The sequence below is a fragment of the Aricia agestis genome, chromosome 15 (assembly GCF_905147365.1).
Source record: "Aricia agestis chromosome 15, ilAriAges1.1, whole genome shotgun sequence".
Taxonomy (NCBI): Eukaryota; Metazoa; Arthropoda; class Insecta; order Lepidoptera; family Lycaenidae; genus Aricia; species Aricia agestis.
In genome coordinates, this window is record NC_056420.1 from 7,648,668 (window position 1) to 7,792,846 (window position 144,179).

The 144,179-nt window shown below is 36.5% G+C and overlaps 2 protein-coding genes across 2 annotated transcripts; one reads left to right on the plus strand and one right to left on the minus strand.

Moving 5' to 3' along the window:
• Nucleotides 1–12,225: 12,225 nt before the first annotated feature.
• Nucleotides 12,226–14,767, minus strand: LOC121734461. The gene is made up of 3 exons (XM_042125074.1): nt 14,747–14,767; nt 13,550–14,621; nt 12,226–12,302 (listed from the first exon to the last, which is right to left on the minus strand). Exons 1-3 carry the CDS (start codon nt 14,765–14,767, stop codon nt 12,226–12,228), a joined length of 1,170 nt encoding a protein of 389 aa, XP_041981008.1.
• A 23,796-nt stretch (nt 14,768–38,563) lies between these two features.
• On the plus strand, nt 38,564–104,977 carry LOC121734302 (limbic system-associated membrane protein-like). Its single transcript, XM_042124828.1, has 6 exons — nt 38,564–38,660; nt 70,285–70,463; nt 97,870–98,080; nt 103,164–103,263; nt 103,738–103,895; nt 104,603–104,977. Exons 1-6 carry the CDS (start codon nt 38,621–38,623, stop codon nt 104,812–104,814), a joined length of 900 nt encoding a protein of 299 aa, XP_041980762.1. The 5' UTR covers nt 38,564–38,620; the 3' UTR covers nt 104,815–104,977.
• Nucleotides 104,978–144,179: the final 39,202 nt, after the last annotated feature.

Consider the following 144,179-nt stretch of genomic DNA (forward strand, 5'->3'; position numbering starts at 1 on the left):
TCTTTAAGTAAAGCCAGGCTAAGACTTTTGTAACAGTAGGAATTTGTATAATCTAAAAAATCCTGAAGGTTTTCTAAATATAAGCTCATTTTAATAATCTGAAAGTCAAGCGAGGGTAATTGACGCTTAAGATGAGCCTAATAGCCTTAAGGACTCTGATTTTCATTGAAACGTGTGAACTGCGACCTAATTCTTTTCCTTTTTACCAATACCGAGATCATAACGGACATTGTTGTATTATGATATATATAAAATTATTTCAAACATTTTATTTGTCTGATTCTTTGCATCGACTAGGCCCCAAACTTACTAAAAATTGTTGATAATAATATAGAATACACCACAGAAAACTTTTCACTATAAATTATCATGCTAAGATTGTTAAAAGCAGGTTAGCCTGTTTAGATGCATTTTAAAATTTCCGCATAATTGCAACACTTTGCCATAGATAAATGTTTATTAATAACTCGAAACTTCAAAGAAACAGTGTATTTAAAATATTATCTAACCGACTTTTCACCAAATGTCTCCGTGAATAGACAACTCGGCTCTGCCGAATTTCCGATAACACGAAAGTTATTCCAATTCGGAAGTTCTTGTTCGGCAAATCGGAAATTCTTTTTTTCGAGCCGAAGTTGAGTTTAGATAAAATATAATATTATTATTTATTATCAACTAGATGTTGCCTGCTGCGTGCTGAAAATGGAATATATTATAATAATACTAGCTGTCCCGGCAAACGTTTCTTTGCCATATAAAGTATTTCGGCCGTATTATTTTATTGAAGTGACTAAATAAATATGTCACCATGGCAACGTCCATCGCTATCCCGCACAAACAATGGTCGCCGTCAGTCTCGAGTTGTAATAATTTACTATTATTTATTCAACAAATGCACTTATCAATATAAAAATTACCCAGTAGCCGATTCTCAGACCCGCTGAATATGCATATAAAATTTGGTTAAAATCAGTAAAGCCGTTTCGGAGGAGTACGCGGCCTAACATTGTGACACGAGAATTTTATATATAGATAGAGTTATTCTTGTTGTTATTTAAATTTTGTGATAAAAGTTTTCCATTAGCATTCAAAATATAATGTACTTAATTGCGAAAGTCTGTCTGTCTGTCTTTTACTTCCGCAAACTAAACTCGCTAAATCGATATCGATAAATTTCTATATGGCGATTGGCGATCATTTGTGTCCCGGAAAACATACGATGATTTTCATTGCAGCAAAATGTACTGTTACCGCGTGATAGTTGAATTTCTGTGCGAACGAGGAACGGACTATGTACATTTTATATAACACCACTTCACTTTTTGAGCGATTCATAAAATAAAAGCTTTTAGCTGTGGTTTCATTGAAAAAAAAAATAGAATGCAGAAAGCTCCCTATTTTATTGTAAAGTGAATGTAAGATATGGAATTAGTAAACTTAATTCTAACATTTTTCTCCCCACTTTCATTAAACTTAACGCAAAGCAATGTTAGTTTAAAAGAAAAAACTGGAAGTAATAAGATTTCCGCTCTCAGTCGGAATTGCTGCTACTGTTGACTTAGTTACACTTTTATAAATATTGAGAGTCGACAAACTTTAAAAACCTATAATAGGATTTTACAGTGAATGTTTTCTCCGCTGCTTAACGGCTCAGCCCGGATATGCCGGATATCCGGCACAATCCGGACTGATTGCACAAACGCTTGCCGGGGAAGTAAAAATTTTCTGCGTCTACGTTACCGTTGAACGCGTTTTAAAACTCACTAGGATTTACACGTTTCAACGATGTACAGTCATTTATTTCTCACTTTAAAGATTTGTCTCGTAAGTTACGACCGGTTTAGGAAGTTTTTTGACTAGAGTTTATCAACAAAACAAAACGTAAGCCAATCAACAACAGTTGATTTGTTTAGTTTTGACGTTAGCCAGTCAAAAGCGCTAGAGAAAATATCAACTGAGTCACAATAGACATAACTACCATTGTTCGACTGCAAAGAAACGGACAGGTTTCAATATCTGTCAAATTCGTCGGGTTTTACTAGGACTATGAACGGAATGTGCCTCGCGCTGGCTGATATAATTTATTTTTAAATATTTAAAATAAGCATTTCAAAATTAGATTCTGACAATTTTAATCGCATGTGCCAAAACACAAACAACAATAAGACCAAAGGGGAACACGTCCAGCGAATATGTCATAGTTTTAAATTCGTAGGTAACAAGTTAACAACCCTAGCGACGATTTTCGTCATAATACGTCAAATTTAAAAATTGTTGACAACATCAGTTCTAGGTCGGCATACTCTATCATTCTGTCTACTCTGACTGAGTATAGTAGAGTTGATATTTTGAGTTTTTCTGACCAGTTTTTTTGGTGCATAAGTCCATCCGTTTGTCCTACTGTTTTCGTTTACCCAATAGATAGTCTCACCCTTATTAAATTACATTTAATGCATTTTGGGTAGATTTTATTCATGTAATAACAACATAACTACAAGTCTTAATGTTTATTATTTTGAAAACTAGAAAATCTTAATGAGCGAAATAGTATAATTTAGAAATATTCTTCGAATTTAATAATAAGGCCATGAAGAAATATTTTTGCTGAGATTTAACCTACTTACCATTGAGTCAATTCTGACGATATATCCCGGAAGGACCATCAAGTCCAGAAAGTTTCGATGTAAAAAATCTTAACTGGAACAAAAAAAGTTCTTGCGCCGCTTGTTTGTCTGTGCGTTGCTTATTTGACTTCTGCCAGTACTATTGTGTCGAAAAATGTAATTTACTCTAATAAAGCTCGTATCTACACAATAGACGTGACTGTACATAAATTATGCAGATACGTTGCGTCCGACAGCCGTGTCCGACTGACGTGTCCGATACAAGTCAGCCATTTTTATTATCTTGTCTTTATACAGAGTATTATGTTGCTTCCATTGAATTAAATAAAAGCTTTATGTAACGCAAATTTGCTATTTTAATGCAACATTAATGCAGCTTTGTCCTTTTTGGAATGAAGTTCCTTATCGCGCGTTCGGCGTAAATCTGAAGGCTAGACAGAACGATATTTGACCTTCATTTCACCTCGACACTTTTTATTAACGTACCTGCATGTTAGGGGCAGAGGTCGTTGATAGTAAGTATTCCTGTGCGTCATCTAGATGGCGTATTTAAAAAAAAAACAGCGACGCGTTGTTAGTATTCCTGGGCGTCAATAGATAGCGCTTTTTTCTATTTTTTTTTTGAGTGTATAATTGTATAATGATACAATTATATAATGATACAATTATACACTCAAAAAAAAAATAGAAAAAAGCGCTATCTATTGACGCCCAGGAATACTAACAACGCGTCGCTGTTTTTTTTTTAAATACGCCAACGTATACATTTATACAGGTTTTTTTAACATAAGAAATAACTTCGTTCCATTCGGGTGTTCCTTGGCACCTCTAAATTTTTTTCTAGTCTATTTCGTATATCTATCTACAAAAGTTTATTCTCTTAAAATTACCTAACGTATATAAAATATTTATATATCGTAGGTATAATATAAGAATACTTTTTAAGTATGTAATAGGAAGCGGAGTGAATCAAACAAGGAACGAAACGCCGATGTGGCATGATATAGTGGAATTGAGTACGAAAGAGATGAAAAATAACATATCTTTTCCAATTTTAAAATTTTCACCCCTTCAATCGATTCTAGCGCATATCAGCGGCACTATGAAATACATCTGTCACCCAGCCATTTCAAATCACTCACAGCTGTTTCATCGCACCATAAATTCTAAGCTTTAAAACTTTGAAAATTGAATTTCTCATATCAAATATTCGGTTTGTCCGATTCGAGAAAGTTTTCTAGTTTAGGTGTCGCCTTTACCAGTTCGCTGGCTCGTGTAATTCGTTGGCCACAATTTGGTTCCACTAAGAACAACAGACGCAGCGGGGCTAAAATGGTCACATTTAGCAATTCCACTCAATCAATTATTCAGCAAATAAATTATTAAAACTGTCAAACTGACAAATGTCGAATCAGTACAAAAATAGAGAAATGAATTTGCAAGCAGAGTTGCATTTTGCGATATTAGAAAAATGAATCATATTATGATTCATATCATGATTCTTCAAAGCGACCATTTTAGATCCGCAGGCCTGGCGTACACTTTCTTGCTGTTTATCATAAATGGGGTCTTCTAATAGCGACATTCCGACGCCGAATTTTATTTAAGGATACCGCATAAGATGCTTAAATAACGTTGTACACTGTACAGTTTGGCGATTTTAATGTAAAAGATGAAAGTTCATGAAAGTATCTCAGTGAAAGAAATCTGAACAAGGACTGAAAGACTTGAAAAATACGTGGCTTTAGTATGATTTTAGTTCTCTTTACACAAGACATAAAAGTACGATCGTAGCTTTTAGTAGCAAAAGTAGGTTCAGGTGTGGTTCAGGCATTATGCACGAATGTGAACAACGAGATCTAAGCTAAGCCTTTCGCTATTAGTTTCCAGTCTCAAAGATATTGATTCAAACATCTAGACCGACATAAAAACTAATTTTAAGACTAATTTATTCATACACTTTATACATGGGAGAGCCATGCTTCGGCACGAATGGGCCGGCTCGACCGGAGAAATACCACGTTCTCACAGAAAACCGGCGTGAAACAGCGCTTGCGCCTTGTTACGCCGAGTGAGTGAGTTTACCGGAGGCCCAATCCCCTACCCTATCCTCCCCTATTCCCTTCCCTTCCCTTCCCATCCCTACTCTCCCCTATTGCCCTATTCCCTCTTAAAAGGCCGGCAACGCACCTGCAGCTCTTCTGATGCTGCGAGTGTCCATGGGCGACGGAAGTTGCTTTCCATCAGGTGACCCGTTTGCTCCTTTGCACCCTTATTTCATAAAAAAACACCCATTAAAAATTTAAAAAGGAGCCTTTAATTCCTCAAAAGAAACGAAAGTATTCGTAATAAATATTGATTCCTCATTACGGGGATTTTATGCAGGTGAAAGCGACGCTCGATCAAAAGAATTGCGAGCCTGAGAATATTTATTGCCTCAAAGCCCTCTCGATAGCACTATTCAGGGTTTTATTGGCGCGCGAAACGTCTTGGCGAAATAAGTTTACTTTTAAATCTCCTTGCAAATTTATATCGGCTCGGCTTATTGCGTGCTCTGTCGCCGTTTCGGTATAAATCGACGCGAAACTTATATTAGTTTCTCGTGTGTAATTTGTTTTGTTTGCGTCGGATATTTGGAGAGATTAAGACGTTTGAATGGGGACAGAGGATATTTTACATAAGGTTTCAGAAACTCATTCCACAACAACTTATTCTTTTGATTAATTTCGTTGCGGGTCCCGAGACAGCTTTAGCATGTCCCTCGGGCTCCCTGAGATCATATCAAAGGGTTTTCGTGGTTGGATACCGTCGTCGATCCTGGCGACACAGGAGATACAGTGATGGGAAAGTGTGGTGGGCCAAAGCCCGTTTAAAAAAACTCATTTCCTTTACAATAACATATTACAGCGAAAAACTACACAAGACATGCTTGTTTTTGTCTGGTATTTCGAAAAATCATACGACAGAGAAAGACAGCGAACCATAAATACTTGTACACTTTGTAAATACACTTATCAGTAGGTATAAGGCCAGTGTTTAATTAAAATCTAAGCTAGAATAAAATTACAATTGAAATATATTCCAAAATCAAACCTACATATTTCAATTTACAATATACCGCTTAGGCAATTAAAATAACACCCACGTTATTCACAGTATTATGTTTTGTAATATCAAGAATTATATACCCACTGTTAATGTAATAAGTACTACGCATAATTCAAGGGTAGGATTATATCTCTATGGGTCGAAACCCTCATAGAACTAGTGGGTTTTCATTGCGTGAATTTAATTTTATCTCTCCATATTTATTGCGGTTCGATTATGGGTTGTGGAATATTAAAAGGCAATGAATCGTTAATTTCTCCTTATCAAACGTATTTAGTTTTCATAAAATATTACCGCTTCTAAATTAATATTGATGGTAATGTTTAAACATTTATGCTGTAGGTTTTATATTAATTTTTGATAAAATATACTACCCAATCATCATAAAAAGGAAAATTTTGTTTTTTAAACGGTTTCAGATTTTTATGAAACTTTGCGCAAACTGTTGGCACCCACGATGACGGACACCAACTACTTTTATCGCGTCGAAATATACGATTTCCAGGGGATTTTCATTGGCATAAGTAACTGACACGTGGTCAACAAAATAAGGACGTACGTGCTTAATTAAATAGATGCGAATCTCGGTGCTAGTGAAAAGGCAATTTCACACAAACCGTAATTTTATTACAGTCATATACGACCACTAAACCGCCGTCACTAATAGAGTGAGCCAGTTAACACCAGGTAGTGCTATAACGTAGTACAGCGATAAGTGATAGCATCAGCGTTGCCATTTTTTTGTTCCGTTAAAAGCCATAGTAAGATAACGTATAAAAAAAAAAATACTTTTGATATTTAACTTAAAATTACGTTTACGTGACAATAAATGGCAAAAGTAACCATAGAAAATCCACCCGGGCACTATCTGCCACATTCTTATCTTCATTACACACCTATCTTTATCAACACACTGAACGTACGTTCGAGTTACGGTACCCCGAAAAGCGGGACTGCTGAGCCTGTCCCGCGCGGGACATTTAATATTGATGTAAAAATCGGGACGTCCCGATTTTGGCGGGCATGTTTTAAGTATCTCACGGCCCTGCACGTTTTAAGCATCTAATAACCGACCAAAATAAACTCAATTTACCTCAAAATATAAATAAACTACGCTCAAAACAAAAAACGATTACTCCGATTTTGGAATTATTACAACGCATTTAAAAGCCGCGAATATCTCAAATGTACTGTGTTTCGAATAAATAGTCCGTCACATTTTCGTTGGTATATTCCGTATATTTTGTATTTTGATATCAATGCTAAGCTCGGGGCGTTGTTTGCATTGTATACGTTGGGAACGGGTTGGGAAAAAAGCAATGTAGCGTGAAGAATGGCGGCCAAAAGGACCCAAACATATCATTTTAATTTGTGGCCTCCGATATTATAATATTGGTGCTGCGTACACACAAAGCGGTGATACGTGGTATGGAATACGATAATATTCGTCTCAAATCTTTTAGATATTACTTATTACGATTTACGCCGTAAAACTATCCCACGTAATGACAAAAAGTTTTGCGTAAAAAAGGATATAAGGCCTGTGTTATGAAAAAAGCGTACGTGCTAATTAAGTATTTAACCAATACAATCGGTACAAAAAATTAGTTTTGCATTTGTAATTTTAAGTACGGACGAGACTACGGATTTTTAGTTATGGGGCACATTAATTAGCCTTACTGCGGCACTCAGAGTGGAACATTAATTACATAAGGGCCTGTTTCACCACTTTCTGATAAAGTGCCGAATACGCTAGTCACAACTTTTTTGACAGATTCTCTATACTTGATCTGTCAAGTTAATTGGTGGATAGCCTATTCCCCTAAAATATGTAATACTTAATTCAAAATTTTTTACATATATTTTTGACAACCGGTGTGAAACAGCGCTTGCGCTGTGTTTCGCTGAGTGAGTGAGTTTACCGGAGGCCCAATCCCCTACCCTATTCCATTCCCTACCCTCTCCTATTCCCTTTCCTACCCTTCCCATCCCTACCCTCCCCTATTACCCTATTCCCTCTTTAAAGGCCGGCAACGTACCTGCAGCTCTTCTGATGCTGCGAGTGTCCATGGGCGACGGAAGTTGCTTTCCATTCCAGACACTATTTCAATTATACAAGAGATGATATTTTTATATTACAAATCATTATAATAAACAATATTCATTGTACTTATCAGTAAAGAGATTAAAGTTCAAAGTATGCAGTTTCCTAATTAAAAATAGGGATAATGGAAACAAATTATAAAATGCCAGAGACCTCCTCAACAGACATAGGGCATAATACGACCACTTAGTTTTTGCCTTAATTTAATATTTTTTTAAGAAACAGTTCTTAGGTATACATTGTACAATGTACAGGTGAAAATTAAAATCAAACCATATTTAAAAATATTTTAACGAGCTTTTGCCCGCGGCTTCGCTCGTGTTAGCAAGTATTATTATATTATACAAACTTTCATCCCCTATTTTGACCCCTTGGGGGTAGAATTGATCAAAATCCTTTCTTAGCAGATGCCTACTTCATAACATCTACCTGCATGCCAAATTTCAGCCCGATCCAACCAGTGGTTTTGGCTGTGCGTTGATAGATCACCATGTCAGTCAGTTACCTTTGAGTTTTATATATATAGATGCCTGTGCACATGGGGCCTTTACACAACGATTACTAAACGCGTAGCTCACTGTGTACTCTACCTTTGTCCTTTGGAATACAAAACATTTTAACACAAAGTTTGGAGATCCGTGTTTTACCTGACGGAAATTAAGATAATTGTTACCAGTAAAGACCACAAAACAACAGATTTGATAAAATATTAAGGTTACATTATGATACACATAAACAAAATTAATGTACGAATATAAAATTTACAACATTAAGCGTACCGATGCAATGACACGTGTATAAAAAATTCAATAAATTATAATTTTTTATCCGAATAATTTTGGTTAAGTATTATTACTAGTGTTTTCATTGCCACGCTTTAAGCCTGCTAAGCTTAGCTAAGCTTTTCACGTTTAGGGCCAACCCACACGTACCATAACCACACCACATGGTCAGGCGTATATTTCGTATTGTAAATGAACTGGACTGTTCACATATACCACATTTTGCAGTCGTTGTCGACCGCTTGTGTGATACCGACCACATCGCAACCACAAGCGAACTAGTGGCCGACCACATCGCAACCACAACGTTGCGTCGATGCAACGACAATAAGCGCACACCGCCCGCGCTCATCCTCCCCTCCGTTACATTGACTTTCGTACGTAACCACATCGCAACTACTGGCGACAACGCAACCACGTCAACATTTTGTCGGTACCACAACGCAACTACAAAAAGCTGCAGCGACACCATTCACACGTAACTACAGCTTGACGGCATTTTATCTTTGCGGCGTGGTGTGGTTGTGGTACGTGTAGGTTGGCCCTTAAGAAGAGTCCACACCGCCGTTTTTCCATACAAACGTTGTCCCCTGTTTCCTCCCTGGATAATGCCGGTGGAGTTATGATTTTTTTCCTGAATACCTATGGCCACTATTAGCATGTCCCTATGTTTACTTTTTTTTCATAATTTTATTATTAAAAAAGATAAGAACGTGCAAAAACCCAAAAAATGGCCAGATTTTCCTCTGTGTTCAAACACCCAGAAAACAAAACTGGCTAAAATATACAAAAAAAGTAAAACATAGAAACACAGCTCAAGCCTTGTTTTAATTCTTAATGAAAAAAGTACTTAAATCGGTTAAGTTTTGGAGAAGGAATCAGCGGACAACGAATCGAAGATTTTCTGTTCTTTTCTTAGAATTTTTGTCGTGTTGTCTCTATTGCGCTCTGCGGTGGGAGACTTGAGATTGGTGAGACAGCAATACATTTTCAAATACCTAATTTCAATTTCTCTGGCCCCTGGTGTATCCTCTTAAGCTCTAAATGTATCACCAGATTTGCTAGATGTGTATTAGAAAGTAGATTAGAAAACATACAATATTGTGCCAGTAAACTGTTAATGTGATTGCTATTCGGGTTCAGAAATGTAACCTAGTAAGTATACGGTCATAGCGCATGACGTCATTGTTTTATTCGATATATTCTGGACTGTCCATTTTGTATAATAAGACTTTATTTGAACGTCATTATTGCTATAAGTGTACAGCTTATATCTTTAAACGAGCAATTATTGTATATATATATAAACACACCGGCAAAATTAGAGGAACATAACAAAATTTTCAATTTTTTTTAAATTGTTCACTGATTTTTATATATTTATTTATTTATTTACTAACTGATTATTAAAAAATAAATTTGATGTAAATTTAGGGCATAAAAACGTGAAAAATAGAAAAAAAATCAGCAAAAATCAAAAAACTAAGAAAATCTTTGAAACTTCAGTAGTAAGTTTTTAAGATAAATTCTCCATTTTTATTAAAGAAATGCCATGTTAAAAGCGTGTTGGATCTCAAGAGGGCCTGGATACGCCATTCCATGCTTGCATTTTAATTGTCGATCATTTCCTGTGGGATATTCTCCTACTCCTCCAGTAGCGCCAACTTAAGCTCCTGGACACATTTTGGAGCTGGAATTTTAACTCGTACCGTTCACCCATTGATGTGCCACACGTCTTCAATCGGATCCACATCCGTAGACCACGCTGGCCTCTCCATCTGGGCTACGCCAGCATCGTTTAGGTAATAATGCCCGATTTTCTTACTCTATGGACGCACATAAAATTGAAATTACTACCTAAAACTGTGTAAAAGGCACACCATGCAGTTCCAGGATGTCGGTGCTATAGCCCTGTACTGTCAAAGTACCATCATCTATAATCATCAGCTCCATGCGGGCTCCAAATCATATGCAACTCCAAACCATTACGAAGCCTGCATCATAGGCCACTGTTTCCGGTAAGTTTGATGGCCTATAGCGTTCCTTACGATTTATCCACATTCTTTATCGCCTGCCAATACAATGTACACAGAATTTGCTCCCATCACTGTACAGCACAAGATTTCACTCACTTGTCTAATTTTAATGTTCACGCGCAAATCTTAGCCTGGCTCTTCGGTGTTCTGTCTCAAGTTTTGGTGCCCTTGATGGCACTTTTGAGTTTAATTTAACTTCTTTGAGTCTTCTTCTTACTGTACAATCACTTACACGTTCATCTTGGACCTGTTCCGACAGGTTTCGTGTCTGCATAGCAGTTTAAAGGTCGATTTCTTAAGTTATGTTTCCTTACAAAATGGTCATCCTGAACCATTGTCACCCGATATCTGCCTTGTTCTCGTCTCCGAACGTAAGATCCAGTCTCTTTGAAGCGTTGAAAGTTACGATGAACCACGGAAGCCGACACACCTAAGGCCTGACTGACCGAACGGTAGGTGTGACCTTTCTCTATCGTGGTTACAGCTCTAGCTGTTGCAGATGCTGGGAAATCACTAATTTTGTATCTAAGCAATGTGTTCTTTCAAAAACCAAACAATCAAATGAGCTGAGCACACCTTGCACCCCGCTAAAACGCCATTCTTAACTAGGAACACTTACAACGTCGATAATCGAAAAACACTTATTAGGGCATAATTGGTATAAAAACCTGTCAACTTGCCAGTTTTGTTCAATATTTTATTTCTTGAATGAGCTTAGAAGCTATAAAAAAGGCTTTCAGACAGCCCGACCCACTTGAGTTCAAGTTTTGGCCCTTTTTACCTATGTTCCGCTAATTTTGCCAGTGTGTGTATATATATACATACATATATATATATATATATATATATATATATATATATATATATATATATATATATATATATATATATATATATATATATATATATATATATATATATATATATATATATATATATATATATATATATATATATATATATATATATATATATATATATATATATATATATATATATATATATATATATATCTGTCTGAATCTGTCAAGAAAACAACATCGATATTTTTCTATAAAATTTTCTTAATATTACAATATTTTAGAAGTGAAAATACTGCATCTTTATACCTTTTCAAGAACAAAGCCGCATAAATTATATTATTATGCACAAATAAAATGGTGCTCTGAGAAGAACCGAGTGCCAGAGCAAGTAATTGTTGGACAAAATAAAGAAGCAACACATTGAGCTGCCAGCCTTATTGAAGTACTCCCCTGGCAATAAGATGTGGAAAGTAAAATCTCAGCTAGTTTGGATCAAGGACTATACCTTAATGTGAGAGAGGCCTGAGCTATTCCCACAGGGTAATTCAGTGCGGTCCGGTACTCTGATGCGCATCGATGACAGAGAGAACTACCACAGAATCTACAGACAATTGTTAGTATAATGTCCATACCAACGGTGCATGATGATGGATAGAGAGTACTGAAAGCTAGAAATTTCGTCTATTGAAAAATAAGAGAAGCAGCGACTTCCTTACACAAGCTATATTTTGTCACAGATAGTTTTTTTGTAGTTAGTCTACCTCATTTTTACATGCTGCCCATGCCCTGCCCTGAAACATGTGCCCAAAGGAGCCAGAAGTCTTGCAGCTGGCAAACTGGCAGACCTGATCGATGTTTGTGTCGATAGAAACTCAAAAGCAGCCTGGTATGAATTTTTAACCTTTGCCTACTCCGCACTGAGGGTACCAGATCAGACTGGCCAATCATCTCTAACGACAAAAGTAAAACACAATATCGACAACCCCTGCCCTTTGCTATGCGAGATCCCAAGTCGGATGCCTTTCGATTTATGCAAAAGGGTAGAAGCAAAAGTACACGAAGGTGACATTTTAAACTTTCGAGTTGCATTATAATTAAACTTTTTAATCGGGACTTAACGCGACTTATTTAAGTAGTAATGTTACGAGTACATACTTTTTCTCGACGTTTCGGCCGTGTTGCAACGGCCGTGGTCACGAGGGGACTGCAGGAGCGCGACGTCTTCGTTTACACCGGGCGGTCGGTTCTACGACTACCCTCGAGTTGTCCAATATTTGTGTTCCAATACACTGAAAGTCAGTAGGTTCACTGCGACACAAAACACTAACTGTATCCGGGTTCACACTTATAGACAGAGGTGACACACGCGGTTTGCACTTATTGATCACTGGATTCCAGGCGGGCGACAATTTAAATCCGTCCTCACGATTGAAATTTTTGTACTTTTTAATTTCAATTGCTTCACGTATTACTTTCGTGTGGTAATGACGATCCGTAGAGAGGATTTTAGGGTCGTGTAGCTCCATCCAGTGATTAGTCCCCATATCAAGCAGATGTTCTGCTACCGCGGATTTATTTGTCTGGCGATTTTTCACTGCAGCTATGTGCTCTTTCACTCTTTCGCCAATAGTCCGTTTCGTTTGGCCAATGTACGAACTACCACAGCTACAATCTATTTTATAAACCCCAGGAGTTTGGAAAGGTAAGGAATCCTTTGGTGACCGAAGTACTTGTGATATTTTACGTAACGGAGTATACACAGTCTTAATGGAGTATTTCCTCAGCTCTGTTCCAATTTTGTCCGTTACGCCTTTGACGTATGGTAAAAATGCTGCTTGACGGTTCACCTCTGGATATCTCGTTTTCTCCTTCTGTCTTCTCGATCCCCTCGACACCTTATACCCGTTACGTCTAAGTACCTCCTGAACATGTGTTAGCTCCTTGGGCAAATGTTCAGGGTCACAAAGGTTATGAGCTCTGTTTGTTAATGATGATATAACAGATTGAAGATGCCTAGGATGATGATGAGAAGATGCGTGTAGATATCTGTCAGTGTGTGTGGGTTTTCTGTACACAGTGTGGGATAATATACCATCCTCCTTCACTTTGATCTCCACATCCAAAAATGCGAGGCATCTGTTTTTCTCCATCTCGTAGGTGAACTTTATTTTTGGATGGATTGAGTTAAGGTAATTAACATACTGTTCTATTTCCTGTTGACCTCCATTAATAATGCAAAAAACATCATCAACGTACCTCTTCCAAAGCTTTACAGTACATGGTCCAGTAGCTAAAGCTAGGTCTTCAAAGTGCTCCATCCAGATATTTGCAATTATCGGTGCCAGAGGGCTACCCATTGCAACGCCATCGATCTGGAGGTAGTACTGATCTCTGAAGAGAAGGTAATTACCGTCCAAACAGTGTTCAATGAGAACAATATATTCCTTAGGCAACTCATGGTCACACAGCTTGTTTTTAATCACCTCGATGCAATCCTTGAGTCGAACGTTAGTAAAGAGTGACTCAACATCGAAACCCACCATGGTATCTCCGGGTTCCAACCTCATACTCTTCACTATGTCCCTGAAATGGACCGAATCCTTCACGAAAGACGGTGTTTTCCCAACTAATGGTCGCAGCACTCCAGCAACATGTTTAGCCAAGTTGTATGTCGGAGAGTCAATTTTACTCACAATGGGCCTCAGAGGAATGTTCCTTTTGTGAATTTTAGGCAGACCATATAGCTTAGGGGGTTGCACAGGTTTGGGTTTGTGTAGAAAATTGTACTCGTCCTCCGTGAAGACATCTTTGTTTTCGTGGATCAAAGTTCGAATGCGCCGAGTAACACTGGCCGTTGGATTGTATGACACTTGCTTGTATACATTTGTGTCAGACAGCAAACTCCTTATTTTCTGCACATATTCTTCGGTACTCATAACTACAGTAGCGTTTCCTTTATCAGCCCTTAGTACTAAGATGTCATTGTTGTTTCTTAACTGTTTAAGTGCTAGCCGCTCTTCTGTAGTTATGTTACTCTTTGGCAGCTTCGACTTACGTAATATCACCGCTATATCCTGCCTTATAACTTCTGCATCCGCGGTTGGAACTTTATTACGTGAAATAGCCTGCTCCACGCCACACACTATTTCCTCGTAAGGAATTCGCTGAGGTGTTAATGCGTAATTCATTCATTTGGCCAATATACTTTTTGTAGGGTCATCCAGCACTTCATCTGACAAATTGATCACTACACGTTCAATGTCTGACACAGAGTTAAGAGTCCCATCACTAGTGGGTATCCGAGGCTCATCACGACGTTGGTGGGTACACAAATTATTAAATTTGCGGTCGTGGCTCACTTTACATAACTCGTATGTTCGCAACGCTTGATGGAAAGTTACACGATCACATTTATCAAAATCTTCAGTAGACAACACCCTACTGCATTCCAAATGCACTGTGTACAATTCACTCACCACCCTACTCAGTTCAATGTGATTGTTCCGTATAAGTTGTTTAAGCAAACGAAAACTCGCAGACGTTAGAATCCTCTTCGAACACGCTATGTCATCACGCGGTTTTATCCACACACATTTAGGTAACACTGCACTATCGCGGCACTGTGACAGGAATATAACCGACGTTTCCAATCGAGCGCGTTTTTTACGAAGGAATTCTAGATGTTTTATTTTTCTAATAATATCCGGCCCGTATCGGTTATTAAGATAACATTTTAAACTTTCGCGTTGCATTATAATTAAACTTTTTAATCGGGACTTAACGCGACTTATTTAAGTAGTAATGCTACTACGAGTACATACTTTTTCTCGACGTTTCGGCCGTGTTGCAACGGCCGTGGTCACGAGGGGACTGCAGGAGCGCGACGTCTTCGTTTACACCGGGCGGTCGGTTCTACGACTACCCTCGAGTTGTCCAATATTTGTGTTCTAATACACTGAAAGTCAGTAGGTTCACTGCGACACACAACACTAACTGTATCCGGGTTCACACTTATAGACAGAGGTGACACACGCGGTTTGCACTTATTGATCACTGGATTCCAGGCGGGCGACAATTTAAATCCGTCCTCACGATTGAAATTTTTGTACTTTTTAATTTCAATTGCTTCACGTATTACTCTCGTGTGACGAGTAATGACGATCCATAGAGAGGATTTTAGGGTCGTGTAGCTCCATCCAGTGATTAGTCCCCATATCAAGCAGATGTTCTGCTACCGCGGATTTATATTATTACCGCGCATTACTACTTAAATAAGTCGCGTTAAGTCCCGATTAAAAAGTTTAAGTACACGAAGGTGATTTAGCAGGAGTGGCACGTCTGCTCGTCTCAGACTGCAAAATCGCCCCCACCAACACAAACACTCTAGAGTCCCTAATCCAAAAGCATCCCTCCCGCCCACTGTCCATATCACCCCTGTCTTCCGTAGTGTCTGTATCTCCTCTGGTGCTATCCCCTGCAGACGTTGCTTCCGCTATACAAAGCTTCAATAACTCATCTGCCTCCGGCCCCGACGGCATCCGCCCCCAACACCTTAAAGAATTATCATCGCCCTCTGCCGGCAACAACGGCCCACGTCTCCTAAAATCACTTATCAATCTCTGCAATTTCTAACTACAAGGCACATTAAATCCTGACGTTTCTCCACACCTTTATGGGGCGACACTTTGTGCCCTCTTAAAAAAAGATGGAGGAGAGAGGAGGAGGAGCATACGTCCAATAGCTGTAGGTTCCACCTTTAGACGCCTCGTAGCGAAGTGCGCATGTCGAGCCGTTAGGGAACTTATGGCATCACACCTGCAACCTACCCAAATTGGCTTCGGTACCGCCCTCGTCGTCGAGGCGGGACCGAAGCCAAAATGATCCGCAATGGCAACAGGCTGCGCTACCGGTAAAACACGGTGGTTTGGGCATCAGGAGCATAGGTTCTGTTGGTTTGCCGGCATTTCTTGCGTCGTCGAATGGAGTTGCTGACCTTGTTACTAACATTTTAAAAGTCCAAGGTGCGAGATACAGCATCCCCTGACCGACGCAGAAACTGCTTGGCAAGAATTATATCCTGGCATCAACCCCCCCGAGGATGTCTGATGTCTCCTCCCAGCGTACATGGGATGACCTCAGCTCCACATATACCTTAAAACGCGTATGTTGAACTCACGGTCAGAATCAGCACTGGCACGTATTAAGGCAGTTTCCTGCGTGGAATCTAGTGCTCAGCTGCATTAAAGCTGCCGGTCGTTTTGCTAGACACCACGCCCTCAACGACATCCTCCGTCGAGCCTTGGTGTCGGCGGACGTACCGTGCGTGCTCGAGCCCCCTGGCTTGAGCCGAAGCGACGGAAAACGCCCGGACGGCCTTTCCCTGATCCCTTGGAAGAAAGGTCGGTGCCTCCTATGGGATGTCACGTGCGTTAGTACGTACGCCGCTTCTCACATTTCTGGCACTGCTCGAAATGCGGGATCTGCCGCTGAGCACGCTGCTCGGCAAAAGCACAACAAATACGCGGACTGGGAAAGTCAATACCTCTTTGTGCCTTTTGCCGTCGAAACAGGAGGTCCGTGGTGCAACGAGGCAAAAGCTTTTGTTCGCCAGCTCGGACGACGGTTGCGGGAAGCAGGCAACGATCCACGCTCCGGCGCGCACCTAGCCGAACATGTCTCCCTGGGCATTCAGCGCGGTAATGCGGCCAGCGTGATGGGGACATTTGAGCATGGTGCGCTGCGGGGTGGCCGTTTTGATTAAGTTTTTTTTTATTTATTTATTTATAATTTTTTTTTCAATTATTTACCTGACACCTATATACAGGGTGTAACAAAAATAAGTGATAATACTTTAGGGTGTGTACGTGTTCCTTGTAGAGAGTTCACTGTGAAAGTAGCAGCGCTGAAAGACCTAATTTTTTTTTCACTTTTGTATGGGAAAACTCGTGATGCTCGGGCCCTTGCCCATACAAAAGTCAAAAAATTTTTTTGTCCTTCAGCGCTGCTACTTTCACAGTGAACTCTCTACAAGGAACACGTACACACCCTAAAGTATTATCACTTATTTTTGTTACACCCTGTATATTGTTATTGTTAATTTTGTAGTTTGAATTAGTACTTAATTTAATTAATAATTAGTATACTTAATAGAATATTATTGTTTTAAATAAGAAATTAGATATTTTTTTTGATAATTTAAAATTTATTATATTATAGTGTTAGGTTAATTTTAAAATTCTATGTGTAATCAAGCTGTGATTCTATTGTTAGAAGTCTGATAGTATAAAATATATTTAATGTTTGATTATTATTGTTGATTATACTCAGGCATACGACTAGTAAATATAATATAAATATAAATATAAAAAATATAAAAATAAATAATGTATAAAATTGGTAAGTATCTCGGAATCGGCTCCAACGATTTTCATGAAATATTATAGTAATATTATAGGGGGTTTCGGGGGCGATAAATGAATCTAGCTAGGAATCATTTTTAGAAAATGTCATTTTATTCGTGTTTTTCGTGTTTTATCGAATACCGAGCAAAGCTTGGTTAAATAGATAGTGTAGTACTAATCACTCTATTATCACCATTGGTACACCAGTTCAATAAAGAGTCGGTTATGTCAATGGATTATATAGGGTGGGCAGCCATTAGACGCTCATGCCCTGGTCAGTCATTTCCACCAATCATAACTTTCGTTTGACTGTTGGTGAATTCGGAGGTAATTCCACATTACACAGTAATTCCGAGGCCTGTATTGGAATTTTGATAGCGAGTTTGATTAAAAAACAAAAAAAGGACAGTTTGGGTAAAAGGTTGGCAATTAAAAAGGGATTTCTATACCCATATTAACTTGTTGGCTGAAATATATTGTTACGGTACATGGTATACGGACACGTGGTGCGCAAGTACATACTCGAACCTTCTAAAAAGGTCCAATGTTTGTTTACGTGCTTACCCTTTATTTGTTAGCGTATTTGAATTTAGACCTTATGACTGAGTCCATAAGGTCTAAATTAAATTCAACTTACTGCACTTATCGCAAGGACGGCAGTTTTATTGTGGTACATGCCCGAGCTTCCTAGAAATTTCCCACGGTTGTTTACTTGTTTACGTGAATCGGGAAATTTCTGGAATTCGTCTCGCCATATAAAAAGAGCCGCAGGCAGGTCCGGCAAGTCAGTTCAATCAGAGCGATCTTCAAGGCGACATCAAGTGATCAATAGTGAGTGAACCAGTGACTTGGCTACGACCTAGGACAGTGATAGTGCTTAGTGATTGGACCTAGTGATTAGTGTTTGGACTTAGTGCTAAGTGTTGTGACCTAGTGTTTAGTGCAGTGTTAATAAAGTCTTCAAGAGAGTCACCAGGTCTTTCTCTCCAAATCCTTGAACCCTAGCACGTAACAACTGGTGTCAGAAGTGCGATTTGGAGATGCCATTGACTCCGAGAGAGGACTTCAAGGGGAGTGTCAGGACAAGGGCGCAGCGAGCTGCTGCCATTGACTCCGAGAGAGGGGTTGCGGAGGCCACACCCACTGGGGACCAAGCTCCGCCCACTGAGGGACAGGCCCCACCCACTGGCCAGGCCCACATGGCTCCGCCCACTGGCCACGCCCACCAGGCTCCGCCCACTTTGGCTGAAGACACGCCCACTGGCTCCGCCCACCGGAACACGCCCACTGGCCACGCCCCTCAGGCTCCGCCCACTTTGGACATGGCCACGCCCACTAGCTCCGCCCACCGAGCTCCGTCTGCTCAACCCCTGCCTACTGGCTCCAGCCACCATGCATCGCCCGTAGCTTCTGCGGCCCCTCAAGTGGCTCCCCAATTACAAAGCCTAATTGAGTTAATTCAGGCTTTACAAGAGTCACAAGACCGCAAGCTCGGCGCTTTACAAGAGTCACAAGACAGCAAGCTCGGCGCTTTGCAAGAATTTCAAAAGGCTGAAATCAGAGCGATTCGAGAATCACAAGAGCAGCAAAAAGACCTCCAAGAAAAAGCGCTTGGAGCTATAAAGGATGTTAGTGACACGGTGACTAAGCTTCGTAAAGATGTCGACGTAATGGACGAACGCGTTACCGGGCTAGGAGTGGATGTGGAAAATGTGAAAACCGGCCTCACTGAACTACAGAAGAAAGTAGTTCGCCTGGAAACCACAGGAGTCGCGACGTGTAGTGGAACTTCCGGAGTGGCACACGGGCCAAGAGTAAAAGTACCACCATACGACGGCACTACTTCTTGGAACGCTTACCGGCAGCAATTCCAGACGGTTGCTTCTGCCAACGGATGGAATGATGAACAATGCCTGACCGCTCTCACAGTTGCGCTCAGAGGGCAAGCTTTGTCAGTCCTAGAAGCGCATACAGGAAATGGGTTTAAAGACCTGATGGAGGCACTTGAATCCAGATACGGGGAGCGACACCTGGAGCACGTGTTCCGTGCCCAACTGCGTGACAGAGTCCAACGCCCAGGAGAAGGACTACAACAATGGGCGTTGGAAATAGAAAATCTGGTCAAGAAGGCACACCCAGGAGCCGATTCCAAGATGATCGACACGAACATTGTGCAAGCATTTGTCGACGGAATCAGGGACCTAGAGGTCAGAGCTGCAGTGAGGCTACGTCACCACACCTCGCTAAAAGAAGCATTGGCGCATGCTTTGGAGGTCGAGGCTGTTCGCCGTGACATACGACAGACCCATAAGGTCCACGAGGTCTCTGAGGAAGTTAAGGAGGTCAAGGCTCCCGCGAAGAGAAGTTTTGGAGCCATGTGCTACAAGTGCGGTGAGAGGGGCCATCTTCAGCTCAACTGCCCGCAGAAGGAGACCCAGATGGCAAGGATGAAAAGGCTCGAGGAACAAGTAGAGGAGCTGAAGAAGCAAGGAGCTTCATCCCCTGTCCGGGATCAGGGAAACGAATAAAAGCCAGGACTAAGGGGCGAGTACTGGCTGACGTGGAGGAAGCCCCGATAACTGTTATCTCCCAAGCATGCAGCGGGAACAGTCTTGTGATTCAGGGGACTATTAACAGGACGGATTGCAAAATGACTCTAGACACAGGAGCCTCTAGAACGATAGTGAACCCAAATCTGGTAAAAGCCGCAAGAAGACACGAGAGGAGAATTAACTGTCGGCTCCTTACTGCCTCCGGTCAGCCAATACCCGTCCTGGGAGAAATGTCAGTTACGATTAATGTAGGGGGATCCTCATACCCTCATGACGTTATCGTGGCTGAGATTATGGATGATTGCATCTTGGGTTTGGATTTCATGAAGAAGCACAACTGCAGAATTAATGTCGCCGACGGAGTATTCAAGTGTGGCGAAGAAGAAATTTTCATCCTTGGAGGCGCTTGCGGGAAAGTTGAATGTGTAAAGAAAGTCATAATACCTGGACGTGCGGAAGCTCGGGTGCTGGTGAAACTACCGCCAGCTGGAAAGAAGAAGTCAAACAGATGCGTGTTAATCGAAGACACACCTACCAAGACATCAGCGCATAAATTGATGACGGCAAGAACCCTTGTTAGTGGAAGCAGTAACGCTGTGGTCAGAGTTTTGAATCTTGGTGATCGCGAGTTCTGCTTGAACAAAGGTGATGTCATTGGAAAGTGCGAGGAAGTTGTCTGGATGAGAAAGTGTAATTCGATCACAGGCTCAGACTCAGCAAACACCAGCAACTATGGAATAGTGACTGAGCTACTCGATGACTGCAAGAGTAATCTGACTTATTCGCAGAGCATGAAAGCTAAGAAGTTTTTACAACGCCACGCGAATATCTTCTCCAGTCAGGAAGGCGACCTTGGAAGAACGTCGATGGTTCAGCACAGGATAGATACCGGAAGCGAGAACCCAATTCGTCAACGAGCAAGACGGATACCCATTGCAAAGGAAAAAGAAGTTGAAGGCCTTTTGGAGGACATGAGAAGGCATAAGATCATTGAACCGTCTGCAAGTCCGTGGTGCTCACCAGTTGTATTAGTGAAGAAGAAAGATGGCAGCACAAGATTTTGTGTGGACTACAGACGTCTCAATGATGTCACTAAGAAGGACAGCTATCCATTACCTCGAATCGACGACACTCTGGATACCTTGAGTGGCATGAAATGGTTCTCGACCCTAGACCTGAAATCTGGATACTGGCAGGTGGAAATTCATCCAAAAGACAAGGAGAAGACAGCGTTCTCCACCGGTAAAGGTCTATGGCAGTTTAACGTCATGCCCTTTGGATTGTGCAACGCACCTGCCACATTTGAGCGACTCATGGAGTGTGTACTGGCAGGCTTAGTTGGAGAGGCTTGCTTAGTCTACTTGGATGACGTCATCATTGTTGGCCGCGACTTCGAGGACCATTTGCGAAACTTAGAACGAGTTTTCGCCAAAATAGAGGGGGCCAAGTTAAAGTTGAATCCGAAAAAGTGTCGTTTATTCAGGAGTAAGGTGAACTATCTCGGCCATGTTATCTCCAGTGATGGAATTCAGACGGACCCGGAGAAACTAGAAGCAGTCCAAAATTGGCCAACCCCTAAGAACAAAACCGAAGTGCGGGCATTTCTTGGCCTATGCTCCTACTACAGGCGTTTTGTTAAGGGATTCTCAGAGATAGCCAAGCCATTACATCGGCTGACAGAAGATAAACGACAGTTTATTTGGGACGAGACTTCCGAAGATTCTTTTCAGAAACTAAAGAAACATCTGTGTGAAACACCAATCCTGGGGTATCCACAACCTGAAGGTCAGTTTATAGTCGACACGGACGCAAGCAACACGGCCATTGGAGGGGTGTTATCTCAAAAACAGGGTGAAAGAGAAGTTGTAATTGCATATTTCAGCAAATCTTTATCTAAGCCAGAGAGAAACTACTGTGTGACAAGAAGAGAACTCTTGGCTGTCGTAAAGACGCTACAACATTTCAGCAAGTATCTCATCGGCAGACAGTTTTTACTGCGAACTGATCACGCAGCCTTGAAGTGGCTACTACAATTCAAGAACCCAGAAGGCCAAGTAGCTCGATGGATTGAACAACTCCAGGAGTATGACTTCAAGACGGAACACCGCAGCGGAAAGGCACATGGGAATGCCGACGCACTTTCGCGAAGGCCGTGTCCGGAAGACTGCAAACATTGTGTTAAGCAGGAATCTAATGAAGTAACATTAAAGTTAACGAAAACAAGTCCTTTGGGCCTATGGGAGAATGATGCTATGAGGGAGGCTCAAGAAACAGATGACGACCTTCGGCACATCATCACATGGAAGAAACGGGGTGATGAAAAACCAATCTGGAGTGAGGTTGCACCCACTGGCGCTGTCACTAAGGCGTACTGGGCGCAATGGGACAGCCTGATACTTCAAAACGGAATACTCTACCGGAAATGGGAGAAGACCAACGGCAGAGAGTTCCATCTTCAGATAGTTGTCCCAAGAACGAGAGTACCGGATGTTCTCCGTGAAATGCATGATGGCGTATCAGGAGGTCATCTAGGAGTAAAGAGGACGTTAACAAAAGTGCGAGAACGATTCTACTGGTTACATTGTCGAGACGATGTACAGGATTGGTGCCGCAAATGCACTACTTGCGCTGCAGTGAAGGGACCACAGACAAGGAGCCGTGGGAGCCTGCGCTTGTATAACGTTGGCGCACCGTGGGAACGAATCGCAGTTGACGTAGCTGGGCCATTTCCCGTGACGGAATCGGGAAACAAGTATTTTATGGTCGTCATGGATTACTTCACCAAATGGCCCGAAGTGTTCGCCATACCAAACCAAGAAGCTACAACAGTCGCTTCTAAATTAGTCGAAGAAGTGATATCTCGGTTTGGTGTGCCTCTGGAAATCCATTCTGATCAGGGCAGGAATTTCGAATCGCAGGTCTTCCAGGAAGTGTGCAGAATTTTGGGAATGCATAAAACGAGGACCACCGCGTACCATCCACAGTCTGATGGAATGGTTGAGAGATTTAACCAGACCCTTGAGAGGCATTTGGCGAAATTGGTAGATGACAAACAAAAGGACTGGGACAAGTATATACCGCTCTTCCTTCTGTCGTACCGTACCGCCGAGCATGAGAGCATAAAAGCTACCCCGGCGTATGTCAATTACGGTAGAGAACTGCGAGTACCAGTAGACCTCTTGACAGGAGGGTCACCGGAGGAACCGAAGACCGTACCAGATTATGTCTGCGATTTAAGGGAAAAGATGCGCTATATACACGCCATGGTTCGGGAAAATGGGTTACAGTCAAGTGAGAACATGAAGACCAGATACGACCGGAAATCGAATACAAGCGGCTTCGAAGAAGGGTCACTGGTGTGGCTGCATAACCCAACTCGCCGAAAAGGCAAATCTCCAAAGTTGCAGACCAAGTGGGACGGCCCATACAAAGTGGTTACCCGATTGAATGACGTGACTTACAGGATTCAAAAGCAACCAAGAGGGACATTCAAAGTGGTACACATAGACCGTCTGGCGCGTTACCATGGCAGTAACAATCATGCTCGGGACGAGCATCTCTAAGAGAGGAGTAGTGTTACGGTACATGGTATACGGACACGTGGTGCGCAAGTACATACTCGAACCTTCTAAAAAGGTCCAATGTTTGTTTACGTGCTTACCCTTTATTTGTTAGCGTATTTGAATTTAGACCTTATGACTGAGTCCATAAGGTCTAAATTAAATTCAACTTACTGCACTTATCGCAAGGACGGCAGTTTTATTGTGGTACATGCCCGAGCTTCCTAGAAATTTCCCACGGTTGTTTACTTGTTTACGTGAATCGGGAAATTTCTGGAATTCGTCTCGCCATATAAAAAGAGCCGCAGGCAGGTCCGGCAAGTCAGTTCAATCAGAGCGATCTTCAAGGCGACATCAAGTGATCAATAGTGAGTGAACCAGTGACTTGGCTACGACCTAGGACAGTGATAGTGCTTAGTGATTGGACCTAGTGATTAGTGTTTGGACTTAGTGCTAAGTGTTGTGACCTAGTGTTTAGTGCAGTGTTAATAAAGTCTTCAAGAGAGTCACCAGGTCTTTCTCTCCAAATCCTTGAACCCTAGCACGTAACAATATGATTCCCAATTGTATTTATTAGTATTGTAAATGATACCCGCAACTCCGTTGCGCCAAAACTAGTTTATCGCGCGGGAACAGTACATTTTTCCGGGATAAAAAGTAGCCTATGTTATTTCCCGGGACTCAAAGTATCCCCATACCAAGTTTCAGCAAAATCGGTTCAGCGGTTTGGGCGTGAAGAGTTAACAGACAGACAGACAGACACACTTCCACATTTATGTATTACTAGACTAGAATATGATGCCCGCAACTCCGTTGCGCCAATATTCGTTTATCGCGCGGAAACCATACATTTTGCCGGGATAAAAAGTATTCTTTGTCCTTTCCCGGGACTCAAAGTATCTCCATGTCCAATTTCAGCAAAATTGGTTCAGCGGTTTGAGCGTGAAGAGGTAAAACAGACAGACAGACAGACACATTTATAATATTAGTATGGATATATTATGAAAGTATGGATGCTGGATTCGTGGTGTCGAATAACTAATGGAGCGTCTCAAAAGTCAAAACAAAATTTTATTCGGGCTGTAACACATTAGACGGAAGTGGCGGTGACAGGCTGCGCGAGCGCGTGGGCGGCGCCGCTGCCTTTTCGGAGTGTTCCATGTCCGAATCCATCACTGTCCGTGCGCTGACTGACGCGTGATTGACGAAATGCCATTAAACGTTCACTCAAAAGTCATGATTGATGTTGAAATTTTATGACTCTTCGTTCACAGCTCGTGCTGTCAGTCTGTGGAACAAATTACCCACATCTTTGAGACGTGCTCAGTCCTCGTACGTTTTTGAAAATGGGGTTAAGGAACATTTTTTGTCACAATTAATCCATAATAACTCATAAATAACGATATATTATATTATTTACATTTATTATTTATGTTTGTATGTATTTATAATGATATTTTGTATAATTTATTCTTTGGTTTGTATGTATATATGTATGTATGTATTTGTAATATTAAAAAATTGCTCTTAGCTGTCTATGTAGTCACCTACCATCTATTACTACGAGTACAGTTATTATACTATAGTTCTATAAGGTTGTGTGGAAGAAATCGCTTGTAGCGATAACACCGCCTTTTGTACTTTTTAACCGACTTCCAAAAAGGAGGAGGTTATATGTTCGGCTGTGGATATTTTTTTTTATTTTTTTATTTGTGTATGTTCAACGATTACTCCGCCGTTTGTGAACCGATTTTCGAAATTTTTGTTTTGTTGTATTAGGTTTCTCTTCAATTTGGTACCATGTTCACAAAAGTTGTGACCTGAGGATGGGATCCATGAGTAATCGAGAGAACTCCTCGAAATTTATATGGAAACATATGGTGATTTTGGTTTTATAAGAAGAATCCTAAGCATATGCTATCAAAACGCAAGATTTTGCACCGAGGTATACTATGGTTCCGAAGATACTAAGAGAACTCCGGATTCCTTATAAATACAAGTTCGCGGGTTTAGGCGCTGTTTTAAGAACTGAAAGCATATGCTACTATGCAAATTACATTCACCTTCATCATCATCATTACCACGTCAGGGTCACCAATGTCACCAAAATTAAACATAACAAATTCAGCCTTAACTCCAGAGCGTAAGGCACACATTTGACATTACTTTGAGAAGTAAGCTGCTTCGATAATACAAGTAAGTACATGCATGTCTCCGAGGGATATACGCGGGAGAGCCATGCTTCGGCACAAATGGGCCGGCTCGACCGGAGAAATACCACGTTCTCACAGAAAGCCGGCGTGAAACAGCGCTTGCGCTGTGTTTCGCCGAGTGAGTGAGTTTACCGGAGGCCCAATCCCCTACCCTATTCCCTTCCCTACCCCCCCCCCCCCCCCCTATTCCCTTCCCTTCCCATCCTTACCCTCCCCTATTACCCTGTTCCCTCTTAAAAGGCCGGCAACGCACTTGCAGCTCTTCTGATGCTGCGAGTGTCCATGGGCGACGGAAGTTGCTTTCCATCAGGTGACCCGTTTGCTCGTTTGCCCCCTTATTTCATTAAAAAAAATGTCTCACTTCCATACAAAGTAATACAAACGGCGCGAAATCGCCGAGATATTATTTACCTACTATTCTGGAAAACAACCTAATTTCAACCTTATGCATTGCGTTTAGCGTTCATTATTACAATAACTGTCTGCCGTCTCGCCTGTGGTCTCGCTTCTGTCTGTCAAGCGATCGGCGCGGCGGCGTGGGGCCGGGCGGCGGGCGCGCACTAGCGGCCGGCCATCGAGATAGTCATAGACTGTGGACATAGATACCTTAGTATGCAACCGCCCGCGCCATAGACCACGCACACCTGGGGCACAATTCTCAGGATGTGAGAAAAGTCCATCTTCGAATAAAATACCGAATTATGAGATTTTTACGAGCGTAACACAGTTTGTGTATTCTCAAAACTTCACATTCAAAATATTTCGTGCAAAGATCGCTCGAGTCGAACGAGTGGGACCGGTTATAGATGTCCGAATTCGTACACCACATGTGGCCGCTTGGAAGTTGAAGCGTTCGAGACCGGTTTCCTGCACAATATAATTTGTTGCTAATAGTTTGTGTATACTCAAAACACTCGAAATATTTCGTGTAAAGATATCTCGAGTCATACAACTTACAAGTGCTAGGGACCGGTAGATGTCCGAATTCGTACACAAATTCACCCTCCTATTGGTGGATATGTAGCAAAGTAGTTGTCAAATAAATAAATTACGAACAAATATTCGTGCTTGTGTTTCTTTTACGATATAATTCCCTACTTATAAGTTAATGTATTTAGAAGAAACTATTTATAATTTCGTTAAGTTAGAGTAGCTTGTACAAATGTGTATTCTGTGGAGTTGCTGAATTAGACTATTAAAATTTTATCAGAACTTTTGATCTATTATGTAGTTTATATACGTTTTAGGATAATGAGTAATGACGTTTATTATAATATGGGAACTAATTTTTTGAGCGGTTATTTAAATATTTGGGATGTTATTATGATCAGTTTAAAAAAAATATTGAGCAGTTATTTAATTTTATGGCGGTTGATTAATTATTGCGACTGTAAAAAAATAATAATTGAGCAGTCCAATAACTGAATGAGAGATAAAATGATGGAATGAGCGGTTCGATAACGACTTAACAGAAGGCCTACTTAACCACGGATACCGTAGCGGGGGGAGGGGAGGAGGGGCGCAGCCCTCCCCTAAAGGGGGGGTTCGGGGGGTGCAGCCAAAACAAAAACAAACACAATCCAGAAAGTCCAAGAGTAGGTTAGGTTAGGTTAGAACTTAGACCACAACACAGAGGGAGCCGAGCGAGCGCAGCGAGCGTGCTGTGGCAGCAGCCGGCGACCGTCTTAGGGTTGATTCATTCTAAATTAGTATGGATTTGACAGATTCGCAATACGTCTGACGCAATTGAAATCTGTCAAATCCATACAAATTTAGAAATGCATCTACGCGTCGCGTTGCGGCGACGAAGAATCAGCCCTTACTTGCGCTTTATAACGGTACGGAACCCTCCATGGGCGAGTTCGACTCGCACTTGGCCGATTTTATTATATTTTGCCACCTCATTGTTTAAAAAACTGCTTAGAATAAGATTTTTCACTGATAAATTCCGTAACCGCTCATTCATAAATTTTTACCGCTCATTTAATAATTTAACTGTTCAATAATGTTTTCAATGATCCATTTCATTATTTTTTACAACTCATTTTTGTTTACTTTACTGCTTAGTTTTGACTGCTAAACTACATAGTTATTACACGTGCCATTTATAATTTTTAACTTACCAAAACTGCAATTTACAACTGCCCCTTTAAATAAGTGCCTTATGATATTAATATTTAATACAATAAATAAGTACATCTTCTTATCTTCATAAATTATTTAAAATTCTCGTGTCATTACTCCTTACTCCTCCGAAACGGTTTTACTGATTATACTCCTATTAATCCTTCGACCGTGGATTCTTGGAAATCTATTGTTATTCTATTGTGTCTCGCTCACCAGTGAGCTTGTAATAAGATACGTAGAATAATATAGTGTATTAATTATTCTACGTATAGTACGCGATAGTTTACTAGGTAACTAAAAAGAGTGAAATTATTATTTTTAACAAAAAATTAAAACCGATTTCCAAGGTAAAAACAGTAATAACATCCTTATAATATGAACTAAAAAGTATTAAATAATTTTTCCTATCTAATAGTTCCTTTTTCCGAATTCGGCTAAAACTCTACTATTTCTGTACTCAATCTTCATAATTTTGAAGTCGGTGCCAGTTCCAAAAGTCTCAAATATTCTGGCAGACTGAAGATTCAGCTATCTGGTACCGACTTCAAAATGATGAAGATTGAGTACAGAAATAGTAGAGTTTTAGCCGAATTCGGAAAAAGGCATTATTAGATAGGAAAAATTATTTAATACTTTTTAGTTCATATTATAAGGATGTTATTATTGTTTTTACCTTGGAAGTCGGTTTTAATTTTTTTGTTAAAAATAATAATTACTCAATAGTTCTAAGTTCTGTATGTCATGGTTAGTTCGGTGCAATAAAGAATTTTCATTCATTCATTCATTCACTGATGGTTGCATCCAAAATATCCAGATAACTGTCAATCAACTTCATGCAACCATCAGTCACTGCATTACACGACAGGTTATGCATCAGTCACAGTCATGACTGTGGTAAAACTGACTGCAAAACCTACTAAGTGACAATACTTTAGGCTTTGTATGTGTCCCTTATATTGAGTTTACTTTGAAAGTAGCAGCACTGAACGAGCAAAGGCGATAAAATATATTATAGTTTAAAGTTCAATGGGGCCTCTACACGATGGGCCATCATGGACAATCACAGGCGATCACGATCGTGTAGAGGGCACAATCGTTTGCGATTGGCCATGATGGACGTCGATTGAGCGTAATCGCCGTTGTGTCGGTTTTTCGCACAATCATCAATCACAATTGTCACGTTAAAAGCGAAAGTTTTTCTTATAGTATGAAGAAGTATTGATTAAAATATTATTGCTATAACCTGCCTTCCTTATCCCTTTAATATTATAGTCCTTATTTCCAATATTGCGGTATATAAACTGTACAAGTAAGGTTTGGCACCTTAACAAATCTCGGTTATACGAGCCCTGCCTCCATTGTGTTACGGTGGTGCTGTCAAATAAACCGTTACCATGGCAACAGCTGGAGCAAACGCAATATTTCTTGATATTGGCTCATGTACCTTCGGTTATGAACACGGCTTATTACCAACTGTTCATATTCATAAAAACCAAATAATATAAGGGTTCGTAAATAAGTTACTTATTGTTACATATTAAACAGCTTAGAACTAGACGTTGGCCGTAACTTTGTTTTTATTTTTATTTTTAACAAGGATCATAATAATATATATTGAAATTAGGCGGGTAGTTTTAAATGCACCCTGTATAGCATGCGGGAAAGGTACTCGTGGAAAAAAACGTTTCTACGTCCTGTGGCCGTAGCCAAAGTCCCTTTCGTTAAAAACGTTGACGAAATTCGTAATCGACAAAGAGATTTTTTTTAATCTTTATTTTAATAAGGGCTTTTGCCATACAAGACATGCCAGCATTGTTTAGTGAACAGAATATAATTAATCCTACTTTAATAATAATAATATCATTTATTTGCCAGAGTGAAATGTACAGTTGTATGGTCTTCGTAATACTTTATTTTATTATTATTATTTATATACGCGAGCGAAGTCGCGCGGGACATCTAGTTTATAATATAAAGTAAGATAAATATGGCTCAAAAGCGCAAACTATAGTGCGTCAAGAAAGTGAAGAAATTAAAAAGTGGCAACATTGCGGTCTGCGGACCTGTCGCGAACTTTGCGAGAGTGGATCAGTAAATTTGGCAGTATGCGCGATCCGCGCCACGGTTCGCGGCGCGCTGTCACGCGCGAGTGTGGACTGTGGATCGGCAGTATCAAAATGTATGGAATTTGACATTAGTCTTCGCAAGCGAAATGTCATTTAGCGATGACTTATGTCAAACCGCATACATTTTGATAACGAGTTTCGTCATCGTTTTTAACGAAAGAATTTTTGTCTGAGGGGGCTGTACAGCAAAGCTAAAGAATCGACTTAACATAATATTTACTGCGTTGATGTTGTTTCTGCCCCTGCTGCTTCGTTTTCACAGCCGGATTGCAACCTGATGTTACTACTGTACAGTACTCCCGAATTAATAATGCGCATAGCAATGCGCTCTTTGTCGTAATCACGAAAACAATCTATGAACCGTAAGAGCCCCAAACAATGCCTTTGCATTTTGCACCTTGTTCAAAGGAAATAGTAATATCATAAGTAAACATCTTACATCACATAGCCGCAGCTGGCGGCTGTCGCCGGTCCGTCAAGTGCTATAACTCGCCGGGAAGCCATCGCGACGTTACCATGGTAACGTCCAAGCAACGTCAAGCGCCACTACGTCGCTGCAAAGCGCTGTTTTTAAGTTAGGTTTAAAACAGCGCTTGCAGCGACCTCTTCCGACGCTCGGGAAATACTGACGTTGCCGAAAAATTACGAAAATTTCTATGCTCATTATCACTTTGGGAGCATTGTACTCTATAGACTACTATATACCTAGATATTCTACTCTATATCACCCTAATTTGGTAATATGGTCAGCAAACACAAAAACACTCATAAATAATACAATTGCATGTATTTTATGAGTAATAAAGATTTTTATGACGAATAAACGGACAGCTAAATATATTGTTAATATATTTACATATGTGTGTCACGGGATGAGATAAAATGTTTATTACCTGCTGACCCAAGAGGCCTTGGATGAAATGTCATGGACAGACATGGTTATAGGGAACCGTACATTTTTCCTGAATAAAAAGTATCTTATGTCCTTTCCCGGGACTCAAAGTATCTTCATACCAAATTTCAGCAAAATCGGTTAAGGGATTTAGGCGTGAAGAGGTAACAGACAGACAGCAGAAAGACGGACAGATAGACAGATAGACAGACATACTTTCACATTTATAATATTAGTATAATATTAGTGGATATGGATGTGCAGTAACTATAGTGCAACTCAAAATTGAGTGTCACTGATTTGTATTATTATTATTACGCAAAGAGATTTACGGCCGTTCCCAATATTTGATCTATCTCTGGTTTTGCCCTACTAGAGATAGGAATAGCTCACATTAGACTTTAGAGATATATATTTTATGTCAATTGTGAGCTATTCCTATCTCTAGTAGGGCAAAACCAGAGATAGATAAAATATTGGGAACGGCCGTTAATGGTTAATAATATAACTCTTTATTGCACACCAAAATACAGTACATAATACGAAAGATACAATAATAAATATTACTAATTGATGTACAAAAGGCGAACTTATTGCTACTAAGCAATCTCTACCAGTCCAGTATTTGCTTTCATTGGACAAGACTTTAGTTTAGATAGAAGCTGCTATAAACTCAGTTATTGCAATACACCATATTTTGTCTTTGAATGAAACTTATAGTTTTTAGCAGAAAAACTAGAAAAGCTCAAATTTTTAAGATGTTTAAAGACCGATTGCGTAATAATAGATATTCATATTAATTATTTAATAATTTTGATCCTAAATTTTTTTAGTCTTCAACCAAAATATTCTTCTTTCCTGAATTACAGTGTTGCAATAGGGAAGATGCGATATTTTTATTTTTGTGTTCATTTTAAAGAACTCCATGTAGAATAGACCACAAATATATAAAAAAAATTAAAACACTGGAATTTACTGAAAAAATGCGGTTTAAAATTGCCAATTTTTATCGATAGTCTGTATGACATCAATACTGTTTGAAAATTATTGATAAAGGCCTACCTGATCGTACCTCTCAAAAAGTTGTAATGCCATTTTCCATTTAGCGTTAAAAACGATCAAAACGCTAAAATAGGAGGCGTTTTGATCGTTTTTAACGCTAAATGGAACGCAAGGATAGCAGGTGTTCGTTACTAAACGCTGATTGGTATTTTGAAATCCGTTCCGTTTCAAGTTACTTTTAATTCGTATTTTTTGTAAAAAAAAAAACATTTTTTTTTAATGAAATAAAGGGGCAAACGAGCAAACGGGTCACCTGATGGAAAACAACTTCCGTCGCCTATGGACACTCCACAGCATCAGAAAAGGTTCAGGCCCGTTGCCGGCCTTTTAAGAGGGAATAAGGCAATAGGGGAGGGTAGGGATGGGATAGAAAGGGAATAGGGGAGGGTAGGGAAGGGAATAGGGTAGGGGATTGGGCCTCCGGTACACTCACTCACTCGGCGAAACACAGCGCAAGCGCTGTTTCACGCCGGTTTTCTGTGAGAAACGTGGTATTTCTCCGGTCGAGCCGGCCCATTCGTGCCGAATCATGGCTCTCCCACGTGTAAAATATCAACCTTCTTTTATATATTTTTTTAACATTTTAATAGCAAAATTTTCATAAATATTATATTTGCATGTTCCTTATTGTATGATCTTCAAATTTAAACTTTCGCAATACAATTCCGTAGCTCTAGCACGTGACCGGGCGATATTCACCTTGTCCCATTAAACTCGAGTCTCAGGTAACCAAAGAGAATATAAAATTACGGTTAAGTGAGCCCGCTCCTCCCTGATAATGGACGGCGGGGAGACTGGGGACATTAGTGGCTTTAACTTGGAGTAATACATTACAGGTTGCCGACTAAGCATTCTCAAATTAATCATCAATAGTTGTAATTGTGCTTTGTGATCGAGTTTAAGTTAAATAAGTTAGGGTTTTTTTTAAGTTAATAAATATATTAATTTAAAACTTGGAGGGCTTGATACTCTTTAGCAACACCATATTCAAAGACAAGCAGATACAGTTATTCCGAATTCGCTTTGTTAATAATTTTTATCAACCGACTTCAAAAAAAAGAGGTTATCAATTAGACGCGTATGTACGTAATATTCCCAGAACTGCCCAGTTTTCGTATAATTATGTTAGTCTATATCAGCATCTGAATAAATGTGCCAAATTTCTGAAGTGTATGTATATTGTATGTGTACGTGTCTCTATAGTCCCTCACTAATAAGTCCCCGGGTTGCACTAGTAAAACCAATAGATGATATTAAACTTAGCCTTTATTTATCTCAAAACTAATACCCATTCATTCAGACTCAGTTCATTCTCTCGCATACATTGCCTCCCAGACACAAAACTGCTGACACTCGCACATTCACACATACATGGTCCCTACATATGTTTTTATGTTTGTTTAATATCTCTGGAACTACAATTCCGATTTAAGTAATTCCTTTTTTGTTGTACTAGGTATTGTTCAACTTAGGGAATAGTGCAAGTTTTATCAAAATCGGTGCAGTAGTTTTTGAGAATACGGAATTTTAATTCTCAATTACGTACAATTTTGAAGTCGGTTTTATCTTTTTACAATACTATTATTGGATAAAGGATTGATACGAATTGAAAAGAACAAAGTAAATGGCTCAATTTTAATTATAATATTGTGTGTATGCAAATTAATTATGGGAGAAGTAACTAATTTATTATGAACATCGCCCAATGGTCGAAATTCGACCTTAGTTTCAACGACATTAGGACTAATACCTATATTTTGTAAAAAAAATATTGACTTTATCATATTTTTTTCAACTCTTGTCTCTGGGACTCAGCTGATCTAGGACTGGCCGTGTAAGCATCTAAGATTCAATAAAAAAAACTATAATCCATTTTCAATTTGTCACCTTGTTGTCAACAGACTTCAACCATAAATAAAAGAGCATAATTCGTATGTATAGGCTTGTCGCTCAAAAAGCTGTCATTTTCCTAGTGTGTGTAATGTTTTATTTGTTAAAAAAATGTATGATAAAAGCATAATTTCAAAATAATATTAGCTCGATGCACTCCTTCGCCATACGAGTATAAACTTTAACTGTGCAAAATTTCATTCACCTACGTTTCCCCATTTTTCGTCAAAAGGGATACAAAGTTTTTGGCTCACGTATTAATATATAGATACTAGCTGTCCCGGTGAACTTCGTGTCACTTTAAAACCTTCCCTGGACTTCTACGAATATTTTAAGACTAAAATTAGCCCAACCCGTTCAGCCGTTTTCGAGTTTTAGCGTTACTAACATAATTGAAAATCCATTTTTATATATTTGACTTTTAAGCAATAGTAACATAGAATATCATTGCTTTTAAGTATTATCACAAATCTTTTGTATGGGAGTATAGAATAGTGTTGTTTTTAGACTTTTTCAGGAAATTTTAATTTTTTTTTAGAATTTTTCTCTCCGTAAGAACCATCCTCGTACTTCAAGGAATATTTTTAAAAAAGAATTAGTGAAATCGGTCCAACCGTTCTCGAGTTTTGCGCTTAGCAACACATTCAGCGACTCATTTTTATATTACAGAAGATTAAAAAAGTAATTTACTACTGTATTAAATTTCGATGATTCTAAATCAGTCTTTGAGTTCGATAGGTAAACTGCACTTTACCGAATTGTACCTACCAGTAGAGTTACCAAATTGGATGACACTTTGATTGTATCAAACCTAGGCGACGTGTTCAGTTGTCCGTAGCGCGTAGCTCGTAGCTATATAGCAGAGTAGACAGAACTAAGGAGTACCTCGACATCAAACGCGACAGGTGAATATACGCGAGTTGAGCGCTAATGTCACTTTCAACATGTTTCACAATGCTTATAGTTCTTGCAATCTACGAGCTCGCGTAGCCTTTATTTGTAGTTGGAAATACGAATAGACATTTTCGTTAGTGTGCGTACCTAACGGAGCAGTCAGTAGCGAGCGAGCCATGTACGCGTGTATAGATATGGTCACCAACACAACTAAGGGCGCCGCGCACTCGTAGATTGCAAGAACTATAGTAACACATTAGTATGCACGCGCCGGCCAATATGACATACTACGACGAACGAATTTGAGATCTCTTCTGAGAAATAGAATTATTTGCTTCTGAGCCTACGAATAATAAAAACTAAGGAAGAGTAACTCCGTCAAAAAAAGTGCACCAAAAGGCTACAAAATGTGACCCGAATACATGCATATTTATGCATGTGTTCGGTACACATTTTTCGTGTACATATATACTCGAGTGACATTCAACCAGGTTGACATGACAATTTTGTCAAACTCATTACAAAATGTACGTAATTTTTTAATTTCAATTCTGTAATAATTTAGCACATAGATTTTTCTAATCTGAAAACGTCTTCTCTAGGTGCTCGGACAGTTTTAGGCTGGTATAAATAGTCAGTACTTAAGATGCGACCCGGTCTCAAGACGCGGTTCGGCTCTGTGATTGGTCCAAATTTTGACAGCCAACCAATCACACAGCCTGAATCGTGTCTTGAGACCGAGATGCATCTTGAGTACTGACTATTTATACCAGCCTTAGATTCGCCCGAGTCGTACTAGGTTTGTTCATAATTATTACATGTATATTATAATTATTTATTATCGATGTCTTATGTATCAGAGGAAAATGTTTGATTTTAAAATAATAATTATGTGGTCGTTTCTTCTGATAGCTGTAGATGTGCTTGGTGTATAGTTGTATACTGCATAATACTATCCGCTTTTGACAATTATTGTTTCATAAATATGACAATGACAATAACCGCGTAGGCTGTCGTCCGGCGCGCAATATTATGATACGTTACCTGGGATACGACCTTGGCGAAAATCTGAATTGTCATATTTTAGTGTTCGAAAAGGAGCCAAATTTAAAACGGTTGAAGTATGGGAGTTACGTTTCCTTAGTTTTTATTATTCGTAGTTCTGAGCCTACTTGTTAGTTCTATTTACTCTACTATAGCCGTAGCATTTCGTAGCTTTTTGTAGCAGTTCGTAGCACCGCGTAGCACTTCGTAGCTTTGTAGCAGCTACTCGTTGGCTACGTGTCCAGCTGTCCGTAGCGCGTAGCTATTAACTACAGCCATAGCATTTCGTAGCTTTTTGTAGCAGTTCGTAGCACCACGTAGCACCACGTAGTACTTCGTAGCTACTTGTAAGTTGTAGGCTGTAGCTAGCAGCAGGCTGCACGTGGCAACGCGTAGCACTTCGTAGCAGCTCATATAAGTATCTAGTAGCGTATCGTAGCATTTCGTTTATGTTTGTAGCATCGGTAGAATAATAAAAAAATATGTAAAGACGATTTTTAGTTTTAAAACTATTGTAAATTCTTTTTTTTTTAATGAAATAAGGGGGCAAACGAGCAAACGGGTCACCTGATGGAAAGCAACTTCCGTCGCCCATGGACACTCGCAGCATCAGAAGAGTTGCAGGTGCGTTGCCGGCCTTTTAAGAGGGAATAGGGTAATAGGGGAGGGTAGGGATGGGAAGGGAATAGGGGAGGGTAGGAAAGGGAATAGGGTAGGGGATTGAGCCTCCGGTAAACTCACTCACTCGGCGAAACACAGCGCAAGCGCTGTTTCACGCTGGTTTTCTGTGAGAATGTGGTATTTCTCCGGTCGAGCCGGCCCATTCGTGCCGAAGCATGGCTCTCCCACGTATAAAATATTCTGCACATAATTATGTCTTAAGTCGCTGTGGTTGTTGCAACTACGTAAAATGGGTTTTTTAAAACACGTTTTTGGTAAAGAAAACGTCATTATTTAAGTAAGTATAAAATAAGTACCGTTTTAAAATTGAGAAAATTGCCTATTTGCAAAGGTATATCAGTACACAATTTGAAAAATTCTGCTCAATAGAAAGAAATCTCAAAGATGACTGTTATACTTATAACGCTGTTTTTCATAATTAAATCATTTTATGACTAAATTACACACTTTCTAGAAAAAACAAAATATGTAGTATATGTGTCGTAACCTAACGTAAACGATTTGATATATTTGATTTGTGTAATAGTAAAAACAAAAGGTTTTTACTCCTATTTTCTATTATCAAGGCACGCGGCGAGCGCGTAACAGCCACTATACAAGGCGCGCTGATATGAATGTTATTTTAATGTGCTTAACGTTGATATTCGTACTGACAGACATCGACCTGCTAATTTTAAGGACTACTGAGCCTTAGCATTTTTATTGGTATTGCTAATCTGTTCTAAAATTAACAAACAATTTAGCTCATTTCAAGCTACATTAATTGTACAAAATATATTAAATCATCCCGACGGAATCATTCATTTTGCTCCTTTAAAAAGTGGAATATTGTAAGATAAACTAAATTTCATGATATTATTTCTTTTCTGTTTATTACAATAGTATAGACAACCTTTTTAAAAGACGAGATAATATTATGTGGAAAGCGAATAATATAAGGCATCATTCCTATTTTACAAAACTCTAAATATGTCTTAGAAAAAGACATAACGTAATTCAGTTTGTAGCACAAGCCCGAACACATCTTTCGATTCGCACGCCCGACTCTGAGCTTGCTTGAATGTAAAATGAATCAAAGGGAACTCCAAGTACTAACTGGAGTCTTTTGCACTTCTACTGCTCCGTTCTCCCAATGAATATTAATTAAACTAGCTTAGTACTTATCGAAGGATGACCTATAAATTCTAGCTAATAAGATATCAAGCCGATAGAAATGTTTTTACGTTTGTTAAGTTAGTATAATTAATTTTTAGAAATGTTTACTTTTGCATGATAAGAAAATTATCCATTTGTAATTTCTGCTGAATTTCAAACATAATTATATTACAAAACTGAGTACTAGTTTAGGGTGTGTTACAATTATCTGGCAAAAATTGTGAATGTTATGCTAGATTAAAGGCCTGTTTCACCACTTCCTGATAAAGTGCCGGATAGGCTATCCACAACTTTTTTACAGATTTTCCATACTCTATCTATCAAGTTAAGTGGTAGATAGCCTATCTGGTACTTATCAGGTAGTGGTGACACAGGCCCTTAATCTAGCATTTGGCTGTGAACAAAACGAAACGAGAATTTTATGTTATAGACTAGCTAACCCGGCTTATATTGTTTTGCCATATACGATTTGGGAATGAGCTAAGTTTCTGTTGCAGGTGTGTCGTCTATCGGCAGTGCTATGGTGTCGGTGCTGCAGTAACGTGATGATGTGAACAGTCGCCGTGATGTGGCTCCCGGCGCTCTTCTCCGTCTCCAGTGTCCTGGGTATGTTTGTTTGGATGGCTATAATATTACTAGCCTAAAGCCGAGCTTTGTGGAGGCTTGCGTCGATTTTCTGCGTGGTAATATTTCAGGCAGTGTTTTTTAATTTTATTTAATAGTAACCAAACCTTGTCTAACCGATGACAACACCTAAAATTTACTATGTCAAGGCACAAATCAATAGGCGTGATAGTTTTTCCATAAAGTGTACCACAAAAGTGGTCAGGTTGTGAGGTAAACGACTTTAGGAGATTATAATAGAACGACAGTAGTTCACGTGGCTCCATGCTATCGGCTTTCTGAGACAATAAGGGCCTGTTTCACCACTTCCTGACAAGTGCCGAATAGGCTATCCATCACTTAACTTGACAGATGAAGTATGGTAAATCTGTCAAAAAAGTTGTGAATTGCCTATTCGACACTTCATCAGAAAGTGGTGAAACAGGCCCTTAGTATCCTATAATATTATTATGTTTTTCCTCGTGGCTTAATCTATTTCATGACACTGATATCAGCCTAATATTTGCGTAGCCTGTTTGATCCAATCAAGCTTTTTTAATATTGAAGAAGTGAGTGGATGCATTTTTTGCTTAAATGGAGGTTTTAGGGCCGAAAATTTATATAAAATAAAAAACTGTGCATTTTATGTATAGGGGGTTGAGCCAAAACCTTTTCGTTTTCGCTTCGTTATAGAATTGCCGATGAAAATGTATGGAAGTACATGCTAACTAGACATTATATTTGTAATATGTATACTTATTGTATATTTTAAACGTATAAAATCTAGCAAAATTATAACAAAATATTATGATTTAAAAAAGCTAATTAAAACATTTTCTCTTCAAATGAATACGCTAGAGGGCAGAATACCCAGAAAACGTTAAAACATTTTTCTCTTTTTTCAAAAAAGCTTTAAGTAGGTTAAATAATTACAAGACGTTGGCTCGGTCCATTAGGGCTTTATAGGCTTTCACACTAAACTGCGTTGCCGCGTCGTTATTATACGGAATAGTGCGATTCGTGCTTCATCGTTACTGCGACCTGCTTAGCAACAAGCTGTTTTATTCTTGCTGAAGGTATTTTCTGCTCGTAAATTTTATTTCGATAATATGTTTTGATGATATACTATCTATTAGGTCATAATATAGAATCGATATTTAAGCAGTTACGGGTTATTGTCACACGAAATCACAAAAAAATAATTTGTTAATTCTCGCTATGCGGTATCACATCGCGCCGTTTCTTCGCTCTGTGTACAACCCCACGAGATAAATAAAAACCGCGGTTGGATTTGTTGAAATTGCCGAGGGCTTGAAAACTTATAAAAAGTAAAAATACCATCTGCCAGAGACAGCCATTAAGTGAGTCTAAAGGTACAAGTTGTACGCTACATGAAGCGGCAGCAGACGACGTGTCGTCGCGACACTACTGGTTTCTATGTATTTCTATGAAAGTGTCACTAGCTTCGTGACGCCAAGACACGTCGTCTGCAGTTGTCGCGTCTCGCTCAGTTCCAACTTGTACCTTTTAACTAGACTTTCTCTATATACCTATGAACTGTACTGTGATCCTGCTCGTTTAGGCTTATACACAATTTACACATTAAGAAGAGGCGCAGCAGGCCGCATTTTTCATATTAGGAACCGAGGCGGACTGCAATTTTGTTACATGTGCGCAAGGTTTTAATCAAATATTAACCCATCAATCCCCAAGAGGCAGCCGCCTGCCACATAACAATTGAAATCTATTGTGTCTGCGATACCCACGATGGAGGTGTTAAATAACATTTATAATTTAAAATTATACCTTCATATTTACATTTCAGTAATGTATTCAAACCTAAAATCGTAACAGCTCGTTTGTTAAATAAATACTCAGTATTTTAATGTAATTAATTGAGATCATCCGTGGCCTAGTGGTAGTAGAGTTCAAAAGGGGAACAGGACAGGACACAAGTACCCACGAAGGCTCGTAAGATGAAGGGGTCGGGTAATGTCAAATCAATGTTAGTTACAATATACTGACTAAGCTTGACATAACCTGACTAAATTACTTTGGTCTTCTATTGGTCTATGAATCGATGATGCTGTCAGCTTACCTCGTTCCTGTAAAACAAAATGTAGTATCCCAATTAGCACAAACTAGGTGGTTAATGAGCTTTGGAGCTAATCCGCTTATTCGCAAAGGCACCAAGCTCAAGGGCTAAAGCTTGCACTGCGAACCTCGAGCAGCCACTCTGCAGACCGCAGCCAAATAGGCACAACTTTTGCAACCCTACGATTCCATTGAAACTGCAGAATAGAGGCCACATGAGCTACAATATAACATTCTGAATACGTATGTTTGCGAGGCGTAAGTTACCACAAATTTATTATTAGAATAATTATTCCTCATACAAACCTTAAGAGATGCGTAAAAAAGTAGTAACAATAAAAGGTTTTCCCCAATAAAGACATTTAATATAATAATTGTTGTACAAAAAATATATTTTTACGATAGTGTTTCGCATTTCCTTTTATGTGAAATTTTACGAACTCATTACTAGGTTCGCTGAAATAAAACTTTTTATTTCCGCCATTACCATACGAAAGGCTTGTATTACATTCCACGTATTTTAGACCTTAAAAGGAAAATATGTAAGGTTTTTATTTTAACAATAAAAATAGTATTTTGCAAGGGAGATAAAATAAATTGTAGCAAATTAATTATTAGATATTGAGCAAGAAGCATAAAGGTTTCACGAAATGTCTTTCATAGCAGACTAATCTTGATGAATCTTATGAGTATTGAGTATAGAAGTATATCTATACCTTTTTTCGCAAAATGAATCAATATTTAAATAAATTTTCATAACTTAATTAAATTCTTATGAGTTATGACACACATTTTTCATGTCCTGTTAATAAAAACCTTAATTATCCAATAAAACTTACGCGAGTAATTTCGACGTAAATATTCCATTCCTCGCAGCTGCTTCCAAATTAATTGTAATTTTATTCGTTATATAAGGCTATTATTAATCTGACCGAAACCTTCGGAAACTAACCGGATTCATCTATTAAGAATATTGACTGATGCAGCCTCAGTTCACTTCGACACAGCAAAATAGTATTGTCGTAATACGGCAATGTAATTTTGGGCTAAAACAAGTATGAATACAGGGTGTAAAAACAAAGTGGTAACATTTAATTTGTAGGGTTTGTATGTGTCCCTTGTATAGAGTTCGTTGTATGGGTAGCGGTGTTGTAAAGAACGGTGAAGTAACGTTTGGTTTCTATGTATCCTCTTTGACGACCCAACGTTTTCTAATTTCTGATTCTGAAATATTATTGCTTAGGTTTTTATACTCTGTATATAGAGAAGAACGTAATTTTAACTGTACCGAAGCTGTATTGTTGTATTAATTAGCAGAATACGGGTACATGTTATCACGTCAGATGTTGTCGGGTCGCGTTGGGTCACGACACATCAATTCGGTCAAAGCCGGCCATCTCGGTGAATTGGCTGCGTCGTAATACGTGTTTTCGGTTACAGGGACCCCAAAAAAGATCAGTTTAATTATTTCGAGAGAAAAATGACGTACTAGTAACTTGTGTTTTTTCATAAAATGAAAAAAAGTTGATTTGTGAGTCGACGAGTTATATAATTTGTATAGTAAACAGCTAATGTTGAAATACATTTATATAACCTAATACAATTTTTAGACTTCTAGTCCTCGTTTACATTCTACAGGAGTTTTGCAAAATCCGTTCTTAGCGGTTTTTTTTCCTGAAATAAGAGGGCAAACGAGCAAACGGGTCACCTGATGGAAAGCAACTTTCGTCACCCATGGACACACGCAACATCAGAAAAGCTGCAGGTGCGTTGCTGGCCTTTTAAGTGGGAATAGGTTACAGGATAGGGGACGTAAGGAAGGGAATAGGGAAGGGAAGGGTTGGGAATTGCGCAAATACTGTTTCACGCCGGTTTTCTGTGAGCCCGTGGTATTTCTCAGGTTATAAATTCCCATTCGTGCCGAAGCATGACTCTACCACGTAACAACGGCTGTCAACACTCTATAAGCCCCACTTCAAATCAACTATTAATTTAAGAGATTTGTAGTCGTTAATATTACTAATTATACCACAGGAGTGGGTCTGACTTTTGTTTTGCGATTTGATTTGCAATTCTTTGTTAAAGTTCATAAAGATGAAAATTTACATCATGCAACAATAACATTTTATTTAATCTATCAAGGAGATATTGTATCGATGATGAGAAATGTATAATATAAGTTATAACACAATATCTAAAGTATATAATAATAATAATAATAATATCTATGGACGCTTCACACCACGTCAGTCTGGCCCCGTGCTAAGTACCTAAAGGACTTGTGTTACAGGTACCAGACAACGGAAATATATTTAATACTTTTATACCATACATATATTTAAGATTTTTATTATATCATACACATATTTGATAGGTACACATCCAGACCCGGGAACATTGAAAACTTTTTGTTCCGTCGGCGGGATTCGAACCCGCGACCCCCGGCTTGAGCTACCAACGCGCTCACCACTGAGCCACAGAGGTCATAACGAAATATCAGCTCCAATTTCATTACTCCTTAGACGAGAGTAGACAAGTGATGCTCGAAGTAAATAAATACTAAAACAAGAGTTCGTTTTAGAGTGGAGTGGCTGGCGATCAAACTCTAAGCCCCTGTTGGATGTTTTCCAGATTTTGTGTAAAAGATGGATGTTCTCCAACTTTATAGTCTCAACTTATCAACATTTTGATGTTATTTATTGGGCTCAAATTTCCAAATTCGTTTAAAAGGGTTGTTTTGTAAATGCTCAATATAATGAACTGATAAAACTTATTAGTTTTTAAGCCTTGTTCAAAGATTTATATTTAATAATATATTAATTAATAATGGATTTCTCAACAACGGCTATAAATGTTTCCATGAAATCTACTAAGAAAGTTTTGGCGGAGAAAAATGATCAAGCTAGGTCGTATCCCAAAAACTGAGCATTTTTAAGTCGTCACTTATATTTTCTGTTGATGACAGCAGAGTAACTTCATTAATAATTAATATTTGTTTAATCAGGAACAAAAATTACCACTGTGTTGCATCACCAAATGTACTTAATTATAATAATAAAAATAATTTCTTTTTATACCTTTGTATAGTGACGCACAGAGTTTGAAATAAAACTTTTACATACATACTCGTACCATTATTCAGGACATCTTACTCTAAGCCACGGTGTCAATGCAAAGTAGAATAGGAATGCGCAAAAATAGGAAAAAGTTCAAATCCCTTTACGCACACCCTCACTTTCAATCACTCTATTCCCACCTAAAAACTTGCTAAAACGTTTCACCGGAATTGCTTGGGTATCCGCACATAATTTATATATTTCTTTGTAAATAGCGCGAGGCGCTCGTGAAAAATGAATTACCTCTAGATAGAAGTGTGTATCTCATTTGTTTGGGGTTTATTTTTATTTTCACGGAACTTGTACGCCCCTCTCCCCTCATAATGATATTGCGTCGCTAAGTTTCCTGTGTGACGTCATCGATCTAGTATTTTTATATCGTCACTATGACACCGTGTTGTCCCGTAATTTACTGAGTGAACATCTTAATATAACACTTTTACTAGTAAATTTTCATGTATGTACTATCGAGGAAGTTGATTCCTAGGCAGATGAGGGACCTACGTAGTTTGGTAACGTTACGTCAAACCCAGCTGACAGATCACTATTAACATGAAATTGACATGATCCGACCAAATGACTTGGCTAAGCTGCCATATTGGATATAGAATGACATAACATTCGTTTCCGAGTTAGTCTCAGTAAACCCTTTCATTTAATACCCATATTGCAGTAGTGCATTAAAAATAACTATTCCCGTATCTTGGATGAGCCGCCATATTTGATGTAGAATGACGTTACATATACTTTCAATGAGCCCTTTCATTTGATACCCATATTGCAGGACTGCATAGATTTTACTTTAATTATACATGGTCGGCCATATTGGATTTAGAGTGATGTCACATACCATATCGTGCATGGTCATCCAAACTAAACGCGTATGCAAAATTTCAGCTCAATCGGTTAAATATATCTACTTCAAAATTAAGTTCCAAAATTCCACCGTAACATACATACATACAGAGCAAGTTAAATAAAAGCTTTTAAAAAAGAACATAGTGAAGTTTTGGATACCGTCAGAGCGCATGCGTCGCGGGCATGCCTCACGTACGCTGTTGACTGCGCTATGACGCATACCTTTGATGAACAAAAAAAGGCACAGTGTGGACATAGCTAATTATTAACAATAGCTTTTTGATAAAAATCAAATACTCGCACGTAATATATATATTACGTTATAGCTTTAATATAATGTTATGTCCTGTTTCAATATGTTATAAAAGTGACTTATTAGACAAAGACAATTTATAACAGCTATAAAGTAAACGTGTATTGAGCAAGGGTTAAAGTTTCAGTTACACAAACTCACGTATTTTTTCAGGCTTATAAATCACGTAGGTTTTTGCATATTCGGATATCTTACTTCACCGTTCAGGGAGAAGCACCGTATGTGAACCTAATAAATTTTAACGGTGGATACTCTATTGAATCCCGCAATGACTCGGAGAATCGAGAGCTTTCATAAAATCCGCGCCGTAACACGCAAATGGAGGAGTTTCGGATTAAAAATGAGTAGATAAAATATTCATACTGGCCTTCCGGGTACCTCTGAACCTGTAGCCAAGACATTTTCTTTATCGCTTCTTTATTGAATCGCCGATCAAAATGTATGGAATTGACATTAAACGAGTCGAAAGTCAACTTCATATTTAACGAACGCTTATGTCAATCCCATACATTTTGATCGGTGATCCTATAAATAAGCGATAAATAAAACATCTTGGCTAAAGGGCCTGGTTACGCTAAATAAATGTAGCTTATTTTTAGAATGGGATAAAATAAACACTTTCATTTAGCATATTATTTTAAAACGACTAACGCCACAAGCAATAGGTAACTTTGAATTCGTTTATCTTACTTAATATAATCCTAGCTTAAGTTAAGTCTTATCTGGATTATCCAGGTGATTAGTGTAATAAAAATTCTTGCTTAACGGATTCCGCTTATAAAATCTTGTTTTATAATTTAATACTTTGAACTAAAGATAGTGTAACGAAAGACTACATAGAAGCAAAATGTAAGATACTGAATGTAGCTTTTTGGATGTTGAATAATTAAAATGTATTTAAATAGATAGTGTTATATACACTATGATACATATGAATATAATTTTGAAACAATTAAATCTTTTTGTCGATTTTATATTAAAGGTGTTTTACGCAGTACTAAAATTGTTATTCGAACAATTCGACTTAACGTATTCTCTACTCTGGTATTTTATTGGTAAGTATAACAATATTGTTCAGTTTTGACATCTTCATTTAATAAGACATATGTGACCTATGTACTTATTATAGTATAATAAACATGTTTAAAATCTTCATACAACTTCGTGAAAGTTATATTAATACCAGAAACAAGAACTCTCATTAGGACTGTTTATCTTTATGTTTCCTTTCATGAGTACCACTTATCCTGAGACCAATTCTTCATTCGGTTAATCTGTCCACAGAGCGGGCAAAAACTTTTCAATGGCGACCTCAAATGTGGGCATTGTATACGTAGGACTGGAAAAGGTATAATTGTTTTTGCTTTTATTTGTAACTATTGTCTCTTTCTTGTTTATATTCCGTGCGGGTAGATGTGACACATATTAATAGGTACATAGCATATGATGGTTTTAATATTATGATTATGATTTAACAGAGTATAATATAGTGTGCTAAGTGAAAAGTTTAAGTTTTATAAGGAAATAGATAACACTCACCAAAATTTGTTCATCGCGCGTGAACCTTACATTTTTCCGGGACAAAAAGTATTCTAAATCCTTTTCCGGGACTCGAAGTATCTCCTTACAAAATTTCAGAAAAATCGGTTCATCGGTTTAGGCGTGAAGAGCTAACAGCCACACTTTCGCATTTGTGTTGCATTTTAATTGCTTTATTTCAACTGTATTCGTTTTAGTTGCTTATTCTTGTCATTATTTTATTCGACAAACCCAATTTGTCTGGAAATATTTTTAAGTTCTCCGTCGAAAGTTTTATTAAAACGTCTACAAATTGGCAACGCTTTTATCCGGGATCAGAGAGAATTTTATTTATGGCCTCAACGTGTGCTAAGCTGCAATTGGTTCCTAATCAGGCATTCGATACACGTTCCGCGCTAATCATCAGTAGAAATGTTTACTCCGAGGCTTTAGAGCCCTTTTGATGCGGGACCTAATCAAACAATCTTAGGGAAGCCCTTTTTACGAAAACCCCGATGAGATTAACATAATATTTTTATTTAACCTTTATTATTGTACAAAAACCCAAGTCTCCTGCCTTACTCACTCGGTGACACGAAAGTTAACGCTTCTTCGCGACGGGTAGAAACCCGTCGCGACTAAAATAATTAATTAATGGTTTCACACCACTCCGATCACCACGGTATGAATCGGGAATTCAAAATATTTCAAAAATAGTTCTTCGCTGTTTCGAACCGTGGTTCGAAAATCTGTGGTGTGAACTAGGGTTGTTGAGGAAGTGATTATGAGGAAGAGGAGGAGGAAGAGGAATTTTCACGCGTAAATTTAGAGGATGCGGATGAGGAAGAGTATATTTTTTAAGGAAGAGGATGCGGATGAGGAAGTGGAAGAGAAAGCGGATGAGGAAGAGGATGATAGGAAAATATAAATACTAGCGGATCCAACCCAAAAGTCTTTGTCCTGTCTATCCATAACTAGGTACATACATTACACAAAAATTAATTAAAAGGGCATTTTCCAGTAGACGAAACTATGAATCTAAACCATTCTCAAAACACACACAATAAAGAATCATCAAAATCAGTCCAGCAATTAAGGAGGAGTTCAGTAACATACACAACACACGCACACAAAAAAGATGAGTGAATGATACAATTCTCTGGCTCTGGCGTGTGCGTTGCCATGATTGGACACGCGACGCGCATGCGCAGTGAAATTCCTCATAAATTCCTTTTAAATTTTGAGGAAGCGATAGCGGAAGAGGATTTTTTTATTTTTATTTATAAGGATGCGGTAACGGTTGAGGAACCCAAAATATTGCGGAACTTCCTCATTATGGGGAAGCGGAAGAGGAATCCTCAGCAACCCTAGTGTGAACCAGCGAAAGACCCTTCTACGTAGCCAAGGCAAGCGACTATCGTTTGGTTGTTTATAAAATAAACTGTAACTACTTAGCCGCAAATTTCCACGCGAAAAAGAAATATTCGCGAATTTTTCGCGCCGATAAAAAATAGTTTTACGTATAAGTCTTCTCTTATGATTTTTAGTAGTTTCAGAGCCTACTCTACAAAAAGAGATAATTCCTAAAGATACACGCTGACATTATATTCTAATTGTTGTTTTTCTTTTTATATGAAACATTAGAAAAGTTACTTGTCAGATAAGGTTAAAACAATATTTCTGACTCGTCGTATTTGTATGCTTAATATTAAGCTATCCAATAAATACATTCAAAACTCAATTATACGGAAGCTCGTAGGTAATCTGAAACAAAGGTATTGTTGAAATCTAGACTGAACAGGTATAAACAACATTAAATGAGCTCGCAGTCCAGCAGGCCTACTACGAAACCGTTTTGAGACTCAAACAATCGGACGAGAATGCCGCGTCCTCCTCTAACAACGTCATTTCACGTTTGTTAGAGTAGGATGCGGCATTCTCGTACGATTGTTTGAGTCTCAAAACGGTTTCGTGGTACGGCCCCAGGCTAACTCCTCTATTACCGAGCGGACAGCAACTATTTACCTCCCTCGCCTAATAAGATAGAGTTGTTGGAATGCGTCTTTGTTTGGAAATGCACACTGTTCAACTCATTTGCGCCCGTTGTGGATGTATACTGAAACCTGGTATTATGTACTACAAGTTAGTCATTTTATAATTTTCCATGTTACGGCAGTTTGTCAGTCACTGTAAAATGTATGGAATCATATTATCTGATACTTTTTACTAAACGGCAACGACAATCGGTGAACAGCAATGCACTATATACCTAAGATGTCTATACCATGACATTGTAAATTATAAAAGTGACCAATAGATGGATAAATTTTAAGTCGTGATATTATCTAAAGTGACATTTTAGTCATGATTACTTACTGTGCATCCGATTTATTTAACAAAACCCAAAACAATAGAACACAAGCTTTGTCCACACACTAAGTGAAAACCAAGTGCGGGCGCTTGACCGAAAAAATGACCCCAGAAATCGGACAACGACGCGACCACTAACATAATAAATTGGCGCGGCTAAGTAACACAGACGTATTTTTTCCGCAAACCGACCGCCATTGTTGCTATCGTCAGATAGCGGCATGTAATAACAGCAAATGGATCTTTAGCTATTCCCTGAAAGGGATTAGTGATGGTTCCTTCGCATAAACCACGACTCATCATTCCAAATTGACCCCAATTTTTTGCGGCACAGAGTCCTCTTTGGGTCGCCCGATACGTTTACGATACGCTCGCAAAAGATAATGCCGAATCTGTCTTTTTATCTCGACGTCCTCAGGTTTTTAGTATTTACTCAGATTTTATGTCCTTGTTTTGGTTCATGCAAATGCGAATATGTCATCACCGTCTCCGATATTTTAGATCTCATAATTTAAGAAAGTTACGTCTAATGATGTTTTATACATATTTTTATGAAAATAGACATATACATAGTAATTTGGATATAATTCATTAGTAACGTGCTCTTGGGATAAGCACTAATAATATTTGGGAAGCCAAAAAAATATCACACAGGTCAGGAAAACATTAATATGCTACTTCACGACGTCAATTCTATTAAATTTCTCGAATAGTATTCGTTATGGAATTGTCAATGAGCTTACCATTATTATTATAAGGGCGCGTTCAGACATGCGCGTTGATTACGCGTACGTGGTTTGTGGAGATATATGAAAATAAGCTTTACAATAATTTACATAGTTTAGCGTAGAACCTCAAATTGCTAAAGCGTTTGGGAAAACGCGCGACGCGCGCTAAATTCGCCCGCGCAGAATACGCGCACGTCTGAACACGCCCTTACTAGTTGGTATAGAAATAATAGGTACACCAGTAATTCTACGGTAAACATGGCTAGTTTACGGCTTGTGCTCCACACGATAGTAGCTGCCTTTTTATGATAGTAATTACACAATATGAAAAAATACGAGAGAGATAATATTGTACCAGAGTATAAATATCATACAGTAAGATAACGCAACTGTACTTATAAAAACGGATATTGAAAGTCGAAAGAGTCGATAATTCACATAAAGGCACAGGCACGTGATCATAGTACCCAGATTTTACAATTTGTTAAAGCTTCGACGTGATTCGGTGCAATTATTCTCATAAAGTGGGAGCAAACAAATGTTAAACGCGTTATATTTGGTCGACAATAAAAATAGTCGTTTGAAGCTTATTTTTTGGATCAATAATATTTTGTAGTTTGATAGAATCCGGACTTCATTAAAGATGTATGTGAAATATTGTTTTTAAAATGGTAGAACTGAGGTACTATGACTACACGATAATAATATAATAATTATTGTGAGTGCGCCCCCGATATCCGGTGTCAAGATGGTCTACTCTCTATTGTTTATTTTGTGACTTTACTCTATTCACAGTTGTATCAATACAAAAATACTTCCCCTTCACTTATTGGGACATCAGCTATGGAAATCTCAAAGATCTCGCAAAAAGTCTTTGTTGAAAGTCTTTGTCATAAAATATTTTATAGGCCACATTAAGTTGCCTATAATTTACAACGACTACAACAATGTAAGTAAAACAACGACCCGCCAACGACAACGACAGACACAACAATTAATTCGTTGTTTTCTCTTCTCGTGCATATTACGCTGAATTTATTTCATTTTTAAAAGAAATAATACTTTTGTTGAATACTCTCTTTTATGTATTTTATCGGAAAAACTTTGCTCGCTTTCACACTTTGCCATGCTCATGGACAGAACACTGAATAAGTGTTGTGTCCATGAGCGTGGTGCTTTATTCAGAAACAGTGATATTTAATTTAATGTTTTATGAAACACTAGATGACGCCCGCAACTCTGTCGCGCCAAAACTCGTTTATCGCGCGGGAACCGTACATTTTTCCGGGATAAAAAGTATCCTATGTCCTTTCCCGGGACTCAAAGTATCTCCATGCCAAATTTCAGCAAAATGGGTGCACTGGTTTGGGCGTGAAGAGGTAACAGACAGACAGACAGACGTAATAGACAGACAGACAGACACACTTTCGCATTTATAATTTATATTGGTAATTTAAAAGATTATTATAGTTTCATTTTATTCTTGAGTTTCAATTCAGATTAATTGAATTAATTATTTACTACTTTACTTTATAGTAAGCATAATAATTAATAAGTGTTACGCAGTATAATTAATAAAAATCTATAATAATTCATATTTACCAAATATTTTAAGTTAAATACTTTAGGTACATAAACTATATTTTTAATTTTATTGAATTTATGTAATAGATAAGTTACAAAGATTTTATGTGAGAAGCTCAATCGTTTAAGTTTCTTATCTTTTTATTTCGATTTCTTGTCTTCTCCGGTTTGTAGACTGGACCTCAGAAAAAGCATATTTAATATTTATATAGGTATTATAATATTTGTATTAAACGTACCTTATTTACAAAACACCCTAATACCTTTATAAATGAGGAAGATTAGAGCGCTAACCAGTAGACAGTAACTTCGGTATTAAGATCTTAGTATTGATAGATTTATGGTTTGTTTTTCAAGAGTATTTTTTAAAGATATTTTTGCTCGATGTTCGCAGACGCTTAATATTCATTTATGTTAATATCAACAAAACATCTACATAATGTTGCTTACAGAATTTATAATTTTGTAAATATTTCGTCTCGCCACGTTTTAATCTGAGCTAAGGCTGTAGGTATTAGAAAATCGTTAAGCTTTATCGTTTTTATCTCATCTCATCATGTATTAATTATATTCATATATTATATTATATTATTTATCATATATATTAAGCAGTAACCACAATCATCTATGTACCATCGAAGGAAATGATTCATAGGCTACCTTGTCCTTTCCCGGGACTCATCCATGCCAAATTTCACCAAAATCGGTTTAGCAGTTTGAGCGTGAAGAGGTAACAGACAAACAGACAGATAGACACACTTTCGCATTTATATTAAATATGGATATAGATCTAAGCATCCATATTATAGAAAGCTACATTAGTTTGTACTACGAGTATGTTAAATATGGTGTATGTTATGATAAACGTTGTCTTTACACGCTTCCAAAAAGCCATTTCATCCGAGAATATTTAGATGCATTTTAGAATGGACTAGTTTTTTCGCGTTAAAACTACCCCGGTGATTATTCCTAGGGCCATAATTTAGAAGCTAGTTATTATATTTTCCTCACTAGGTTTTTTGTCGTGTTTATTGCGAACCTGCGCGCTCCCCGTTATTTATTAGATCGTAATTAAGTTTGAGCACGAAGCTATTACAAAGTACGCGGAATGCTTAACGTATTTAACGTGAGAATTATGTTACAGTGGCATGTTACGGTATAATAAACTGTTGATGAAACGCTCATGTTTCATACTTTTCCCGGCCCGATTTGGCGCGTTCACGCACATAAGCGTGAAAAAATTGCACATGGTTGCAAAAAGTACGTTGCATCTGTTATTGTTAAGGTCTTGAACGATGATTTTCACATTACTACAAAACGAATTGACATGCAAGATCCAAAATGGCGAAACCTGTATACACCAGTAAAAACTTCAAGTTTAGAATTTTAATCAAGATTTGCTCAAAATTTTAACATAGTGAATGTTATGATTACTTTTGTAACAGAGAGAGATTTGTTGACCTTTTTGAATTTCAAATCCAGGATTCCATTCGAAAATCCATACTAATATGCTAATCTTTACTAATATTATAAATGCGAAAGTGTGTCTGTCTGTCTGTCTGTTACCTCTTCTTTGAGATCCGGGAAAGGACATAGGATACTTTTTATCCCGGAAAAATGTACAGTTCCTGCGCGATAAACTAATTTTGACGCAACGGAATTGCGGGCGTCATCTAGTAATATTATAAATGCGAAAGTGTTACTGTATGTTTGTCTGTCTGTCTGTCTGTTACCTCTTCAGGCCTACACTGCTGCACCGATTTTGCTGAAATTTGGGATGGAGATACTTTGAGCCCCGGGAAAGGACATGGGATGCTTTTTATCCTGAAAAATGTACAGTTCCCGTGCGATAAACTAATTTTGGCGCAACTGAATTGCGGGTGTCGTCTAACAATTTAGCATTGGTATTATGAGCATTTTAGTTACATAACTAAAAATTTTTACTTACGTAACTGTTGTCTGATAACAGTTGATCTTTTACTGACCCTTTGTTTTGTACACAAGGATTAAATATAAATAATACCGTTCGTTTTTTTACTTTTTTTCAGTTTGCTTTTTGCCATCGTGTTTTAGTCGTTTGTTTGCTATTGACAATAGTGCTAGATTTGAAATACTCGTGGGAATTTTTTGGGAAATCAACGGAATCTCTACATTTTGTACTTAGTATTTAGGTTGAATTTCGATACAATAAAATAAATGTATTAAGTATGTAAACTAGTTGAAATACTTATTATTAAAATATTTATGATGTTATCTTTAAAAAAGTTGCTCGCATACAGACCTACAAGAATGATAAATGCTGATCTTATGGTAGATGACATACTTCTTAACATGCAAAATTATACTCGGACATTAACTGCAGAAGTTACAGATCGCTCTTTTGTGACACCCTATACTTTCGTTTTGATTTCGACCATACGCCATCTTTGTAGGATTATAATTGATTTTAAGAATAGTATCTTAAAATTAGATAAATAAACTCCCAATTCATACAAGAGGTAAACTGTTTATTAGGGTGGAGCGAAAAATGTTTTTTTTTTTTTATATTCGTTTCGGCATACCTATAAAAGTTGCTGTTACTGTTCACAAATATACGAACAAAATTTTATTTAGATCATAATAAATTTAGAGGTGCCCCCAACGTCATGAACTTTAGAGAAATTCGAAAAACTTTGTCAAAAACTACCAACTTCTAATATTGCCAAATTAACGCTGAATTATATTCTGTGTATTCCGTTACGTTCGTAACTGTTTAAGCTTGAATATTGCTCAGATAGATGGGGAGATTGAGGCAGGAGAGGTGATTTCATTGCACTTTTCAATCGTTGTCTGAACGCCATAAAGTTCGCGCTATTATTGTAATTCTGCTTGTGAGAAACAGTGATTGTAAGCACTACCCACAAGAAAATAAACTCCTGCAAGTAATATATTAAAATTCCTGTTCACTTATTGTTGATAAAATACTATTTTCGATATATTCTATACCTAGTATTTCTCTTTATTACATTCATAATAATTAATATAGGTACTTACGTACTTCTTTTTTTGGGAAGCGACGCTTTTCGCCGGATATGTAAAATTTCCGTAGCCAGTCTTTGGGATACATCATGAACTGTCGGCTCTTTTGTTGTTTTGTCCAGCTTTGATTCACATGTAATTTTTATAACAGAAATATGACTTGGTAGATGAGAAACTGGTAACTTCTTCGATAAACCAAAAACGGGATAACATGTCCTACCAAGTCATATTTCTGTTATAAAAATATTATGTCGTCAAAACACGAAAAGAGACATGTTATCCCGTTTTTGGTTTATCGAAGAAGTTACCAGTTTCTCATCTACCAAGTCATATTTCTGTTATAAAAATTACATGTGAATCAAAGCTGGACAAAACAACAAAAGAGCCGACAGTTCATGATGTATCCCAAAGACTGGCTACGGAAATTTTACATATCCGGCGAAAAGCGTCGCTTCCCAAAAAAAGAAGTACGTAAGTACCTATATTATTTACTTGATTAAAGAACTGCAAGAAAAACGATGATAGGCCGTGTAGATTTAAATGCGACTAAAAATATGAAGAAAATAAGAATAGAAGACAAAGAATGACTTCGAACAAAGAGATAATGGATCCTAACCAGTCTTGTTCTCGTTCTTTGCATGATGACTTAACAACCGAAAGAACGAGTTCCAGCGATTGTAGCTTCTTCTTGTAGCTTCTACAAGCTAATCAATCGCCAAAATAAGTAGCTGCTCAGCCACGCAAGAAAAAGAGATTCAATTTTCCATTATTAGCTCTCGTATGCGATCGTACCTGAGTCTCTGACAGAGCAGCTGCTATTATAGCTTTAGCTGCTTCTTTAACTGTGTTAAAAGATGTTGATTGTTGGTACTATTATATCAAAGGATTCTAGTGCTGTCACTGATCGTTAAAAATGCGATGAGAAATTATGAAAAACAGATCAGCACACACGATGTAGATCGCAAATGTAAAAGTATACGCAGAATTCATTTTGATGGCAGAAAAGGTGGCTGTGATGGTACAGTTGTGAATATATTTTCAAAGGAGATGTTATTCGTTTTATGAAAGAAGTAATTAACAAACTATTAAAGCATTTTTTTGTTTGAAATGCCTAATTGTGAAATAAAAAATACAATTTAATACCAAACAATCTCCTTTTTTCTGATGATCATTCCTTGATAATATATCATAAATATTTAAATTTCTTTTCTTTATCCATTCTTTATAGAATCGTCGATCAAAATGTATAGAATTGACATTAGACGAGTCGAACGTCAACGTCATATTTGCGAATTTTTAAGTCAATTCCATACATTTTGATCGGTGATTCTATAGAAAAGCGATAAAGAAAAGGTCTTGGCTAAGGCATCAGGCTTTTATTTAACGTATTACAATGTAGTTTTTCAACAAGGAACAGTAAATATAGAAAAATACTATTTGTCAAAACTAAACCGCTGTTTTCAAAAAAATCGTATTTTTCGAATTTTCAATTGGGTTGGGTTAACAAGACAAGTAAACTATATTTTGTATGCAGAATTTACTTATTAAAGAGCAACTTTCTATTGCCATGCCATTAAAAAAAAGTTTAAAAAAATTTTCTTCATACATTATCGCTCCACCCTACTGTATGCTTATAATTAAATTTTAATATACCCCGTAATCTGTTCTTAGAAAACTCCTCTCAAGATGTTCCTTATAATAAAATAATCCCATTTAACGTTTCGAGTCCACTTTAGAAGATTTTAGGATATAATAAAACGATTAAATGAAAAGTTGAATCCGTCTCATGGCAATTTGGATTATAAGGTTCATTTATTTCCAATTAGTTGTAATCAGTTCCGTTTTTCGTTAGAATTCGTCATCGGTTAAATGAAATGGTAATTTTTTTGTGGCTCTGTACATCTTTTCTATTTCTTTACGAATTCGGTATTGTTCGGCTTTATTTATTGGGATTTATTAAAGTAGAGTAAATTTTTTTGTACATTAGCTTCTTTTTTAAACTTATTTTAAAATTTGCTTTATTACAAGGCATAATTGCTACAATGACAGAAATGTTCGTCCATTTGAAACTTGAATATACATATGAGAGGAGTAATCGTCAAGTGTGTGTGATGATGATTTTATCGAAATCGGTCGAGTGAAACATAAAATATTAATTAATAAAAGTGGAATAAGTGCATGAAAAGTGTATAATATTATAACTGTGAAACATGAATTTCCACCAAGAAGTTACAGTACATTCAATATCATACATAGAGAGGAGACAATAAGCTGCACGGCAGCGCGTAATAGCAACCCAAAATTAAATTTTAAGCGGCGCGGCGTCAAGCGTCCAAATTCGGTTTGCTTTTATAGCCAAGTCGCACCTCGTCTTTCGTCATTTCTTCTCACTTCGATGTGAACTGACCCTTAGCAATTTTATTAGTAGCTATAAAATAAAAAGTTTAGGTTTTCTAACCACTTCAATTTATAATTAACTCATTCCTTCCTAATTAGAATGGTTACCGATGCTATACGCACAATGTTTTGTCACTAGATATCAAGCATCTTTTCCAACGTCCTAGTCCTTTGACTAATAAAATTATCTTTAAAAAAGTCACTCAGTGAATACGGTGTACTTATAAGTATTCATTATGTTAATATATTTTTAGAGAGGCTTAAGTAAAATCGTAATTCTACACACAATATTTTACAAATTATTTCATCAAAATGAGCATAAATGTTTTATATATTAATTTGTACAGAATCCTTTGTAAAACAGCCATTGTCCTGTTTAGTGCCATTGTCCAGTTTAGATTAGCGTTTGCGGTCTGTTTATTTATCTAAATACGATATTGGATCGTGTGGCTTATCTATATTGTTGGAATTTCGCTTTTTCTGATACAACTCGACCACATAAATACGCGGTTAAATAAATTTAAACTAAACCAACGTTGGCAATTCCCGGAATAGGAACGCATGAAGGTTCTACTGGTGCTCGGTTTTTTATTATTTTAATTTATGAAGCCCTAAGCGGCCGCATCCGGCCGCGATAACAATAAATAAGCTATTGTGTCTTGTTATTCCACGATCGATGGGTTAAATGTTAGTCATCTACAAACCTTCCTAATTCCTATGCCTATTAAATTACGGGCCTGCCCATGGCGTGACTTTCTCGCGTTTGTCCTGAAAGAAGCAACGGCAAATAGTCTAGCAGTGCTCTGGTAAAAGAGGCGACGGCCAGCTACGCCTCTCTTGCATCAGCAGGCTGCCGTAGACTGCATAGTCTGCAAACCCAAACTCATCAATTCAACCGATCCATTATTATCACGAATATTTACTCACTCAGTGTGGAGTCATGATTGTGGAAAGTTAGTATTCAATGTGGACCTAACTAAGTCGTCCCAATTAATTTGAGGCCACGAAATGGCCGAGCCGTAACCTTAACGAGCTTTGTAACTGTTATCTGGTATCTACTACAGCTTTATAGCAGGATCAAATCCTTATCTTTTACCAGAATATTAGTAGTTTCAACAGCGAGCTTACAGCTTAAGAATATTACGAGCGAGTTTTCAAGTGAAATTTCGTTTACTAACACGAAAAAACGCGTTGTTGTAGTTAAAGTTAAGGTTATCGTCAAATATAGCGTCCATTATTGACATTAACAAGAGATTTGACAGTCCATTTGACATTATGTTATAGTTAAAGTTATAGTGCAATCCACCCTTAATCTCTTTTAGTATAAGTTTTTTTAGTAACAACAGAATATCTGTCAGATAATAACGCATTTTCATAATTTCACGTGTAATATGAAGAATTAACTAGATATATTATTACTACAACAGTTGTAGCCTAGTTAGAAAGAAACCAGCAATAAATTCAATATTTTTTCAAAACGGAATCCTCAAAATTACGACAGATTTTGCTTTGTAACAACACGATATAATCAGAGTAAATATAACTTTATTTAAATAAATACTGTATAGTACTTATTTTTGTATATAAATCGTAACTATCCGTATATTCCGAAATATCATCGTCTGAAGTAGAATAAGCCAATTATTCCTGTATTGTCAAATAAATAAAACATTTTCAGTTGTATAAATAAATGAAAAATTTTCATCATATTTCACGTTTCCACAAAACGGAAAAACATCTTTGTATTATGTGGATTCCGTCACGTAGACGGAAGGTGATAAAGAAATTAACCTTAATAGTTTGATAGGGCATTGATAGGGGCCGATAAAATATGTCTCGGTTTTATGTCAGCCCCAATAGAGGCTGGATTGAGGACTTACGTAACGCTGCGTCAGGGCCGACGACAGATCGATCTCACGCAGACCTAGGGAGAGATGGAGGTGACACTTTCAAAGGTCGCTTTTGTAGTCGTAGAAAAGCTGAAAAGAATTGGCAATTTTAGGAAAGTTGATTAACTCTCTGTGGATATTAGAAAATTTATCTTTTTAGATTAGGTAAGTGATTGCCGCAGGACGATAGTACGAAGATCATGCCAGCGTTTTCTATAGTGATCAAATCTTAATTATCATTAGTACCTGCCTAATAAAGGTCTGGTAAAAGTCTAGGTGTCTTCTGCCTGCTTAATACTGCTTGTCGAAACTCGGGAAAAAAAATCAATGTCTGTTTTACATATAATTGTGGTAATTATATGTAAAACAGACATTGATTACATAATATTAGGTATATTGTATATGGTAATTAGATGTTAAATTATATATACACTTTTTTTCCAATTGTAAAACGCATCAGAACTGTATCCCAGGTTTCTGCCTCAGCTTTTTCACCCAAGAGCGGCCACATAAATCAAATGCAATTTAAACCAATAAAAAGCCAGCAAACGATTCCCAGCAGCGGTCGTCGTGGTCACATGTTTTATTTCCTATCCGGATCCGATTGTACAATCAGCAGTTTACCGACACACAGAATTTGCCAGCGCAAAATAAAAATCAAGAATCGGGAAGAATCTGATTGAATAATTCCAAAGAGAAAAGAAATTGTGTAGAGCGGATTTTCCGCATGTGTGAAGCGAGCCTAATGTGATAATGTGGAAACCGGTTTTAAGTTCTTTCATATTTACAGTATATAGTAGTAGTCATTTATGCTTATCCTGTGTTTACTATAATGGAAACACAATCTATTTTTGCTCGTCTAGACATTAGACAATATGGCTGATTTATTTTTTTGTTATACACTCTACTTGTTCTCCTGTCAGATTTGGGGACAAAATATTTATCCAATTTTTGTTAAAATTTGGATAATCGAATATGATGTTAGACATTTTCTGTTGTAATCTTTTTTTGCAAGCGCAGACTTAACGCCATTCGAGAATCCCCTAACGTCACATAACGCGCTTTAACATGCGCTTAAAAATGTTTACGAAATAATTTAGAAGCGCCAAAGGACCCGCGGCAGCCATAAAACGAGTAAACGGAATATATAACCATTAAAATGTAGTTATTATTATTTCATTCAATTATTATTATAGAACAGCTTAATTTTATGGCACTCGGGACTTGGTCAAGATGAGGTGAATAGAACCAGCTGAAAATTAAAATAATAGCAGATTATTGTTCCGCTTAATCATAAAATAATAATTAGAGTCATAAACAGGGGTGAATGTTAAAAAAAAACTTTATATAATTTAATTTAAGTGACTTAACAATATGGTGGAAAAAGGATTTGATTTGGCTATGCACCAAAAATGCCTAGTGACACGACCTTGTAGACTGTATCCCATAAAATCATAAAAAGGAACAGTATATATAGATTTTATAGATATATATTATATAGAAAATAACAGCCTGGATACACCAGGCTATATAAATTAGATCTTCAGGTTTATAGTCTTAAAAGACCTAAGGCTAGTGTTTAGGCCGCATAATATTATACAATTATAGCGCTAATTACTTGTCGCCAGCAACAACCAAATAATATCACTCACTCTTCTCTCCACCAAAGACCTGAAATTCAAACACTGTGTATCTTTGTCGAGCGATCTTAAAGGGGCGAGTAAAGCAAAAAATAAAACATCGTTCTTCTCTCTTCACACTTATGCAAGTCACTTATATACCTTGTGAATAAGAAAAGACGCGTAATCGGCGCTAGGGTAGTTGTTTTCGTAATAACGTAACAAATTAGACGACTATTAGATAACGCAACGTAAAGATTTAGATGTATCTTTGAGATTTTTTTCTGTCGAGAAAATTTTAACTTATTATCGTGCATTCGACAGTACAGACCCTCGTAAATACGATGTAGTATCTATGTTTAAGAAATTAAACAGTTTGTGGCTTATAATAAAGTATAAAAATAAATTATAAAATCTTTAATTTTGCTTTCTACACCACATTCTAGTTCTACGTAATCTATAAGTACTAATATTATAAAGCGGAAGAGTTTGTTTGTTTGTTTGAACTCAGGAACGTCTGGTGCGATTTGAAAAATTATTTCAGTGTTAGATAGCTCATTTATCGAGGAAAGGTAAAGCCTACATTTTATCACGCTAAGCCCCAATTTCACCAACGTCTGTTAGTGTTAACAGCTTGTTTAATTGTCATGTCTTCTTTTTTATTAATATGAAAAACGAAAGAGGTAACGTGATACTAATTCGAGCGTTAACTTTAACGGTCCTTGGTGAAATTGGAGCTAAGACTAGAAGCAAAGAAATAGAGGAAAAATTTGGAAAAAACGGGGTGAATTATTTGAAAGGGCTTCTCTTACGAACTACTGGAGCATTTTTTATGTTATTTGGCACAGATAAGAAGTAGACCACGTGAAGAATCATAGGCTATTTTTGTGGACTAATTTTTCTGCGAAATATCTAATTTACGCGGGCGAAGCCGCGCGGAACGTATAGTATAATTAAGGCGACGCCTTGATAATTTGGCTGTAGCGATATCGATTTTTCTCAGAAATGACTAAAGCTAAGAAATTAAAGTTCATTGACAGTATTCATCATGTATTTGTCTTTGAATTTCCCATAGCATAACACGATTGGTCAACTTTTATAACACAGAATAATCAATCAAAAAGACCTCTGTAAAAATGGGATTCCTATTTTGCCAACAGAGGAGAGTGATTTAAGCTTCCAAAATTTGAACATGGATTGGTTCAAGCATACACTATGCCAATATGCCCATAGCTTATATGAAATGTAATTTATGTTTTTTAAATTACGCAACGAAAACCATTTTGTCGCTTACGCCCATTAAATTTTTTGGTGTTCCATCCGGCCCGGCCTCTCATAGAAAACAAGCAATTCAAAACATATCCAACACGGTTTTTTACTTTAACGCGGCGTCATATGACGCGTCACCTTAATATAGTCTGCATCCACCTTAATCTCGTAATTGTTTATTTTGTGGAATCTCGCCACACTTCGCGCCATATTCCCTGGCATCATCAATCAAGCGAACAAGAGTCTCGCAGCTGGCATTCCAGGGACCTTCATATTTTGTGACAAACTTTTGATAGTTTCATGTTTCAGAATATAATGGAACGTTTTCTTCGCACAATTTATTTTAGTGCTGTTATAAATATAAAATAAACATTTTGCTGCTTTAAAGTTCAGTTCACTGTGATAAATAATTTTATACTGTTTTATTTAGCTTTGTTATTAATATTTGAGCATGTAGGTATCCGATTTATTTTTACGGGTTTAATTTTGGGTAAACATAAACGCAAATTACGATATGTAAACACTTAATTTTATAAACTGTAAACTGTTTTACGTGGGAGAGCCATGCTTCGGCACGAATGGGCCGACTCGGCCGGAGAAATACCACGTTCTCACAGAAAACCGGCGTGAAACAGCGCTTGCGCTGTGTTTCGCCGAGTGAGTGAGTTTACCGGAGGCCCAATCCCCTACCGTATTCCTTTCCCTACCCTCCCCTATTCCCTTCCCTTCCCTTCCCTACCCTCCCCTATTACCCCTTAAAAGGCCGGCAACTCACCTGCAGCTCTTCTGATGCTGCGAGTGTCCATGTGCGACGGAAGTTGCTTTACATCAGGTGACCCGTTTGCTCGTTTGCCCGCTTATTATCATAAAAAAAAAAATAACATTGACAGTCCTTAATCTCAGGCTATTAAAAACATTTGACATTTAAAATAAACTTTTGTGATTAAACTAACGAAAACGAAACGAGGCTAGTGTTTAAACTAAAATATAATGGAATAAATTTAATAGGGAAAATTCTCCAATATCAGAAACAATTTATTTATTCATTCACTAACAAACACCACTTACATATTAATTAAAGACAGGTACACCGTACGCCTAAATGTAATTAGTGAAAGCCGTTGATTGAGTTTCGATGTTTTCAGGTGAGGGGCGGAATCACGAAGAATTGTAATCAATCTATGTAGACCTCAATAGATACATTAACTGGTAGTAGTATTTCTTGTTGGAGTTTACTTACATTTCACCAGGACAAAGAGGATCGAAAACGGCCGCTTTCTACAATAAAATATTTTGAAAGCTCTGTGATCTATAAATATGGCTCTTAAGGGTGGGTTGCACCAACTTACTTTAACTATAACTGTAACTTTAACTATAATTTTAACTATAACTAGAATGCAAAATGTCAAATACTTGGTTAAAGTCAAAAATGGACGCCATATTTAACCATAACCTTGAGCTCGACAAGGTTAAATGAAGGTGGCGAAAAAAGGAACTAACGCTGTTATCATACAAAAACGCCATTTTTGACAGTTCCCCTTTACCAGCAGCTCCCACGTTCATTTATAGCCTTGTCGGACCAGCTGTCATCTGCCAAATTCTTTGGTCAAAGTTAAGGTTAAAGTTAAAGTTAGCCTTAGCTATCCATTACCATACTTTGACCATAACTTTAACTTTAACCACGCCTCTGGTGCAACCCACCCTTAGTCTTTATATACCTAGCATATTGTCAAGATTTAAATGCTATAACGATGATGTTTCATTAATATTATTATAATAAAAGTGTTAATTTTCACCGGCAGCTTTTTTCACTTTGAATAATAATTCTCGTTACCTTTTTTACACACAGATTTTATATTGCATACAATTTGTACAGTGTTTCATATTGCACCCAATAGAAAAAATATCATAATACTAGGTGTTGCCCGCGACTTCGTCTACGTTACCATAGTAGATCACACCCCAAGTATTAATAATTGTACAAAAATATTCAATATACAGATTGACTTTCCTACGATTTTATTATAAATAGATGTTCCGCGCGGCTTCGCTTGCGTAATTTAGGAATTTCACGCAACCGTACATTTTGCAGCAAAAAATAGCCTATATCCCTTCACGTGGTCTATTCTTCATGTTTGCCAAATAACATAAAATTGCTGCAGTAGTTCATAATATAATAAGCAATTTTATATAATTTCCCCCGTTTTTTCCACATTTTCATCTATTACTTCGCTCCTATAAGTCTTAGCGTGATAAAATATAGCCTATAGCCTACCCCGATGAATGGGCTATCTAACATTGAAAGAATTTTTCATATCGGATAAGCAGTTCCTGAGATTAGCGCATTCAAATAAGCCCTTTCAAATAATTTTCCCCCGTTTCTTCCACATTTTCCTATATTTCTTCGCTCCTATTATTCTTAGCGTAATTAAATATAGCTCATAACCTTTCTCGATCAATGAGGTATCAAAAACTGAAAGAATTTTTTCTCTGGAAAAATTCTCAGGAGAGATTATTCAGGAGAGATTAGCGCGTTCAAATAAGCCCTTTCAAATAATTTCCCCCCGTTTTTCCACATTTTCCTGTATTTCTTCGCTCCTGTTATACTTAACGTGATAAAATATAGCCTATAGCCTTCCTCGATAAATGGGCTATCCAACAGTAAAATAATTTTTCAAATCGGACTAGTAGTTCCTAAGATTAGCGCGTTCAAACAAACAAACAAACTCTTCCCAATTATAATATTAGTATAGATTATTATGACATTTTCTAACCATGCAATAAAACGCCAACTCTACGTTTTTTGCTTGTCAAAACATTATAAATAAATGTTTTCATTTACGAAAAAAACAACATTAATCTTTGAGAATTATTATTCATGACCCTATAAAAATTTATGACTGCCCAAAGAACGGAAAAACAATAACATTATGTTTACGTTGTTAGAACTATATTTAGCTTTTTTATGCTAAAATAAAACAGCTAACCGACTTAACATCTAGGATAGGCTTAAACTTTTTGATCAGAAATAGACAACCTTTGCATAGGCTGCTAAGAGTTGCATCTTTTGTTTGTAATTGAAAATAATAATCTTGAAATATACACTACACTAAATAGATGTTGCAGAATAAATCTAAATGCAAAACTTAGTCATAGAATATAGTTATAGCCAACACTTTTTATGCGGAACCATAAATTGGTGATATTATTGCAAGTTGTGCCAGCTGAGTCGTTCCCTCGAGAATAAAACTTTTACTGTTCCCGCAACCACGGCCCAACCACTAAAAAGTTTGCTATGAAATATAATGGGAATTATGTTTATAATTTTTATAGTCTTATTTTTTATAACTTTTTACAGTTATAAAAAATTGCAGTACGGTGAATACCCTGTTTTTAACTATCTCTATCAATATCTTAGCTCCAGAGAATATTGTATAATAAGTTTTTTTTTTATTTATAATCACTTTATGGTCAATGATTGTCTATTAATGATTAACTAGCTATTTGACCGAGCTAAAACACGAATAAAATGACATTTTCTAAAAATGATTCCTAGCTAGATTCCAAGATTCCAATGATATATATACATATATATGCAAGAATTGCTCGTTTAAGGATATAAGATAAGATATGTTACGAAAAATATAGAAATAAATAGGTAGTGTTACCCAGATGCAAAACATAATATTATGTGGCTAGATTGCTAAAATTCATTGCAAAGTGTTCTTTAAAATCATATTGTATACTATGACAGTCGTGTAAACAATAATTTCGATGCCTATGAATTCTGTACCGTAAAAAATCTATCTGAGTACCAACGACCGGGCAGTCCACCCCAGTCATTACTCCCGCGTCTTGCGGAGTTCTTAAAAAATAATAATTCCATATTTGAATTTAATAGCCACGTCGCCTGCGAAATCTTTTATAAAAAGTAAATGTTATTGGCAGACGTCGAGATGATGAATGGTTGCGCGCCTCTGACTAAGATTAAAGGCCAATTTTGGACCACTCTGTCTCGGGACAGTCAAAAAGGAATAATATTTCTGAGACATTGGTGCGAATATTAATGGCATAATGGCTAAGTCACTTCGGTGTTTCAAGCATGATGAGCTTTGGGGAAGTTGTTAGAAGTAATAACGTTGGAAATGTTATAATAATTGTTATAACATTTAGAGTAGTATATATTGTAACAGTTATAACAGTTATATAGAGTATAACAATCAAGATAATAATTTTGTTGGTAACTAGCTAGCGTACGCCAACATTTGATAATGCTGAAAATCATATTATATCTCTTTCTCTCTGTCTGTAACCTAACTCGAAAGCCACTGAACTGATTTTGTGAATTTTTTTAACAAAGATACTTTGAGTCCGTTAAATAAACGTTATAATTTTATAATCCAAAAGAATAAATGATTTTCGGCACAACGTCCTTACGGGCATAGATCTCGGCCGAGTTTACATTGTAATGCTAAACGATCGACACGACTGGCCAGAGACCAGGCGCAAGACCTGATTTTTACTAGCCCATCCGACGCATGGATCATCTTACTTGTCAGACAATCAGGTGATCAGCCTGCATTGTCCTAGCCAAACATGGAAATAAAACGTTTCCAATTCAGGAATCGAACCCGCGACCTACGAGTCAAGAGCCACGCTCTAAACTTCTAGACCACGGAGGCGTCGCATCGCTCACTTCACTTTTTTCGCTTAATTTTTTCGCTTAAAAGAAAATAATACAAAAAGGTTGTAAATTTTTGTACGGATATGATACAACCCCATGCCCTTCCCATTAGGGGAGCGTAACCTTCTTGTCTAGTCTCGCAAGTCTAGACAGAACGTACGTGCGAATGCACAATTTTCGTTACAAACTCACACAAATTAGTGTCATGTAGACAGACAGACAGAATATAATATTGAAAGTTATATTAGTTGTACATAAGTTTCTAAGAGTTACAGATATGATAACACTTAGACGACATATCGATTGCTCAGATAATATTAGGTTGAACACTTTTTGCGTAAACCATATTACTATACACCCGGCAAAATTGGGCTAGCGGTTAGGGCGTGAAGAAGTGACTGACTGACACAATTTCGCATTTATAATATTAGTATGGATAACGCTCTATCCTCTATACTAATGAAGACGTTTAGGTATGCAGCTAACTTCTAGTTCTAGTCTCTGTCTGCCGTGTGACCTATCTAAAATGACCAGCAAAAACAACCAGACATTTATACGTGGGAGAGCCATGCTTCGGCACGAATGGGTCAGCTCGACCGGAGAAATACCACGTTCTCACAGAAAACCGGCGTGAAACAGCGCTAGCGCTGTGTTTCGCCGAGTGAGTGAGTTTACCGGAGGCCCAATCCCCTACCCTATTCCCTTCCCTACCCTCCCCAATTCCCTTCCCATCCCTACCCTCCCCTATTACCCTATTCCCTCTTAAAAGGCCGGCAACGCACCTGCAGCTCTTCTGATGCTGCGAGTGTCCATGGGCGACGGAAGTTGCTCGTTTGCCCCCTTATTTCATAAAAAAAAAAAAAAAAAAACATTGTATAATTTGCTGGTAAATATAGGTCATTATAAAATAGAGACCTCTTAGACATTGCTTCTGTCTTTTCCCTTTTTTAACGCTAGGCAAAACACTAAGTACATATTCCTACACCTATTGTGTTAGATAATTACTCTGATCAACAAGTGCCATTTTCGTCAAAACCTGATCTCATGCACCGAAAATTATGATTTTGATATCATTCGATTCGGAATACCATCTAGAACATTCTATCAAAATTACAAGAGGGGCTGAAAATCCTAGTCCTAGATCCTGGGACCTTATCGATAATCCTTATAGCTTTAAGTGAGCGGCGAAAGTAACGGTAAAAACGCGTAATTCGTTTCGCGTAACGCGTTTCGCGTGATTTCCCGCAATCTGCTACGTGAACTAAAAATATATATTAAGTGATTAAATATGGATATTAAGGAATAAAAAAATGGGTACTAACTAGCCATATTAATAAACAATAATCCGTTAACAAAAATAAATTATCACAATTTGTTTAATTGTTATGCTTTTCTTAATTTGTTAACAGTCACCATTTTAATGTTAACGTAAAACGCTGATTATTTCAAAACAAGAAATCCAGATATTTTTATTATTCTATTGAGCTATATTATAGCATTTTCAAATCGAATGAGACCAAAATCATAATTCACGGTGCTTGAGATCAGGTTTTGACGAAAATGGCACTTGTTAACCAGAGTAAATCTTTCAACATCGGAAACTGTGATATTCTTAATTGAATTTAATTAAAAAACGTATTTCGACGAGATAATAAGAGCACGGGATCTGAATTATACAAATGACTTTCATAAATTTACCGTACGTATATTAAAAGTCACTCACATAATATATTAAATTTAAAACTCACTTCCAGGGCTCTAGAGATGATATACACGAAAATAATTCAACGCGAATGGTTTTCCGATATCCATAATTATATTACTTTCGTAATGGATGTAAACACTGATTCCAACAAATATGTTGTTTGTCGTAATTGAATTTTTGAAGGATGGGCTCCTTAACTTGAAATAGGCATGGGTAAGGTGATTTATTTTAATAAATCTAAAATATGAAATTATGTTTTTGGAGAGCCGTCTCTGATTGCGTTGGAATTGTAAAAATATAAGAACCATAAGTGTGTAGACTGTACTCAGTAGTCATTCCATCACTATGGAAAAAGTTTACGGTGATTTCGGAATGTTGATCTCGCGTGATCTGCGGGGCTAAAATGGTCACATTTAGCAATACCTCTCAATCAATTCAGCAAAACCAGCTGTACAACGCACTTCCTAAAATTGTCAAAGAAGCAGGCTCGCTCAATATCTTCAAGAAAAAACTAGCCGATCACATATTTTGTTGCAACTCGTAAAAAGTTAATCACTTGGACCACCGGCTTATATTGATGACCAAAAAACAAAGAATGTCGTTTACCACAAAGTGCTTGAATGAAAATCCTATTAATGAATTAAACCTAGTTTTATTTTTTTTTCCCAATCTGCACAACATAGTTTTCAATCATTTTTTTCTGATTATAATAATGAAGTACTTCAAACTCATGTGAGTTTGAAGTACTTCATTATTTTTTTTTTATTTTCTTTTATTTTTATTCTCATTCCATATGTATGTTTTCATCATCATTCATCATAATAAAATTCTTTTTTGTTTCTATCTATTTAAATATATTATTTTGTATCATTGTTTTACGTTCATCAAAGCCTAAATTAGTTCAGCTAAAAAGTAACACGACATTCATTGACTATTAGGCGGTACGAAGTTCGCCGGGTCAGCTAGTTATTATTAAAAAGGAGAGTAGACCTCTGAAGAGCAGCGTAGTGTACGAGAGGCATATCCCTCTATTTTTCCACTGCTTGGCGCAAATGTGTGTCATATCCTCTTGTTTCGTTATCACTTTTCCTGGCATTCCCCAAGTTTTTTAAATTTAAACAGGTGATTTACAAATACTTAAATATCACTAAAATAATTACTGGCCAGTGGCCACAGTACTACATAATTTCTGAGCTTGCGACAACCCTAATAAAGTTTTAGGATGAAAAACGCATAATTGCGTGGGATTAATTTTGAAAACTGTCACTCTTAAATGGCTTTCAAAGGGTAATTAGCTACTTAGGGCAGTTTTATAAATGCAAATGTAATTATCGCGGACGTTTGCGCGGATAACTTTCCATTAACAAAATATATTTATAAATTTTCTAAACTGGAAACTTTATGGGGTAGGGTCGTGGCTTCGGACACGGAGACTGGGGAGACTGGGAATATTGTCATTTTGAAACGGTCGCCATGCTCGGGGTAATGTCGACTATAGTCAAATAGGAAGACGAGCCACCAGCGTTCAAGGACCTTACTAGTCTAGAAGCGATGTGCAAAATGCACGCACCATATTCTGTTGAGTGATTTGAAGATTGAACTCGTATAAAGACAACGACTGTCATAAATTCATTAGAAAACCTATATACAACATTAGCAATCTACAACTTTATATAAGTTCTGCAGTTTTTTATGCAAAATACAATTATATTATTTAATAGCCGTTACACAAAGAACATCTGTGTAACTTGGATGAAATTGACAGGATTAATATAGCATGGGATTTTTTACGATACAATTGGAGGCACCAGCGGTAATTTTAGTCAATTGCCGTTTTTATATAGAAAACTATTAAATGTGAGGTTTTCAGACAAGAGTCCAATGACCACTACCGCCTCGATATGCCATGTACCATCGAGGAAGTTGATTCCTATGCAATTGACAGACCAACGTTATTTGGTCCAATATGTCAATTCAATGTTAATTGTGATCTGTCAGCTGGGTTTGACGTAACGCAACCAAACTACTTAGGTCCCCGATTTGCATAGGAATCAACTTCTCTGATAGTACATTGTACACTATATTTATACGTGGGAGAGCCATGCTTCGGCACGAATGGGCCGGCTCGACCGGATAAATTCCACGTTCTCACAGAAAACCGGCGTGAAACAGCCTTGCGCTGTGTTTCGCCGAGTGAGTGAGTTTACCGGAGGCCCAATCCCCTACCCTATTCCCTTTCCTACCCTCCCCTATTCCCTTCCCTTCCCTACCATCCCCTATTACCCTATTCCCTCTTAAAAGGCCGGCAACGCACATGCAGCTCTTCTGATGCTGCGAATGTCCATGGGCGACGGAAGTTGCTTTCCATCAGGTGACCTGTTTGCTCGTTTGCCCCCTTATTTCATTAAAAAAAAAAAAAAAAAAAACTAGCATTATATAAATCTGACAACATTTTGCTTCCACAGTGCTGTCAGCCGGCAATGACGTGAAGGACCCCGACGCGGTGTTCGCGGTGAACAACGTGACGGACGCGGACACGACAGTCCAGCCGACCTTCGACAACACCACCAAGCGCGACTACACCGCCGCCGTCGGACAACCGGCCTACCTACACTGCAGGGTGAAAAATCTGGGAGACCGATCGGTAAGTGGATCTTAGCACATTGATATTATTAAACTTAACAAAACGTTCCATCACTATTAAGGCGATGTTTCCTCAAGGCTCTTCTTGATCACATTTAGGGTCAATTCAGACCGCAACGCGACGAGGCGAGGCGTAGCGTGGCATAAATTTGTATGGATTTGACAGATTTCAATAGCGCTCACGCTATTACTCATATTCTTGCGAATCTGTCAAAACTATATAAATTTAAAAATGCATCTACGCGTCGCGTTGTGGTCTGAATTAACCCTTAAGCATAATAGGAAAATTGCTGTAACAGCACCGTGAAATTATACTTGAAATGTATTAAATATATAATATTAAATGGCTACGCATACTTTTGTGCGTGTGGGTGAGTGTGTTAGTATAGTTATATTTTAAACAAGTAGGAATAAAGCAAAAGTTCCTGATTAAATTTAAAAAAATTGTCTTTGTCCTATCTCAAAATAGGACCCCTCAAAATATTTTAACATGAACTATAAATGGCTTCAATGATTATTGACTGGATAGTATACAGTAGATATTATAATAGTACCTATGTACTGGTACTATCCAGTCCCAGTATCCAATTATAGTTAAACTTCTCATTTGTGCGCATACACAATATTATGATAATCGATTTAACACTATAACTTATAACTTGTTCAAGCTCCAACTTCGATAGTAAGTAGGTGTAAAAAATCTACGTGACTAAGATATAATCTCAATTTATCCGAAGTCGATAGTTGGTATAGGGAAAAAGATCAACAGTATTATATCTCGAAAATATATTTTATTAAAAAAAAATATTTATCACTACCGAAGTGATACATACAACCCCAAACTAGGTTAAAACCCTGGTTGCAAATTATGCTTTCAAATCTCACTAACGCCATTCCACCACTCATTCGTCTGGTTAGCAATTTGGTTAAAATATGGATACCGCTGACGCATGCTGGCCTTTTTCTCTAATATACTGAGTTGGCGATTCTACGACAATGAAATGGAGTGAATGGACTTTTTCTTTTTTTTTCATAATAAGGCTAATGATCGGTATCGGTGGACTACTTTTGCATTATTAGATGTTGCTGCTTCGTTTGAGCGGAAATTCGTTAAGGTTGAGTATTTTCGAGGCAAGCATAGATATACTAGTCTGAATGCCGTATTCAGAGACGAACGTCGAACATATTTTGTTACTTAACTGTAATTAAATAAAGTTTTTGATATACGCCCTGTACATTAAATACCTGTCAAACGCTTCATTAAATTGAAGTTTAATCAATAATCATCATTAATTGAAAAAAAAAATGAAAAGGTTTATTCAATAAACAAATACAGCTATAATTTTTTTTTATCTGCCAAACTGTAGGTACAACAGTTTGTAGGCAGATCTAGCTCACAACAATTATTTACAATTTATTTTATGTAAGTAGCTAGTATTACAGTACATGTACTATATAGATTAATAACAATGATATTATGAGTAACCTACCAAATTACCTCCTAGGACATATCATAGCTTAATAAAATGATCCTTGTAAATTTTGTTTCAATTACTTATAAACATTAAACATAACACTTATTGTTGTTTCATCTTATTTAATTGTAAGAGAGAGAGATAGTGAGTCTCTGATCGTACACAATTCTTGTGTCGCGTTTTTTTTTGCCAAATTCAATGAAGCGACTGAACTGGATTTTGACATTTTTAGGGGTATAATATATTCTGAGACCTGACTTTTTCTTTTCATACCCGAATTATGGTGTTATAATATGTGGTAAATTGACGTTTGCTGGGTTAGCAAGTATTTTAGTATAAAGATTTTGAATTTTATAAAATACTATACGTAATATTATGTTATAGTATTAAAGCATAGGTAGGTATAGTAGGGTGATTCTTGATCCATCCTACTTGATGTTCATAAAAACTTAATTCATAATTGGCTCCACAAACTTATGATAAGCATATTAGGGTTTTTGTGTAGAGAAACTTCGTTGTTAAAGTTGGAACAATAAGGTTCAACAAACCAAATTTTCCGGCGCTCAAAATCTATATTGAGTTAATGTAGGACAACCGATGGCTGAATTTCGCCCCAATTAGTGACTTCGTAACGAAGATTATTCAGAAACAAACAAACTTCTCTTGTTATTTGTAAATATTGAACTATATTTTTGGGCATAATTAGGATTAATTGTTTGCACAAAGCCAAAAAAGTGTGCTGTTGAGTTTTAGTTGTAACAACACTGTTGAATAGACATTCAAAAAACTTCTTTAGCTGAGCTGAAATGACAACTCACTTGTTATCTTTTGTTAGTTCTCTATTAAGCAATTAAAATAAAGCTTAACTTTTGATTGCCGCATTCAAAGAAAATTATTAATTACTTAATTGTAATTAAATGTCAATTTTGAGATAAGCCCATCTGTCAAACTCTTCATTAGATTGAAGTTTAATCATCATTAAATGAGAGAGCCTTAAACCTTTCTGGGTATTAAAACTTTGTTAACAGACGTTATAGTTAAATAATTGGATTCCTTATCTGATTACTGTTACAAAAGAGACTGAGTATTATAGACAATCATTGAACAATAATAATGTCTATATACACATATCTTTTCATTAGTAAGGGAGTAAAGTTAAGATAAGCAAAGGTCTAATTTCCGTCAACTAATTCGATTTCACCATTCGACGTAGCCACAGCGACGCACGGACCTGCTAGTCACAGCCAATCTCAAGTCAAATCCTCGTGTAATTGCCAATTAAGTCGTAAGACTAATTTCGGATTCGTTCCACATATTCCATCTAAGCATAATATTAAAATAAAATCAACATGTCCGGTCACGTACGGTTTAAGTGATTTGACAAGGTTGGCGCAAACGAGCGACTGATAGGCTGTCGCGCATTTCCGTGACTTAATTTTTAAACCTTTTTGACGAATTAGCGTCATCGTCATAGAGCTAATAACGTCTGAGACATCGCAACAATACGAAAATTGTAGATTTGAAGGCCATCATTTACTATTAACCACCGAAGGCGAAGAGTCGCTATCACAGCTACATTTTGAGTTACTACATGCAACGAGAGCTTTGTAACTACTACTATAAAATTATGATTGGAAGTATTGTCATAACTCAAGATATTTCGGTTATGATTAGCTACTTGCAAATCGTAGTATTGCAGTTATGATAAACAACAGAACCTAAACTACTGAAGATACAAAAAAGACGTCTAAGGCGAAAATATAGACCACGTTTTCCTGATTACGGATATGGTCTCAAGTCAATTTGCCCAAAAACTCGACTTATTGCACTCTTCGTAAGGGCGGCAGAACAGTGACAACACTATTAATAGTATAATTATACGATAGCGTTTTTTTTTTACTCTATTCTTGCTCGTACGACAGACACATCACATATAGTTGTTCCTGTATACGTTTTTTTTACTGGTAGCCCGTCTGCTCCCCCCGTACATCAGACGTCAATGTGTGCACACACACGTCCGTCATTTGACACCAAGTATTAAGCAAATATCCCAATCGGATCGGCCGGGTTTTAGTCGGGAATTTCCGATCGAAATGTTTGCGTAGCATCAGCGGATTTTCTATTTAAACTTCGTTTTTGGAACGCGCCCCAGTCCGACGGTGTGGAGTGGCTATAGTTGCCTGTGTGAATAAAATTTAATGCGACCTTTGAACTGTTGAAGCAACCATACCATACTGCAAAGTTAAATTTTAACCCTCAATACACTAGGTGAAATTTACTAACGTAAATACCTTCTATGAGTCCCTGGGACTCACATATTTTAAATGTATGTTTTTATGAAATAAAACAAATTTCATCAACATTTTGTTCACTAATCTTCTAAAGTACTTAGTCAATTATACGAATAAATAACAAAACTAACCAAACTTCTGAGATCCTCTTGAAAATTAAAGAAAAGGCACTTAACAGTCTTTTAGGATCCTATATTATAGTATCCACCATCCACGAATAACAGGAAAAGCGCCTTTGAAGTAGTTTCGATGCGTAGCTTATATCAAAACACTGCCATATTGTAAAGTTTCACTTTAAAGGCAAAATACTTTAAAGTTATACAGTCTCTTCTAGAGTGATAATAAATATCCAAGTTAATTTTGTGTAATGCTGACATTGACTCTGTATATTTAAAAAAAACGATAATATCATCCAAGCGTCACAATTCCTTGCATGTATATGCAATGTCTACTATTATGAATCTATTTTTATATAATATCTTTTTTTATAATATCTATCGACGCTTCACACCACGTCAGTCTGGCCCCGTGGTAAGTACCTGAAGGACTTGTGTTACAGGTACAAGACAACGGATATATATTTAATACTTTTCATACTATACATATATTTAAGATTTTTTATTATATGTTACACATATTTAATACACATCCATGACCCAGGAACTTTGAAAAACTTTTTGTTCCGTGGGCGGAATTCGAACCCGCGACCCCCGGCTTGAGCTACCAACGCGCTCACCACTAAGCCACAGAGGTTGTATTGATTAGATGTCATCTCGCACGAAATTGAAATCTGTAACAAAATCGTTTTATAGTAATCGTAGTTGTGTATTTCCGACAATAAGTACGGTAGTTGTATTAAATATGTGAGTTACAGTTACATTTGTGCCTTCAAAGCCTCTGTAATTGAAGACTATTGCGTAAATATTATTGGAAGTGCTTATAGATTATCCTTATCGGGAACTGATGTTGTATAGCACATTATAAGTTATGTACCTAACTTATAATGTTGGGTAGAATTTAAGCACATCATATTATAGCAATTTAATGAATGTTTTGGAAAAATAGGCAATTAAATTCAATATTGACATTAAGCATGCTCTGTAGCTTGGTCTACCCACCAAGCTACAGAAGAAGCAGCTGGTAACTACCATTTTTATGAAATATTATTTTAATAGCATAGACGTAGAGTAGATCATTAGAAATTAAGTACAGGTTTAAATTATTATACTTACGCGTTAACTTATCCAGCTACTTGGTTACACATGGTGAATCAAGAGATAGGAAAGCTATTAACATATTATTGTTATGTAATTGTTTTTCCCGTCCCCATTTTCTTGGAATCTCATTTTCAATAAGGAAAAGGTATTTAGTTTTAACCCATCAATAGGTGGAATCTGGCTGTCGCATAACAATTGAAAATCTATTGTGTCTAAGATACTCAAGATCGAGGTATTATTACTGAAGCGGAGTTATTGGGGACATTAAATCATTTTAATAAAGTCCCATTGTTCATTTTAAGCGTCAGGCGTTGGCAATTAAAAATACATAAATAATTGAAAACAAGCCTGAAATTTTACGCACTTTTCATCGTCATGAAAAATTACGCCTTTTGAATTTCCGGTTAATATACAAGCAATTTAAAAATATTTTACGCACTTTATTGATATTACAGCAATTTGGAAATATATTGTCATCATTTAAACTGTCAACAACATTCTGGGCAATTCACTGACAAATATTATGCTCAAATACTAGAGCCATTTTGTACTACTCTACATAGCATATTCATAATCGCTTGCCCAACATGGACTTACAAAATCAAATGTTCAAAATTAACTATAATATAATATAAGGGACGCACACACCCTTTCATATTATCACTTCTTTATATGTTACATCCTATATAGCATTGAATCCTGGGTCCAATTCCTAGTGTAAATTAAAACGGTAAACGAAATTGAAACTATAGCGAAATGAAACGAATTGGTAGAAGTGACCTCATTACGTTTGCAGACGGCGCGGTCCAATTTCACGGCGATCCAGATACGTGAAAAAAAGGCTTTCGATCGCAAAACCTTCAAGTCGACAATTCAAAGGCAAATGTCGTTTCACAGACTTAGGCTGGCCGCACGTTTTCCGAATTCGTTTTCCGTATTCGGAATTCAAACTAATATTTGTTTTTTCACGCGCAAATGCACTTGCACTGCACGTACGGAATTCGTTACGTATGGAACAAAACGAACGTGTGCGGCATTTAATGTATTAGTTATGTACTGATTCCATGCATTCGTAAGTACAAATACGGAAAACGAATTCGGAAAACATGTGTGTGCGGCCAGCCTTGTTTACGGATTCGACAAAAATTTAAATCGTCTGAGAGCCAGTGTTCCGCAGACTTCCCTGGAAAATACATAGAATCCTTTCCAGAATCTCAAATCTGTATAACTAATTTGAACTGGTTCAGCAAATTAACCGTAATCACTTGGCATAATAATTATCTTCCTTAGAAAGATACCATTTCTTTGGCTGTCATGCTCAGCGTGCAGCTTGTGTAGAGGATCAAAGACATACAAATTAATTAAACAAGCTGTTTATATTCAGAAAATGTCTGCGTACTAAAACATAATTAAATCCTTGACGAAGCTATTGTATAAAGTAACAATAACGTTTTATATCGCGGTTCAGAATCACTATAAACTTTCTCAATCATAGACAAAGTGGAGAACTTATTCTTCATAGTTTCAAAAACTTAACAATGGCAATATTCATACTTTGAGTTTGATTTAACAGAAGATATTATAAATTATTCACAATCAAAATAGGCATATTCAAAAATGTTATAGATTTTTTTCGAATGCTTTAAAATATAATAAAATTCTAATTATTTTGTGCGTGCAAAAGGATATCTGACGGCTTGCCTAAGTTTTAACGCGATAATAAGTAACTTATAACCTCATCCGTTATTCGTTCTATATCTGTGTTTTGACCATAAAGTTAATATACCTAGCGGAATAGAGAAACAAAGGCCTGAGCAAGAGAGATGTCACTATCAGTAACACTGCGTCGTAAAAAGAGACGTGTGATACATGACAGCAGCACTCTTTTGACGTCCAGTCGGCACGTGCCGCACGTTGACAATTTAATCTCATACGTACACATATTTTTACACACAGCTGTCAAACGAAACCAATTTCGGTTTCGTTTGACAGCTCGAGATTGTTGCTCTATTCCGCTAGATATATTGACTTTATGGTTTTGACACAGTTTTCTTGAAAACTGATCCAGTCGTTGTAAAGTCTATTTGATCAATTCAATTTATAAACTTATGAGTCATAGATTCTTTGTAAATTCATAGACGGTTAAAAAAAGGAGTACGAATGCAAAACGTAGAAAATTATAATTATCTACTTATTTAAATCTAACCTAGTTACATACTTTAAAATTATAATCTAATCATAAATTTACTCCGAGTAACCATCCTATGTAATCTTCATTAAAATTCACAAGACGTGTAATCTAAATATTTAATCCGTAATATTTTATCAAGGAGGCGCGACTCTACGCTAAATATTAACAGAGACTAAATTCGAGTAACCACTATCATAATAGCACTTGCCAACATTTTGCGTTTGTATGTACCTTATGGCGGCTCTCGACATAGGCGAACGCGTTGGCCAACGCGTCTGCAGACGCGTTGGCCCAATGTGTAGAACGGGCGTTCGCGCGTTGGCCGTAGGTATTTAGACGTTGGCCAACGCGCGAACGCCCGTTCTACACATTGGGCCAACGCGTCTGCAGATGCGTTGGCCAACGCGTTCGCCTATGTCGAGAGCCGCCATTAAGTCTTTGATTGGAAAAGTGTTGACTTATTAGTATCAAAATATGAAATGAGTTTTTAAGAAATATCGCTCATTTGAGCCGCTAACTAGCGGCCCAAATAAGAGATCATACTTTTATTTTTACTATCCCAATTTCACAAAAATAAGAAATAATTCTAGCAAAACATAGGATTTATCTAGTAGATAAATGTTTTGAAGAAAAGATTCTTTGGAATTTCAAGCAATCGAGCCAGATCTTGAAGAGAAATGTCGCCAAATCTTTCCCGTCCCAAGACAATGAAAATAGGTCGTGTTTAATGCAGCTTGTAGCCATTAACTTACTTAATTGGGTATTAGCGGAGTAATTATAATAATACTACGATTTTCATTCACTATTGAGATCAAAAATAAGTGTCGCTGGAAACAACAGTAATTTAGTAGAGCAAATTTTGGTACTTCCATTAAAATATGTGATTTTTGGGGACTATTAAAAATACTATATTATTATATTGTTATTGTTGTTGTAATTAAAAATTAGTATGATATATAAATTCTATAATTTTCTAATAATTGTGATTTAAACATAAACAATATACTATGAAACTATTTAATTAAAATATTTTATCATAAATCGGTATAAATATAAAATTGGTACTTACTTCTTTTTAACCTAAAACTAGTTCGTCTTTGGATTTAAACAGAAAAAATGATTTTTAAGTTAAATAAAAATACATTGTTTAAATAAGTTAAAATTCTCAATTCCTTGGGCACCAATATACAGGACTAGCTGGTGCCCGCGACTTCGTCCGCGTCAGCATAGTAGATCACGTCCCAAGTATGCGCCCCCCCCAAACCCCCCCAAAAATATTGAAACTTGAGAAGGGGTTGGGGATACGTAACGATTTCCCCTCCTCAACAAAAAAAAAGATTGTAATATCATAAAGAAACGAATTTCATTCAATTCACCCGTTAACTTACACCACGATTCATTACACTCTTGTAACAAAACCAATAATTTTTCGGATTACATTATTCGCTCATATTTACCGTTGAAAGGGGTTTTATACCGCGTTTTAAAAGGCCCTATTGTACGTGAAAATCATTTCATCACGCCCTTAACATTTTCTGTAATCCCACTCCGGTTCAGAACGAATTCCATTACCCATTTTTAAATAGGTCAAACACGAAAGCGTTCAGCCTTAGTGCGAAGTAATAATGAGGCTGAAAACTTTTTAATCACTTAAGCTAAAAAAACATGTCTTTCTGTCCTAATTAATAAGTTAGTGTCGCAGTTTCCAAGAGTTTTTTGCTTCGGAATGGAAGTTGTAATGCTTTTTAGTACAGTTTAATTACAAGCTTTCGATTCACATTTGGACACATTACTTGGCATTAAATTGTTATTTCATAGAGATACGAGTACTAAGGTAACTGGCCTTTGCTTCCTATAACCATTTAAGTGCAGCCATTTAGGGTCTACACAGACTGCAACTGCAATCCAACCGCAAATTGCAGTGTGAATGCAGTTGACACGACTGCAATAGAACTGCAAACCAAACAGTTCACACGACTGCACGCCAACTGCAACTGAACTGCAATCCGACTGCGCGTTTGGTTTGCAGTTCTATTGCAGACGTGTCAACTGCATTCAAACTGCACTTGAACTGCAATTTGCAGTTGGATTGCAGTTGAAATGCGGTCCGTCTGTGTAGACCCTTAGTGTGATTTTTCGTGGCATATGCCCGTCATCAAATTCGATACAGTAGTTTCAGAATCAATAAAGCAGATAAGAACATTTTATATTTACTAATAATATTTGTTTATTTTCGAATTGAGTCATTAGCATAATGTGTAAACTACTAGACCGCGAAGGCTTAAAATAATATCAGCTTACAATAAAGAAGGAAGCTACGTAACATGTTAATAAAAATATTTTAACTTCAGATTTTTTCATCAAAAATATATCGAAATCCAAATACTTATTTGTTCTTGTAAATACTTCACGCAAAAATGTAATATCTCTCGTCGAGAACTCATATACATATATGTAGTAATAAATATGTGACTTTTATATGAGGAAGGAGCTGTCAATTGCAGAAACGAATTACTCCATACATTTCATAGCCCCGGAAATTATTATGTTTATGTATGTTATAGTATTTTAAATTAATTCACGTCCGTTTGTGGTTTTTCGATAAGCATATTTTTTTATAAAATTATATTATGTCAATTTTAGGCTCTAGCCTAAGGACTGTATTGGGCTGAATTAAGAAATTTTGAGATTTATGAAAATGTATGAAAAAAGCAACTCAGAGATACGGTATGACGGTACACTGCACTTTTCTACAGCCTTTTTTTTAAGTAAATCTATGGACGCTTCACGTTTCACACCACGACAGTCTGGCCCTGTGGTTACCTGAAGGACTTGTGTTACGGGTACCAGACAACGGAAATATATTTAATACTTTTATACTATACATATATTTAAGTTTTTTATTATAATAAGATACACATAATATTTATTATACACATCCATGACCTAGGAACTTTGAAAACTTTTTGTTCCGTCGGCGGGATTCGAACCCGCGACCCCCGGCTTGAGCTACCAACAGCCCACCAACTGAGCCACAGAGGTCGTATTAAGTTATCTAAAATAAAAAAATGCTTGCGAACGGCCATTTGGGGCTATCTAATACAGACTAAGGTGGATAACAATAGTATACCTATAACTGTGCTAACTACCTATAAATTCCGACGAACCAACAGTACTAAAATAACAATGAAACCAGAAAAGGGAACTCACGAAACACAAATAATTCTGTATAATAGAATAAATGAAATAATTCTACGACGAGTCGCGCAAACAACGTCATAACTTTCAGACACACCGTAAAACCACAACAGACAGAACGAACCAGTAGGATGACGAAGTGTACCCGAAATTTATAGGTTTGACGTAGGTTTTTTTTTTTAATGAAATAAGGGGGTAAACGAGCAAACGGGTCACCTGATGGAAAGCAACTTCCGTCGCCCATGGAAACTCGCAGCATCAGAACAGCTGCAGGTGCGTTGCCGGCCTTTTAAGAGGGAATAGGGTAATAGGGCAGGGTAGGGATGGGAAGGGAAGGGAAGGGAATAGGGGAGGGTAGGGAAGGGAATAGGGTAGGGGATTGGACCTCCAGCAAACTCAATCACTCGGCGAAACACAGCGCAAGCGCTGTTTCACGCCGGTTTTCTGTGAGAACGTGATATTTCTCCGGTCGAGCCGGCCCATTCGTACCGAAGTATGGCTCTCCCACATATGTCATGAGCTGATCGCACCTATTTTTGTCAGAACCGTACGCGCCATACGCGTCGAACGCATCGCACACGGTGCAAACGAATGTGCCGGGTTTCACATCATTTCATACAACGAATAATTCTAAAATGCGGCGCCTTCGGCGCGTGCGTGCCGTTATGTGCAATTACCTTTAGAAGAGTTCTTGTTTATACGTTTGACGTAGTATGTCATATCAGCGGGCGCGCACCTTGCCGATGCGTTGCTCAGCCATTCATAGCATGCTGCGGACAGCTGCAGCGATACCAGTGTCGATTCGTCACTTTGTTTGAAGTCGGCCTACTGGTTAGCTCTATCTATAGTGGTAAAACTGTGCGAAGGCGAAGACTATTTGTCAACATGACGACATAAAACACATGCCGGTATGAACGCATACATTGCAACGTATATTCCGTCTGAGATCGAATATCCGTTTCGTCGAATGGCCGCCCCTGATAAATAGGGTGTAATAAATTCCTTTTTTCGCTTTCACGAATAAAAATAGAGTTGATAGAGTTGGGGATTTACATAAGGTATATAATAAACCTTATTTTATACAAATGTGTTGGTTTGTTAACCCTTATACTAGATATACTAGATTGTACTCCTCCTACTGCATACTGCATTGTCTGTCAAACTTTTCACTAAATTAAAGTCCAGAATCTTCTCTGATATTAAAAAAAAATCTCAAATTAAATATGAATCATATCAATTCCCAAAAAAACTATTCACAACTAAATATTATACCTGATACAATTTGGTAAACCATTTCACTCAGATTTCACTATAAGGTATACTCCAAAACATAATTTAAATCTCTTAGACTAAGGAAAATATTAGCGACTTATTGGTTTTCCTTCTGGGAGTATGCGGGGAAAACCTTTTCTTACAAAATTAATCCTTTCATCGGAATCGCCTTTAAGTTTTAGCTTTTTAGTTCTCCGTTTTGACTGTTTCTTTTATGTTTTATCTCGATCTATTAAAAGAAATCTCGGACAGGCTTCCTCGGGGATCATCTTCTTTTTGAACCAAAATAAATCGCTACAAAAGTGGACTTTATCAAATCGCATCGTCCGTACTTGTATTGTTCGCACTCGCTTTCCTTATCGCCCTATCATTTTAAGATTGCTCATCGAAAAACTCTTATCTCAAAGCGCGCTATCTTTCCCATATTTCAATAATTCCAAACGAAATTATTCCCATTAGCGGATTGGACTAAGTTTCAGGTTATGTAAAAACAATATGAATACGTAAGTCGATAAAGTGGATAACTAACAATTTTGAAAGTTCGTTTTTTTTTCTTGTGGCTAAGGACCTGGAAAACCATAAAAATGTGATTTTATGTAAAGCCAGATATCAGCTAGATGATGAAATAGATAGTGATGCGTGCTAGGGTTTGAAGGATTTAAGACCAAGTAGGCGCTGCGCTGACGGAACTACGGAGAAATGCTCGTCGGGACCCGTGCATCCGCCAGCTGTAGGAGACAGGAACATCGCAGTGTTTTAGTGGGTAGGGCCGCGGCACTCACCATCTTCGCCGCGGCGAGCCCCACATATCCGCAGCGGGAGTCCCCATCCCCTGCGTCGAATGCGACACAGCATTTCACTGCGTAGGGTTTGAAGGATTTGGAGAAAAAGACCTGCTGACTCTCTTGAAGACTTTATTCACTAGCACTAAGTCCAACACTAAGCACTAGGTCCAAACACTAAGCACTAGGTCTAAACACTAAGCACTATCACTGTCCTAGGTCGTAGCCAATTCGTAGGTTTCACTGGTGCACTCAATGTTGATCACTTGTTTTCACTCCGAAGTCGCCTTGTAGATCGTTCGAAATGAACTGAATCCCGACTCGTCTTCCTGCGGCTATTTATATGGAACGAGGCAAGTCCTAGACTGTACGAGAACATTCCTTTCTAGAATGTACCCAATTCGCGTAAACAAGTGTGGAATACTTCTAAAACCTAACGCTATCTAGTATCGAGTAGGGGTTTTATTTTGTTTGTGTTCCCTCGATAAGTTTCGCTGATTTGACGCTAGATGGCACTGTGTGTCCGTATCCGTAACAATAGGTTACCTGTCAACCAACAAGGTTTGTTCAAACTATGAGAGAAAAAATGAATGATTGCCCTTATGTTATGAAATGTTAGTTATCCACTTCATCGCTTACGTCTTCATATATGAAAAGTTCAACTCGTAAATAATGAGGGAAATGAGACGGAAAATTCTCTTAGCCGATTTATCGAAAGTATCGGCCGCTCGTTATAGTTTGTGGGGATTTGATTCTATGTGAGTGCTGTAGGAAATGTCGCATGAACATTCGCCGGGGCTGGCCGGAATGAGGGGCCGTCCATGAATTACGTAAGGCATTTTTTTGTGCGGTAGAGTGTTTAGCTGATTCTCACTTAATCTCGTTATTTAAAAATTACGATTTATAGCAAACAAATTACATCGAAATGTGAGAAAATTGAGTTGTACCAAATACTCAAGGCTGATTAAGATTTTTATTGTGCAATGCACAATACACATGTGGTTATAATTATTACTAGTTTCATATAAAAGTAATTTTGTATCTTACATAATATTATATTGAATTTTAATACTGAATATAAAATTACAAAAAAAATCTCGTGGGATTAGGAGGGATATGATGAGAATATTGCGATAACGGATCTAGGAGATAGTATTAAAATCATCAAAAGACTCACGTAATTCATGAACCGCCCCTAAAGTATGGCGAATTGGGTCGAGCCCCGCGGAATAGTACATTTGGAACAAAGCCAACCGAAGCCGTGGCGATTTGTTTACTTTTATTTTGTAAAAATATTTGGCGATTTCTCCCGCTCAATACTGTTGTGTTTATGACAAATGTGAGCCATGTTATAACATATCCTATAAGAAACTGCACGCGCGCTGCCCAGTGCCCACTCTGTTAATCCATACTAATATTATAAATGCGAAAGTTTATCTGTCCGACTGTTATGTCTTCATGCTTAACGATTTTTTATAAAAATATCGAGTATCCAGATACTGTGAGTACCAAGAAAGGACATTTGAATCTGGGATAGAAACTGTCTAAAGGTGCGTCCACATTTGTATCATTTGCGCGATCAGATCTCCGTACAGATCTCCGATCAGATCTCCGTCACGATCATCGCGCCGTATCAAGTATGCGTATCATAGTGTGGACGCCTATTAGATCATTCTGTCGATCGTGTGTGTATTTGATACGACACGTATCAGATACGCGGTTAATAGCGATTGGGGCGTAGCATGATACGCGTATCATTTTGACACGCTTCATTGAAACGCGACGGAGATCTGATCGGAGAGTGATCGCGCAAATGATACAAATGTGGACGCACCGTTATGAACTTTTCCGGAAAAATGTACGGGGTTCTCCACGACATAAACGAGTTTTGGTGCGAGAAAGCTGTCCTAGCAGCAGCATTATATTATATGTATAGTGACATTCATTCATGTTGTTCATCAGTCTTGATCTGTGTTATATACATATTATAATAATTCAAATAAGTTATTAAATGCCAAGTATTCAGAGAACAATTTACCTGCTTGAAATCGATAAAAAGAAGATATAGCTATCGAACTAAAACGTTCTTTGTCAAGAAGTAAAGCCAGGCCATTTGTAAAAATATTGGAGTTTTTTAGTTACAATTCGTTAAAATACTGTTATTTTAAAAACTGAAAAAGATTGGTGCTCTATTGGAAAAACGTTGAATATTTGCGTAATAAACAACGCGTACATTCTGCTTCGACGGCACTGTTCTGTTGGCAAAATGGCATGAAACGGGAATAAAAAACTGAAGTCACGGTGAAGCGACTCTTCGCTTCTGACGCACAGACGACGTGTCTATCATTTTGTATATATTTTAATGGATGTTGATACCTTTTAATGTGTTAAAATAGTTTTTTTTAATAATAATGAACAACATAAGCATCTTCTGTCAAGTGCAGTATTTAGAATTATTATAATTCATATTTGTATTATATTAAATGCGAATGTCAGTCTGCCTCTATGCTTGTTATCTTTTCAACTATAACGTTACACCAGAAATAAAACCTGATATTTTAAAATACTTTAAATCCTGTTAGAGTAAATTTATAGTTTACGGTTCCCGCGTAAATCACTAGCATTGACATATAATATTAATTTGTTATAATAATGGCAAACGCAAGGGCAAATGTTTTTCAAAATAATAATTATTCAATTAGAACAAAAACATTATAATATGAACTGTCAACTGTGGCTCACCGAGTGGTTAAACGTATGGCCGCCAAGTGAAGGTTAACCTGTGACCACTAAACCCTCGACCACTTTTAACAAATAGTGGTCGCTCGTGGTCACAATTAAGCACAAAAGGCGGGCTAATTTTGGCTGGGCCATAAATCGTCATACGCGATTTATTTTCAGTGATCAAGATAATTGTTTCCACTGGCACTGCGGTGCTCTACATCAGATAAGGCCCACAGACGGGTTGACGCAAACCGGCGACTTCAATGCTGTCAGGCGACCACTAAATTTAGCTTAGAAATTGTGCTAATTATTGCTGTTTTGACAGCTACTAATAGCAATTTTAGAAATATGTTCAAACGAAACTAAATTCTTACAATGCTACAAAGATAATTTATGAGTTTGATGAATTGTGTAACACTTAGAAGCGACCGCTTGCTGTTGCTATTGTAGGTCGCTCGTTTGCACCGAACCTGATGCTATATTTATAGTCGTAGATACGTCAGGATTTTGTACGATTTAAGAGCGTTTGGCTTCCTTTGTTGAAGTTACCTTCGGTTCTTTGTGTGCTTGGAATTTCTGCTTCAGAGCTGAACAGTGGATTGATTTACTTTAGCGAATGACGAGCGCACACAGCAGGGACATAATGGGTTAGCTAGAGAAATATCCTCTATTTTTCTTTTCAAAAGAGGAAAAACCTTTCTAGTACTCAACGTAGTGAATGATAATTTGGACAATTTCAACTTTAATATAGCGTCTAAGGGCAGTAGGTACCTCCAGATCATATAAATTACCATTGGCATCGTAACAATTTTACATGAATAGTGTAGCTTGAACATGAAACATACTATCATTATTTTTATTACTATTTTTTTTTTTTTTTTATAAGATTATTTTGTAAAAAAAAACTGTTTAACCCACATATATTATACAATATGAAATACAATCTAAGGATTGTCGTAGAACCTCTCTGAAACTAGTTTTGAACGTGTTTTTTCCAACGTAAAGTGGGCGAAAATATGCAAAAAATAATTTCTCAGATGTGGATCATCACATAATATATCATGCTCTGCAAAAAGGTGGTTATTTACTCTCTAAGTGACAAGGATCGCATAAATTATTGAATATGTCAAGAATCCGCTTGAAAAATCATCCCTACACAATACCTTCTGAGGTAGATTTCCCCCGGGCTTATTTACCGAATTGTTTTTTTATGTCCACCCGCGACTGGAGCTTTTGAGTAAAGTGATGCTAATTTGAGTGGGTATCATATTAAGAGTAGATATGGCAATACTTGATTTTTTTTTTTACCAAAAATACTGTATTGCAGTAGGACTATACCTTTTTATAGAATCAAGAAAAGACGATACAGCTGCAAGAATATTTATGTAGAATATTAAAATATTTGAACTTTCACAGCATAAAAGCGGTGTAAGTCCCTACGACAAAGTATTTGGGAATATCAAAAAAGTCTGTCACCGAAAATGCTGTATTGCAGTAGGACTACAACCTTTTCATAGAATCAAGACGATTCAGTGGCAGGAATATATTTGTAGATATTAAAATATATTTTGCGCTTTCACTCCATAAAAGCGGCAAAGTCCCTACGACAAAGTATTTGGGAATACCAAAAAAGTCTTTTGAAGCCAGCGTTAGTAACGCTACGACAGAGCGCGAGATAAAACTACTATGCAAATTCGTTGCAACGTGCATTCATATAAAATAGGCACGCTTCGGGAACAATCTTTGGCTTTACATAGAATTTTTATAGAGCATTTTTCCGAGGTTTTAGAATTTTTCCTGCGAAATCTGGGACAAAGGACCAGTCTTGATTTCAATAACTGAAGTGTGCTCTAAAACTGAGCATTTGTGACGATTACGTTTTAGTATTACAGCTGAAAGGTTGAAAAATCTTTACAGAGCTACAACCATCATCTAGTGTAAAGTGATAAACAGTCTTCGTTTCTCTATAAATTATTATTAAGAAGGTGATTGCCCAAAACTTTTATATTTAAATGATTTCAGTATTGCAGGTAAGTAACTAATTTATTTATCTTATATCTTTAAACGAGCAATTTTTGTATATTATATATAATTGGAATCTCGGAATCGGCTCCAATGATTTTCATGAAATTTAGTATATAGGGGGCTTCGGGGGCGATAAATCGATCTAGCTAGGAATCATTTTTAGAAAATGCCATTTTATTCGTGTTTTATCGAATACCGATCAAAGCTCGGTCAAATAGCTAGTAATATTAATACAAGATAACAAACACGAATCAAACAAGTTCACGAATAATACTGTTAAAAAGCCCGAAACTGAGCTTGTGCTACCACGATGTTCTCTTCTGTATTATTGTAAACTGTCCATGCAAATGCTTCTCAAATAAATAAACATTTAGGCGACTAAGGAATGTGACGTCATAATACTGCTACTTAACGCACTGAATGAAGCAATTGTGCTAAATGCTCATAGTTCATATACCATTCACTGAGCACAAGTATCCTCCAGGGGAGAGTGTAGCCTGGTCAGGCCCGCAATAGTCGCTCAGTGGAATTACTATTCCCTAGTCTCCCCTTTTACCTTCATAATGAATCTAGCGAGTAAGGAATTAAACGTTTAATTAAGACGAAATATCAAAATTGACTAGACTGTTTTTTTACTAGAGTTTTTGGATTTTTTTCCTAAAAATACTGTAATTAATTGTAGAGGAGAAGTTTGTTTGTTTGCTTCGAATAGGATTTATAACTGGGCCAATTTTGATAGCATTTTGCAAAGAGATATATTAGGCCATGGGGAAGGACATAAAATATTATAGCGTGAAAGTACAATAACTGCGGTGTTTATACGCGTACGCGTTCTTCTGAACCTCAATCAGTATTTTCAATACTCAAAATTTTTTTATTGTTGAATGCATTCCATTACATTATTTATAGGCACGTTTTTTAAGGTTCGATATAATGCAAGGGAAGTCCCATAAACATTTTATTGCGAGGTGATGAAATGGAATGAGAAAATAAAATCGGAGGTCTGCTTGGCCAAAATACACAGCCAAAGAGAATATAATCAAGTTATCTGTCAGCTACAAATGTGGCTCTAAAACTGGTACATCAAAATATTATATACTGATATACTGATTTTGAAAGTAGAACTTTGTTTTGCGAAAACAATATTATAATATTATAAGATTAGTAAATAAACGGATGTTTTGAGCATCTACTGCTCAAATAAATCTGCTTAGATAAAAAAAAATGTCGTTGGCTCCAAATAATAATTATCTACTTTTATATAGGTGTTATATTTTTTCTGTATTAGTATCTCTTTGCCTTTAAAGAGTCTTTATAATTATAGGCAGTAGATACATTCCCAAAATATCCATAATTGAGTTTTCTACACCTTAATGTTATGTTCCTTTAATAAAATCAACCCTCATGGCAATATTTCTCAAGGAAATAGAAGTAAGGATTGATTAGACGGTTCTTTCGAACCCTCTATTGATGATAAGAGTCCTGTCATTTCCATAACACATTATTGACATTTTCCAAACTAAAAAGGGAAAATGGGAATTTTATTTATCGTTTTCAATTCATCTAAGTGATACAACTCTTTGTGCGTCTATAAAAGTCGTTGACAAAAGACCGAACAATGAAGAAGTAAGGCTGTCACGGACAGACAGACGGGACGGATAACAGATTTTTATGGTTACCCGCTCTGCTGCATAAACGGGTGCTTTGAAAATGAGATATGAAACCTTTGGGCAAACACCTTTGTAATTATATTGCTTTTCAACATCTTCCCTGTCGTTTAATCTGATCTCAAAAGATGGAATTTTGTCGAAAATACGAAATTACTTTTTTGTTTGTTCCATGTTCAGTCGCTTGACTTTCAACTCGCCTCGTATAAAGGTACGACAGAAGTTGAAAATCTACGATTAAATATGGAATGCGAATTATGCAATCGCTATTTTTCTCATAATATTAATAGCTTTGACATCTTCATCTCAGTTGGTTACAAACAATTCATATTATTGTTGCACAATATTCCAGCATATTATTAAATTGGTACAGATTATTCGCAGATTAAAGTACACAGATTTTCCTATTAATTGCAAATCAACAATAATTACTGTTTACACTTGGCCTTTTTAAACATCGTTAGCAGTATTGTCTGAAGGAAAAGCAAACGGCCAATAATCCAATAGCTTGTTAACAAATTGAACTGGCCTCAGGGGCTTCTTGGAATTGAAACACAAACAAAATGTACGCGTGTCGGGAATAAAAAGTTGGTGTTCCACGTTCCGGGGAATTCCTGAACTATTGAGGATAACTCCTAGTTAGTTCGGATCTCAACAGTCTCTCTTTGAATGTTTAATTTTTATTTTTTACCAATTTTATTGCGCCAAACCCGTAGAAACGTACATTTGATAAAAACTATCTATGTTACGTCCTTTTAGCAGTCCAAAGAATCCTTATCAAACTTTATCTAAATCAAGCGGCATAGGTAGACAGACAGACTAAATTTTGCATTTATAGGTACTATGTATTAGTATGGATATAGTCTCAGAGCATTTACAGCTTCGCAGCCTCCAACTACTAAGAAACGCGATTTTGTAGATCTCTACAAAATCGCGTTTCTTAGTAGATACGCTTTTTAAAACCACCCCGGCTTAAAACTGTGCTTGTGCCAAAATATAATTTCAGAGGGCAAATTATATTATACAAGATGACGCCCGCAACTCCGTTGCGCCAAAATTCGTTTATCACGCGGGAACAGTAGATTTTCCCGGGATAAAAAGTATCCTATGTCCTTTCCCGGGACTAAAAGTATCTCCATACCTTTCAGCAAAATCGGTTCAGTGGTTTGGACCTGACGAGGTAACAGACAGACACACTATCGCATAAATTATAATGTATAATATAATTTAAAATATTGAATATAAAGTAAAAGTGTATAAAGTATGATATACTGTTTATATATATTAACACGTAACATGAAGCATCCTCTACTTATAATATGTTACTGTAAAAACCCGTACTTTGGTCTGGTTATCTTAGGTTTTACCAGAATATTTTTCCAACATTTGTTGGTAGATATTTCACTACAGAATTATTGTACATGGCTGATAAATATTGGTTTGAGGAATAAAACTATAACAAAAACAGTTTTTCAAGATTTTAAGTAACTTTAAGTCTTAAGTCCTGTCAATTGTCATGCAAAGACAATTGACAGGACTTAAGACACAAGAGCTGCAGGTTGTTAATATTTTTATACCACACATCCAAATATTAATCAAAATTTATAATAGTGAAAATAAAAGTGATCGAAAGACTTTTCAAACTTGACTCTTGAAAATCTTCTGGTCAGTCTTAGAATTTACATTGGTTTAAACTTATACAGTATCATATAGATCATATTATTTTCTTCAACATACCTATTCATACTGAGCTAAGTAATAGCTACTAAGTTTTTACACGAGGCATTATTTTATATTTCAATATATTCATTTTTAGGGTGCCGTACCCAAATAATCTCAAAAACTGCTTTAGCTAGACTTTTCGCAGATTGTGTATTTTCTGTTCCCGCTTTAACAACAAAATATATTATACTAAAAACCTACGAATAATAAAAGTTTTTATTATTCGTAGCTAAAAACAAAATGAAAATATTTTAAGGGAAAATATGTTATATTCCCATATAACAAACGTGATTTTTTGCTTTTTTTGCTCGATATCAATAATGGCAACAGGTACACCGTATAGGTACTTGAAACTTTCACAAAATACTCAGCTGTATTTATACTTTTTATAATTATAATTAATAATAAAATTAAAAAAAAACTAAATCATTAAGGGGCTCCCATGCAAAATCACAATTTTTGCCTATTTTTGCTCTATAATGGTACGGAAGTCGGAACCCTTTGTGCGCAAGTCCAACTCGCACTTGGCCGAATTTTATAAAACGATCCTCTTCAAACAATAATTGAGTTATTCGATTCTGTTGATTAATTCCGGCCGCTTTCTCTCAACTTCTTGCTTTAATCTCATCAGTTGTTCGCAGTACAGTTCAGAATCGATGGTCCTGCCTGGCGGTAACAGGTCATAATGGATAATGCCCTTCCAATCCCACCACACAGCGTCACCTTGTTGAGTACATGGTTTATTAGGTTTCTTTCAGTGAGCTCATGAGGCACCCAAATATTGAGCTTTTTGTGTACCCAGCTTTTTTCAAATGCGTCAAAACCATATTGTGGTCAATCCCCAGTTCTTCAGCTACATCGTAACTACTAATATCCTGATCTTGCTCAACTTTTTCAAAAATGGCAACAGCTTTGTCCGTAACAGAGCGACCAGAGCGACGTGCATCTTTGATATCAAAATTTCCGGATTTGCGCTACTCTCACAGATACCGCATTAGGTAAACATCAAATATTTTTTCGCGGCTTGTGTTGCATTTTTACCTTTTTTATAATAAAATTTTAAAATGTATCGTATTTCTTCATTAGAATCACTCATTTTAACAATAATAAAAACAAATGAATATCTCACATTTACTTAATTTGAATTTGGAATAATTGTCTTCTGTAAAATTAAAACTTTTTAATGATACCAAAATCAGCCAGATACAATTGGTATAGCCCAAGAGATTTTATGACAAGTTCATACATACTATAATGCGAAAAGACTTTTTCCCCAACCTATTATTACTGCAATGTTTTCACGCTTGAGGTAGCACATACGAATAATAAAAACTAAGGAAAAGTAACTCCGTCAAAAAACATGCTCCAAAATACTTGTCAAAAAAGTGTACCTTAGGTACACATTTCAATACATTTGCAATACGATTCATGCAGAATTTTACGGTCGGATCTTAGGATATTAGGTGACCTTGAGCAGTACTAGGCTGACGTTACATGACAGATCAAAAGGAACCAAATTTAAAACGGTAATAGTATGGGAGTTACGATTCCTTAGTTTTTATTATTCGAACGGTAGCACCAGCATATTAAACAGTAAACAAAAAGGACGCGTTGGACATTTGACAACATTTCTGTCAATATTTTGATATGGCGTGTGCAACATGTCGGATTTTGATCGGTTTATTTATTGTAGATGCTAGAGTTCGCTCTGCTTCGAACTTTGCGTAATATTCCCGATTTCTAAAGTCTTTCGCGAGATAAACAAAATATTGTGAGCAACGTGTACTAATGGGTCGCTTATACGGGCAACTAAAATTGCTCAACTCCAGTCAATTCTCGTCAACTTTGACGTCACGACTACATCAAGCAATTTGCGGCAACAAGCAGCAATATTGCGCAATACAATAATGAGTGATGTGGAGATCGAATATTTGAGCGATATGACATTGAGGGATATGAAATAAATTGCTCCTTGCTACACTAATTGCTCCAGATCAGACCAGACCAGACATTCGTATCGCCGAGCAATTATTGCCCGTGTAAGCGCTTCTTAAGATAAAGTTTAAGTTATTTTGTGTCAAGTTAATTAATTGTTCTGTCAGCAATGTTCTGTGACACTTGCCACAGACACTATTACCCCAGCTATTACAGTCTCCGTGAATTGCAACGAACTTCAGTGTAAAGAGCAAAATAGTTCAAGAATGATAGTCTATTTGTTGTGCTATTAAGACCTTTCACGTACTAACAACGTGTTTTTAGTTTAACTGCCGCACTCAGAGACATTAATGATTAAACTTCAATTTAATAAGAGTTTCACAGATAATATAATTATATATGGGGCTTATGTATTTTTTTTTAATTTGACACAAGCCCCATAATAATATATTATCTGTATTTTTGTATTCTTCAAAAATTTCTTAAGTTGTGTATTTCCATTCGACAAGTTATGTAATTTATAACAATCCATACTAATATTATAAATGCGAAAGTATCTCTGTCTGTCTGTCTGTCTGTCTGTCTGTCTGTCTTGCTTTCACGCCAAAACTACTGAACCGATTGCAATGAAATTTTGTACACAGTTATTCTAGAGTCTGAGAAAGGACATAGGCTACATTTTGATGTGGGAAAATATCTTATTTCCATGAAAATATCGATGAAAATGAATTCGCATTGCGCGTGGCCAGCGCTCATCCCGGGGGTCCTGGGTTCGAGTCCCGCAGGCGGAACAAAAAGTTTTCAATGTTCCTGGGTCTTGGATGTGTATTAAAATAAAATTTCAAAAATCTTAAACATATTTTATGTATAATATTATAAAAAATCCAGAAATATATCGACGCAATGAACATTTTAGTTCTAATACGATTCAACAGATGGCGTTTTATTTTTTTACTTTATTGTAACATAGAACTAATCATACTTATTAGTTAGTATGTTTTTGTTTATAGTTTTTAATACGTTAGAATATTATGTTTATCCATACTAATCCATACTAATATTATAAATGCGAAAGTATCTCTGTCTGTCTGTCTGTCTGTCTGTCTTGCTTTCACGCCAAAACTACTGAACCAATTGCAATGAAATTTTGTACACAGTTATTCTAGAGTCTGAGAAAGGACATAGGCTACATTTTGATGTGGGAAAATATCTTATTTCCATGAAAATATCGATGAAAATGAATTCGCATTGCGCGTGGCCAGCGCTCATCCCGGGGGTCCTGGGTTCGAGTCCCGCAGGCGGAACAAAAAGTTTTCAATGTTCCTGGGTCTTGGATGTGTATTAAAATAAAATTTCAAAAATCTTAAACATATTTTATTTATAATATTATAAAAAATCCAGAAATATATCGACGCAATGAACATTTTAGTTCTAATACGATTCAACAGATGGCGTTTTATTTTTTACTTTATAGTACCATAGAACTAATCATACTTATTAGTTGTTAGTATGTTTTTGTTTATAGTTTTTAATACGTTAGAATATTATGTTTAATAATATAATCACTTGGTATAATAATAATCAATCTATCTTATCTTATAGAACTCCTACTGCATTTCTAATCCATACTATCCATACTAATATTATAAATGCGAAAGTATCTCTGTCTGTCTGTCTGTCTGTCTGTCTTGCTTTCACGCCAAAACTACTGAACCGATTGCAATGAAATTTTGTACACAGTTATTCTAGAGTCTGAGAAAGGACATAGGCTACATTTTGATGTGGGAAAATATCTTATTTCCATGAAAATATCGATGAAAATGAATTCGCATTGCGCGTGGCCAGCGCTCATCCCGGGGGTCCTGGGTTCGAGTCCCGCAGGCGGAACAAAAAGTTTTCAATGTTCCTGGGTCTTGGATGTGTATTAAAATAAAATTTCAAAAATCTTAAACATATTTTATGTACTAGCTGTTGCCCGCGACTTCGTCCGCGTGGACTTCAGTTTATAGTACTTTATAGCGCGCGATGTCAACAAAATTGGTGTCAAAAGCTTTTATAAAAAAACCCTGGTACCCCTTAAATCAATACAGCTGTGCAGTGTGCACACAATAAGTATTTCATTTTTTTATATTAAACTTTATATTTTATGCCAAATTTTAAAGCTTATTTAGCCCTCCGATTACACAACTTTACCCATAAACTATTTATCATTGATAGATTTAAGGTTACGTCACTGCACAGATAAAGTACTGAGTTATTTAATACCGTAGAATAGATATAACAATCGAAAAAAATCGAAACTTAAATGTAAGATGATACCACGTCTTATAGGAAGACTTTTGAGCAAGCGTCAGCGCGATGTAGAAGACGCACGGCGCCATCTATTATGAATTGTTGGAACTAACTTAATTTGAACAAATTTACGCATTTTCACCCCCTTACAACCCTTTTTTCCAGTAAAAAAAGTAGCCTATGTCCTTTCTCAGGCTTTAGACTATCTGTATACAAAATTTCATTACCATCGGTTCGGTAGTTTTGGCGTTTGGCGTGAAAGCGAGACTGACAGACAGACAGACAGACAGAGATACTTTTGGCGTTTGGCGTGAAAGCGAGACTGACAGACAGACAGACAGACAAAGATACTTTCGCATTTATAATATTAGTATAGATTATGTGCACATTGCACAGCTGTTTTTGGGTATTTTGATTAATTAAGGGCCGCGCTACACCGGAATGGCAGCGGCAAGGCGAGCACTTTCAGCGCTGCCATTCCGGTGTAACGCGGCCCTAAGAGGGGTACCACTTACCAGGGTTTTAAAAAGTTTTTAAATTTGACACAAATTTTGTTGACACCGCGCGCTATAAACTAAAGTCCACGCGGACGAAGTCGCGGGCAACAGCTAGTTTTTCTTATAAAACAACTTTCATAAACGCAATAATTTAACATAGCTTTATTAGCTATCGAACAAAAACGTCATAGTTTTGTCATTTTGTATGGAGCGATTTGGGAAGGTCTATTTTATGTTAGTTTTGAATTTTGATATCTTGGAGGGTTTTTAAGCTATGAGAGTCATTAATTTTTCTATTTTTGAGTGGTCCTTTACCAACAAGAAAAAAAAATAGTCGTCATGCCTATTGTTCAATCAAAATCATGTGCGGTGTGCCAATAAAATTAACAGCCCCCTCCTGAAGCACTGGGTCCATGCACACGTGCATGTATCCGGTGCACCAGAGGGTGGGAAATATTTAAATTAATAACATTTATTTCCTGCTAGTTTAAGAATTTTTCTATGGGTTATATTTTACCTGAAATAAACGTATTTTATTTTTTATTTTTAGCTTCGCGCATTAATATTACCTACGCAATACGTAAAGCGCTTCCACAATGGATAAACGTTTTACGATGAAATCTATTACGTTATTCTGTGTTATTGGTTATTTTTATCAATCGCTTATACCGTGAGCGCGTGTAATATTTTATATTTTGGACCCTTTTTTATTGGAAAATGAGTGTTACGGGCTTACCCTAACCGCCTACCTTTTTTTAACGACCGTGTTTATCTTAAAGATAAGTCAAAAGTAAGAGGTGGTGTAGTTAAATATTGTAAGCCAAAACACTGTACAGTGAGGTAAATATTTGTATTTTTATAAAAATATTCAAAAAAGTACGTACTTCTGGAATAGTAATATACTTTTAACTACCCATTACACAACAGTAAACTTATCGTACTAAAATAAAAACCATTAAAATATTACGTCATAGTGTTTAAAACGAAAAATATTTTCAGGCCAAAAACCGGAGCAAACAAAACATCTCGATCAGTGTTTTAAGCATAAAAGGATAAAAGTTATACACACGTCTTTTACTTTGATTATAATAGTACGTATTTAAATAAAACTAGCTATTGGACCGAGCTTTGCTCGGTATTCGACAAAACACGAATAAAATGACATTTTCTAAAAATGATTCCTAGCTAGATCGATTTATCGCCCCCGAAACCCCCTATATACTAAATTTCATGAAAATCGTTGGAGCCGATTCTGAGATTCCAATTATATAATAAATACAAGAATTGCTCGTTTAAATATATAAGATATTATGCCTCGCAAACTGTAAATATAAAACAGTGTTCTTATTAACTTGATTCACGAACAAACAGATAACAGGTGATGTTGACATAGGTCTACGTAATTACAAACTTCTGAACCGTTAACACTAACTAGATTTGTGAAATACAAAATATTTACTTGCAGAATTAGGAGGTTGTACTAATTGTAAGTGGTAGACTTGGCCGTTTGTTTTTTTTAATAAAACTATTGTACACCAGAAAAGGTGCAAACTGCATAATTATTAATCATTTTGCACATAACATCTGTGTGTCTGTCTGTTTGTTACCTCTTCACGCCCAAACCGCTGAACCGATTTGGCTTTAATTTGGTATGGAGATACTTTGAGTCCCGGGAAACGACATAGGATACTTTTATTCCGAAAAAATACGTGGGAGAGCCATGCTTCGGCACGAATGGGCCGGCTCGACCGGAGAAATACCACGTTCTCACAGAAAACCGGCGTGAAACAGCGCTTGCGCTGTGTTTCGCCGAGTGAGTGAGTTTAGCGGAGGCCCAATCCCCTACCCTATTCCCTTTCCTACCCTCCCCTATTCCCTTCCCTTCCCATCCCTACCCTCCCCTATTACCCTATTCCCTCTTCAAAGGTCGGCAACGCACCTGCAGCTCTTCTGATGCTGCGAGTGTCCATGGGCGACGGAAGTTGCTTTCCATCAGGTGACCCGTTTGCTCGTTTGCCCCCTTATTTCATAAAAAAAAAATGTACGGTTCCAACGCGATATACGAAATAATTATAAAATATAAAACAAATTATTGAAATTATTCTAATCCTTGTTACAGGTATCCTGGATCCGGAAACGGGACCTCCACATCCTGACAGTGGGTGTGCACACATACAGCAGCGACGCGCGATTCGCGGCGCTACACACTGACGGCTCGGACGAATGGACGCTGCGGGTTGCGCACGCGCAGCCGCGCGACTCCGGCGGCTACGAGTGTCAGGTGTCCACCGAGCCTAAGATCAGCCAGTCTTTCTGGCTTACTGTAGTAGGTGAGTTGGATAATGGCTACGTAATACCTAGTATGTGATTCGGATACTGGTCAAACTGATCAGTGATCACGCATACGGGAATGCACAAAACGAGTCCGGTGAGGTGCCTGCGGTCACTCTGACTGGAACTAGCCATTTCCCCGTACATGGAAGCCACCCAAAAAGGTTAGAATTTCAGGGCTAATTACCCAGCACAGAAGATTCCACATTTCATTGTCGTACACTATCTGAATTCTGACCGTAGCATACCGCATACGCAGAATACAGTATACGTCTTCTCCACAAAATGTCAATGTTTCTCAGTACAGTAAAGTTTCAGCCAATAATATCAGAATGAAAATGGCCGGGAGACGGAGATATTTTTGTCAAACATTCGCAAGGGCTCTAAAAAGCTCGTATATTGATACAGTAGCGGGTCTTGGCATCGTACAATGTGTGATGTGACAACAACGTAAAGTCTGGGACTCGTACACACCCAGGAATGCATTGAAAAGTCAGATCGGCCTGCGGTCAGTCCAACCGCGGATTCGATCGGTCTACAGGGCTTAATAAGCTTCTATTGTCCCATTAGGATTATAGCTGCAACAAGGCCAAATAAGATGTAAGCTAAGATGGCTTAATAGCTGCTTTATGGATATAGTTTATGATAATGGAGGCAAAGTTATCCCTTAGGTGCTGGTGATTTAAGAAGCAAAGCTCGACTGGTACGCTTCGGGGTGGTTCTATAAATTAAGCTCAAAGCAGCTTTCAGCCGTAGCTTACAATAACGTAGGTGTTTGGCGGTACATCAAAGCTAAGCTGCAATAACAAATCTCTGGCTACAAACATTGGATTGTCTTTGAAGGAACGTATTTGTTTCTGAGAAGTCTGAAAACATGAGGTTTTCTTGGAAGGCAATTTTCTAAGATGTGGATCTGATCTATTAGTTTATCTTGTTGAATAAGAAAATATAATGTAGTAATTTATTTCGAACGCTAATGAGGCCTACTATCTAACATATAAAATAATATAATTATATGTTAGATAGTAGGCACTATCTAACATATAAAATTCTCGTGTCACGGGGTGCGTGGTTGAACTCTTCTGAAACGGCTCGACCGATTTTCGTGAATCTTAGCGAGCATATCGGCTAGGGTTGAGAATCGGACAACATCTACTTTTTATATTGATAAGTAGGTACATTTGTTGAATAAATAATAGTAAATTATTACAACTCGTGACTGACGGCGACCATTGTTTGTGAGACGGGATAGCGATGGACGTTGCCATGGTGCCATACTTATTTAGCCACTTCAATAAAATAATGTGGGTGGAATACTTTATATTGCAAAACAACATTTGCCGGGACAGCTAGTAATAATGGAAATTCGAAAGTCCGTTCGTTTGTTACCTTTTTAGAAGTATGAGTAGGTATACTGTCAAAAATATGTCTTACTAGATTTAGGACATATTATTTTTGCTAACTGCTCGCCCCGTTTTGATGTTTGATTGGATCATTAATTACGGTACAATTGACGTTTACCGTTACCGGGGTATTGTGCCGACAATTATGTCTAATGAACGTCTTGGATGATCCTTTGTGTTCATCATTAAGGCATATTGGGAGCAGCTATGATCTATTAAATTACGCAAAGTAATACAATATAGATAACACTGTGTGATATTAATTAAAATATTAAATTATATAATTAATTAACCCGTCGATCGTGGGAAAACGAGACACAATAGATATTATATTGTGTCTCGTTCACCGGTGAGCGTATGGGACTTAATGAATGAAATAGAATAAGTCACGGTTTTATCAATTTTGTCATAATAACTAATAAGAAATCAATAATATCAAATAGGATTATAGGAATAATTTTATAGTTATTACTCTTTACCTATTGCCGTCGCGTTCTTGGTAGAGCTTGTCTAACTTAAAATGACGCGCCCCTCCCTCGTATTGACAGTACAAAATTTTTCATTTATATCAACTAGTGAAGTGGTGGGGCGCGTCTACCCTATATTATATTGTTTATTTTTCTCTATGGCCGCGTCATTTCTTAGGCAAGCCAAGCTCTACATCGGTTATGGTACGAAACAAATTTCAACACAAATAAGTTGCGGGCAACATCTAGTTATTCATTCATATCTCAAAATTTTAAGTAAAATCTGACACGGCATTGCCATAACAAACAATCCTGACAGAACGTGCCGGAAAAATCAAACAAAGCCACAATCATTATTAAAACAGGGACGCGTACAAAAAGTAAAAACCAAACAACAAAAACAATGAAACAATTTAGCGGTAAAATTTTAAAAGTTTTTCACCACTTATCACGAAACAGGCGTCTCTGAGAGTGGCCATATTTTATTCATGCCGTACAAAAAACGTTTTATACTGTTTTATACTTTAATTCTTGGCTTTGGTCAGATAATCCTATGCGTGGATAAAAAGATAGAACCTTACGATTTAAATCTATGATCTCAATTATAGTAATTTAGTACGCTTTAACAAAAGCAATTCTTAGGTCTTATTGTACCTTTTAATGGAAGGATTGCGAACAGAGCAAACTTCATAATATTGTCATAATTTTTTCCTACTAGAAGTTACTATACTCAGAAATGCAGTTGTCGCAAAGACCGTGCGTTTTTTCGTGACAAAAACGATTCTAAGTACGTAAAGTTTTTTTTTTTATGAGCAGGGGTAACCCATCATGGGTCTCCCGTGTTGGGTACGTGCCTCGGTTAAGCTGAAGTATAGGTATATAGTTATGTGAGACTCTTACTCACTAAAACCACCTGCAGTTGCCTTCAGCCGTATACGGAGGGTTGTCCTGATCTGTCTACCACAGGACTCCCTCTAGGTAAAGTTTCCTACTAGAACCCTTTACAAGTAAAGAGGTAATGTAAAAACTTTTGAATTTGTAATTTATTAGTATGAAAGTATTATATGTATGATATTATAGACTCAGACTTAATATCAGTACCCGCAGCAGACACTTCAAAAGTCTTCTTGAGTTACTCTCGCACGAAACCTCAGTATAAAACTTAGAAGCAATCAGGGCAACTTGTACCGGGTTAATTACGTCATAAATTGCATATTTGAGCGCGTGTAAACAAATTAAAGTTTTCTTATTTCAAGCATAATATGTTCCGAGGTCTCATAAAGTTTAGTGTAGCTGCTCAGACAGTGGCGTAGCTAGGTAAACTAGGACCCCGGATCATACTGGCTAGACGTTTTACGAGAGCGAAGCCCGCAGATCAGAGCCTTTTTAAGAAATGTGACGTCTGATGCAATTTAAATTCAATTTTAAATCTACTCCACTTATTTAAATATACCATCTACAACATACACATTGTAAATCAATGATTGAGGGGCCCCCTGAGTTTGGGTGACCGGGGCAAGGGACCCTTTAGTAATTACGCCACTGCTTAGGCTAAGCTGTCTTCGCTAGAACTTGGAGTTTTCTTAATCTTCCAACCTCGCGTGCAGCACTTTGGAACACCTGACTAATATTATTCATATCACAGTATACAAAGTTCAGAATTTAATAAACGCTTGTAATTTTAAACATGCAATAACTTTGGTGGAATTGCCTATGTGGTAATTATTAATCAGGCTGGTGAATATTAAACTAGCTGCCGTGTTGAAGAAAAATAGGTAAAGTTTGTTAGTAAAACAAGTGCACTTGTGTTTAGTTTTATACTTCAGCGAGTTTCTTATTTTTCACTCATCAAGTTGTATATCGTGAATGTTATGTTGTTAAAGATTGCGATAACAGTATCCTCAGTAATAGTTTAACTGATAAACTAAACAGTTTTTAAGATAAGTTTAAAATAAGTGACGCCGCGGCTAACATTGTATTGCTTTTGATGACGCCTTGATAATTTGGCTGCAGCGATATCGATTTTTCTCAACAATGACTAAAGCTAAGAAATTAAAGTTCATTGTCAGTATTCATCATGTCTTTATCTTTGAATTACCCATAGCATAACACGATTGGTCAACTTTTATAATACAGAATAATTAATCAAAAAGACCTCTATACACGGAATTCTAATTTTGCCAACAGAGGAGAGTGATATAAGCTTTCAAAATTTGTACATAGACTATCTCAAGCCTACACTATAATTTGCCCATAGCTTATAAGAAATAGATTTATGGATTTTAAATGACACGACAAAAACCATTTTGTCGCTTACGCCCTTTCCATTTCTTGCTGTTCCATTTCTTGTTTTCTATGCCGGGCCGGCCTCTCATAGAAAACAAGCGATCTAAAACATAATATCTAAAACGATCACCTTAAACACAAACCCTTAAACAAATTCATAACACGCATATTTTCCTAAACATTCCAATTTCGAAATTGATTTATTTTACAAGCACATTTATTTCAAGTCGGCCACTATGAAAAATTGATACCGAGTAAATCCGTTCATGCATATTATAGTAAGTGATGTTGGATCGTCGGGAATGTATCAGTTTTTGAGGACCCATGTCAAATCCCTCGGGTTATCCGTCCGTCGCGCGCTGAATATTTTACTCTAAGGCCTTCTGATTTATAGCAAATAATATAGGTCTAATGTTTTAACATTTAAACGGTTTTCCTAAGACCTGTAAATCAATTTATTTCAGCTGAAATTGCTCCGTGCAACTTACGCGAATTAGTGCCACCGCCTATAAAGCTGGCCGCATAGACACGTTTTCCGTATGCGATTTCCTAATGTGGAATTCCGTAAGATTCGATCCGTTCGGAAAAAAGGAAAGGTGTGCGCCAGTTAATGTACTTTTTACTGATTTGGATTTCCGAATTCGAAAAACGTGTGTTTGCAGCCAGCCTAGTAACCCAGCCAGACAAGTCGGTGTTAGCGACGCGACGCGACCGTACCGCCGCGCCTTACTGCACCGTGACGCTATTTAAAATGTATAAAAATGTCTATGGTTTTGTCGCGCTTTTCGTCCGTCGAAACTCCTCCTCCCTTAACCTATACTCGGGTCACTTCTTAAGACAGAACATATCTCTTCTAATGTATCGTACATTATTACATTTTCTTTCTTAATAGCAAACAACTTCTAACTGTAATTCTTCGTCAACAGTATCAAAGGCGGAGATCTTGTCGGGTCCGGAGCTGTTCGTCAGAGCCGGCTCCGACATCAACCTAACCTGCATCGCCCGTCATGCGCCGGACCCACCCAGGTTAGTCAATCATTCAACCACACTCAAGGGCGTTGACAAGGGGGGGGCATGGTAGCAGTTGATTCTCTAGAGATCAAATGTAGTAAAGTTTAATACATATTGATCTCTCAAGAGAGAACAAGACATACACTTGAGGCAAAGACTCTCAAAGTGTATGTCATGCTCTTGACAGTACCAGGCGTTCAGATTTTTTATATATTGCCCTAAAATTGCCCTCTTTTCACTTTTGTAAGGAAAAAACTATGACACTGGGGCGCTTGCCCATATAAATCACACAAAAAATTTGCTCGTTCAGCGCTGCTACTTTCACAATGACTGTATATAATATAAGGGTAAAGGGACACATACACACTCTGAAGTACAGTTATCACTTAGTTTTGTTACACCTTTTTTTAGTTATACGTTATTCAATTTGCGATAAATTATTCAAATGCGCACTTATTACATTCTATTGAGCAGTGCTTTCTTCAACAGTTTCATCTACTGGTACCGGGGTACCAACGTGGTGAACTACGCGCAGCGCGGCGGCATCAGCGTTGAGACTGAGCAGAGAACCCGCACCAGCCGCCTGCTGATAGCTCGGGCTTCGCCCCGGGACTCCGGGAACTATACGTGCGCGCCAAGTAGCTCAGGTAAATTCGAGAGTATCTTGTATTCCGTTATTTGAAAGAAAACACTATAGGAACCAGCCCTAGTAGACAAGTAGCAAGCGATTATCGTAAACGCTAACAAAATGTATGCGATTTGACATAAGTCATCGCTTCGCTAGCGAATACTAATGTCATATCCCATTTTGTGGCGTTGGCATTTACGATAATCGCTTGCAGCTTGTCTAGGCCCTCAGGTGATGATATTATTGTGATTATGACCTCACATTCATATAAATAGTCACAACAAAGCACCTTCTATGCTTAATTAATAAGATATAAGCGTAAGCACAGTTCAAAGATTGCTCGCTGAAAGGGAAATATGAATATAAGTAAAGATGAAATATGAAATGCATACCTACCGCATGCTGTGTAGGACCTTAAGGTTTTTTTGGTGAGAGGAGGGCTGATACGTTGAAAGAAAAATGTGTCTTGCGACATCAATGTAGGCAGGCAATTGACAGCAGATATTTTCTAATTTTGGCCTGTTGCATTGCTGTAAGAAGATACAAAATCAACCTGTTATAGAGCGGTTGCACGCGCACGGGAATACGCTATTGGTATATCAGTCATCAGACAGCTGGTTATTGGTAGCTATATTCCAGAATATTTTGTTGCGCTTATTGCCACGTTCTGTTTCACCAAGTAATCTTAAAGTCATGCAATTTAGTAACTTAGACATTTCTCCATAGATTCAGCGTCAGTCGTGGTCCATGTGGTAAGCGGCGAGCGACCAGCGGCAATGCAGAGCAACGCTCTCAAAACCACCCCCGCGCTGCCCCTGACTCTCATACTAACCATCATCTTCAGTCAAAGCAGAAACGTACTAGCCGAAACCCTCTACGCTATCCAGACATTCCTTCCCAGATTAGACATAAACATATTAAAATATATAACGAGATGACGCGTATACCTATGATTAAATCGTAATTAGGATCGAACGAATTATAGTGGAGTAATTAACGTTTTTCTATAAGTCGATTAGTCCCGGGCGCCATTTTGAATGTTTTGACAGCTGTCAGATTTAAAATGAAGTGACAATAACACGTGATTACGTATTTTTTCATAGACATTGACTTTTTAAATAGTTTTAATTTGAAATTGTTTTGAAACTTAATAATTTTAAGCTGGTTAAAAGATAGACCTAATTCTACAAATACTGTATGATTTTGTTCTTATATTGTTTTAAGTTTGATTATCCTGTTTCGATTCCTTGTAAATATTTCAAAGTGTTAAACATTCAAAATGGCGACTCGGCTGTTATATTATAAAATATTTCCCCTAATGTGCTACATAAGAATATATCATCGAAAACTATTAGTAATATCTAATTAATATATTGGCTAGCAAGTAAAATTGTCGGTTAAGACCACTCAAATTGTCAATAAAAAGAGAAATTAACTAAAAATCGATTTTAATAAATTATTACTCATAAAGAATACTTAATAAATAATAATATTATTTTGTATATAACTTGTTTTATCATGCTTGTCCAAAAATATAGTTATGAATGAAATTCATGAACTTGTGAGTTGTGAATTAGTAATATAGTTTAATGATATTATTTATATTATATTTATTATCACGTAATCATTCGTAAAATATTTATATTATAATATGTATAAATATGTATAAAGAAATCGTTTATAATTAAGTCCTAAAATATTGTTTATCTACCTATAAGAAACAGTCTACACTGATATTATAAGTAGTTTCTTTGCATTGAATATATTCTATCGAAGCTGCTAAGTCCATTTTGATGAAATTTGTCACCGAGACTACAAGTAAATCGACACAAGTACTTCTTGACGTGGTAAAACGTCTGTGAAAAATTTTATCAAAATCGCTTCAATATTTTCGGAACAGACAATAGTCAAATCTGTTTTTAATATTTCTAAGCATAATTTATATTTTATAGCTAAGTCCCGGGTTCAAAATATGGATAACATAAACGAGTAAAAAATTATTTAATAAATATTAAGGAAGGTCACGACACACGGCAAGTGAAAGCACCATTTCACTTCAATCAAACATGAATAAAATATCCCCATCAATATTCTTTCTTTATCTTTCTTTGAGCCCGACGAAATGTAATATCATTTCTAAAATAATTTTTATCTTCATGTAAGTTGTAACGACCGATATTTGGTATTAAAGAATAATTTATTTATCCGTATTATTATACCATAGATAGAGCGATCAGTACCTCCATTTTATTATTTCAATTCAACGATAGCTTCCTTTCTTTTTCGATCCAGTCTGCTGTCTAACATTTAACTCATAATATGGGTACTTACGTCAGTCGTCAAACAATCGTCACGATGCTGTGAATTTTCACGACACTTACATTTTTTAGTAAATGTAATTCTACTTAGATTTTTTTTATCAAAAAGTACAAGATGTAAAATCTAGAATTTTGGAAAAATTTCTTACGTGATCATAACTCATAAGTGCTGGATACATACGCCAAAGTCAACCTTACGTAATTTGTGAGACTGCCCTGCACATTGAGACAACAGTATAACGACGTAAGTCAAGACTTACGGCCGGCAAAAAGCTATAAATGTCGTGTCGCAGTAAAATATTGCCGATTACAAGTTGTTAAAGCGTTTGTTAGCGGATTACAGACAAGATTGTGTTAGAGGCCACGTTGGTGTACTGCGTTGCGGTGCGTCGCGTCGCCGGAATGGAATAACGCTTTGTAAGTCAAGTTGGGACGATGCAGCGCGCCACAGTAATAATAGTATGTTTATAAAAAGCAACTTTAAAATTGAATGATAAGAATTAAATTGGGCAAGTCTGGAAATATTACATACGAAAGAGTCGAATTGATAACCTCCTTTTTTTGAAGTCAGTTAAAAACACTGATCGCCATTATACAAGTACGCTGGATCTATGATACCCACTTTTTTTTGTGCCATTTAAAGCGGAATCAGCGCCCCCATTATTAGGACCGAGAACTAAATTTGACGTAACCATTGGTAACCATGTATTTATTTTAATTCTCTATGGCTTAATCGTTCGAATTGTTTTCGTGTTTTTAAAGTGTTTTAAAAGGTTTTACGCGATTAATATATATATAAGTGGTGGTAGTTCATAGTTAAACTATGAAAGTGTGTATGATAAGTAAAACACAGTACAAAAAGGGATGTGGGGTTACATTTCACAAGTAAGTGATTTTAACAGCTCATTTCTACGATATTAAACTTTTATTGATAATATAGGCACTTAAAAATGTGGCACTAATCTTATTATACCGTATTCACCACATATTTACCTTTGTTTTACCGATTTTTGATAAACAATAAAATTCAATAGTGCTGGAGTTTTCTGTCGATAAAACTTATCGATATCTATAATAATTGTATTAAAATCTCCGATAACCGATTTTTATTATCAAATACATATTATGCTCTTAAAATAATTTACAGGTTTCCGTGTGACGAAGGAAGACTGGAATTATGGTTGAAAAAAATTAAAAAGCCTGGTTGGCGTCCGAAAATTGCTACTACCGCTTGCCGTTACTATTTGAAGTGTACAAACGTTCTCTGTGAAAATACAAGGCGCAAAACTACCATTTGATCGTGATTATGTTTGGAAAAATTATTTCAGCGTCTACTCTTTCTTGACAGAATGTAACTGTGTAACGGTAACTAATAAAATATAATGTTAAAGTATCGCACATATATTTTTATTATTTATAAATACCTTACCTACTCCACCCCAATAAAAAAAATGTATTCAAACGTTCCATATTTATGTATGGATCGCATTATCCAATTAGTTAATTTCCCTCGCACTTCTGCAATCAGCGCCAAAATGGCGAAAATCAAATGAGATAAAGTAAATCGATAAAAATTGGCTTGCTAGATCCATAAATAAATAAGGAACTTTTACATTATTACTAGACTTTCCGCGCGGCTTCTCCCACGTAAATATCTAATTACACAGACAAATTGGTCCACAAAAAATAGCCTACATAATCCTTCACGTTATACATTCCCCCGCTTTTTCCACATTTTCCTCTATTTCTTAGCTCCTACTAGTCTCAGCGTGATAAAATATATAAAATGGGCTGTCTAACACTGAAATAATTGTTCAAATTGGACCAGCAGTTCCTGAGATTAGAGCGTTCAAACAAACAAACTCTTCCGCTTTATAATATAATATGATGAGATTAGTTAGTCTAATCACACAGAACACTTATTCAGCTTTATTCAGCTTTAATACTTTGATAATATTAGAAATGAAATTAGAAAATACAATACAACAAAGTTTTCGTTAGAAGCTTATCTTCAGTTTTGTTTTTAGTTTTTCATAGTGCTAACTGCTAAAAATAAATTGATTATAGATAGGTACTGCTACTTCACGTTATCTACGTATGAAATCGTTGTTAATTTATTACGCCTATCTAAATTACGGAGAGGAAGTCTCTAATCTTTAATACAAATATGTAGCGTTTGTATTATTCAATTTAATAAATTGTCCTAATGGTCGACATTATCTGAATCTGGAAACATTTCATCGATAATAGAAAAGACAGTACATCACTAGTATCAGTTCTAAATACTCCCACTACTACTATCAGCGCTAATATGGCGACATGATGGCGACTTTCAAACGTCATTTTTACGTCAAATTTAGTTCCTATCCCTAATAATGGGGGAGCTGATTCCGCTTCAAATAGGCACAAAAAATAGCTGTCATTTCAAAGGGTATCATCAGTCCAGCGTACTTGTATAATGGAGGTCAGTGGTTAAAAACAAGACGTTGACAATGCAATTATTTCGTTTACCGTCTGTCATTCCAAGTTCAACGATGTAACACATAACATAAATGTATGCGTGGTATGTCGTAAAAATATGGAGGTACATAATAACCATTGGAGTATCGCTGCTACGACGACTTGCATCGTAAACAATCACAACACAACCAAAAAAAAGGAACGAGTAAATGACATTTTGCAATTTGCACTTCTCCTCAATAGAATTGGAAAAAACGTCGGTGCGTTGTGTGGACACCGCAGCCCAACGAAGCATTGTGGCATGTTTTTATACGTGGGAGAGCCATGCTTCGGCACGAATGGGCCGGCTCGACCGGAGAAATACCACGTTCTCACAGAAAACCGGCGTGAAACAGCCCCTTTTTTCATAAAAAAAATCAATCTTGCGTGAAAAACTTTTAGATAGTAAGAACCTTGATTTTTAATTAAACGTGAATTATGTCAGGAGCTGAGGTCATTTTCAGGTAAAATGGTTTAAGGTTGTTAGTGGCGGCCGAAAAGAAAGATCATCCGACCGAGCGAGATAGCATGCTCGGTCAGGCCGAAGCCCACTGACGTCATTTCAGACGTTGTATATATCTTGCCGTTCTCCGAAACTTCGATAGCGCGATGCAGGAATGTTAGGCGAATTGTGGGTAACGCCACAATGGTTTAGCTGTAGCGGCTAGTTAAGTAACATTGATGATAAAAAAAAACTCCTTACTGACGTAGGCAAATCCTAGAGTACAGGTCGTCCACGTTCGTGTAATTTGAGAAGAGCCATTTCAAAAAAATACGTGAGGCACACGGGAACTGCCGCGTTAAAGCTATTGGATAGCCCATCAACTTATGCAATTATAATTCACATACGTCTAGTCGCACGCACACAAACACCGTGCCGAAATCTGGCAACGCCGGACCGACCGTCGGGGTGGGGTGTGTTAGGTTTTTTCGTTACGGAATTTCTAGATTCGAGAGAAATATATTTAATACTTTTATACTATACATATATTTAAGATTTTTATTATATGATACACATCCATGACCCAGGAACTTTGAAATTTTTTTGGTTCCCTCGGCGAGATTCGAACCCGTGACACCCGGCCGTGAGCTACCAACAGCCAATCAACTGAGCCACAGAGGTCGTCGATATGATATTTGTTACGCGGCCGCCGGTGTCCGCTTGGGGCTTGATGGAAACTAGAGATTCTAAAGATATGGAAACAAAATGTTACGGAAAACGTATTTGTGCTCAAAGTTACAAGAAGTATCTAACAAACAAACAATAAAAATACATTATTTGAAAATAACTTCAATATAGAAAGTTATTTTTATAATAAACAGTAATACAACACTGATGAGCCACTCGCTAGCGTCCTCATTACAGTAATTGGAACGTAAGGTACGTTCAAGCACCTTCCCAGAACAGGGTTTTACTAACTTCAAACTTTCATTTCAGCGCCTCGTCAACTCCACTTGTACCGAGGCCTTAAAACAAAATCTTATTAAAACTTACCACATGAATTACTATATAAATCTTTAGTTTGCAAGTATTAAAAGTTTTCAAACTTGTAGCACTAAGTATCAAAGTGTGCCGCTTAAAATATGGAAACTTGCGACATTGCATCGTAAAATGTGTTGGGAAATTGCAAGCCTTACTGCCATTTTTATACCAGTTTTGATGGGAATGTAATAGTTGCGACTATACATTTTACCGTGTTTATTAATCAGGGCATGCGAAGCGAGCACAACCTAAGCACTTTTATGGTACACTTTACGGAAAAACTATCATGCCTATTGATTTGTGCTTTAACATAGTAATTGTTATTTATGTGTAAATGTGATTATCATCGGCCAGTCAAGGTTTGGTTACTATTAAAATATATTATAAAAAACTGCGTTGAAGATTATTACCACGCAGAAAAACGACGCGAGCCATCACAAATCTCGGCATATATGTATAGCTAGTTATGACCTAAATGTAAACAAACCTACATTATGAATACCAGCAGTTCATTCAAGAAAAAACATATAACGTAACATTTTTTTTTTATGAAATAAGGGGGCACACGAGCAAACGGGTCACCTGATGGAAAGCAACTTCCGTCACCCATGGACACTCGCAACATCAGAAATTAAGCTGCATAGCAATATTACTGCGTAAATTCAATTTCACATCACCATGGCTTACCATTATCGTCATCCATATTATAAAATCTGTTATTGTATTATGGGTTAACATCACAAGTCACAGCAAAAAGTGTAAGAACCTCTTTGTAACTTGCATTTAAGGCAAATGAATGAATATTATGATTATTTTTATAAAATATACAAAAATGATCATATTTTAATCGAAGCATAAAATACGAAATTATCTGAAAACAACAAAATTGATTTGTGTTTATAATATACATTAAAAATAATTAACATGATTAAAACTCGGTTACAATTATTATAGACACATTTAAAATGGATTTTATATTAATGATATTATCATACGCCGTTTGTTGCGACCACTAATAAAAACATTAATGTGTAAGTAACAATTTAATAAATAAATTAATTGAACGCAGTGGAAAGAGCTATGGCAGATTTTTAGGTAAAAGTTTTTAAAGCGTCTTAGGAACGCATAGCAACCAAAGAATAACATATATTCGTAAATGATTTTCAACGATTTCGTTACATTGATCTAAAGCCAGGATAAAAAGATAATATTTAAAAATAGCTAAAGTGATTTCCTTTTCCAAAATGGCCATTTTCGGTCATCCGATGTTGCCTATAATTATTTTTTCCAATTTAAAATCAAAAAAGTTTTCTATTTGTAATCACATTTATAGTGCTTATATAAATTATGATTAATGTAATTTATTCCATTATTTGTATATTTATAAGTAGATTTCATATGAAATATTGAATAAGTATAAGTACTTACAATTCATTTTATGCACTGCTATTAATTGTAGTAAAGTACATATTACGAATGTGAAGCAATTTTGAAGGAAAATAAATTCAAGACTGCATCCAGATAAATTCAAATAATTTTACTTAAATGGACTGGACTCAATAAATCCTCATATGAAACCTTCCTAAAATCTTTTTTCGACATATTAAAGTACACTAAGAAGCCTTTGGTAGCCCTGGCACGACTAACTACTTTTCTTAATTGTTTAATGCAATAAGTGAAAACATGAATTAATTATTCTGTTAGATATAATTTCAAGCTATAAAAGCATGTGATACATTTTGATGACTGATGTCTCCATAATATCTTCCATATTTCTCCCTCTCACTATTCATAAAGTTCAAGTTATCAATAAAGTTATCACCAATCTAAGTGGGATCCACATCCCGTTGCTTAACTTGTGTTTTCATTAATTATTTTTGCCTAGCAATCGTAACTTTCATTTCTCCATCAGTTTCTTGAATATTTAATAATAAATACATTATTAAACATGGTACATGCATTAAATAATAAGCTACATAATTACATAACCTTCAAAACTTCTAAGTATGATAACTCAAAAACCTGGCCTTCTAAAATCACGATTTTTTTTTTCTTAAGAATCAGTAATAAATGCTCTTTAAAACAAGGTATATTTTATTCATAGACGCTTACTTTATTTATGACCTAAATTCGTCTATGGGAAGCTGCCATAGCTCTTTTATTAATATTATGTGGCCCGCATTCGGAATGCCGCAAACACGTAGTCTCCATTGTAAATATGAAAAATGCATGCGGAATACAATTAAATATGTAGAGTCAGCATTACGTAAAACCCGTTATCTTAATCCAACATTAATATATTTTCGATCCAGTCTGGGCCCTAAACAATAGAAAATTCTGTATTTTTTTAAATGAAATAACCCCCTTATTCCCCAAACGAGCAAACGGGTCACCTGATGGAAAGCAACTTCCGTCGCCCATGGACACTCGCAGCATCAGAAGACACATTAATAAAAATACTGCTAATTGCACTGTTTAATAATTAACAGTGCAATTAGCAGTATTTTTACTTCTGGCAATTGCCAGAATAATGCCGCAGTCAAATTAATGTAATAATTAATACATTTATAAAATGTAATTGTTGAACTTATATAAAATGTTATTTAATGTATTTAATTTATTTCAATCTAGGTAACTGTTTTAATTAATATTATGTTTGTGCTATTATAATATATTATTATGAACATCTTTATGTTCATATTCTGGCAAATGTAATATTTGAATTTGAATTGATACATTAATTAATTAATATTAAACTTAACAGAATATATTGTATGGGGCTTATGTCAAAAAATTCATTTAATTACAGTTAAGTAATTAATATTGACACAGGTTGAAAAGCACTGGCTTATAATATTCAAGCATCAACATAATTTCAGGAAAAAATTACTTAGCAAAATATCATGTAAAGTTAAAATTATTTTTTGTTTAACGATTCTGAGTAAATAAAAACTTTTAAAATTAAAAATAATTTGTTTCTACTATTAGTAGGTAATTACTCTTCCAGAAAGTCCACCATTGTAAATATCTATGAAATTGTAAAATATTACTCCGTATAACATAAGTAATATAGTAGCTATAATTTCTCGCATAGTTAGTATGCATCAACCTTAATAAACGATTTACATTATTCAATCCAATAATCCAATCCAACTCTGGATTGGATTACTGGATTGGAATAATGTAAACCGGCCAAAATGTTTGATCTTGGATTTACCGTCTCTGTGTTTAATTTGAAGTTAATCAATCGTTAAAGGTTGGTGCACACTAATCTTATTTTACTCTAAGACCAGTCATGCAATAAGATTTAATTATAATGTATTCTAATTTTGTAAATAAATAATGTTTTATGTGTTATCTGTGTCTCTTTTTCCTTATTTAAAATATGAACAATATTTTGTGTATATACTATTTTCAAACCTACTTCGGAACGATTTGTAATTAGCGAAAGGATAATCGAACGGGGACTGGATGTCTAACGGCGGTTCCCAATATTTGATCTATCTCTGGTTTGGCCCTACTAGAGATAGGAATAGCTCACATTAGATATTAGAGACATATATTTTATGTCAATTGTGAGCTATTACTATCTCTAGTAGGGCAAAACTAGAGATAGATCAAATATTGGGAACGGCCGTTAGTCAAGATGCATATTAAGTAAAGAAGAGATAAAGAATAGTGTTGACCAAGCCCTCAGTTTCCTTTTCAATCTAAAATCTGATGAAAGTGCATAAAAAATAGTATGCCAAAGGATCAGACGATCATGACATCAACACCCTCATTCTTTTACCGTTTCGGCAGTTAAGAAATTATTTGTGCATTTTAGTAGGTACTGAGGAGACAGACAGCAGACGGTCATTGACCTTAGCGCTCAAGTTTTTTTTTTTTTTTATATGAATTACGAGGGCAAACGAGCAAACGGGTCACCTGATGGAAAGCAACTTCCGTTGCCTAGGGACACTCGCAGCATCAGAAGAGCTGCAGGTGCGTTGCCGGTCTTTTTAGAGGGAATAGAGTAATAGGGGCGGGTAGGGAAGGGAATAGGGGAGGGTAGGGGATTGGGCCTCCGGTAAACTCACTCACTCGGCGAAACACAGCGCAAGCGTTGTTTCACGCCGGTTTTCTGTGAGCCTGTGGTATTTATCTGGTCGAGGCGGCCCATTCGTACCGAAGCATGGCTCTCCCACATCGATTTTAGCCTTTGAAATTTATCACCGTGTTTACACAGTAGAATTTTCTTAATGCTTATTTATTCAGAATCCTTGCTTTCTTATTATTATTTTTATTAATTAAAGGTGTCGTAAAACCTTGCATTAATATCTAATATTTTCAATATTGCTTGTTTTGTATTGTATTTGATTATGGTGAATTTGGACTGTGAGATATTGTAGCTTAGGAACAACTGTAACAAAATTAGTCGTTTAGGACAAAAAGCTCCTACTCGTACCGGGCAAGTGCCCCATATTAGCCCATAATATTATAGCTATTTTTCCATACTGCTGATTACCTAGGATCGAAATCCTTCAGTACACATACTCGTAATGTAGTCCATCGAAATGTTACAATTTTAGGACCGAATATTGCACTTGTTAGAGGACGCAATTTTATTTTTGGGATATGTTGGGGGGGGTCAATAGAAGTTTAACCTCAAGTTTGTGGGGTCATCACCCTTGTCCCCCAGCCGCCATCTTGGAAAAAGAGATGAAAACACTATTTTCGCGATATATTGGAAACTATACGTCTTACAAAAATTTGTAAAATCATGATTTGTTGCAAATTATTTTGCCTACTAATGTTTATATAATTAAAAAAGTGGGTTTTTTTAATATATTTTCTTTTTACTATTTAGCTTTTTTTATTATTTTTTTTTAAATTACCTCGGATCGAGATATCGTGAAAATAGTGTTGTTACCCCTTTTTTCAAGATGGCGGCCAGGGGACAAGGGTGGCGACCCCACAAACTTGAGTTTAAGCTGCTATTGACTCCCCCAACATATCCCAAAAATAAAATTGCGTCCTCTAATAAATGCAAAGCTCATGTAACATTTCAATGGACTAATACAGTTTTGTAGTGTGAAATTAATTTGACATTGTGTATAAAAAAAAGTTTGGTTGGGTTAGATTAATGATGGGCTTGATTTTTTACGTCTAGACTTTCTAATTGTAGCTGATAAAGAATTTATATTGAGTAGCTTTTTTATTGACAATGTAAAGGACATAGACATTAGGGGCCTGTTTCACCACTTCCTGATAAAGTGCCTGATAGGCTATCCACAACTTTTTTGATTTCATACTATATCTGTCCAGTTAAGCGGTAGCCTATCTGGCACTTATCAGGAAGTGGTGAAGCAGGCCCTAAGTAGAAATCATTGTTTATTTTTCTTTCACTGAAAATCTAGATTCTTATGTGAGATCTAGATTCCTAGATAAAGTTAGGTTATGTCCTTCTTAAATCTAAATTTTAAGCTGACACACAATCGTTGACAGCAGTTCGTGAATGTATGAAAATTGTGTCAAAGGATGGATGATGTGTGAATATCAAAGGATGTAATATTTTGAGAAGAACTTCGGAATTGTGTCACATCAACTCTTAAATATGTCGTATTAATTAAATTTGACATAATTAAGGTAATGGGTATCACTCAGATTAATTTAAGCGGTGACTCGTCACATGACGACGTCTCGAGGGAACATAAACGAAAAAAATTCTACATTTTCGGCTTATTGGAGTGAATATTTTTGCAGTGAAGAAAACTATAATGTTGGTAAAAAATTGAAGATTTAAAGCATACTCGAATTGGTTTATTAAAAAAAAGAAACATACACTAACTTAATAAATATTGTCCCAAGTAATATCGTACAATTATGTTTTGGTAAAATGACTAACAAATACTTACACATGTTTTAACAGTAAATTCACCAAAAAATTCCCGTAAGTAATACTCAAAACTCTAAAATCTTACGCTGCCTATTCAAATATACCTGAAATTTTATTTAGAAAAAACTATATTTCACTGAAAAAGCTTAGGCGGGCGTTGAATTCGTATCGAAAAATAGACTAACAAAATAAATGTAACTCCATTTCAAAGGATTTTTAATTGGCAGCCACGTACGTGCTCACAATCCGCTTTGACATGTTGCTCGACTCTCTCCTCTCTCCTCTCCTATTCCGAGTAACAGGTAGCTTTATTTATTTAGGGATGCATCATTGGCTCTGTATACACCTACAGTAAAGGCATAAAGTTAATATACCTAGCGGAATAGAGAAACAAAGGCCTAAGCAAGAGAGATGTCACTATCAGTAACTCTGCGTGGTAAAAAGAGACGTGTGATACATGACAGCAGCACTCTTTTTTTGACGTCCAGTCGGCACCTGCCGTACGGTGACAATTTAATCTCATAGAAATCATGTTCAGTCATGCTTGTGTAAGTGTAAACGTACACATATTTTTACACACAGATGAAACCAATTTCGGTTTCGTTTGACAGCTCGAGATTGTTGCTTCCGCTAGGTATATTAACTTTATGAGTAAAGGTTAATTTTGGCAATAACTATAACAATGGCCACAGAACTTGAGATTTGAGAAACGTCCAAGTGACATTTTTTAAATTAAATTTATGGTGATGAGAGTTTTGAGATTGACGGGGAAAATATTTTGTTTTGACAACACTGTGAGCCTTTTGTAAATTTTAACATTAATTTTAACCGAGCCAAATTGAACGGTTATGGTTATCTTTATCGACTAAGAGCTGACGACCAAATAGATCATGTAGGTTCAGCTGTATTTGAACTCCGTTAGCTGCTTCCCTGAACAACCCTTTCTGATAATCTGCGTGCTGGCAGGCCGTGGGCGGTGGGTGTGGGAGTAGTGGGGTGGGGGAAAAAAGAAAATAAAAGAAAATAAGAAAATAAAGGTTTGTTTAGGAAAGTAGCTAACGGAGTTTTAATATAGCTGAAGCTACATGACCGATTTGGTCGCCAGCTCTCCGTCGATTAAATAATATTTAATCGACGGAGAGCTGGCGACCGATTATGTTGTCCATTATTGGCTTTAAGATTTGACAGTTGATTTGACATTTTGTTATAGTTGAAGTTATAGTTATGCCGCGGCCGCGCATGCATCTATCGTCACGAAGCTCGTCCAATAGTAGCGTCCAATAGTATCGTCTTAAGCACGAAGCACTACGCATGTGCGGCCGCAGCATGCGTAGGTTGGCGCAACACACTCTTAGTGCTTTTATAAATACAAAATTGCCTGGGGCCATGTGAGCTATGTAGAGTAACAGACAAATTTTATGAGACAATTTATTTACGTGGAATTTGTAATGGTTTCTTAATCAATCTGTCAATCATTTTTATTGACGATTGATTAAGAAACCATAAAAATACTACATTTTATTGCTAATTAAAGTGCACTTTAATAAACCACAAAATTATTTATTTGATCATATCAAAGATTATATCATAATATAATTTAACGTTTGAAATACTCTCATTTCTCGGTCTTAGGCATCCATTACACGCTAGGTTTTGCTGTTAGTTTTACCACAGTCATGGCTGTGAGTGTTGAATAACCTGTCGTGTAATGCAGTGACTGATGGTTGCATGAAATTGATTGACAGTTATCTGGATATTTTGGTTTTTAAGTCATGCAACTATCAATCATGGCTTTTGAGTAAACGTTTATTGACATTTCGTCAATCACGCGTCTGTCAGTCAGTCGTCCATAATTATCTTGCGTGAAAACGTGAATTATTTGTGAAGTTTTGCGTATGACTGACAATTAGTCGGAATGACTGTGTAATATGAAATTAATTCCAACACTCACCAACAGTCAAACGAAAATCATGATTGATGGAATTGACTGACCAGGGCATGACCGTCTCATGGACGCCTTATATCGTCCTAAGGACTCGTGTCCTACTTAGCAGGATAAATATAATGTATTGATGTATGGACGTCCTTGTAGTAAACAACAACTAACCTCGAACTTTGTTGACACCGTTTCCTGTTATGCCAACAGGAAATAATATTAAATTTCACTAAAATCACAGTAAATATTACGAAGATTAGAGAAAACTACATGATGTCACCTGTAAGCTGTCGGTTATTGTAAAATACGTAGTAGAGCCATGCTTCGTCACGAATGGGCTGGCTCGACCGGAAAAATACCAAGGGCTCACAGAAAACCTGCGTGAAACAGATGTTTCGCCAAGTGAGTGAGTTTACCGGAAACCCAATCCCCTACCCTGTTCCCTTCCCTACCCTGTTCCCTTCCTTAACCTCCCCTATTCCCTCTTAAAAGGCCGGCAACGCACCTGCAGCTCTTCTGATGTTCCCTGCTAACATATTAAACCTTCCCTTAACTTCCACAAATATTTCAAGACCAAAATAAGCCAAACCTGTTCAACCGTTCTCGAGTTTAAATGAGACTAACAAAATTGAGAATTCATTTTTATTTATTCTACAAAAACTAAAATGTCACTGGACTCCAACTATATTTGCCTGCGTTTACAAAAAAAACACAGAATTCACACGAAAACAAAATAATTTGTCACCTTATCGTAATCGGACGAGGTAGGGTTGTTTTTATTTAGCTATGGTCTAATTTGCGTAAAGATAAGGGGCAAGTGCGGCCAAGGGGTTGAAGACACAAAAGGGGTTAACGATGCGAAATTCCAAGGATAATTTTAATCAAATTCTAATTATACAGAAGTAACAGGACAGAAACTTTCAGCGAAAACAAAAAGGTCGAGTTTCCAAACTTGAAATGGATAATTTTCATGTAAAATTCCTGTATGAGTCCTGAGTTACTGAGAAAGTAGCAGCGCTGAAAATGTGACTGTTTTTAACTTGTTTTTAACATAAGTTAAAAATAAGCCCATAAGGGCACCACCAAAACGTCTATAAATAAACAGTATATAATTATAGTTGAAGACATAAGTGGATGAAGTAGATAGCAAAAAATTTTAAAAACTGTTGTTTTTGCATAAACAAATATATGAATTCTATTTATAGCTAGATATATAAGCTGTACTGTACTCGGCGAAACATGGCGGTAGCGGTCATTGACTCCCTGTTAAAAACTTGTCATTTTCTATATAAACCGCAATTGACAATGAAGTGTCAGATGTTCCTAATCCATTTTCAATCGCGGTTTATAAAGAAAATGATAAGTTTTTTGACAGGAAGTCAATGACCGCTACCGCCTTGTTTCGCCGAGTACAGTTACTACAGTATAGATAGATGATGAAGTAGGTAAGTTACAAGGGTTGTTGAAAAGGGAAAAAATGAGTAATTGCTCTTTTGTTATAAAATGTTAGTTACCCACTCATGTCTTCAGTTATTATACCCAAAATATCCGCAATGGGCATTGTCCAAAAAAATCACATGCACTTTTATATTTTTTTTTTCGTTAAAATAGAGTATTTTAAGAATATAAATTAAATAATTTTGAGATTCTTTGGCTAGTTTTTTCGCAATAAATTTTTAAAGTTTCGCTCTGACGTCATCATCGGCGGCCAATTGACCTCTGCATATGTTTTAAATTTCCTTTTAATCTTATTTATAATGGCTGGTTCGTCAAATGCAAGTTCTCATTATGTGAAAGCTGATACGAGAAGCTTACCAAAAGTTCGAAACGTAATGTTGGTCGAATTTATTGCTAATTTAACGCCATTGAAGGTCAAACAAAGGTTAAACGTATTTGTTCAACAATATAAGTAACTAATGGGTATTTTTTTCGTTTATATACAGAAAAACGATCACTGACCTTATTCCTCGAAATGTTTTTGTAATGAGCAAAATTAAAAAAAAATGGACAATCCCCATTGATGTAACCAAACCTTACATAAAGTTAAGATGTATTGTACCTCGCTCGGTGTGTAATTCTCAAGAGCTTGTCTAGTTCGCAAGGTCTTAACAAGTCTTACCAGACAGACAGACAGCCGGTCAACCGAGTGAGCTCTGTATAATCCTGGTCTGCACTCTACACGTCAGTAAATGTAGCTGTTACTATACTGTTTCTGTTTTCCTTTGGATTACACTTTCAATTCTACGAATATAACGAAAGTAGGAATACTGCGTAGTAGCTTAAGTTCCTAAAGCATTTATTTGGCGTTTTTATTAGTAAGAGGGATTATTTCTTCTATTATTTGAAATGTATGTATGTACTTATACGTGGGAGAGCCATGCTTCGGCACGAATGGGCCGGCTCGACCGGACAAATACCACGTTCTCACAGAAAACCGGCGTGAAACAGCGCTTGCGCTGTGTTTCGCCGAGTTAGTGAGTTTACCGGAGGCCCAATCCCCTACCCTTTTCGCTTCCCTACACTCCCCTATTCCCTTCCCTTCCCTTCCCATCAATACCCGCCCCTATCACCCTATTCCCTCTTAAAAACCGGCAACGGCAGCTCTTCTGATGCTGCGAGTGTCCATGGGCGACGGAAATTGCTTTCCATCAGGTGACCCGTTTGCTCGTTTGCCCCCTTATTTAATTTAAAAAAAACGTTGTGGGATTGACGTAAGTTAGCTACTCTTAGATTTAAAGACTAAAGTACAAAGCTAAAGTTGCTTTTCTGGTTTCCAAGATTATGTTGATTGCGAATTTGCGAACAAAGTAATTTAATCTGTTATTAGAAAATGAACAATAATTCATAGAGATTAATTAATTTTTTCATTCATTCAGTTTAAGCGCGACCTTCGTAGCATACTAAATGTATGCTACGAGAGTCACGTTTAAAGTGGTCATAGTATAATTAACTTAACTTTGCTTATAAGTGAAACTAATTCCAATTTGATAATTTCAAAGTAATTTCAAATAAAATAATAAAAAACGGACTGGACCGAACAAGAAACGAAACTGCATAAAATTGTAATAGCGCACGGCAGAAACTAGTCATAATTTATACATTTACTCAAATAAAATCCACTAGTAACAGTTTTATTATTAGCTCGCGTTTCCTATAATACTCCTCTGGGGATGAGTGGATTCAGCTTGCTATATCTTCGCTACGTCTTCTTGTATTAACAAACTACTTCCCATCGATATTACTTTACAACTCGAAGTTGATAGTTATAAAGTAACTTACGCCGTAGGTCCGAGATCTTTCTTTTTTCGACTGGCAAAAAGAAAGTTAAAGTTCGGTTTAACATTTGAGATCTGCTTAACAGAAACTTTGCAGGGTGTAGGTATGTCAAAAAATATAATATCAATTAATATTATAATCGTAAATTTTATATTTTTATTTTTTAGGCATAGATGATCCGACAGAAATCGGTCACGCAGTCAAAATTTCAAGCGGCTTTTTTTTTTACGAAATAAGGGGGCAAACGAGCAAACGGGTCATCTGATGGAAAGCAACATCCGTCGCCCATGGACACTCGCAGCATCAGAAGAGCTGCAAGTGCGTTGCCGGCCTTTCAAGAGGGAATAGGGTAATAGGGGATGGTAGGGAAGGGAAGGGAATAGGGGAAGGTAGGGAAGAGAAGGGAATAGGGTAGGGGATTGGGCCTCCGGTAAACTCACTCACTCGGCGAAACACAGCGCAAGCGCTGTTTCACGCCGGTATTCTGTGAGAACGTGGTATTTCTCCAGTCGAGCTGGCCCATTCATGCCGAAGCATGCCTACTTATAATTCTGCTTTCTCTATGTTTTTTCACAGGGCCGGAAAAAATATTTGAAATAAAAAAAAACTGGATTGTGGTGAAGTAGACAAGTTACAAGGTTTGTTAAAAATTAAAATGATAAGTGAATAAAACCGGCTAAGTTCATGTCGAGCCACGCGCAATATAAGGTTCCGTAGTACCGCAATTTCTTTTTTAAAGTACTTATACAATTTGCTCGCCATCTCGTTCATCTATTTTTTGTAATCGATCCATTCCATTCATGATTCAATGCGGAACATCTGACATAATAGATAGGACAATTGAAATAGTTTGATACCTTTAGAGTTTAGATATATAGGAAAATGCTGATTTTAATGAAAATAGTTGTACGAGATCACAGGCGATGGAGGCCTAGGGATTGAACCCTTATGACAGACTTCAGCACCCATCTCAGAAAGTTTTACTGGAAATTGTCCTTTGAAGGTACAGCACCCCGATTCTGCTATATTTTAGTTCAGTATTAATACAGCTTCGATATAGTTGCGATTAGTCTAGCTGTGATGAGTTAAATTTCTCAATTTATAATAATAATAATAATAAGCCCGCAGGGCAGCTTGTGGCAAGCTGTTGGGGAGTAGCGACCCCACGAACCCGAGTGCTCCCAGGGAAGCCCCTGTTCTCCATCTCCGGCTTGTCTTCACCGATCGGCCAGAGTGAACACTGACGGAGAATCAGGCCCTACCTCTGCCTTGCCTTAACCGGCCGGTCAGAGTGGAGTCGCAAGAGCTTCGGCTCGGAGGAAGGATGTGAAGCATAAGTGGTGAGTGGGCGACGTGATGGGACCCTCTGAGGGTGCAAATGATCGGCGTTTAAAGTCCAGCGACACCTCTCCTGCCTCAAGCCGCTCTGTCAATGTTGGCGCCTCGGTGCACCGTGCGTGCGACCATTTTGAGGGGCCCATTTAAAGAGTTGGCGAGTCACCGTCTGCCAACTTTATGATACATGTTTCCATGTTGTATCGGCAGATGACATAGTCCTTCCATAGTTCCAGTTACCCAGTCCACTAGCACCTCACCCCATAGCCCGGTATCATTTCTAATATACATTCCCTGTAATAGTCCTACACTGGCCTCTGGCTCTCCTTGGTTGTACTCCCATAGTGCGGACAGGGAGAGTCGCCGGCCAGTGTCACATAACATTTTGATTAAAACTGTGTAACGGGCCTCTACGTGTTGGCTTCGGCCCCACGCATGCCTTCCAAAGGTCCGGGATTTAATTGCCCGTGAGCAAGGAATACCTTACACAAACATAATAATAATAATAATAACTTTATTGGTGCAAAAAAGGGAGATCATAACAAGTGTAACAAATAATTAATTACAGGTCTGTTTACAAAAATTACAATCTCGTCACTGGTGGGTGAAGCACTGTTACCCTTGATAGGTTGAGAAACCTGTAGTAAGGGTTAACAATCCCTTTCCCTGCAGATGTTACAAATTAAAGATAGTGACGTGTAAACTTGTACAGAAACTTCTATAACAACATTATTCGAAAACTAAAACAAAAACACGAAGAGTTGGAGCTAGATAAATATAAAAAGCACCCGAAAAAGCTTTAGGAAACAATTAATAATATAACTCACACAAATAAAATCAAAAGGCATCCAGTAGAACTTACTGTAATTAAACCTAGCATATTGGATTCACTTGATCACTGTAATAACTTTTTTCTAATGTCGGTCAAAATCTAGCAAATAAGATACTTACAGTTAGCACGGAAAATGAAGCGTCACTTGCATCTAAAATTAAAATTAGCAACTCACCTACTCAGTCCCTTTTCTTCCAGCCCACAGATGAAAGTGAACTGGATTCAATCATTAAAAACCTGAAAATGGATAGTGCTCCAGGCTTAGATGGAATTACCAACAAACTGCTAAAATCAATTAAAAATTTATCTGAAGGATTTTTTCCTTCAATGTGGAAGACAGCAGCTGTTACACCGGTATACAAGAATGGTAGTAGATCAGATGCTAGTAATTACAGACCTATTTCTCTTTTGTGTTCGTTTTCAAAAATTTTAGAAAAAATTGTCCACAAACGCCTAGTTAGCTTTCTAGATAAAATAATTTAATATTCGACAAACAATTCGGTTTTCGCGCAAACAGGTCAACAGAAGATGCAGTAAAATTACTGACGCATATAGTTTCAGGACGTCATGATGAGAAACGTTCATGTATTGGCGCATTTATAGACCTCGCTAAGGCGTTCGACACAATCTCCGTCAAAATCTTGTTGCGTAAGTTAGAATTAATGGGAATAAGAGGTAACGCCTTAGCCTGGTTCAACAGTTATTTAATTAATCGCAAACAGTGTGTTAAAATTAACCATCACAGAAGCAATTTACAAAATATTAATTTTGGCATACCACAAGGGAGTATCTTAGGCCCTACACTCTTCATTTTATATATGAACGACATATTTAATATAAATCTCCACAAAACCGATATTATTTGTTACGCTGATGACACAGCAATTATTTTTTATGGAAATAATTGGGCTGAGGCAGTAAGCACGGCGGAAAATTCACTTAGGAAAATCGCTAGGTGGCTCCAAGATAACCTACTTACTCTGAGTATCCCCAAGGCTAAAATTCTATTCTTTCATAAAACAGGAGCATCAGCACCTCCTATTAATCTTAATGTTACGGTACATACATGTCCTTTAAATTGTCAACAATTATTAGTAAAATGTAACTGTGAGCAACTAAAAAAAGCTACCTTCGTAAAATATTTAGGGGTCATGGTTGACGACAAATTAGACTTCCAGGAACATCTTGTCAGCACATCTAAAAAGATCCGAAAGCTTATCTACATATTCAAAAACTTACGTATATCTGCCACTCTACACCTACTTAAAACCGTTTATATATCTATATGCCAGTCAGTGATATCATACTGCATACCAATATGGGGAGGTGCAGCAACCTCTAAAATGATAGTCCTGGAAAGAGCGCAGAGGCCAGTGCTTAAAGTAATTTAAAAAAAACCCATCTGGTATCCTACATCAAGTGTATATAAAGATTCAGATGTACTCACAGTTCGCGCCATTTTTATACTTCAGGCTTGTGTTAAGTAGCATCATGCTTTTCTTAAATCCCCAAATTATGATGTACTACGTAAAAAAAGAACTTGGAAGCTGCCTCTACTACAAACTAACTCTAGTTTTTAAGACGACTTAGTCCATATTTACACCCATTTATATACAATAATGTAAAACGAAAATGCGTCCTAGAAGATAGTTCATTAATAGAAGTAAAGAGAAAAAGAACAATTGCTACGAGAGATATATAGATAGACAACACACACACACACATACACACACACACACACACACACACACACACACACACACACACACACACACACACACACATTTAGAATATTTAATGAGTAGCCAGAGGCTCTTTTATTTGTTTTTCAAATATTATACCTGTTTTTTAAATTTAAATTTAACTAAACTATATGTTTAAAAGAAGGAAAATATATTGGTGATCTGCAGGACAGGCTCAGCTTAGTGCAGGCGCCAAAGTTATACATATATAATACGTGTAAAGTCTGTTATTTATTGTCTTCGTAAGTTCATATACAACTGTATTGTACTCCTAGGTCATATTATAACTACAAATTGTAACAGATGCTAAAAGTTTTAAATAAAGATTATTATTATTATCTTATATCCAATATCCAACGATTTTCATGAAATTTAGTATATAGGGGGTTTCGGGGGCGATAAATCGATCTAGCTAGGAATCATTTCTAGAAAATGTCATTTTCATCATCCACCGAGCAAAGCTCGGTCAAACAGCTAGTTATTATTATTTATAATTTTCTAATTTTACAGAACATAATTATAATTATTTTACTAGGGCATGCAAAGGTGTGTGTGTGTGTGTGTGTGTGTGTGTGTGTGTGTGTGTGTGTGTGTGTGTGTGTGTGTGTGTGTGTGTGTTATGGCATGAAGCATTCCGTTTCATCGTAACTTTTATTTTGTAAGTATTTCCGGACTAGCTTTTTACAAACATTATATGTGGATTCGTACAGTGGTACTTTTACGTTAATTTTATTATAAAAATATGGGCCCAAAAAGTAAAAGAACCGTCGTGTAAAAGACAATCGCGGTTGAGGTATTTGACATATTCTGTCCTTACGACGCTTCGTAATCGCCATGAAAGGAGTGTTACGGTGTTGAAGAAGAACTGCACTGAGAATGAATAAATGTCGGATGTTCAGTACATCACAGTTTTTGTATAATACAGTGGTCGGGAATAGAATAGGACGGAAAGTTGCAACCTTCAGGATTGCCCTATGAGATATTTCGAGCGGTTTCAGTATACATTTTGTCACTCCGCCCCAGCAAGAGATACAATACGACATTATGGGTAGGCATAAGGCGTAGTAGACTTTGCGGACTATTTCTTGGTTTGCAATTTCAAAGCAACGACCAATGGCTGATTTACACGTATTATGTTGATAAGTAGTTAACTCAATTTTAACTTAATTTAAGTTGTTAGTTGCATATAAATACAAAATTTAGTAGCAAGTTAAAAATGAGTAAGTACTAAACTAGATGACAATCATAAACTTACGACAGTATATATTATGTCTATGTGTACCACGGACAAACTATTGGCGGAAAGTGAAATAATCTATCGTTTGACGCTTATTTGATGTATGATATTTATCTAGTATCCTCATTTTACGTTACGTTTTACGTTAACGATAGTCAAAGTACGTAATAACGTTTGACTATCGTTTACGTAGTAACGATTTAGTAATATCTACGAATAATAAAAAACTATTTTTTATTATTCGTAGAGTAATATTATATGCCATCGTAAACGTGCGTATCTATTCACTCTGTTTGTTTTGTTGGATTTATTGAATTTTTCAATTGAAAAATAGCCATAAAAGAATTAAAAATAGTAATCTTCAGGTATCATGAGTAAGAAATTCAAAAAAATATGTTAATAAATAGTTTCACTTGCTCGATTTTGATAAAATTTATATCTATAGATTTTTTATCGTTTGACAGTCAAAACACATACTGTTAAATTAGTGTGACTGATAGTCAAGTCTGAAAAGTAACTAACGAATTCTTAGTCGGTTTGAATAAAGACGTAATGAGAGAGCTCAAATGTAGCTCCAGACGTCTTAAGATATAATATTCATTAAGACAGATTGAAGCTCTGCAGGAGTGGAGATACAAGTTGCTGACATGAGCGGACTTATTAAAATAACGTCTCAGGAATGTACAGGCGCGTTCATTTCATTCATGTGCATGTAACAGTAAAAAAACTGTATACTTATATTATGATGTATTGTGTGATGCTAAAAATAAATCTATTCTTATTCTTATTCTTAAATGAATTATGTACAGAGGACTAGATGACGCCTGCAACTTGCAGGCGTCATCTAGTCCTCTGTAATATAAACTCCGTTCCGCCAAAGTTCGTTTATCACGTGCGAACCGTACATAGTATGCTAAGATAGTTTTCTTGACGACTCAATCAATATATATTGAACAACTGAAACATTTTTATGCATAGTTTGGATATTTTTATAAGTAAGGCTTTTTACAGATGTCGACGCCTGTCGTCGACGAGTTCGTCTGTAAGAAGCCTAAGGCTTAGGGTGGTAAGTGTGTCTTCGATAAACACGGTATGTATCGCAATTTTACACAGAACCCTTCATACACGATTGTTATTCACACTTTGCCAGTTTATTTTCAGTATTGGTGTGTACTACAAACATCATAATATTCATATCACAAATAAAAATATTTCTTATCTTCCCTTTATCATCATGTTCATCAGTACAGTCGTTTACAATAATTATTATTATACCTTACAAGTTACATAGCTTAAACATAGTATCAATATTAGGTGGAAAATGTCGGTGACTGTACGTACCCGCGAACTGCACGCGAATGTACTTTATAAGCCTGCGAGGGATTTTAAAAGTGGAACGTTGCAAAGCTACTTAGCCATTACTATGTTTTGGCAATCTGACTGTAAGTCGCGGAAATGAGGAATTTCTGAAGCTTTTAGTTTATTTAAGCTTTTATCCTATCACATGTTGGATTTGGACTTTCGAGGAATATTTATGTAACGAATGTAACCTGATTCTGCTATTTGATGCAACGTTAATGCAGCTTCGTTTCTTTTTCGTTTGAGACCATTTATACCTAACCTATAAACTTATAAACCATCACCTAATAAACTACGAAATGCTTCATAAATGGTATTCTAATGAGTCAAAAGTCCAAAACATCTCTTTATTTTTAATGACAAGCAACGAATCTGCATCGAAACTTAGCTGCACTATGCGTGACTATAAGTCAGTAGCCGAGATACACTCCATGCGGCGAATAGACTTTAGTTTCGGCACAGAATATGTATTAGTAGTACCAAGTTTCGGTAAGTTTGCTTTCCAACATTAAATGACCAATATTTTTATGTCTCTTAAGAGGCTGGGTACCATCGAAATTCTCATACATACCTAATACCAAAATAATTTTCTCATACGAAAATATTTAACATGTTTGAGTTATTTTTCAGTTTAAAATAGTAATTTTTATGCAGGAACCTAGGTAATTACTATTTTAAGCTGAAAATTAACTCAAACATGTCAAATATTTTCGAATGAGAAATTGATTTTGGTATTACGTATGTATGAGAATTTCGATGGCACCCGGCCCCTTAAAACTCCTCTTTAAGTCGTAGTAGATAATAATCATTTAAAACGTCGATAATAGTAAATCACAGACGAATCTGAAATGAAATAGTTTATTAATTCAAGTAACATAGACTCATATTTTGTTGTAGTAAAGGCTTATAAATTATGTTAGTAACATATCCTCCCCTCTAAATGTTCGGAAATGCTTGTGGACCAACGTGGAGACGGATCAAATTCAACTTCAAAATAAAATACATAATATTAAATAACTAGTTTTCGTTCAAAAACAGAAGCCTTTGATTAAAATTGATTAGGTGATATCGTGTTCAACAAGTAATAACAGGGTACATATTTCATTATCAGTTTTCCTGACTAGGGTTGTCACGCCACGCTGATATATTTTAGAACTAGATGACACCCGCAACTCCGTAGCGCCAAAATTAGTTTATCGCGCGGGAACCGTACATTTTTCTGAGATAAAATGTATCCTATGTCCTTTCCCGGGACTTAAAATATCTACATTCCAAATTTCAGCAAAATCGGTTCGGTGGTTCGGGCGTAAAGAGGTAACAGAAAGACAGACAGACGGATAGACAGACAGACAGACACACTTTCGCATTTATAATATTAAGTATGGATTATTAAGTGGTGACATAAGTAAATTTTAATTCCCGTAAGAAAAAAATGGCATTGGAGTTTTTTAGGGTTCCGTACCTCAAAAGGAAAAAACGGAACCCTTATAGGATCACTTTGTTGTCCGTCTGTCCGTCCGTCCGTCTGTCAAGACCCTTTTTCTCAGGAACGCGTGGAGGTATGAAGCTGAAATTTATATCAATTACTCAGGTCTACTGTCCCTTGAAGCTGTGAAAAAATCAAACTTCTAAGCCAACGCAATCAAAAGATACAGCCGTTTATGCCGCAAATTTTCGACACTTGCAAGGGAATCAAAACCTACAGGGTGCTTCCCGTGAACTCTGAATCTTGAAATTTGGTACGAAGCAACGTCTTATAGCATAGATAAAGGAAAAATTACGAAAACCATAAATTTTTAGTTACATCACATAATATATTTTTTTTTAATAATTTTAAACTTACTACCCATTTCCTCATAAACGCGTAGAGGTATTAAATTGAAATTCATACCAAATACTCAAGTCTATAATACCTTTAAGCTGTAACAAAATCAAACTTCTATGTCAACGCAATCAAAAGAAACAGCAATTTAAGCTGCATATTTTGAAACTCGCAAGTACTCGCAAGGGAATCAAAACCTAAAGGGTACTTCCAGTCGACCTAGAATCTTGAAATTTGGCATGAAGCAACGTTTTATAGCACACATAAAGGAAAAATTCCGAAAACCTTAAATTTTTAGTTACATTACAAAATATATATTTTTTAATAAATATAAACTTATTACTTTTTTCCTCATGAACGCGTAGAGCTATCAAGTTGAAATTCATATCAAATACTTAGATCTAATTGCCTTTAACCCGTGAAAAAAAAAAATTCTAAGTCAACGCAAAAACGCAAAACGCAAAAGTACAACCATTGATACCGCAAGTCGCGACCGACCGCCGCCGCCGCCGATAGTCTGCTGCAAGGCTAGTATAAGTGTTTCAGTTATATTATAGATAAATGATATGTGTTAATATAAAACAAAGGATTACTTAAACGATAAAGAGATATTTGTCTTAAATTTATGCTCCTCCATCTTTCCCCATTGTAATGTTATGAATTTCATTTTGCAATAAAAATATCATAGTTATGACTCGATTGTCGTAATGAACGAACTTTGTAAACCTTGCAGGTTTGTACGGAACCCTCGGTGCGCGAGTCCGACTCGCACTTGGCCGGTTTTTTTTCTTTAAGATTTAAGTTTAAATTGTCGACAGCCCTACTCCCAGGCCGTATCGAAGTTATTGTATCAGATAAAGGTTGCCCCCAGCTACTCTAAGCATCGATAACGTTCGGCATGATTAAATAAAGCGGCTTTTGGCACAGGTATCCTTGGGGAGAGATTTTCATATTTCCAACACTTATCCAACATCGAATAACTAATAAGTTTGTTAACATCAGCTTTTTTTAACCCCGACAAAAAATAACGTAGACCCTGTTTGTCTGTCTGTGTGTGTTTTTTTATTTTATAAAATAAGGGGGCAAACGAGCAAACGGGTCACCTGATGGAAAGCAACTACCCATGGACACTCGCAATGCGAAGAGCTGCAAGTGCGTTGCCGGCCTTTAGGTCGGCCGGTGTATTTGTCCGTGGCATCGTAGTGTCCAAACGGGTGGACCGATTTTGATCTAGTATTTTTTATTTGAAAACTGACACTATCGAGCGTGTTCTTAGCTATATTTTATCATCATCAGCCCTCTCAGTGTTGAAAAATTTGAGTTTGATCTACTAACATTTTTTTATTTAACGTTATGTCTTATTTCGTAATAATGACTAATTTTCGTACATATAGCTAGATAACATTTTGCAGTTAGGAAGATTGATATTTGCTGCCTAACTACATAATTATTAATTATTATTGATTTCGTAGAGATCTTCGAAGTTTTAACTAAAAGACATGACATTGAATTTTAATTATCTTGAAATTTTTTTAGTGTGATTATTTTTCTATATGGAGAGTAGGTATGAAGGATAGATTTTATCGTAAAAATCCGTACGGTTAGCCAAACGTTCAAAGTTGCCAGCAACAAAATTTAATTTGGACTCCCATATATTTTTATTTTATACATTGAAGAATTAATTGTACCAAATCTCGACTTGGCCGATTTACTTCCAGCGTTAAGCCTACGTCGATCTCAAGGTTGAGCGGGCAACTAGCTTATGGGTTACCTTGGGTGACTAATGACCTGACATAAAAAGAAACGATTCCATACTTACGCACGATAAAATTATAATGAACCGCTTCCATTCCATTCAAATAACACAAAGGATACTTATTGGCTTATATGACGATGAACTCACAGACTTATTGTGTTATAAAAATATTGGGGGATTTTCAACAGAATTTTTTTCGTGATGGACGTTTCTCTTTTCAGACTACGTTGCACGATATCTTGAGGTTATTTGTCATTTTTATGCTTTACTAGATGACGCTAGCAAGTCCGTTGCGCCAAAATTCGTTTATCGCGTGGTAACAGTACATTTTTGGCATAAAAAGTATCGTTCTTTCCCGGGACTCAAAGTATCTCCATATCAAATTTCAGTAAAATCGGTTCAACGGTTTAGGTGTGAAGACAGTCAGACAGACACACTTTCGCATTTATAATATTATTTTATGTTTTATTTTGTATAATATCAGTGAAATATAACAATGTTACGTGTATTTTTTTACATCAAAATGCTCTTTAACTTAAAATATGAAGCTTTCCACACCATTGCTTACTAAGAAATATTAAATGAAGATGTAATGGTCTCTCTAGGGTCAGTCACATTGTAACTTGACGAGGCGATGTGACGCGATATATTTTTGAAAGAGCCAACCAAAACTGAACTTTATTTACTAGACAAGAAACACATTGAATTGACAGCCTTCCGCCCACGGCTTAAGAGGATACACCAGGGGCGAGAGAAATTGTAAATAGGTATTTGAAAATATATAATATAAATAAAGGCACTATAATAGAGTAAAAGTTATTTAATACTTTTTAGTTCATATTATTATTGTTTTTACCTTGGAATTCGGTTTTAATTTTTTGTTAAAAATAATAATTTCACTCTTTTTAGTTATCTACAAGATAAGGCTTTAAATGCGTAAATAACCACTACGAATGTTAACTATTCACATTATGTTACTGTAAGCGAAATTGTAGTAAATGCTTGCAGTTATCTAAGCGATGCTGCAATTTAAAAACTTTTATCTTTAAAGGTTCAGGAGTTCTGTTCAGTGCCTTTGTACCAAGAGACACCTTCGTATAAACTTTCTCTTATTCGTAACATATGTTTAAGTTACAAGAAACAACATTTTAACCACTTTGAGTCTTTTGATTAATTTCAAGGATTTCCCTCGATTGCTCATAGACTCCATCATCAGCTCACCACTTTCGTAATTATTATACAAAATCAAGACTATACCCTATACAACAAATTTTGATAATTGGTCCACAAATAGCGATATAATCATCAAAAACATCTGCTTCGATGCAAAATATCACGAAAAGCATCAATAATTGGGTCATAATGTGATGACCCATGGCATAATTATGGTTTTGATTATGATGATCAAATAAATTGATGTGTTGGCAATCGTTCAAGTTCTTTTACTCCCTCTTCTACTCCCAAGTAGATCCATACTAATATTATATAAATGTGAAAGTGTCTGTCTGTCTGTCTGTCTGTGTGTCGTCTTACCTCTTCACGCCCAAATCACTGAACAGATTTTGCTGCAATTTGATATGGAGAATGGAGATAGTTTAAGTCCCGCGAAGGGTTATGACCCTTCTTATCTAAGGATACTTCTTATCCTGGAAAAATGTACGGTTCCCGCGCGATAACTGAATTTTGGCGTAACGCAGTTGCGGGCTTTATCTAGAACTCTATTGATCTTAATATTAATTATTAAGATAATATTACCAATTATAACCCAAACTCAATATTGAGTCAACATAATTATAATAGTTAATACTAACCAGTGATATTGACACAGGCCGATATCGAGGCCCTCAACAATTATCGAAATGGGTTAATCCCTTTCTTGACAAAACAAATGGAAGGTCGTTTCGGTAAAAAGCAAGTAGATTTATTTACAGTGATCTTACTATTGGTACCATTGGTAACAGACCCTGCTATTGTTATAATTTTTTTGCAAAGAGCAAGTTACTAACTACAAAAAGTTGCATTTGCGAGTTTCTTACGCCGGTTCTTCTCACCGGATTACTTGCCAATCCGGTGATAGGCCTCATGTAGACGTTCTAAAAGTGTTAATTTTTAACCGATTTAGGAATAAAATATTTTTCATTTTCGTTACTAACTACAAGTTACTATATTATAATAGTCGTGCGGAACAGCAGCTTTTCCTACATATTATGCATGTATTATTATAGAGGATTTATTTTTACTGGCATTAATTATTATCTACCGTTTAGGCTCCGAAAATTAAGTAATTTTCGGAGCTGGTTCAGTAACCAGTTATAATAAATTTGACTCAAAACATGACATGACTTATCCTTACTTATTGCGGGCAACATCTAGTCATTGAAAGAACCGTTTTTTACTACATGCATATGAATCTATATACGATACATACACTAAAACAACATTTTTTTACAATTTTTGTCTGTATATCTGTCTGTTTGTTTCGGCTAATCTCTGAAACGGCTGGAGCTATTTTGCCAGGACTTTTTTTTGGTAGATAGCTGATGTAGTAAGGTGTAACTTTTTAACCAACTTCCAAAAAGGAGGAGGTTATATTTTACTTTTTTCATATTTGTTAGCGGACTTTCCATCTTTGTTATTATACTATGTTGACGCGGACGAAGTCGCGGGCAACAGCTAGTATTGAATATGTATAATATTAATCCATATCTTATATTATAAATTCAAAAGTGTATCTGTCTGTCTGTCTATTACCTCTTCACGCCCAAACCGCTGAATCGATTTTGCTAAAATTTGGTATGGATATACTCTGTGTCCCGGGAAAGAACACAGAACACTTTTTATCCCGAAAAAATATACGGTTCCCGGGCGATAAACGAATTTCGGTGCAACGGAGTTGCGGGCTGCATCTAGTCTAGTAATAAATATATAATATCAGTATCAAATATATTATCGTAGAGCAATATATTATCGAAGAACAACTTAACCTCGGTGAATATTCAGTACGTGATAAGTACCTCATAACATCACGGTTCAGAGTGCAAATGAGCTCAAACTCTGTCATTGCGGTACGAACTTCACTCATCAGTTTTAATCTTTTGAAACTGAACTTGTCCGTACACTAGTAGAGTCAAGACCGTTAAACGAGGAAAAACTTTATATTGAGACAGCATTATAAACTTACGTGTGTCGCGCTTTATGACTATGGCTATATTTTGGTGGTAGTATTACTAATAATAATAGTATACTAATAAAACCACGCTTTCACAGAAAACCGGCGTGAAACAGCGCTTGCGCTGTGTTTCGCCGAGTGAGTGAGTTTACCGGAGGCCCAATCCCCTACTCTATTCCCTTCCCTACCCTCCCCTATTCCCTTCCCTTCCCTACCCTCCCCTTTTACCCTATTCTCTCTTAAAAGGCCGGCAACGCACCTGCAGCCCTTCTGATCACGTCACCCGTTTGCTCGTTTGCCCCCTTATTTCATAAAAAAATATGTTATTTAGTATGTCTTCAAGAAATCCGACTTGATGAAAGCGATTTTTTCCAACTAATATATAGGTATACCAGAATCTGATGGAAATTTTTGACAGCAGATTTTCAAAAAATATCCTTGATCATTGGATACATTTTTACATATTTGCATGTTAAACACACAGAATCAGCCGCTATAAGAAAAAAAAGGATCAAAATGTTTTATTCCAATTATCCCGGTATTGCTAGAGTCAATTTTTATTTTGTCACTTTTTGCCATCAGATTCTGGTAGACCTATAACTATTTTCCTCTCTACTTATTTAGGTTTTCTGTGTTGGAGTTCTTGATATCCTTTAAAGTTAAATTAATATAGACTACAAAATAAAAAAAAAATATTATTTAATGTTTTGGATATTGTTAAAAATGGGTTTTTATTTTACAGCGAAAGTAATATTATTTAAATCTGCAGAGGCGCAATTACACTATTGGACATTCTTATTTAGCTTGAAGTACATTGAAGTGTTTGAGCTTTAAGAATTAAGTACGTAAAAATATATCTTTCGTGACCTCATAAAATTGGGAGCCGGCTAAGCTTTCGCCTCGAGCCACCTAAATAGTTACTTCGAACCCGCAAACATCAAAGCCTTTTTATTACACATGGATGATTTTGCAGAAGTAGCTGCTTATGGAATATTGTCTTGTTACTCAAAAGAAACATGATGAAGTCTATAACTAGGGTTACACGGTCAGTCGCGATTGACGGACTGATCATTTTTTATCATGTCCTTTCCGGCCATCATTCTGGCTGAATGATGGCCGGAAGATGAAAGCACGCTGACTGACCGTGTAACCCTAGTCTATGGCTCAAGCATGGAGAAGGAAATTGATTCCTAGACAGTTGACAGACCAGCGCCATTTGGTCGGATCATGTCAATTTCAATGTTAACTGTGATATTCTCTGATATTACTTATCTTTCGGCAAAGATGTGTAAAGATGAAGTAGGTTTTTTTTTTTATTAAATAAGGGGACAAACGAGCAAAACCTGATGGTAAGTAACTACCGTCGCCCATGGACACTCGCAACAGCTCTTTTGAAAGAGCTGCAGGTGTGGTGCCGGTCTTTTATGAGGGAATACGCACTTTTCTTGAAGGTTTGCAGGTCGTATAGGTCCGGAAATACTGCTGGTGACAGTTCGTTCCAGAGTTTTACAGTGTGCGGCAGAAAGTTACGCGAAAAACGCACTGTGGAAGACTGCCATTTAGTAGGCATATGTTTTTTACTCTGTGCTTTATGTAACTTTTAACACCCGTACACAAGAAAAAGATATGTATTCTTAAGTGTTTAAGAATATCTTTTTCTTGCGTGAAAAATGTGTATCTTTCACTACTTTTTAGGATTAAAGACTTAGGAAAACCCTATTATTATAAGTGTACGCGTCTGCAAATACTAATTACTAAAGACTAATTATGTTCCAGTTGCCATTTCTGTTGTACTCGTATAGTCCGTTCAGAATTACTTTACTTTGAAACTTCTAGAAGAATGGTCCTTATGCCATTGGCATAAGGGTTCTGTAGAGGTAGAATAAGCTTGAAGAGTCCATAGCCGGTTCATGCATGAGCTTTGTCTACAGTCTACACTAATTATTCGAAAACACATGTTTATGTAGCCCGTAGAGTGTAGACTGTAGACTGTCTTGTGTACAAAGCTAGTAAGCCTAACGATGTTATGAATTAACTAGAAGTTATGTAATACTTTAATTTATATGGCATACGCCGTAACCAGTCTGTAGAGGTTATTGGCCCCTGCCAAAAGACTTGTCATACTTCATCGTTTTCTATGCACATGACAGTCTAGATAGACTAGTCTAATATCGTATTTTGCTTACTTAATTATGATATTACTGAGTATGAGTAGGTATATGACTTCATCATTCTTTATCTTCATCATCACATCATTCCAGTTGTAGGTTACGAGTTACCAAGAGGTTTTCGGAAGAATCTAGATATATTAATAGTCTGACTCAGAGTGGAACGTTAATTAGTTAAATGTAATTAATTCAAAATTTTGACATAAGCTCCATACATTATCTGTCAAAAATATCTCTGAGTACGGCGATGAGTGAACTTTTTTCTTAAATTAATTACTGAAGACAGTGCGAGCATTTTTCAAATAGCTCCTAGACTAAAAAGGTCAATGACTGCGGGTGCCACCTTAATTCATTTTGACTTTTTTTAAAAGATATTAAGGATTCTAGTTCTGTGGGCCCTTGAAATTCAGCCCATATTATCTTATTTCCCTTGGTCTTAGCATCACGTGTAAGTGACTGAAATTATTTTGATTTGGCATTAACATAGATATAAATATAAAAGGGCATAGGCTTTTTATAGTGGAAGTATGAACGGTTTTAGCGGACTTTTGAAGTGTCATGGGATACACTTTACAACTACTTAATTTATATTTAAGTTTTAACTTCGTTTAGTTTTCAAAGATATCTTAAGATCAATTTTAGCACTTTATGATAGTGGCATGGCAAATTCTCTTGCGTCTTATGATAGTATTAAATGGCAAAATATTATTAAAGTTGTTCAAAATACAACTATAATACATCAAGTGGACGGACATAATATTTTGTGATCTCTCTTAAATTATACCCAGCTCAAGAATTTTCATCTCCTGGCATTTATACGAAAAATTGCTTGGCAAACTTTTAAAAAGATAAATTGTCTTCATAGTACACGTTGGTAAATGTTTGAAAACAAGTCGTGTACTTTGTGAAATTGTTAAAGCAAAAAATATTATTACTTTACGTTTCTATGAAATTAAACAAGTGCGAGTTAGACTCGCCCATGAAGGGTTCCGCAGCAGCAATAAGGTTTATTTGTATGAAATTAAAAGGTTTTTGATTTATTTTTATATCTCAGTTGATTTGATGAAAGTTAATTTAAAGTTTACCATTTAAGACGTATAAAAAAAACTACTTGCTAGATGTGGTTCAAACCAATTTCCGTTGGTAGTTTTTATAGTAATGTACATCAAATATTTTTTTTATACTTATCATGAACTTACTTTAGAAGTTAGAGGGGGGGCGACACACATTTTAACACTTTGGAAGAGTCTCTCTCGCAAAATATTCAGGTTAGAAAAAAATTTATCAGAAACTTCAATATGACTTTTAAAGGCCTATCCATAGATACCCCACACGCATAGGTTAGATGAAAAATTTTTTTTTTGTTGGTAAACCAACAAAAAAAATGACGTATAAATAAAACTACTTGCTAGATTTCGTTCAAATCAATTTTCGTTGGTAGTTTTTATAGTAATGCACATTATGTTTTTTTTTAGATTTATCATGCCCCTACTTTAGAAGTAAGAGGGGGGGGACACAGAAGTTACCACTTTGGAAGAGTCTCTCTCGCAAACTATTCAGGTTTGAAAAAAATGATATAAGAAACCTCAATATAATTTTTGAAGACCTATCTATAGATACCCCATACGCATAGGTTAGATGAAAAAAAAATTTTTTTTGTTTCAGGTGTACCTATGGGGACCCCTAAAATTTTTAATAATTTTTCCATTTTTGTATCAAAATCTTAATGCAGTTCGCAGACTGCATCTTCTTACCAAGTTTCAATAGTATAGCTCTTATAGTTTCGGAGAAAAGTGGCTGTGACAAACGGACGGACAGACAGACAGACATGACGAATCCATAAGGGTTCCGTTTTTCGCCATTTGGCTACGGAACCCTAAAAATAGCCGGAGGGCTTATTTTCAATATCGGTGAAAACATGCTAGATATTTGTTGATTAAAATCTGTGTACATTGCAATGACAACAAAATATAGTATAAAAGTTAGCAAGTTAGAGTTTTAAACTACGAATAATAAGTAGGTTTTAAACTAGAACAATGAGTTGAATTACTGTGGTAAAAGTAAATTTAGACAATCAGCGTGAATCCTGTATCAAATTTTTTCCTGTATCAAAATCATAATTTAAACCGCATAAAGATCGCACAAATAAATTATTTCTGTACCAAAATTCCGCACAGGTGAGACCCAAGGTCATACGGAGTTGTCGAAAGAGATGTAATTTGCATTTAAAAATAAAAATAAATTATGCATAATTTAACCCTAACACACCCCTAAAAAGATTCATGTCCGTTGAGGTGAATAATTCTGGTTTAACCCTAAAAAAGTACGAGAATTATAAGAGGTTTTTGTAATTAAAATGTTTAGGAAGGCATGAAAAATGCAAAGCCTGGCCGCCTGGACGGCAAGCGGAGCTGGCACTGTACATTGTACAAATAGGAGGCTTTAGGACCGATTATTGCTCTTTAAGGGTGGGTTGCACCAACTTACTTTAACTATAACCGTAACTTTAACTATAACTTTAACTATTTAACTACAATACAAAATGTCAAATCTTTGGTTAAAGTCAAAAATGGACGCCATATTTAACCATAACCATAGACCTCGACAAGGTTTTAAATGAACGTGGCGTAAAAAGCAACCATCGCCGTCATCATACAAAAACGCCATTTTTGACAGTTCTCCTTTACCAGCAGCGCCCCCGCCCACGTTCATTTAAAGCCTTGTCGGACCAGCAACAGACATCTGTCAAATTCTGTGGTCAAAGTTAAGGTTAAAGTTAAGTTAGCCTTAACTATAACCATAACTTTGACCATAACTGTAACTATAACCACGGCTCTGGTGCAACCCACCCTAAATGTTGTAAAATTTCATCCACTCATGACTTCAAAATACTTTGGCGAAAATATTATGCATAATAAATAGCTTGTAGCTAAAACTTGTAGTATAGACGAATTAAATATACGTGACACCCTTAGTAGCGAATTGAAACGACAATAACGTCTGAAGTCTTAATCGACATTTTAAAAACGGATAGATCATAGAATTATGTTACAACAATGAAGTAGCGAAAAAAACCGTAAGAGTATCGTAATTCACAAATATGTGGAAGCAAAAAAGCGAGGCTGAAAACAGCTATTAGTTTCAGAAAAATTAAAAGAAAAACCCATGAGAGGGAAAAAGAAAGATATAATGTTTCTCTTTTCGCCTTTTTATGTTTAGTTGTTGTGCAACGTCAAAGTAAGTGTGTATTAAAATCTACGTTGTCGACGTTCGGATTATCACTTTATTGCTTTGAGTTGCTTTTGGTAAGCACCGCCCAAATATCAGCATCCCACATCTTCCAATCAGGATACAGCTTTCCAGAGTGTCACACGAGTGTCGTAAATATATATAACCGAGGATGACGACAAGCTTATGAAATTCTAGCTCAGATCTGTCAAACAATACGAAGTGCCTGTACTGGCAATCTCGAGTATGCAAATTATATTACTGATTCCTGCATTATTGTCTTCAACATTTCCCCCGGGCTGAATTATGTTTCATGTTAATATGCAAAAGGGATGTTAAATATTAGCTTAATTTACTCCGTAATTAACTAATTACATTTAGCACATTACGGAATTGTAGTTTAAGTTGTAGCTACTTCAGCGCATTTGATATTGTTGATTAGAGAGAGATCTTTAGTAAATAATGACGTAACTTTTAAATAGGTACTACCTACTATCAGAGAAGTAGATTTATAGGCAAATGGCGGACCTATATGTAATTTGGTCGCATTGTGTCAGACCCAGCCAGATCGCAGATAACATGGAATTGACATAAGCCAACCAAATGACGTAGGTCCATCAACTGCCTGTGAATCAATTGCTTCGATGGTACATTTTTTTTTACTTTTCGTAAACTAAGTTGTGGAAAATGCTGCGGAATCCGCCGAAGTAGAAATCTTTTCCCTACTTATCGAAGTATACATATTTTTTTATCCATAATCGTATATCATAATAATATACAATCTAATATATAAAATTCTCGTATCACAGTTTTCGTTGCCATACTCCTCCGAAACGGCTTGACCGATTCTCATGAAATTTTGTGAGCATATTGAGTAGGTCTGAGAATCGGCCAACATCTATTTTTCATAAGTACCAAAAAATATATATATGGCAAAACAACGTTTGCCGGGACAGCTAGTCTAATATATAAAATTCTCGTGTCACAGTTTTCGTTGCCATACTCCTCCGAAACGGCTTGACCGATTCTCATGAAATTTTGTGAGCATATTGAGTAGGTCTGAGAATCGGCCAACTTCTATTTTTCATACCAAAAAAAATATATATGGCAAAACAACATTTGCCGGGACAGCTAGTATGTTATAATAATATACTTAGTTATGCTTGCGGCTTCGCTAGTGTGAAACTCTATCCGACTCTATCTCCTCTATCGTATTCCCTAACTGCCTTGTTCTGCTTTCCACTGTATCATATTTATTCGATGAGCTTCACCATAATAATTTATGATAAATTGTATCAGCGATTAAACGATATTTACTCCGAAAACTCAATTTACGAAAATACATCAATGTATAAAAAAGTAATTATAAAATGTTAAAATACGCGGTATAAAGGGAAGTATATTTAAATTGAAATTATGTAAACGACGTTGTACATAAACACTCGTTAAAGCCAACAGTAACCGTTCGGTTTCATTATATTTAACTATACAAATTGGATATACTTTAACATATTCGTTAAGCAATTAACAAGAACCGATACTGTGTTGCTTTTATTCTAAAAATTGATATTCTGTTTTACAATGCTCATTCCATATAATTTATTCTAGTAATTTAATATTAACTATAGTTAACAGTTTTATTGCTTTGTTTGTGTTTTATTAATGAAAATATGCATTCAAATGTAATGCATGTATTTTTCCTTTAAGTAGTTATGTAATCATATCACAATAATATATTCTTATGAATATACTCGTAATAAAAATAATTAGATTTATTATGACAATTGACAAGGAAGCTTATGGTAAGCTTATGGTAAGTATCCTGCATAAACTTATTTAATCAATCATTATTATTATGTTGGTAATGTTGGACACCAACATAATAATAAATTACAACCGAGTATCGCTTTTCACTCAGGAAAAAGTATTTTGATATTATAAGGTTAAAACACTTACGGATTTAACGGATCCCGACGTTTCGGCTGCTTTACAGCGGCCGTGGTCACGGGTAGACAGACTGTGAAATCCGTAAGTATTTCAACCTTATAATATAATGAGTGATACTCGCGTAAACTTAAGAAAAAAAGTATTTTGTTTTTTTTATAAAATAAGGGGGAAAACGAGCAAACAGGTCACCTGATGGAAAGCTACTACCGTCGCCCATGGACACTCGCAACATTAGAAGCTGCAGGTGCGTTTCCGGATACGCTCTCTTCTTGAAGGTTTCTCAATCTTCATATATTCTTCCAGATTGCCTAATCATTGCGTCTGATGCTGCTGCCTAACTTGAAGTAGCTCCAGTGTTTGAAGTCCTAATCCACGAGTGCCAACGTACGAAATCACGTATTGACACGTTTTATGGAAACAGATGTCAGGCGGGTGTGACGACTTTCTGTTTGATAAAATTCATTTTTCATATTTATATAACCCAATTATTCTGAAGGAAGCCATTGTCGGGGTGACACAGCAATATCAAATGTTAAGGGCGGAATTACCGGAAGACAGTTATTGGCTCATTTCTCAGTGACTGCTTCGCCAATATTTGTTATGAATGTTCAATGTTATTAGTTAAGTAATAAAAATTGCGAGGATGAGGAGCCTGGTGACCTGAAACACAGGCCCAGCCTAGCTTAGGCACCAGACTCGTACAATATAATATTTGGGAATAAGAATGTACTTAACTACTAAGGACAAGATTGTATCTACTGTTAAACAGCTCTATATTGTATTGTACTGAGAAATAAATATTTATCTTATCTTATCTTATCTTATCTTATCTTATCTTATCTTAATGTGAATTAGAATGACTTTTGTGATTAAAAGGTTCTCGGTCATCGAAATTTTCAGCGCACGTAAAATAAATGGTAACGAAGGAAACCAATATATTTTTGAAGAACGTGAATTTAGACTTTGTCGTAATTCGTTTATTTCCAGTTATAAATACGTACTTTATTCGCTTAACGCAGGTCACACTTGCATGTGACTTGATTGTTACTTCACACTATCTGCAACCACGCTAATGTTTACCCGATTCACGCCAAATTTAATATATCATTATTATATTATTAATACGCGAGCGAAAAACTTTGGATCCCTTTTGACGAAAAATGCGGAAACGTAGACCGTGAATGAAATTTTGCACAGTTATAGTTTATATGGTGAAGGAGTGCATCGAGCTAATATTATTTTGAAATTATACTTTTATTATACATTTTTTTAACAAATAAAACATTAAACATACTATAATGTGCACACTACCATATTTTTTAATGACAAGCCTATACATACGAATTATGCTCTTTTGTTTATGGTTGAAGTCTGTTGTCAAATTAAAATGGATTGTAGTTTTTTTTTATTAAATCTGAAATATGTCAAATATTTCAAAACTTTAAACGGGGATCCAAAAGAAGATTGTAATTAAATTTAGTGACCGACCGAACTTTCGGTTTCGGTTTCGGCCAGTTTCAGCCAAAAAATCTAGTTTCGGCCTTAGTTTCGGTTTCGGCCAAAATGTAGCCGAAACTTTCGGCCCCGCCGAAACTCATGCGTCGTTCGGTAAACTTCACAGTTAACTCGAAGTGCTTGCTTGCCAGCGAGGCCCCGGCTCAGTTCGCCATCACCTATTTATTTAGTTTTGAGATTATATTGTGTTCCAGATCAGTCCCAAATCAGAAATTAGCTATTTACGTTAAATGGTCTAAACTTATTTTTATCGAAATTATATTATTGAATTTTATTTCTACGAAAAACGCAGGCTTATTTAATATACATAACTATTGGCAAATTATGTGCTATTACATATAACAATGTTTCCCAAACAAGCGATTTAGTAAATGCTATGATAAATTGATTATATTGTGTGTGAACTTTATTTACTTAAGAATTTTGTTTGACTGTCAGATTATAGGATACATTAGGATATATCTTGTAAGATTTATTAATAAATCATCTCGCCTCACTATTTCCTTTTACCACGCGTTTTATTTAAATATTTAAAATTAGCTTTTAACTACGGACACGCAATCTCTTAGACCGTTCCTACCGGTAGAATCTTATCTAACCCACTTCCCCCTAAGCTTCACTCTTGCAGCCCTCAGTATATTTTTCAAGATTAGTGGTAAAACGCCTTCTGGAGCAAAAAAAATGTGACGTCAACTGCAAGTTTGCTTAGTAATTTCGTTTTGAACTTCGACAGTGGTCGTGTTCATGTTTCCCATAAAAATAATATATTGCAATTGATTGTGTTTTCAGTAGTATGTCGTTAT

Bases quoted from the DNA above. Each gene is read 5' to 3' on its own strand.
- LOC121734461 (XM_042125074.1), bottom strand. From the start codon at position 14,767: ATGAGCCTCGGATACCCACTA. The intron at 14,622-14,746 runs GTGATGGGACTC...TTAACACCTCAG, and splicing joins TGAGCCTCGGATACCCACTA to CGAATTCCTTACGAGGAAAT. The intron at 12,303-13,549 runs GTATATTATCCC...AACATCGATCAG, and splicing joins GATCAAAGTGAAGGAGGATG to GTCTGCCAGTTTGCCAGCTG.
- LOC121734302 (XM_042124828.1), top strand. From the start codon at position 38,621: ATGTGGCTCCCGGCGCTCTTCTCCGTCTCCAGTGTCCTGG. The intron at 98,081-103,163 runs GTGAGTTGGATA...CTTCGTCAACAG, and splicing joins TTTCTGGCTTACTGTAGTAG to TATCAAAGGCGGAGATCTTG. The intron at 103,264-103,737 runs GTTAGTCAATCA...TTTCTTCAACAG, and splicing joins CATGCGCCGGACCCACCCAG to TTTCATCTACTGGTACCGGG.